This window comes from Molossus molossus, unplaced genomic scaffold (genome assembly GCF_014108415.1).
Source record: "Molossus molossus isolate mMolMol1 unplaced genomic scaffold, mMolMol1.p scaffold_m16_p_9, whole genome shotgun sequence".
Classification (NCBI taxonomy): domain Eukaryota; kingdom Metazoa; phylum Chordata; class Mammalia; order Chiroptera; family Molossidae; genus Molossus; species Molossus molossus.
Genome location: NW_023425403.1, coordinates 18884273 through 19022884, shown reverse-complemented (window position 1 = coordinate 19022884; position 138612 = coordinate 18884273). Strand labels below are relative to the sequence as shown.

General features: G+C 45.2%; 1 protein-coding gene across 11 annotated transcripts; it reads left to right on the top strand.

Annotated features, from left to right (window-relative positions):
- Nucleotides 1-44477: 44477 nt before the first annotated feature.
- Nucleotides 44478-118230, top strand: MFHAS1 (malignant fibrous histiocytoma amplified sequence 1). Of its 11 annotated transcripts, none has more exons than XM_036249827.1 (7): nt 44482-47545; nt 99878-100004; nt 105625-105732; nt 108147-108240; nt 109645-109749; nt 115013-115053; nt 118123-118230. In XM_036249827.1, the coding sequence occupies exons 1-3, from the start codon at nt 44551-44553 to the stop codon at nt 105650-105652; spliced, it is 3150 nt and encodes a 1049-aa protein (XP_036105720.1). In that variant the 5' UTR covers nt 44482-44550; the 3' UTR covers nt 105653-105732; nt 108147-108240; nt 109645-109749; nt 115013-115053; nt 118123-118230. The 11 variants fall into 11 exon arrangements, with proteins under 11 accessions (XP_036105721.1, XP_036105720.1, XP_036105719.1 ...); XM_036249819.1 differs by lacking the exon at nt 118123-118230 and adding an exon at nt 100623-100753 and having other exon boundaries at nt 44484-47545; nt 115013-115054; XM_036249826.1 differs by lacking the exon at nt 108147-108240 and having other exon boundaries at nt 44483-47545.
- The last annotated feature ends 20382 nt before the right edge of the window (nt 118231-138612 follow it).

Sequence of the window (138612 nt, the reverse complement as noted above, 5' to 3'; positions counted from 1 at the left end):
TGCAGGAGGCAGCCAGGCAGCCAACTGATGTTTTTTTCTGACATCGATGTTTCTCTTTCTCCTTCTCTCTTTAAAATCAATTTAAAAAATTTAAAAATTAAAAAAAAAATGATACCCACTTTAGGTGAACATTTTTTTCAAACATGGAGTATATAAAATGAGAAGTAAAAATCACTACGGCCAGTCCCTAGCCCTATTTCCACTCCCCAGAAGTATCCACTCTACATTTTTTGTAAGTATCTTACTAGCTACTTCTTCTTCATATATAAGTATATATGTATATTATTTTCTTTTAGTAACAAAATATATACAGGGTGGGACAAAGTAGGTGTACAGCTTTAAGTACATGAAACACAGAGTTTATTCTTGTATTATTATTTATAAAATATCGTATTATTTTCCATAGGAACAACTGTAAATCTACTTCCCCATCCCCCACCCCCGTATATGTTTTGGAATACATATGTGTAAATAATTTCTAAAAAAAAAAAAAAAAAGTTGTCTTGCTTTTGTTTATAAGAAAGTACTTTTGAAAATAAAGTCAAGTGGAACACTTATATTTAATCCTCCTTTTGGCATCTGTGATGAGAGAGAGCCTTTGGTTACTTATCTCCCCAATGTCACCCAGTCCCATGGTCTCTAAAGCTACACTAAATGAGCAACACGTTGATGTCACTCCTGAGCAGTAGGGAGCTTGGAAGGTGGCTTAAATAATTTCACCTCCAGTTACACATTCTTAGATCAGCCATTACTTGTATTCTCTCATTTTCACTTTATTCTTGGTGATGTCACCCTTTCCCCAGGAAGTGACTTCCTTCTTCCCTGGTAACCAAGTTCCACTCAAAGTTTCTCATACAGTACTTTTTTGGACGGAGGGGGTTACCCTTTAATATTTTCAGGTACTAAGAGCATAATGTTGTTGTTTTTAAAGCCTGAGCACTGCCCTCAGGTATCTGTCCTGCTGAGCACATCTGCAGTTTTTTGGAAGGTGGGAATAGGAATGATACAAGTTCCTAAACTCCACTGGGGGAATAATATCCATAGTAGGGGTTCAAATGGTAAACGGTGTTCATTGTTTCCTTCTAGAACAACGGTTCTCAACCTGTGGTTTGCGACCCCTTCGGGGGTCAAACGACCCTTTCACAGGGGTCACCTAAAACATAACAGTAGCTAAATTACAGTTATAAAGTAGCAACAAAAATAATTTTATGGTTGGGGGTCATCACAACATGAGGAACTGTATTAAAGGGTCGTGGCATTAGGAAGGTTGAGAACCACTGCTCTAAAAGATCCAGTTACAAAAAGCACCTCTTCTTAGAAATCATTGCTTTTGTAGTGATCATTTACAATTGAAAAGCTTTTTATAGAATGAAATATTAGGGTTTTTACATTGGTTCTTTGAACCTCTAGGAGGATATTTTTTCTTTAAAGCCATCTTGATTACTCGAGTTTGAACATCACTGTATTATTAGGCTGTTTTGGGAAGAGACCTACCCTTTGGAATCCACCTTGGACTTCCTGCTCCATAGAAGGCTGCCACTGACCAAAGCAAAAGTACCCTGGGTCCCCGCCCACCTGAATACAAGCTCTCAATGGACTTCCTAATAAGTCAAGTGCAAATTCAGAACAGTAGTCTAGCATCATGTGCCTTGGTTCACCGAGGATTTCTAAGACCAAATTCTGCTCCTTGGACTCTACCTTGGACCTTTTCATCCACAGAGAGAAGTCAGTGACCAACAATGAAAGTGGCCTGGTGCCCTGACCATCACCATATGAGGTCTCAATGGGCTCCCCACGCACTGGAGGGAACCTCAGAACAGCAGTTACAGCATCATGTGCTTGGTTCAACTAGGAAGCCTAAGACTAAGATCTGCCCCTTGGACTCCACCTTGGAATTTCTGATCCACACAGGACAACTGATGTTCAACAACGAGAGGGTCCAGCACCTGGACCCCTGCCCACCACCACACAAGCTTTAAATGGACTCCCTACTGATTGGAGGGCTGCTGCTGACCAATAATGAGAGAGCCCTGTGCCTCTGCCCAACCTCTCATGAGCTGTCAATGGACACAGGACCTAGTCGAGAGCAACCACAGAACAGCAGTCACAGCATCTTGTGCCCTAATGCACCTGAGAGTCTTAAAACCAGTATCTGCCCCTTGGACTCTACCTTGGACTTTTTGCCTTACAAAAGCAGCCAGTGACCAACACTGAGACTGCCATGGACGCCAGCCTGCCTCCTTCCGGCACTCACTGGACTCCCTGCTGAGTCCAGGGCAGCCACAGAACAGCAGTCACAGCATCATGTGCCCTGGATTACCTGAGTACCCCAATACCAGTATCTGCACCTTGGACTTCGCCTTGGACTTTGTGCTCCACAGAGCATGGCTGGGGACCAATGAGTCACAGCGTCGTGACTGCTAGGAACTTTAAAACCCAGTTCCACCTCTAGGTTTCCCCTTGGACTTCCAGCTCCAGAGCGGGCAGTTGATAACCGACAACAAGAGTGCTCTCGTCTCCCGCCCACATCCACACAAGTTCTCAGTGGGCTTACTTCCTAATCTGGGGCCACTGCACAGAACAGCTGTCCCGGCATGGTGTGCCCTGGTTCACCTAGGAACCCTAAGGCCACGATCTCCCCACTAGACTCCCTGCTCCACCAAGGGCAGTCGACAGCTCCCTCTCCTGGACCACCAGGACCCCGTCACATGCACGCCCTGAACAGAGCCCCACGGTATCTCTCGATGTTCCCTGAGTGATCATTGCTTGTGGCTGTCAGGCGAGTTGTGTTTGAGATGCTAGTACCTGTTTCAGGAAAAATACCTAATACCAATCCTCATTCACGCGATCACCAAAGTGTCCACCAAAATTATGAGCCCAGAAGCTGCAGGCAGTGTGAAGGGTGTCCTCACCAATGCCCCATCACCACCTAGCCCTTGGTCCCAGCCATGTTCCTGCCTCCCAGGTGGTGCCCCAGCCTGAAGACCTTTGGCCTAAACCAACTTCAGCCTGATGCCCTGGTGGCATATCACCTGGGGGCCCCTTTTCATGTGGGACTTCTGTGGTTTAATGGGTACTTTGATAAGGACCAGGTGTCCCTGGACATATCACTAGTTTGAGGCCAGGGACTGAGAGCAAGATCCAGAGGAGGCCTAGACCCCGAGCGCAGAGGTGTCCCTGGCTGAGCTCCTCTAGGCTAAGAATAGGCACTGTCCCCGCAGCAAGAGGTGGAGACATGACAACAGCGGGCTTAGTCCGCGCTCTGGAGAGCTCTGAAGGCCAGGTGCAGGGGCTCCCAGAAGCTGTTGCCTTCCAGGCAACAAGCCTAAATGGGCAGGGGTGAAGCCCAGCACATGCCACCCCCAGGAAGGCACAGAAGGGGAGCTGGGGTAGAATGTGGGTCACCTCCTGGGGTGGAAGTGGTGTGAACCAGCAAGACGTGGTCTTCACTCACATCTCCGTGGCTCACACATAAATTCTGTGATTTAGATTACTCCTATCATGAGAAATTATTACTCCATAAGTTAAATTCTCATTTTGACTGGTTGAAGATACATTATTATGGGGTTTGTTTTTACATTTTTCTATCATATATACAGAATTGGGAATGTTTTCATGTAAATATCAGTATTTGTGCACAAAAAAAATCTACAAAATAATCTGATCATTTCCCTTTCAATTTGGCTAACAAGAATGCAGGAAGAGGGTAGATATTTACAGAAAATACTTCAAGTAATTGGGAATAATTGATGCTTTCACCTTTTCACCCTTTCCCTTAGCAGGGAGGGTAGTAAAACCTAAGTAATTACAGCCAAATAGCCTTCCTGCTGTTCTGCACACATAAATCACATGCTGCCAATATTTCATCAGTCACAGGGGCCAAATAGCAGTAATATATTGATGAAATCTGTATAACTGTTAATAGACTATGAACAAGTAAGTCTGACAGGGTTCCATTTAGAATAGGATATATTTTAATAAAAGGCAGTACGAATTCCAACAGAGATTAAAGAGTTTACTTCTTACCATCCACACCCTTGCAGTCCTATTTTCTTCTGACTGGATAGCATGCTCTCCCAGATGCTGCTAGGAACCATACTTCTTTATGGTTCAGAGCCTAGTAGATCCTTGGTAGATTCAGAACCAGTGTCTAGTCATCGGGGGACAGCCAAGACCAGAGGACATAGCACTCACTACTGGCCGAGGTGGCTGTAGGCAAGCTGGGCTTCATTTTATCAGCTGTAGAGATTTATTCTCGAAAATGAGCATGCAACTTTTCTCATTAAAAACACCCAAAGTATTCACTATTCTGGGACGATAGATTTGAACCTTTGCTTTCTTTTGCTGACACTTTCAGTTTGCTTATTATTTCTTGAGAATGTCTCTAATCACAAATGAAGTGCTTATGCCTTTGGCCCAGCAAAAGTGGATATGTTCATGGTTCCCTTGGTCACATAGAATGTAGACATTTATTTCTAGAGTCCCACATTCCTTGTGAAATTTTTGTTCATTTCTAATGTTCTTTGTCTGTCAGGTTCACAACAGCTAAATGTACTACCCAAGACCCTCAGATTGCCACTATTTTTTCAAGTTTTAATTTTGGAACTTGGCTCTCATTGATCTGGGGAAAGAATATTCATGAAACTTTCCCTCTAACATTAAAAGTGCATTGAAATAGCCCTGACTGGGTAGCGAAGTTGGTTAGAGCCTCACCCAGATACACCAAGGTTGTAGGTTCGATCCCTGGTCAGGACACATACAAGAAGCAACCAATGAACACATGAATAAGTGGAACAACAAATCAATGTTTCTCTCTCTCTCTCTCTCTCTCTCTCTCTCTCTCTCTCTCCCCCTTTCTCTCTCTCTAAGATTAATAAATTAAAAACAAAGTTTTAAGTGCACTGAAATCCAGAGCATATTCCTGAAACACCGCCTTGTGTTCTGGCCAAACCTGTTCCGTGAGGTTTCCCTCCTCTCACTGAGACCCAGGCTGGGTGTTGACAGCCTAAGGAAGTGGAGCCGGGAAGGAGAAACAGAGGAAGGACGGGTTCCAGGACAGAAGAATGGTGTTTTGTTCGCTCTCACCACTCCAACCAGCGGCAGCTTCAAAGCACAGATCACCATCTTTTAAACCTGTCAGACCTGGAGACTAACTCAGAACAGCATACCAATTTAACGAATGTTTGTTTAGGACTTACCATATTCCAGTCTTTGTTGTTTTGTAAAGCATCCCCCAGTGAGAAGATCAAAGTGTGGAAATAAAACTTAAATCTCATTCAATGAGGGTATAATGAATATTGGGACAACCACAGAATTATTTTAAAAGATGAGCTAGAATCATATGTATTGACAAGGGAGGGCACCCAAGATATAGAGTTGAGGGGAAGAGTATGCAGAAGAACATGCACACTATGGTCCCTGATTGGATTGTTTTTAAGGCATAAATAATGGCCAGAGTTGGATTTACTGTGGCAATAACAAAGCTTAGGGCTCAGGAACTCTCACGTGCATAGGTCTCTTTCAAGACCCTGCGTTTAATTTTGTATTTTCTGTAAAGAGGCTCTCCAAGATAGCATCTGTGCGAGATGCAAAACCTCCATCATTCCCTGCTATTTATAAACACAACCAAACATTATGACCAACCTTGGCTACCTTGGACGACTGGAACGTGGAGACTTTATACTTTTCTATCATCTGAAAGAACTACCTCTTGCTATTCCTTTATAGTCTTCCTTTCCCTCACCCAAAAGCCCTGACAACCCTCCCTGTGTTTCTATCGCTGAATGAGTTAATTCATGGGGTTGTTTTGTTTTGATTGTTTTTCTTTATTGACATTAGAGAGAGAGAGAGAGAGAGAGAGAGGAAGGGAGAAGGAGAGAGAGAAACATCAATGAAAGAGAACATCAATTGGCCACCTCCTGCACGCCCCCCACTGGGGATCGGGCCCACAACCTGGGCAGGTGCCCCGACCAGGAATCGAACCAGCAACCTCTTGGTTCATGGGTTAATGCTCACCCACTGAGCCACACCAGCCAGGCAATTCATAGGTTTTGTAAAGATAAATCCATTATTGAAATATAGTCATAAGCCATTCTGACAAATATATCATGAGGCGATTTCACTGTGTGTGAACATCATAGAGTGGACTTACACAAACCTAGATGGTACAGCCGACCTCTGTCATTGTAGGTGCTGTACCACTAGCAGGCCAGTGGGTTTATTTACACTGGCATCACCACCAACAGGTGAGCAGTGCATTGAGATAAGACGTTAGGATGGCTACAATGTCACTAGGCAATAGGAATTTTCAGCTTAGTTACAGTGTTATGGCCCCACCGTCGTATACGCATTCTGTCATTATCACTACCCTATGTCCCAGCCAGCACGTAGGACACCTGCTATCATCATTTTCCTCCAAGTTTTGCTTTTCCCGGCTTTCCTACTGACCGTGATCTTCCAGTTTATCACCTTTACCTTAGTGTCCACACTGTTTCTGTTTCTCTCCCACTTTGTTCATTAAAAAAAAAAAATTACATGTATATGTTTCTAGGTCAGGGACCATCTTTCTTGCTAAGGATGAAAAGTCTTTAGCACAATAAATATGTTAAATTGACTTAAACTTAAAACAAAAGTAGCTAGTAAATCTACAGAACCCATGGCAATGCTTCTGCTTTAACTAGATTATGGTGCTGTTTTGCATATGTTTTCTTTAAGGGGAAGTCTTTGGTGCCCAGAGAAGCTGAGGGCTATTTACTGCTGTCTAAAATTGGCTTTTTGGACCAGTTACACTTTCTGAACAATCTTAACAGTTTTTATTTCACATTATAAGTTAAAATGCTATATTCAGCCAGCAGTTAAGTACAATTAGTAGACTATGAACTATTTTATCATCATGGAATCAGTGCATTAATTATCTGTGGTTAAACCTCATTCGTATGGATTGAATATGAAAGAAGTGTAATCTAACTGTACCTTGTATCAGTCCAAATAAGGTCAGCAGCATATAACAGTTGGCCACTTTCTCTTACAAAGGGATTTTATAAGTAGGCAATTTAGGGTTGGTGTGGAAAGGTGCCCAAAATTCATTAAGGACTCAATCTCCTTCTGTCTGTCAACTCTACAATCTCTAAAAGTATGACCCTTATCATCTAACAAGGTAACTGGTGCTCCAGGCATCTTGGCCATGTTTCAGGGAGCAACAAAAGAGAGAATGAACACAAACACTTTCTTCATAAGGACACTTACTGCAGAAGAACTACATGATGCTCTCACTCACATCTCTATGGCAAGCACCAAGTCATCTGACCAAGTCAACTGAAAATGAAGCTGAGGAATGTCCTCTGTCAACTGGACTGCAATGCACTGACCAAAATTTGGGGATCTGTTGCTAAAGGAGCAGGGGAGATTAGACTGGGGGAGGAAATTCATATTCTCTGCCACTGTCTTAACATAAATAATATCACGACAATTTAAAGATGTTATACCTCTTTTCATAATGTGTTGAATTCTGTTAAAAGGTAAAGCACATTGCCTGGCCGGTGTGGCTCAGTGGATTGAGCATCATTCCATGGACTGAGAGGTCCTGGTTTGATTCCCAGTCAGGGCACATGCCTGGGTTGCAAGTTCAGTCCCCAGTAGGGGGTGTGGCAGGAGGTAGCTGATCAATGTTTCTCTCTCACATCAATGTTTCTATCTCTCTCTCTCCCATCCTCTCTCTCTAAAATGTCAATAAAAACATATTTTTAAAAAATATAAAGCACATAAAAATATGATTCAATCAGTATAGTACATAGTCAAAATGTAAATAGGTCCATGTGGTCAGCAATGCATTGATGGGCTGCATTTCAACAGAGATTGCTTGGAGGGATGCAGAATGTTCAGGGAGCATCCCTGCCTGCACCTGAATGATTGCCCTTGTTGTGATCTGAAAAGTGCATATCAGCTCTGTGAGTCTGCAGAATTCAGTGTTGGAAGACAGAAAGAGCCAGAAGGTTAAGTTCCTATTCCAAAAGACATTTCCATGCTATGTGTTGGGCACTTTACTAGGGACTTTACATAATAAATGGGATAAACATTGTTATCCAATTTCCAGATGAGGCAGCTGAAGTTCAGATAAGTAGTTTTCCATGGTTAAACAGCCAGCGAGGAAAGGGAGCAGAATTTGAATGCAGGTCTATTCCAACTTCTATGTTCTTTCCACCCAGAGGGCTGCATAAATGCATTGTCATCCAAGTCTCAACAGTTAGGAGGTTCTGCATGAGACTACATGTATCCATTCAGATTTCACGAGCTCAAAGTTCCTATCACTCACTTAAGATCCTAATTTCACCCAGCGAGTCTGTCTGCGCTGCTACCTACACTGGCCTCTTCCTCCTGGGGAAACATGTCCCCGCTGACCTTGACTGCTCCATGCAGGCCCCTGTGCCCCCCACCAGGGTGATTCTCTCAGTCCTGACAGTTTTGCAGACTCATTCCCTGTCAGGACATCACTACCCATTCTCTATTATGCTAGGTTGGTTTGGAGCCACAAGGTGGGAAGTGGTTCCGTGGCCAGACACAGCTGATCGGTGTGTGTGCTTCATTCACTCAGATATTTGTCCTCTGTGAGAGGGAGAGGTGAGCAAGAGCTGTGAGCCGGGCTCTTAACAGATGCCACAACCCGGTTAGTGAAAGGACGCAGACGATAAGCGTGATCATTGCTAACTGTGGGAAATGCTACTAAAAAATGAACAGAGCCCTGGCCAGTTTGGCTCCGTGATTAGAGCCTCGGCCTGTGGTCCAGAGAGACCCAGGTTCGGTTCCCACTAAGGGCGCGTACCTTGGCTGCAGTTTGTCCCCGGCCCTGGTTGGTTGTGCGGGTGGTGGCCACTCGATGTGTCCCTTTCATGTCGATGTTTCTCTCTCTCTCTCTCTCTCCCTCCCACTCTATCTAAGCAAAAAATGGAAAAATGTCCTCAGGTGAGGATAAAAAAACAAACAAACAAAAAATAAACAGAGCCCCCTGATAGGAATGATAGGCAATGGCAGAGAACGTGGAGGGATTTTTTGCAGCTACTGATGAGTACAAAGATAGGTATTTCTTTACTAAAACACAGTGTTTTGTGTTTGTTTTTCATCCCAGGGTATCTGGGCAGGTGTAGAATGGAGTCCCAGTTAAGATGCCCTCCCTTGAACCAGTATTCTCTAATGCCCACACTTGGTTGCAGAATCCATGTCATCCACCAGGTTAGAATGATCAGACTGGCTTGGTGATCTTTTCACTCTAGAGACTAGACTCTAGTCACTTGACTCGAGTAAGTTTGGGAAGGGTCCCAGCATGATTTAAAGTTTCCAGGTGACTCTTACATGTAGGCAGGCTCACATCACTGTCCTAGAGCAGGGGCCCTCACACTGGAGCATGCATCAGCATTGTCTGTAGGATTTGTCATTGCTCTGCCATCTGGTCTCCATTGCCTTGCCCAAGGACATGGCCCGGTTGCCTCAGCAAACTCACTGTGGCTCCTGATTTTACTAGCTGTGGTTCTCAGACTTGGGGCAGTGCTCCTCAACCTCGACCTGGTATATGAACCACCTGGAGATCTTGTTAAAATGCAGGCTCTGGATGGTTGCCAGGGGCTAGGAGGAGAGGGAAATGGGAATTATTTTAATGGTTTCACTTTAAAAGTTTCACTTTTGCAAGATGAAAAGAGTTCTGGAGTTTGGTTACACAGCAGTGTGAACATACTTGAACATTACTGAACTATACACTTAAAAACAGCTAAGATGGTAATTTTGTGTTATGTGCATTTTAGCACGGTTGTTTCAAAGTGCAGGTTCAGTGGGTCTGGGCCGGGCCTGAGATTCTGCAGTTCATATAAGCCTCTAAACTTTAGAGTCTAAAGGAAGCTGATGCTGTCTCGGGGGCCACCCTTGCAGAAGCAAGGGCGTGGGGCGCATCAGGAACACCTGTGGGACTTGATTTCCTATAGATTCTCCATCCCCATCTCAGCGATCTTGACAACACGTGTGAGATGGGGCTCAGGTGGAGCTCCTCTGAATGCCCCCCGCTTTGAGAAAGGAGCCTTATGAGCACTTCCTTAGGTGAGACAGATAATTTATAGATGCAAAGCTGACTCTAGCATTTTTTTTAATCTTCACCTAAGGATACTTTTCCATTTGTGTTCAGATAGAGTAGGAGGGAGAGAGAGAGAAACATTGATGTGAGAGAGACACATCTACTGGTTGCCTTCGGCACGACCCCAGCCAGGGCCAGGGATAAACCACAACCAAGGTACATGACCTTGACCGGAATTGAACCCCTGACTCATTGTTCCATGGGCCGACGTTCTAACCACTGAGCCAAACCGGCCAGGGCCTGACTCTAGCATTTTATTGCAAGTCTGAAATAAATGTTTCTGTGTGCCTTACACGTCTATAAAGCGTAGTGGCCTTTCCAGAGGGCCAGGAATGGAAACAATCTTCAACTGGAAGAGGGAGCAGATGCCAGAATCTAATCAGCCATCGCCCCCTTGGGAGATGTGCGTTTATGATTGTCCTGGAGCTCCACGTCCCTCAGCGGATCAGCCCCAGGGCTCCTGCCTACGACCCAACTGCACCCCACTCCACCCCGTCTCCAGTTCAGGGCAGATCCCAGTAACCCACCAACCCAAACCTGCTCCTGGGAAGTCTGGGGAGCCCCAGAGTCAGGCAAAAACACCATACTTCCCATTTATATGCACCTGGTATGTGACAGAACCTTCGCCCATCATCTCATTCATCCCTCTCCACAACCAGTGAGGCATTTTCTGGTATCACCACCATTTTACAGGTAAGAAAACAGAGGCTCTCCTAGGTTAGGTAACTTGCCCAAAATCATACAGCCAGTAGGTGACAGAGCCAGGATGTGAAACTAGCTGTATCTGGCCTAGATCCCAGGCTCTTTATGGACACGGGGTACATGGGCCAGGGATTTGGGCCAAGAGTGGATTGCAGCCCAGGAGCACTAATTAGCATCAGAGCTGTGACTTGTAGGCCAGAAAGAGCCTCCGTCAAAGTACCCCTCCCGGTGCTCACTGTCCCCAGTGTACATCTGTCCTGCTTTTCGTATAAACTTCCACAATTGCTCATACTCTCCATGAGGATTTCTATTTAAAGTAACTCCCACTAACGAGTACATATAAGGCCTTCCTAGTAAATAATGAAGATATTAAAGGAGTATCATGTTAACCTAAATGGGTTCATGGCTGATAGAAAATATACGAGAAGTTCATGGTGGGGAATTTTCGAGGGATATTGAGGGATTTTCCTCTTAGGTAAGATCTTTGAAACTAAAAGGAACTGTAGGTCATGTGGTCCCATTTTTCATCTTTAAAGATGAGTTTGCATATAGTCAATTGACATACAAACAGAGTTTAATATAAATTTCCTCAGGTCAGTTTACAAGTTTTGTTTTTGTTTGTTTTTTCCCCATTTAAATTCCTCCACCTTGTTCTAACCAGGAATTGAAAATGAGATGATTAGATTGTAAGTCTAAATATGTATTCAGCATTTATTGAGCACTTATTTGTCAGATTCTGTGCTAAAAATAAAACATCAAAGCAAAATGTCTCCAGAAGCTCTTGGGCCCTGTGTGTGTCCGGGTGTCTTGGGTGTTCAGGCAGCTCAGAGGAGGGAGCCTGGGACAGACCCTGAGCCGAGTCCTGAGGGACAGCAGGTGTGCGAGGTTATTAGGCCCACAGCCCTGTACTAGATTAACCAGGCCTTCAGGGGAGCGCCCTTGAGAGCCCAGCGGGGCATTTTCCCTGGAGCTGAGGTGTGTGAAGCAGCAGCAACACTCAGAGCTGGTCCAGCAGGCAGGCCGGAGGGGTTCTAGGGACAGGTGCCAGTGTGGCTGTGAGAGTCAGCGGGGTGGGGTGTGCAGGAGGGGTCTCAGGGAGATGCCAGTGTGGCTGTGAGAGTCCGCAGGGTGTGCAGGAGGGGTTCTAGGGAGACGCCAGTGTGGCTGTGAGAGTCCGCAGGGTGTGCAGGAGGGGTTCTAGGGAGACGCCAGTGTGGCTGTGGGAGTCCGCGGGGCGGGGTGTGCGGGAGGGGTTCTAGGGAGACACCAGTGTGGCTGTGAGAGTCCGCAGGGTGTGCAGGAGGGGTTCTAGGGAGACGCCAGTGTGGCTGTGAGAGTCCGCGGGGTGGGGTGTGCGGGAGGGGTTCTAGGGAGACGCCAGTGTGGCTGTGAGAGTCCGCAGGGTGTGCAGGAGGGGTTCTAGGGAGACGCCAGTGTGGCTGTGAGAGTCCGCGGGGCGGGGTGTGCGGGAGGGGTTCTAGGGAGGGGCCAGTGTGGCTGTGAGAGTCCGCGGGGCGGGGTGTGCGGGAGGGGTTCTAGGGAGACGGCGGGGGTGTGCGGGAGGGGTTCTAGGGAGGGGCCAATGTGGCTGTGAGAGTCCGCGGGGCGGGGTGTGCGGGAGGGGTTCTAGGGAGACGCTGGTGTGGCTGTGGAGTCCGCGGGGTGTGCAGACTGCAAAGCCATGGGCCAGCCTGGACTGCGGGGCCCAAGGGAAGGTGGTTGCGGGTGGAAAGGCTGTCTGGGGAGACCGGACTTGCCTCCACTCATCTCTGACCCGGCACCTGGTAGCTGCTGCTCTCAGAAGTGGGACCTCAGAGGCAATGGCGAGGCAGAAAATGCCACAGCGAGATCGGCATACACAGCTGCCAGAATCTGAACCTGGGAGGAATATCAGTGGCTTCACAACAAGTAGTAGAAGTATTACAGTTTGTTTTTTAAAAGTATTCATGCACCCTCCCCGGATAACTCTACTGGCTATTTCTGAAAGCGCTCATAATGACAATAGGCAGGTGTTAATCAGCACTTGGTACCTGCCTCCCCCTGCCAAGTGTTCCCACCCTTACAGGCTTGAACTCCGCACAGGGCCTTCCAGCTTCCCCTGGGCTCTGCCAGAAGGCCCTCTCCAGCGTGGGGGGAGGGGAGGGCGCAGCTTCCTGGCAGCAGTCTCCCTGGGCCAGGCCCGTGAGGTCAGGGTGGCCTGATTCCTGTTGCCCAAATACAGGAGAGCATAGTGTTTTCTTCAACCTGTTTTTAGCCTGCTGAGAGCAGAGCGCTGGAACCTCTTCTCCCACCCACTGCTCCACCAACACACACACACACACACTCAATGCAACAGCAACAACACAACATCTGGCAAAGACTTTTCTGTTATTTGGGCCTCAGAGGGTTACTGTGTCTCCGGAAAAGGCCTTTGCTCCATACAGAATCACAGACTTTTTGATCTGGAACGGATCTGAGATTCAAGATGTTTTCCATCAGATGTGGTATATATTAAAATGCAGTGGAATACTATTAAGCAATAAAATAAAACAATAAAATCTTGCCATTTTCAACAACATGGATGGACCTAAGGGTATTATGCTATGTGAAATGTCAGACAGAATAACAGATCAGAAACAGACTCATAGATACAGAGGACAAACTGACAGTTGCCAGAGGGGACAGGGTTGAGGGGATGAGTGAAAAGGGTGAAGAGGAAGGAGTACAAACTTTCAGTTATAAAATAAGTCACAGGGATATAGTTATTTCATCATAATAACTGTGTATGGTGAAAATGGTTAATAGACTTATCATGGTGATCGTATCATAAGGTATATAAATGTCGATTGACTATGTTCTACACCTGAAACTAATATAATATTGTATGTCAACTATACTTTAATTTTTTTTTAATGTATGAAAAAAACAAAAAATACCCAAACAGGTTAAGTAACATGGATCTGGTCATACAGCTAGTTAGTGGCAAGGCTGAAACCATAGTCAAATCTCTTACCAGTGCTTTTCCATTATATCCCCATTTAACTTCCCCTCCAGCCATTTATTTATTTATTTATTTTAATATTTTATTTTATTTTTATTTAATTAATTTATTTTTGTTACAGATGTTTCTCCTCCCCCCCCACTGATTTGCCCCTCCCCTCCCTGTCCCCAGCTTTGTTGTCCATGTCCATTGTTCATGCATACATGCATATAAGTTCTGTGGTTTATCTCTCCCCCTCCACCCCCTTTTCTGGGGATTGTCAGTCTGTACCCCACTTCCATGTCTCTGGGACTATCCCATTCTTCAGACTGTTATGTTCATTATATTCCACAAATAAGTGAGATCATATGATACTTGTCTTTCTGTTTGGCTTGTTTCGCTTAGGATGATACTTTCCAGGTCCCTCCATGTCGTCTCAAAGGATAAGAGATCTTTCTTTCTTACAGCTGCATAGTACTCCGTTGTGTATATGTACCACTGCTTTTTTATTTATTTTTATTTTTATTTATTTTATTTTATTTTATTTTATTTTATTTTATTTTATTTTTTATCCTCATCCGAGGACATTTTTCCATTTTTTTACTCAGATAGAGCGGGAAGGAGAGAGAGGAAGAGAGATAAACATCGATGTGAAAGGGACACATCGAGTGGCCGCCACCCATACGACCCAACCAGGGCCGGGGACAAACTGCAGCCAAGGTACATGCCCTTAGCGGGAACGAACCCGGGTCTCTGTGGACCGCAGGCTGACGCTCTAACTGCTGAGCCAAACCGGCCAGGGCAACCACTGCATTTTTATCCATTCGTCTACTGATGGACATTTGGGCTGTTTCCAGATCTTAGCTATTGTAAATAGAGCTGCTACAAACATGGGGGTACATACATTCTTTCTGATTGGTGTTTCAGGCTTCTTAGGGTATATTCCTAGAAGTGGGAACACTGGGTCAAATGAAAGTTCAACTTTTAATTTTTTGAGGTAACACTATATTGTTTTCCATAGTGGCTGCACCAGTCTGCATTCCCACCAGCAGTCTTCTAGAATCCCCTTTTCTCCACACCCTCGCCAACACTTGTTTGATGATTTGTTGATGTCGGCCATTCTGATAGGTGTGAGATAATACCTCATTGTTGTTTTAATTTTCATCTCTCTGATGATTAGTGATGTTGAGCATTTCTTCATATGTCTTTTAGCCATTTGTATGTCCTGTTTAGAGAGGTGTCTATTTAGCTCCTCTGCCCATTTTTTAATTGAGTTCTTTGTTTTCCTTTTGTTGAGTTGTATGAGCACTCTATATATATTGGAAATTAACCCCTTATCTGATATATCATTGACAATTATGCTCTCCCATACAGTGGGTTGCCTTTCCATTTTGATGATTGTATCTTTTGCTGTGCAGAAGCTTTTGACTTTGATGTAGTCCCATGTGTTCATTTTCTCCTTTGTTTCTGTTGCCTTCGGTGATGTATCAGTGAAAATTCTGCTGCGTATGATGTCTGAAATTTTGTTGCCTACAGTTTCTTCTAGGATTTTTATGGATTCATGAGTCACATTTAAGTCTTTTATCCATTTTGAGTTTATTCTTGTGTATGGTGTAAGTTGATGGCTAGTTTTATTTTTCTGCATGTAGCTGTCCAATTTTCCCAGCGCCATTTATTAAAGAGGCTGTCTTTACTCCACTGTATGCTCTTGCTACCTTTGTCAAATATTAATTAAGCATATTGCCTTGGGTCCTTTTCTGGGTTCTCTGTTTCCCCTCCAGCCATTTAAAGAGGAAGTACCCAGAGAAATAAAATGAGCAGAGTAGAGCTAATCATTTAATAATCAATTACATTGGTTCCTTGATTAATAATATGCATAAAATTCCCCTGAAATATCTTATTGGGAAAGTCCCCACAGAACTATAATAGTTAGGTCAGATATTTCTTCTTTGGTCCCTGCAGCCATCCTTAAAGGAATGGCCTGGAAGAAAGCAAAATTTCAAGCCAATGAGGACTCTTTTAGGCAGAAGAGAACTCTTGCCAACCTGAGCATTTAAGCCTCCAAAAATGGTATCAGATAATAGATGTGAAAAGCACTTACATTTCAGGAGTCTAAGAATCTACATGTGCTTTATAAATATTAAAATCAGAAAACTGGAAGCAAATTATGAGAAATATAGTTTTGTATTTCTTAAACCTATCTTTATTGTTGAATGTATTACAGATGTCCCCCCCTTTCTCCCCCATTGGCCCCCTCCTTTCTGCTCCTGCCCCTCTCCTGCCTTCCCCACACGATTGTTTGTGTCTATTGGTTATACATATGTGCATAGAAGTTCTTTGGTTTATCTCTTCCTGCCTTCCCTCCCACCTATTTTTTTTAATCCTCACCCGAGGACACTTTTTTTTTTTTTTCATTTATCTTCAGATATAATGGGAGGGAGGGGAGAGGGAGAGAGAGAGAGAAACATTGATGAGAGATAGAGAGAGATTGAGAGAGACATTGACTGGTCACCACCCACATGACCCCAACCAGGGCGGGGACAAACTGCAACTGAGGTACATGCCCTTAGGGGCAACTGAACCCGGGTCTCTCTGGTCCACAGGCCGACGCTCTAACCGCTGAGCCAAACTGGCCAGGGCTATTTTTGTATTTTTATACAAGCAACACAAAATTCACTTTCCTGAATTTAACCTAAAATCTGTGTAGTAAACCATCCTTTACCAAAATCACTTTGCTCCAAATCCAAACTAATTGAAGAAAAGATGCCTGGAGCCTCAAATGGGAAGAAATTTAATATCTAAACCCAGGTCTCTTGTCAATAGACGATAGGACACTGGAAAAGAGGCTACCAGGTCAGGGTCTTTGTGTTTCACACTCTATCCGGCCACATTCAAACAAGAGGATTTTTAGCCATTAGGAGACATGTTCCAAGACCAGAGAAAATTTAACCGATTTTCCTTTTGAAAATTCTGATGTGTGCTGACTTGCTACCACCACCAGGCTTAGGTTTAATTTTTAAATTCATCTGAATTGTGGTGCATCATAATTAAAGTTTTCACTTTTCAGAGGGTGGAGTTGTACTAAAAAGATGTACATTGTCTGAAGAAGAATGTCTGTCTCAGCTACTATTTGGACCCAGTTCCAGGAATTCAGCCTAAAAAAATATTTCACAACGGGAGATATGCTAATTACACAGAGATGATAACAATCAACTTTATGATAGCAAAAAAGCAAGAATGAGCAATAATTAGCCAGTGGTTAAATAAACTACGATAGCAGTTCAGTTAGAATAATATGTAACCATTAAAAATGGTACATAGAAAAGCACATAAAAAGCAATCAGGCCTGGCTGGTGTGGCTCAGTGGACTGAGCATCATCCCATGGTCTGAGAGGTCCCAGTTTGATTCCTGGTCAGGGCACATGCCTGGGTTGTGGACTCGATCCCCAGTGTGGGGTGTGCAGGAGGCAGCAGATCAATGTTTCTCTCTCTCTCTAAGAAAATCAATAAAACATTTTTTTTTTTAAAAGAAGCAATTTTATGTAAGTATTATACCTTGTAATTATACACTTCAGAGTTTAAAATTTGTTTTTGTATCAAATTATCTCACTGGTTCTTCCCAACAACCCTGTAAAACAGAAATTGTTCTGTCCATTTGCTGATAAGAAAACCAACTCATGGAGCTGAAGTGGTTTTTCTGGGGTCACTCATGAAATATCTAACGCATTGACCACAGTGATTTAAAAACTATGGGTACATAGCTCAAGGCTGGAAAGACCATACAAGTTGAAATAGTTGCTTTGTTAAAACAAAGTGTTTTTCTCTACAGGTATGTGTGTGTGTGTGTTTCTGTAAAATGCCTTTAAACACTGAATATTTTTAAGATTATGTCTGCTAATCATTGCAGCTATGTTCTTCAGCATGCTTAATAGACATCAAATCTTGAGATTACCTATCACACAAATTTTCTTTGTTTTCACAGGTACGCACGAATCATATGTGTGGTCTACATTCCCATACAGACAGGAGATTCTCTGGGGTGGCCAAACAAGTGGCTTTTACATCTGGCTACTGTGTCCCCATTCCCAACACGGCTATGGCCACAAGGGAGCCCAGCCCCACTGAACCTTGCTTGAGGCACTCACTTCTACACCCACCAAAGTGATTCCTCTTTGAAAAGCAAGTCCTTGAGTAGCTCGTGGTAGGATTTCCAGAGCTGCTGTGAGGGGAGGTGCCTGGAGTAGTAGCCAGAGTGATTTAATAGACGTGCATCGCTTTCAGCCTGTGCTCCCCCGCTTTAATCGGACCAATCTCTCATCCCCATAGTTTGTTCCCTCTGTTTCCCTTTGTGTTCTTTGAGTCTCTTCTAAGACATGAGCCTTCTCCACTGGCAATGTTCGATCTAATTCAAATACCTGAAAAGCTGGAAAAGTGGAGCATAAGACAGGATCCTGATTCTCCTGGTCAACAAAGAAACGATGTTCGCTCTCGGGGAGATCATCCCTTCTCTGGGACAGCATGAACAATTTCTGTTCAAAGGCCATTTTTAAAGAATTACTGCCTGGCTGTAACTTGATTGTAAGCACAACTATAACCAGAGAAACTGAAATCCCCAAACAGTATTCCATCATAAGTGGGCATTCAGGGTGTGTGTGTGTGTGTTAAAATGCTCAGGTCCTATGGACCGAGAATACTTTCAAATATCCCAGGTGGAAAAACATTGCTCTCACCCCATGGCCTTTGGCTGCTGCCCTTTTACTCTCTTTCCTTCCAGAATCAAACTTCTTGGAAGAATTGTGCGCACACATTACCTCCACTTCCTTCTCTGAAACATTCCTGCTTCAGCTCCTGCCACTCCACGGACACTGCCTTCCAACAGCTTCTTCGGAGAAACTAGTGAGTGCAGTTTGGCATCGTCACGCAGCTTTTTGACTCTTGATCTTTTCCTGCTGTTCTCTTGTCCTCATGACCCAATATGCAGTGTCCTCCTAGAGCCCCTCTGTCCTCACATTTTTATGTACACCATCCCAGCCAGTCCTCCGTCAATGATAGATAAATACTGCAAATCCCCAGACAGCTCCAAGATGCAGATTCTTCACTGCTTCTAAGATCTCTGCCCCCCCGCCCCCCGCCCGCCAAGAGATTAAACTTCAGTTGCCCATAAGGGTGACTTGTGTGATAATACACCCTTTTGTTTGTTTTCTTCTCTTCCTTAGTTCACTCCCACATTTCCCTACCACTATGCTTGGGATCACTTCCAAAATAAACTACTTGCATTTAGATTCTTCTTTCAAGATCTGCTTTTGAAGGAGCCCCACATACGATCCTGTTGTTCTTCTTGGAAGTAGTTACTTCTTTGGGATGCTGGAGATGTAGGGCTGCTAATCCTTCCATTGGCTGCACCCAACCAAAGGACAGGAAACCTGGGTGACACAGTGTACAAGGGTCGCCATCTGAGAAGATGGATCAGCACAGAGAAGGTTGGGGTTTGCGACTGGAAGAAATGGGGTGCAGCAAATGGAACATAATCAGCACAGCACCATTAGAAGCAACGTGCTAGCCTACCAGGCTTCTTTAATAGAGTTCTGTGTGGGCATTGGACTAGGTGGGCCCCTAGGATTTACTAGCCCTGTATATATTTCCTGATTTTTCTATACTAGGTACACTTCACTTTTGCAACAAGAAAAAATGAAAAAAATGTATATCAAAAGATAAAAATCATGCTTTTAAGGGAAATGAGTCTCCTTGATTAAAATTATACATTTTAAGTTTGTGACTCAGGAGAACCTAAAAATCTAATTTGATCTTCCTTTGGGGTCCATCATGATTAAGCCATGGCACTATAAAATGGCAGTATCTCTATGTAAATAACAGTTACCTCAGTGTCTAGGGGCCAGATGAGAAAACAAGCAAATCTAGCGTTGTGATTACACTGCCGAGCAGAATCAATTATAAAAGCCATATATGGTTATAAAAGTTAAGCTTAGGAGAAGCAAGAGCAAAGTCTAACAAACACCAGCACAATGAATATTTGTCAGAATACATATTGGTAGCCCTTTCTCCTCTTAAAAGTCACTCCTGCCTGGCAGGTGTGGCTCAGTGGTTGAGCATCAACCCATGCACCAAGAGATTGTCTGTTCGATTCTCGGTCAGGGCACATGCCCAGGTTGTGGGCCGAATCCCCAGTGTGGGGCATGCAGGAGGCAGCCAATCGATCTTCTCTCTCATCAATGTTTGTATCTCTCTCCCTCTCCCTTCCTCTCTCTAAAATCAATTTGAAAAAAAGAGTTACTCTTTCACTTATTTTTTTAAACTTTTGGTTTAACAGATGTCAGAATTCCTAGCAAGTATCAGGCAGGATTTTGCTCTTTTGATAATGAGGTTCATTCTTCTGTACATGGGTGCACACTACAACAGTACCCACAGCAGATTTTCCTCTCCATGGAATTATCCCATTAGAGCACTGGAGCCCTGGAGCACTGTTAATATTTGGTCTGGACTAAATAAATGCACTTAATTTCGTTTTATTGTGGTAAAATATACATCACCAAAATGTACAATTTAACCCTTTTTAGTTTTATTTTTTAATTGATTTTTTTAGAGAGAGAGGAAGGAGGAAAGAAAAACATCCATGTAAGAAACACTGATCAGCTGCCTCCTGCACGCCCCCTACTGCAGATCGAGCCCGCAACCTGGGCATGTGCCCTGATCGGGAATAGAATCCGGACCTCTCAGTCCATAGGATAACACTCAATCTACTGAGCCACACCAGTCAGGCTTAACCCTTTTTAGGTATACAGTTGATTGGCACTAACTACATATACAATGTTGTGCAATCATGACCACTATCCATTTCTAGACATTTTTCATCTTCTGCCACTGAGACACTGTTCTCATTAACAAGAACTCCCTATTCCCACCCCCCAACCCTGGCAACTGCCATTCTACTTTCTGTCTTTATGAATTTGACAACTCTTGGTACATCATATAAACAAAATCATACAATATTTGTCCTTTTGTTTCTGGCTTATTTCACTTAGCACAATGTCCTCAAGTTTCATCCATGTTGGAGCATATGCCAGAACTACATTCCTTTTTAGGGCTGAATACGACTCTATTTCTTTCTTTCTTTTTTTTTTTTTTATCCTCACCCGAGGATATTTTTCCATTTTTTGTACAGATAGAGTGGGAGGGAGAGAGAGGAAGGAGAGAGAGAGAGAAACATCGACGTGAAGGGACACATCGAGTGGCTGCCACCCGCACGACCAACCAGGGCCGGGGACAAACTGCAACCAAAGTACGTGCCCTTAGCGGGAACCGAACCCGGGTCTCTCCAGACCGCAGGCCGACGCTCTAACCGCTGAGCCAAACTGGCCAGGGCTAACTCTATTTCATGTCTATGTCCCATTTTGCTTATCCATTCACCTGACTGGTTGACCCACCTTTTAGTTACTGTGAATAATGCTTCTGTGGACATTGGTGTACACATATCTGTGTCCCTACAAATTTGATTTTTAACAGAAATCTCAAGTCTTAACCCACGCAGCAAGTGTGATGCGTATTTAAAGCCTCTGAAAAGACTTTCCTTTTGACAGCGTCAAGTTCCAAAGATGTGACGAAGGAATGACACAAATGAAATATTTTTACAATTTTGAAATACAGATAGAAAAATAGGTTTAAACCAGGAGAGAGGTTCAACACAAAGGAAATACAGGTGCAGCAGCTTGATGACAAGATATACATATCAACTACCACAACCACTGGAATATAGCTGTGTTCCTTCTTCTGTGGATATTTGTCTGCATCTCCAGGAACCGGACATAAACAGATGAAAACCTGGGAGGCTTGGGTGAGTTAGAGTGTTCTTAGAATGATACTTAACTTTAGTGAAAATTGTTTTGTTTAATACTGATTTAAACTCTTCAAACTTATTCTGTGGGTTTAAATAAACTGTTACTTTTCTTACTTGAAAGTGGACTGCGTGTTTTAAATCTCTTTAGAAACTCACTTAGCTGCTATGCCTGGCATCTAGGAACTTTGAGAGAGATGTTGTTTTGTCTTCAAATACTGTCAGATTTTTTTTCACAGACTGAGTGGTTTCCTATAAACACAGCAAGCACATTCACTCAGTTGGAAGGTGAGCTACGACAGATAAAACAGGTGGTTAGTTGTACATCAGCCCACGGGACACCAAAAGGTGATTCTAGCTTTGAAAACCACACAGATGGGATATTCAGTGGAGCAAGTATGTAGCTCAAGCAAGCTTTTTAGCTGTAAGCCCCTGGCACTACTCCTGGTAGCTATGGGCTGGAACTGTTGCTAGGTAACCATTTTGAAGTGGATACCTAGCAACTGTTAACTGCCATCTTCCTTTTCTGTTCTATCATTCTATGAAGGGACTTATAATTTCTAAATCCAGTGTAACATCAAATATCTGGGGGGTGGGGTGGAGAACAAGAGAGAGATTTTAGACAGTTAGCCTATTTATGGAAACACTTAAAAGAAAAGCAACATGTCTTCTAACATGCCACTCATAAATAAGTATTTTCTTAATATTTCCATTGTTTTAGATCAATGGAACATATCACTTCCCAAAACAACATGTTAGTGTTCTCATTTTGTGTTGCTTTACATTTTTAAAGGTTGTACTTCCTGGCATTTCTTCCAAAACTCAGTGTGTACTTTTGATATAAAGAAAATAAAAGCTAAATGTACTGTTTAGCTCATTTAAATAACTCTTTTGTGGGGATACAAATTATGCCATAGAACAGTTATTAGTGAGCAAAATCCACTTTTTTTACACAACGTTCATTGGCTAGAATTAGGTGCTTAATTTTTGGAGGGATTGAAGAATTGGTTGGAGGGGTAAAAGTCAGGGAGGAAACCATACAAGTCAAATCTATATCAGATTTGGGATTAGATTAATTTATGACAAGAAAGTCAAAAGAAGAGTGAGTTAAACAAGGCAGCAGTTTCTTTTTCTTTTCATGTAAATTCAGCTGGTGCGGTGGCTTCACAACCATAACCAGATAGCAGCTTGAGCAGCCTCCACCTTGCCTTCCACTCCTGTCTAAGATGGGACTCCGCCCAGGCAGAACGTCCTGTCTCACCCAGGAGGAAGGAGAATAATGAGAAGGACCCATCCCTCCGTTTAAGGACACTTCCTGGAAGTATCATGTCTCACTTCCAACTAGAGCACAGTGCTGATGTGCAGTTTCTTTGCCCACAGCCTGACAGACTCCCTTCATTTCCAGTTTAGGGTAACACTTTCCCCAGTGAGGTTGATTCATGCATTTGAAATAGATAGTTTTGTCACATTCTGCATTCCATCCCGAGATCCCTCAACCTCCCAAAACATTTAAATTGGCACGCATTAAGGCTCACTTTTTTTTTTTTCTTTATTGATTTTAGAGAGAGAGGAAGGGAGAGGTAGAGAGAGATGGAAACATCAATGAGAAAGAATATCACTTGGCCACCTCCTGCATGCTCTCCACTGGGGATTGGACTCACAACCTGGGCATGTGTCCTGACTGGGAATCGAACCAGTGACCTCTTGGTGCATGGGTCAATGCTCAACCACTGAGCCATGCCAGCTGGGCAAGGCTCACTCTTTATGCTACAAAATTCTATTGGTTTTGTCACATATCATTTAGATATAATTAATTTATGACAAGAATAAAACATGAATAAACTGTCTCATTTGTTTTTATAAATTATATTTAATAATTTAGTATTATAATATCTATTTACTATAAACAACAGCAAATAATCTGCTTAGGGTTGCAAGCTGTCAAGTTGCAGAGCTAGGATTCAAACCCACATGACTGCATCTCCAAAGCCCCCTTTCCTTCTACCTCACCACTGTCCTTTTCAAGAATCTTAAACTCCGAATCTTCTCACTTGACAGGGAAAACTTTAGATTTCCTGTGTGGGGTTGCTTGCTGTTTCCCATGTATTGGCATAGCGCTTCCTAGACATCAGGTCAAGTTTAGAGAGTGGGTATGAAAGGGTTGGTTTTTAGAATTGCCAACTCTAGTGGATGAAAATAGCATATTGACAATTGATTTGATAATAGATCAATAGATCAATAAAGGACACAGACTAGTCAAAATGGTAGATAGGGCATCACCAATGGTCCACTTTTACAGTAAAAGCCCATCCCATTACCCACATTGCTTTCCCCTTGTTGTGTTAATATGTTAGCACCTATTTGCCATCTGCTGCTTTGAGCTGCCCAGCAACTAGCGGATACTTCCGTCCATCTGTCCATCCGTCCATCCGAGCCTAGCCACCTCCTCCCCCTGCCCGCTCACTCAGAGTTTATAGTTACTCAGTGGGGTTCTCCCCTTACTTCTGCTGGTGGCGGCTAATGGCTCTGGAAGCCACAAGAAGATGGAAATGAGAATTGTGTCAAAAGGTTGCCGTCTGATTAAGAAAATAGCTCACCTTTTCATAGAAACTCAGCTAAAATTCACAATAAAATTACCATTTTTCCCTTCCCTGACCTGCCACTCCGATGCATTCTGTGGTGGAGACCATTGACTGCCTTCCCGTATCAAGCCTTCCTTTCTTCCGTGGGAACAGAAGAGTTGAATGGCGCAAGGCGCATGGCCATCCAGAATCACGGCTTCCTGACTCTGTGGAAAACTACTCTAGTTCATGGTCACCTCCCACTGGGGCACAGGTTACAACATCTCAGATACTGCCATCCATGTGAACTGGAATTGAACAATTAAATAAATGGATGGTGGATGGTGGGTTTCCCACCGTCGGAGCCAGGGATGATGGCTAGAATGGCTCATGCGGCAATGGATGAGAGTTGGAGACATCTGTATGAACTCATGTTTTGCTTAATATAGATACCAATGGTTACATATAAAAATGTAACCACTTATGCATGTATGTAAATACCCGAGTTAGTATATGCATATGTAGCTCCTTTCTCTTTCAGCTGAGAAGCAAAAACACCGCAGTGACGAGGAACATATCTGTCACCTAGATCTTGATTTCTAATACCACTCTCTAATACAAGGAACCAGGGCTTCTTAGAGAAATGGCTGATTCTAGGCAGGAAATATACAAAATGAGCCTGGAGCATTTTATAAAGCCAGAAATTAAGGAAGTGCTAAAAAAATCCACAATGAAGGAGTATGTCAAAGGGAAAAGGAGCCAACAAAGAGAGTTTCCAGTGACCGCAGCTGGAAAAATTTGAACAAGGAAATAAACAAAGGATTTATTGGATTACTGTATAAGCCAAAGGTTTTTTTTTTTTAATCCTTAAATTTATGTCGATATAAATGACTGAATAGACAGGAACTTCAAATAATCTATGTAGACACACTCTGCCATCAAGAAGGTGGACCACAATTCCCTACTCCTTAAGAGTGAGTAGTGCAGAGTGACTTCCTTCCGAAGAGCACAGGTAGAGGGGAGAGAGGGCAAAGTCATTGAAAATAAATACAGTAGAGAAATCACACACACAAAAAGAAGCCCTGGCCAGTTTGGCTCAGCGGTTGAGCGTTGGCCTGCAGACCAGAGAGTCCCGGGTTCGGTTTCTGCTAGAGGTATGTACCACCGAAAAAAAAAAAAAAAGAAATCTGACAAATATTACCGCAGCCATGTGATCAAGGCCAACATCAACAATGATCAGATATATATATATTTACACACACACACACACACACACACACACACACACACCCCCTTTGACATGATGTGATGAAAATGGCATTCTATCTCTATGGTCTTCCTCTCAAGAACACTTAACCCCAGTCTAATGAGAAAAAGATTAGTCAAATCCCAATTAGGGGACATTCTATAAAATCCCTGACCAGTGCTCCTCAAAACTGTCAAGTTCATCGAAAAGAAAGTCTGAGAATCTGTCACAGTCCAGCAGAGCCTAAGAAGACAGATGATTAAATGTAATGTACCCAGGATGGGATCTTGGAATAGAAAAAGGACATTAGGCAAAAATGAAGGAAAAGTGAATAATATGGATGTTAGTTCATGATAATGCATCAACATCAATACATTATTGTGTCATTGCATTAATTGTAATGAATATATCATACTAATAATAGGGGAGACTGAGTATGGACTCTATGGGAACTCTATTATCTTTGTAGTTTTTCTGCAAATCTAGAACTGCTCTAAAATAAACCTTATTTTAAGCCAGTGCTGTACAAACAGTACTTGGCACTTTGTAAACATTCAGTACATGTGTGTTGACCTGAGCTAGTTGTATTATTGGTACAATTTCCCAAACTGAGGTAACAAAATGGCTCCCTGCCCTGGGAATTCTGTATAGAAACTCAAATTACGGGTCTTTCCAAATACCTGTGGCGTTAGTTTCACTCCTAAGAGGGAGTATAGAACATGATTTTAGAAAGAAAACAAACAGCCTTTTAAAAAAACATGTAGCGTCTGGACAAATATAGACTTGTGCATTGGAAAGTAGGGAGTGACCCATGAGCAAAATCGAATGTTGAAACCGACTCCCTTCAAGAAGATAACAGAGATGCAGGGAACGGACTGATTAGTCACACCACCCTGCTCTAATTATGATTACAAAAGCCAAACTGTTTTTATGGGCCACACCCCATGAGCCAGACTTAGCAGGAGGAATGAAGGGAGTTTTTAATAGGAGTGCTAAGTGGTGACATTCGCCTCTGGCTTCAGAGAACCTACACAAATGCAAGCCCAGCAGCCTGGAGCAAAGTAGGGAAAATAGCTCTTTCCAAGAGCTTAAGTAATCAAGCGATTATAAACCCAAACCCGGGAAGGGAAAGAGGGACTGAGGAGAACTGGGTTCTGGAAGCAACCAACACGATGCCAAGGGTGAGAGACACTGGTAGAAGCAGCGGTCTAGCCCTTGCTTTCGGAGAGCTGAGTTCGTGTCTTTTTTCTTGCTGATTTAAAAAAAAAAGGCATTTCTTTTTCAGAAATTCTTTCCTTATTTGTATCTACTTTTCTATGTTGCCTTTGTTACCATTCACAATTAAGCAAGCAAGCAAACCAAAGAAGTACTAAGTGTAAGAACTTGGTGGAAAACCACACATGGGTGCAACTCTCACAATTTGTTCCGGAGGGATCAGAATTGTTCAACGTAATAACCAGAGTGATACAACAGGGGTGTTTTACTTTCAGCTGTAGGTATTAGAATGGGTAGAATGTTCAGGCAAGAGAAACGAAATTCATTTTCCTCCGAGTGCGAGTGGTTGATGATGAAAGTACAACGTCTCCCAAGTAAAAGCTGACACATTTTGAGTGAATTTTGTTTATTACTAAGAATTATTTTGGAAGCAGTTCATATCATACAAATGACCACTTTGGTCTTGCATGGCTCATGTCGCATGCCAAAATTTTGATTAATAATACTTGTAGCTCACATTTTTATAGCTTGTTACATTTTAAGGAGTGTTTTCATACTCTTTATCCCAGTTGCTGTCACCTTGCCATCCTCTTCACCTTAGCCCAATTTAACCGAAATCTTAGATTATAAAACTAGAGCCTTCTTAGAAATGACCCAGGATGAAGAATACCATAAGATATTAATAGGATTGAAATAGTTTAAAATATCTGGATTTAAAGAGACATCCAGAAACCTTTATATCCACGGTCCTCTGGCCTGATCTCCTTCCTGGATTCCATGCCCATTTATGTCAGAAGAGGCTCTTCTGTCTTGGCTACAATGTAGAAGCTTCTTTTAAAGCTTGAAAAGCCCAGACCACACCCCAGATCAAATAAATCAATATCTCTGGGGGTGGAATTCAGGTATTAGTATTTATAAAGTTCCCAGGGGATTCTGAAATGCAGCCAAATTTGAGAACCACCGTCCCTATGTAAGAAGAGACTTTTCAGAAAAAAAATAGGGTTGTGTGATCCTCCTGGAATCTAAGTCTTGGAGTCATATCATTTCTGATAATGTTTGAAGAATTAACAGTAATATTGGGCTTTGAGAGAATATTTTATACACACTATGTATACAAAAGGTTTCCCCCATGTTTGCAATACATTGGGGATGGTTTAATCCATTTAAAAATTAAATGAGGGACAAGCATTAATGAAACTAATTGGTATATTAGTTACAGACCAGATATTTCTGCTAAGATAGCAGCTTACTTTGTGAATTACTGGGTACAGACTGAGGAACAACTCCTTGAGAGGACATTAACGGTAACCGAGTCACCGGGTATCACAACAAACCGATGTCTTACGTGAGAGACTTTCAATTCAGGAATAGTGAATAGTTCTAAATGAGTTGTAACAAGCATAAGATATAGATAAACAACTTTGGGGAGGAGTCGGTTGCTCAAGACCAAGTATTTAAAATTCTTCTCTAGATCTATCCCTGACATTGACTCACTCGTTCTTCAAGGATTTAGATTTTTGGTGCTTTAGATTTCCCATCTGTAAAATGAACTATTAGCATCTGCTTCAAGGACGTATTTTTAAAAATTATTTATAGTGCACTTTGAAGATGAAAAATACATGTAATTAAATTCCATGAAAGTTCCCATAGAGGTTGCTGACGATATGACTGAGTTCATTGTTCTAGCTTGAAGTTTAACTCTCTAGCCATATGTTCACTTTCAACTTTTTGTCTATTCATTGATTCAACAAATATTCAATTGTGATTGGCCGTGTGTCAATGCCTAGGCTATTCAGTGGTAAAAAAAAAAAGTTCCTTGTCCTCATAAAGTTAAAATCTTATGTGGGAAACAGGCAACATACAAACAAACATATACCATATAGTGATGATCAATGCTTGGAGTGGGGGTAGGAGGCAATGGGCAAAGGCCTAGAGCAACGATTTTCAACTGGTGTGCTGCAAGAATTTTTAAAACGTGCAATACCCGACTATTTAGTCAGTGGCACTGACCTCTTTTCCCTTAGATTTTCAAATTTTTAAAATGACAACAGCCAACACATCAATAGCCGCCTGGTGTGAATGAATCAAAACGATATCTTTTTTTTTTTTTTGCCTGATCCGCAAAAAAATGTTATTCTTTGGTGTGCCACAGAATTTTAGTAATTAGTTTATGTGTGCCATGAGATGAAAAAGGTTGAAAATACTGGAATAGAGTCAAGCAGAGTGGGAGTGGGAACCCATGTTAGCCGGGGTGGTTAGAGAAGGTCTCTAGAGAAGACAAGAAGTAGTGGGGTAAAGAGGGCCTCCAAACCTCTTGGGAGAGAGATTTCCAAACAGAGGAAACTGGAAGGAGAGTGTGCTCTGGATCTTCAAGAATCGTACAAAGGCCATCACAACTAGGATGGAGTGGGTGAGGAGCTTTATTTTAAATTAATATCATCAATCCATGCGTCATAAGAGTCTAGGTAATATACCTAGACATCTCTTCTGAGTATATGACACTGGTTTACAGGTCAGCATAGGAATTCCAAAGATGAAATCCTGAACACTTTTCTTCGGCAAATATTTATTGGTACTCATTATTTTCTAGATTAACAAAAAAACACGCACAAATTTGGTTCTCAAGAAGTATACCATTTAGAGAATATATACATAGGTTCGCTTCCAGTTTGGATGAGGAAACTAAATTAGTGTTAAATTTGTGTTAGTGTTTAGGCAGATCCTATGGCAATGCTCCAAAAAAGTTTTTTTTAATCTAGTGAAGTGGCAGAGTAAGAAAAAAGTGACGCCTAGAAAATAATGACACTGGAATGAGACTCCAAAGAAATAATTTCTATTTTCTTTATGATTTCAAATAAGACACTAGACTTATTACGCTAAAAGATCATTCAAAAGAAACCAGTGAATGCTTTCTATAAGTGTACATCTTACAGACTATTGTACTGAACAAAGAAAACATTAAGATGTTTATAATCAAAATAAAAAAGGTTTTAAAAATATTGAATATTTCAGGCAAACCAAAAGTATAGATAATAATATAGTGAATAATGCATTTTGATAAAAAAGATTTACAATCTATATTTTGGTTTCATTTAACAGGTTAATAGCAATACACACTAATAACTTTGCTCTTTTTTCTTTTTCTTTTTAAATGTAATTGACACAGCCAAAATTGAGTCATCTATACCCAAATGACAAATATATCATTTTATTTGTTTTTTTTTTTAGTTTTATTGTTGAAAGTATTATAGATGTCTCCCTTTTTAATATTTTATTATGTATCTCTAAAAAGATATAGTCTCTTTTTAAAACATGCTTTTATTGATTTTAGAGAGAAAGAAAGAGAGAGGGAGAGACAGAAACATCAATGTGATAGATCGGCTGCCTCCTGCACTCCCCTTACTGGGGATCAAGCCTGAAACCTGGGCATGTGCCCTGACTGGGAATCGAAGTGGTGACTTCTCGGTGCATGGGATGACACCCAACCACTGAGCCACACTGGCTGGGCAGATAAAGAGAGTCTTAAAAAAAAAAAAAAAAAGAACAATAGTTTATCTAGTCAGTGTTCAAATTTCTCTATTGTCTCATAATTTTTTAAATAAAGTGGGTTTTCAAAAATGGTGGTAAAAATATAGGTAACATAAAATTTACAATTTTAATCATTTTCAAATGTACAGTTCAGTGGCATTAGTATATTCACATTGCTATACAATTATCACCATCATTCAGCTCCAGAATTTTTTCATCTTCCCAAACTGAAGCTTCATCCCCATTAAACAACTCCTAATTCCTCCCCTTTTCCTCCCCCAGTTGAGAGTAACAACCACTATTCGACTTTCTGCCTCTGTGAATTGGACTACTCTAAGTACCTCATATAAACAAAATCATGTAATCTGTCCTTTTGCGACTGGCTTATTTCACATAGCATAAATGTCCTTAAGGTGCAGCCATGTTGTAGCATCAGAACTTCATTCCTTTTTAAGGGCCAAATAATATTTCATTGTATGTATATACCACATTTTGCTTGTCCAGATGTCTCATAATTCTTTTTAACTATTTTATTTCAGTCTTTATTAAAAATTCACTTAATTCTTTGGAGGCAAAGCTGCACATAAAACACATGGTATAGATATTTTTCAAAATTCAAAGAGATGAGAAATCTAAGAATCAAATGACAGAATTTAAACCCTTTGTAAGACCTTTATAGGAACTCTAACAATCCAAAGTTAACTACTTTAAAAATAAAAACAAACTGCTCTTCACAGATACAGGGCCAGACTGTTCTTTTGTTTAGTAAATACGGCATCTGTCAAATGGGAAGACGTCATTGCACAGAGCCTCGAACCAGAGAGGTTGGCTCCATGTGCCCAGGTTGACTGGTCGAGAAAGAGGACAGTGCTCTGGCATGTTGGTTTACTGTCCCTGGCAAAGACACTGCTGGGGTTCCTTCCCAGACAGAATTTCCCAATGCACCCGAAGTCAGCTTGTGGAGCAACAAGATGCTGTGTGTCATCATCAAGTCACTTCTAATGTAGTCTTTTGAAAGAATAGGCAATTTTCAGAGAGACTGGTGTGTGAATAGACAGTTTGATTATTCATGTCAAGCAGGAAATGAAAATCGGAAGAATCTGAATTTATTATAGTTAATTATATATTGATGGGGTTGGGGTCTTGGAACTACAGTTTCATGACTTTTCCCAACTTCTTTTTTACCCACTCATTAAAAACATAGCACCAGAATCATATAGTGATAACTGTGTAAAATTGTTCTTAACATATATTAATTTTGATATTTTAATTAGATCAACTAAATTAGTAAGCTGTTTCTAATTTCACATAATGGCAAAATTTCCATCATTGACATGACATATACTAGGTCAGAGATTGTCAGCCATGTGCTGCAAGAATTTTAATAGGCAAAAGATTTACGCAATCTGAAGAGAAACCAGAGTATTGCTGCAAGAATTTTAAAACATGCAATTCCTGACTAGTCAGGGGCACTGACCTCTTTTCCCTTAGATTGTCCAAAAAAAAAAAAAGACAACAGCCAATACAACAATAGCCATCCACTGTGAATGAATAAACATTATACCTATTTTTTTTTGTCAGATTGGCAAAAAATATACTTTTTGGTTTGCTGTAGAATTCTGGTGATTAGTTTTCATGTGCCATGAGTTGAAAAAGGTTAAAAATTGCTATATTGGATGGTTAACTACTTTACTAAATTCTCTGCAGTTTGCATGCACACATACACAAACACCTACGATAGCAGACCTTGTAAATTGGAAAGGAAATAATATTTACTTCACATGGAAGTCTGGCCTCACCAATTTGAAGTCTGAGTAAATCTAACATGATACAAAATACAGTCCCTTAATAAGCTAAAAACACTATCCAAAATACACATAAATGGAGAATCAAAGAATATTAATGTTGAATGATATTTAAAGATTATGCAGGGAGCCATAAGTTCTTTGGATTCATGAATAAAAAACCTGATGAAAATCTGATTGGTGTGCCTCAGCAGACTGAGCATTGTCCCATTGCCTGAGAGGTCTTGGTTTGATTCCAGGTCAGAGCACATGTCTGGGTTTTGGGCTCAATCCCCTGTGGGGCAGTGTGCAGGGTGCAGCTGAAAGATGTTTCTCTCCCTTCCATTCTCTCTAAAAAGATCAAGAAAATCATTAAAAAAAGAACCTGATGAAAGCTATGGATCTTCCCTCTAGGAAAAAAAAGCATATAATTTCACATGTTCATGGACCTTCTAATGCCCATACATAGTCAGACTCCAAATTAAGCATCAAATGAAATTCAACTCCTTCCTTTAATTGTTGATGGAACTGAGACTCATGGTGGCTATGCAACATGCTCATAGCCTCAGAGTGCGGTAGGTAGAGTTCACACTAGTCGCAAAGTGATTTTTCCTATCATTTGGTTGTAAAACTTTTAAATAAGACCTCATGTAACTTAGATGATTCATGTGAGAGGCCTTGTTGGCCTAAATGTATCTTCCTACCCAGCCTCTCACAATGCCTTACAGTCTCATGCATGAGGTCTTCTGGTAGCATATTTGTGTTCATGTGAACAAGACTGTAAGCACTGCCCTCCATTCACGTGCCAGGCGAAGGTGAACGGGCGTATGATACGGGTCACTAGCCCAGACTCCTTCTTTGGGAATTCTCCTTTGGGACTCTTGGTTTCCTTACCTTCTGTTGACCTCGATGTCTTTACACATTTGCCTACTTTGCCAAGACCAGCTCAGTGGAACAAGGAAGATGGATTAGAGAAATAAGGTGTTAAAAAGGGGGGGGATGGGGCAGAAAACTCTCTTAAGCAAAATTAAAGTTAAGCCAAGGCAGCATTTTCAGAACTTTATCTGGTTCAAATATTTTTGCAGCTGGAAGTCAGAGTTCTGGAAATGTTTCATATTGTAACAGTAGACAACCATATTCTCAGCATTGTTGGAATGTATTTAAAAGTCCCTAATTTTATGAGTCTCACGCAATTAACTTGGAGAAACTTGCATATTGGATAAGGGTTGTGTTAAGGCCAATAAGGAAACTTAGATTGGTATTCCAGGGAAGGGGATTTCCTTGTGAACATACTTGCCCTGAAACAAATAAAAAATTGAAGTACATAAATATAACAAATGCCTTTTGTGATTGCTTGAACAAAATATATGTACTTGTCTGCATGACTTTCTTTTGCAATATCATTTATTTTAATGATAAAGATAATACCTATTATAGAAAATCTGGAAAACAGGAAGGAAAATTATTGTAATTCCAGCAAGCAGAGATAACAACTACTGACAATTTGAAACATATGTTTTTAGGTTTTTTTCTATGAATGTACATTTAAATATACATATCCCTAAGTATGTATCTATTTACATCGAAGGAATGTCAGGCTTTATATGAAGAACTATATTTTGATATTTTCAACAAATGTTACAACATAGGTGTTTTTTAAAGTTATTAAATTTTCTTGGAAAACAATTTATGATGATCACAGAGATTCTATCAGATATGCATGCCAACATTTACTTAACTACAGTATTACTCTACAGTTAGAAATACAGGGCATTTTCAGTTTTCCCCACTAAGTATCCTTCTAAGTGGATATGTTTTTCTAGAACAATCCCCCATGATAGACATTTCTTTAGGATTTTTCTGCTTATTATTAACTCTGCAAAGAGCGGTGCCGATACACTCCTTTTCCTTCTTCTCCTATTAATATTGTATGCTTAATTTTTTTCCTTTTTCTTTGTATTGTATCTATATTAGATAATGGATGCTAACTAAACTTTTGCAGTCATCATTTCACAACATATGTAAGTCAAACCATTACACTGGACACCTTAACCTTAAATAGAAATATATGTCAATTATATTTCAACATAACTGTGAAAAAATAAAGTTCAGTAGCTATATTAAAAAAAAATCTATGCACTCTGGCCCATGTGGCTCAGTTGGTTGAGTGTTGTCTCAGACACCAAAAGGTGGTGGGTTTGATTTCTGGTCAGGACACATGCCTAAGTTGCAAGTTCGATTCCTGGTTGGGAGGCAACCAATGGATGTTTCTCTTTCACATTGATGTTTCTCCCTCTTTTCTCTCTCTAAAAGTCACTAATAAAAAAAAAAGAATGAAAGTTTTTTTTTCAAATCTATGCCAATTTGATGGGCTAAATATGGTATCCTATTTCAATGTGAATTCTTTTAATTACTCTTGAAATTAAACCATTTTTATTGATTTTTTAGGGGGAGAGAGAGAGAAACCTCAATGTGAGAGAGAAAAATCCATTGGCTACCTCCTGTACACCCTCTACTATGGATGGAGCCAACAACCCGAGCATCTGCCCTGACCAGGAATCGAACCAGGACTTCTCAGTCTACGGGACAACACTCAATCCACTGAGCCATACCTGCCGGGCTAAGCCATTTTTATATATTTATTATCTATCTCTATTTATTATCTGTCTCTATTTCCTCTACTGTAAATTGTTTTCCATGCCTGTTTTTGTTTATTGTGGTACTTACCATTTGCAAACTGATTTGTAGGAATTCCTCATATAACTTAAGTACAAAGCCTAGGTTATATGTATTAAAAATATTTCCAGCATCATTTTCTTTAGCATCTGATGACACTTTCCCCTGTAACGTATCATGAGATGTCACTTGTGCCCCAGTAGAGTTGAGCTGAACTGCTTTACAATGGGGCAGGCCTCACCGCATTACCTGGAGGGATGAATAGAGGGGACACATACGCAGGGCTTGGGGTGTTAAAGCTGAGGTTCTGGAGTTGAGTTCTCAGCACTTCTGGCTTCCCCCCGGATATTCCCAGTCTAACGGCTGAGAGTATACATTTTCTCAATGAACACACCAATTTTAGTTTCACAAGTGGTTACAATACAGAATCTGGTTGTATTTATTTGTCTTTTTAGATCCCTTTCAGATTGTCTGCGTTTGGCTAGGCAACTTTGGTCTGAAGACTTTCTCTCTCTTTTTTTAATCATCTGAGGATATTTCTCCATTTATCTTCAGATAAAGTGAGAGGGAGGGAGAGAGAGAGAAACATCGACCTGAGAGGGACACATGGACTGGTTGCCTCCCACACGACCCCGACCAGGCCTGGGGATGAACCGCAACCGAGGTAAGTGTTCTTGACCAGAATTGAACCCTCAACTCAGTGGTCTGAGGGCTGACGTTCTAACCGCTGAGCCAAACTGGCCAAGGCTGTCTTTCTTGCTCTCATTGCATTTCCTTGAAAGGCTATAAAAACTGAACACACTCTAACATACTCTTCTGTGTTTCTAGGTCGACCCACTTCTCACCCCATCTGCTTTGACACAACCCTCTTCTCTGAAGCTCTGTAACCTGCAAACTCCCTTCTAGGTGAATATTTCTATGCTAAGATTCTTTTGGTTTCAAAGGCGAAAAACCAATTCAAAGTGCTCTAGCAAAAGCAGAGGATCTATTGTAAGTCTTTGGGGCAGGGGATGTAGCTAAGACTCAAGAATAGCTGGCAAGACACCAAAATGTTGTTGAAAAATCCAAGAAATATGCTCTCACTCTTTTATTTGCTATCATTTTATATGTGCCTTTTTCTTTCTTGGTGAACTGGATTTCCCCTGCTCCCAAGTCCCTGTGATAGTCTAGCGATAGCTGCTCATGGTTTCCCATGTAACCCTTGGGCTCACAGAAAGACTGACGTTCCCCTCTCTGTCCGGAATCTTGCCACCACAGAACATGCCACTTTGGCATAAGGATTATTTTGAGCCTGAAGGTAATTGAGAAGAAGCAAATATAAGAAAAGCACCCTGCCTTCTCCTTATTTGCCCAAAAGCAGGATGTCAATTTTCAAAGGTGTTCCTACTCCTTCTCTACCAGGAAGGGCAACTTTATTATTTATTTATTTATTTGTTTGTTTGTTTATTTATTTATTTTTTGGTGGTACGTGCCCCTGGCGGGAACCGAACCCAGGACTCTCTGGTCCTCAGGCCGACACTCAACCACTGAACCAAACTGTCCAGGAAGGGCAACTTTAGACCCTTATCACAGGAGAAGACAGTAACTTCGATGTTCATAACCACCCCACCCCATGCCCATGATTGCCCTCCCCTTACCTTACTTATATTGTCAGCTGAAATTGCTATATAAGCCAGAGTCCCAATTACTCATTTCCCCCTGGTTATCTCTCAGGTATACTTGAGCTACGTATATTAATAAATTTGTTTGTTTTTCTCTTGTAAATCTGTCTTTTATTACAAGAGTCTTAGCCAAGAACTCAGAAGGTTAGAGGGAGAGATTTTTCTTTCCCTTCAATTCCAAATCTAAACTTCTAAGATAGGAACTTTGGCCATTTCAATTAAGTGCCTGCCTTGGGTCTAATGAGCAAAGTGGTAGTGTGGGGTCACCTTGTACAAATGGCAGTTGGGGACCCGCTGCTCTGGTGGACAGGTGGGGCAGTTAAAGGGACTGCTGTGAATTTATGCCCTATAACTTCTCTCGCAGATTTAATGTTATATACCATGAAATTGAAAAATAAACTAAAACTATCAAGTTTAAGAATGTCAGCTGTGCCTGGCCCGTGGGGTTCAGTGGACTGATTGTTGTCCCATGGACTGAGACATCCCAGTTTGATTCCAGGTGAGGGCACATGCCCGGGTTGTGGGCTTGATCCCCAGTAGGCGGTGTGCAGGAGGCAGCTGATCGATGTTTCTCACATCCCTTCCTCTCTCTCTAAAAAAAAAAAATCAATAAAAACATATTTAAAACAAAGAATATCAACTGCAAGAAAGTAAATCCTGAAATTTAAGAAAAAGCTGGGAGTTTGGTCCTGGTTCAATTCAGTTGTTTGGCAGAGAGAAGCCTCTGCCAGGATGCTGACAGGCAGGAGGGTGGGCGGCCACGCCCAGTGCAGCAGGGAGCCGAAGAGGAGGGGATGCCATTCCAGCATGTGGTGGGAGGAGCTCCGGATGGGCCACTTCAAAATATGCTGCTTTGGCATATTGATTTCTTTGAACTGTAAGTACTTAAGAAACAGCAAATGGAGGGAGACACTTTCTCTGAACTCTCCTTATCTGCCTAAATCCTCCAAAAAGAACACAGTTGTCATGGATCCCATCAGCCAGGGAGGACTGACTCAGGTCAGAAGAGACTAGAAATTGACCCCCAGACACACTTTGTTACAAACTATCATACCTCCCATTTCTTATTCTAAGGGCCCATTCATTCATCTTTCCTCAAAATCTTTACTCCCCCTCAGGTGGCCCTAGTAAGATGGCATTTAACCTGAATTCTAAGTCACCTCGGGGAGTTAGGCATTTTTCCCTGGGTATCGCCCATGTGTACATGAGTTATACATGCTAATAAACTTCTGTTTGTTTTTATTTTATTGATCTGTCTTTCATTACAGAGGCCTTAGCCAATAATTCATAAAGGTAGAGGGAAAATCATTTTTCCTCTCCTACAAACATAAACTCCTAGTATAAGGCTCCTATAATTTCTCCAGTTCTCGCTCTCTCTTTCTCCCTCCCTCCCTCCCTCACACTCTATCTGGAGATAAATGGAAAAGTGTCCTTGGGTGAAGATTTACAAAAAAAATAATAATTTCCCCAGTTTACTTTGGGAAATATTTTCATTAATTCGTGTATTATGTTAAACTTGTTTTTTAAAATGTATTTTAAAAAGCCAAAGGAAGGAAAAAGAATAATAAATTTAATATTCTATACTAGAACAAAATCCACATTCCTAATACATAAACTTAATATTCTCAGTTTTGAAAATGTAAATTAAGTGTTAATATAATTGCATCCAAGAACAACCACAGCCATGGAACAATATTACCTTAGAGGAAGGGAACGGCTTCCTCAAATTGTTTCTAATACCTGAAGGGCCACTGGAGTCCGGGAACAAAGGAACAAAGCCGAGGGGTCTGCTGGCTACTTCATCTGGACTTCCACGAAACCTGTTCTGACGATTATGAAACAGACAGTATCTTTCTAACCATTGAGAGGACCATGGCTTTTGAAGACTGTCTTAACTAATACTGGCCGAATGCTTTATTTTACCCCTTGGTGAGGAGAACAGAGACAGAACCTTTCTCAGGTAGTCTATTCGGGCAGCCTACACAGGGCCTTCCGTGAACATTAGATGAGTTTACAGTGAAGTTGGACCAACCATGATGCCTATGTAACGGCACGCCATAGACCCTTATTATTTCAAGACATCTCACGATTTCGTTGGATGAAAGTAGAGTAAGTAGGGAATCAGGTTTCATTGTTCTAGTTTACAAAAAATGAACAGAAACTTTCCTCTTTTGGTACAAGAGTAATAAGTATCAAGAAGAACTTAAATGGTAACTTTGGCTTTTCTGTCTTTTAATAAATACGTGCCTTTATTACAATAATAATCAAAATTAACGTTCTTTGGGAAGACTTCACATTTTTGAGGCTATGCTGTGCTTTATGCTGCGTGTTATATGATGTCACCAAAGATTTTCTTTTCTTTTTATTTTAGAAATTATTCAAGATTTTGTTTGAATTTTAGAAAGAAGGATACAATATCCCTGTCATCTATTTAAAAACTAATGGTTGCCTAAATTTGTTTTCTAAAATGGGAAATCGTTTTCAAAACTGTGCAGACAGAAGAAAGGTCTTAAACCATTTGTCTCACTGTCACCAAATCTTACGAGCAAACCTGAAATTTCAGACTAGTGACTAAAACTCTGCTTGCACAGTTGTGCACGGCACGCTCCATCCACGGAGGGTGAAACCACCTGAGCGACCTCACCACGCGTGGAGCACGGGTCTGCCCCGGTGGCGCCTGCCTATCACAAGACACACTTCCAGTGGGGCTTATCTGGGCGTGAGGCACGGAGGGGAGGGGGCATCGTCTCTGCTCCCCACCCCCCCATTCCCTCCTCCTGAACCTGCTTCCTCCACAGTGCCAAGTGTGCTATAGTTAGCTTCATGTGTCATTACTATTTCACAGATGTTTTTCATTTATCTTTCACTGGAGTGATTTTCCTCCTTTTTCTCAGGAGAAAAATGTTTGCACCAGGATTGGGGTTTCGAATGGTCAGGGGTAAGGTGGGGGGCAAAGGGACACTGCCACTTACAGACCCCCAGGGCACTCTCTGGAGTTCTAGGTGACACTGTGGCCAATTCCTGGGTCTTCAGTAGAATAGCTTGGGTCCTGCCTCGCTCCAGCTGAAAGTACTTTCAACGGATGCTAAAAATACATTGCAGTTTATTTTCCTCAGTCGGGAGCATATGTGTTCCCACTTGACCTGGAAACAAAGAGATCCAATGTTCAATCTAATGCTGCCCATTCCAAGATAAATTTGTTTTCTGTAGAGCAAGGGAAAGAAAAAACAACAGACATTTTGGTACAATTTTGCCTTTGCTCTCAGGAGGAGCCAGTGTCTTGAACACATTTTTTTATGCTCCCTGTTGGAAGTTAAGTGATCACTCTCAGACTTCTTAGCCAATGCCGATATGAACCGGCTCTCGTTCAAATCAGACGGTGAGTCCAAGGCAGATTCATTACATTTGGGGAAAGGAGGGTAAGGAAAGTTTTTTTTTTTTTTAACCAAACAAAATATGTCATTTGATCATTTAGTATTTTACCTTCTTTTTTTAAAAATCTTCATCTCAAAAGACAGAATCTGAAATACCCTCTAATTGAAGTATAGATTTTTTTTTTTTCAAATCCTTACCCAAGAATGTTTTTCCATTTATCGTCAGATAGAGTGGGAGGGGGAGAGAGAGAGAGAGAGAAACATCGACATGAGAGAGACACACCAGGGTCAGCAACTGAACCCCAACTGAGGTACGTGCTTTTTGCCGGAATCGAACCAGGGACTCTTTGGTCCAAGGGCCAATGTTCTAACTGCTGAGCCAAACAGCCAGGGCTGAAGTATGGATTTTTATGGACACTGTATTTAATCCTTTCTTTAAAGTAAGCAAATAAACAAATCAAACACAGTTTATCTAAAAATAGCAGATAAATTCTGTTTCTCGCTGTAACAGTTAATAACAGATGTTAAACCTAGTTCTTGTAGTTTGGGGATACTGTTTATTTAAACCTTTGGCTTGCCCAATAGGACATTCTCCGATACATATTGTAAGAGCAAAGTTCACTTTTACTGAAGACAGGTTGTCATCCCTGCTCTCCAGCTGGTACCCCTTCTCTACAGCTTAAAATACAGTCGGCTGACGAGTGAACTTAGACCCATTCCCCTCCACCCCCTCACCCCCAAGAAACAGCACAGTGATTAAAACATGAGCTTTGGACTCGGCCTCATTGTGAGTCTGGATTCTGCCACTCACTAGCTCTGTCTTCATTTTTCTCCATCTATAAAATGAGGATAAGAATGGGACCTGCTATTCAAGGCTGCTGTGAAGATTAAATGACATGATGCATGAAAAGCATACAGCACAGTGCCTGAGTGACAGGAAACCTTTAATACGTGTTAGCTCTTATTACTAGAGATTATTCTTAGATACCTCAGCCAGCTCCAATACAAAGAGTTTAGATGACGTGACCTTGAAGATCCCCTGTGGTTAAAATGTCCTATGTCAAATTCAGCTTTATTTCTAATCCTCCTTGGAACAAGCCTAAAACCTTTTAGAGGGACGTGCCGTTCTTTGCCTTCTTCTGTCTTTCCCTTGACTTCCTCCACTTTATCTCCAACAAAATCAAGCCCAGAGGGGTGTGGCCTGATTAAAACCATGGAGGTGAGAACGTTGCCAAGGAAGTTGCTGAACATTTTCAATGATGGGAGGTCAAGGAAGGACGAAGGGTGAGTGAGCTTCCAGAGAGCAATGTGCTGGCATACTGGGGACCAAGCCAGAGTACGGGGCCCAAGGAGGGAACCAGTGGGACAGCGGACTGGCCCAGACCACTTATGTACAATATCTGACAGAGAAAGGAGGTCGGGCAATGAGACAGTAGTTAGGGGGTCAGCAAGAGCAAGAAAAACAGTCTATCAAGATGGAGGAAAGTCCAGTATGTTGAAGACAGAGCAAAAGAAATCAAGGACGAAAGCTTCCTTGGAGCATGGCGCCAGTCTACCAAGGTGAGAGCAGAGCAGCCCTGCTGCCTGGGCCGTCCAGACTGCTACTGACAGATACTTACATTTAAATGGAAGCCTCTTGCCCAGAATGTACAGGATCCTCCCCTCTAGCTAGTCACCTCTTTTAAAACCTCGCTCGACCCCATTTCTTGACACATGTTCTCCTGCTCCCCTAAAAGATGTGTGCCCTGGGAGAAAGCCAGTGTGGGACGTTACTGCAATCGTATGGCAGTAGCTGAAATGAAAATAGTGTCTCAGAGCAGGAAAAACAGGATAAATGAAAAGATTTGGGCAAGTTTATAGATTAGGTCCACGGCATTGGATAAATATCCAAGGCAAGAAAACTTCGAATAATCAGAATCCCTCGTCTCCAAACCGAGATGATCATTTTTTTTTTTCTTTTAGGAAAACCCTAACACATGCAGGGCCTGGGGCAGGACTAAAATGAAGACCTATGTACCAGGTGCCGAAATGGTTAAATGTGCTACATCAGGCTGGCAAATGTGGCACACCCACACCCCTCAATCTAACCTGGGCTCCATCCAGCACAATGAGGAGCCTGTTGGCACAGAGGGACAGTCAAACTCCATCCACACCCCAGAGGCCTGGAATGCTCACTTAACTCCCCATTAACTATTAAAGAGGGCCCCACCTTCCACAAGCAGGCTTGAGGCTGTTTGCACAGGGATTTCAGTGTCCTTCACACTAAGAGGCTTGTCCATCCTGCCCCTTGGCCCATCAGAAGCTTGACCACAAGGGGTGGGGTGTGGCAAGAGAGGACCAGGTTCAGTGCCCAGGGCAAACTCTTTGTCAGGGTTTGAGAGCCACACAGGACACGTATCTTTTCCTGGAGTTTAATTGTATCATTGCATTCTTCTCATCTGACTTTCAAAGAACCCTTGAACAAGACTTTTTACCACAAGGTTTCCCACAATATTGTCGGCAACAGCACGTAGCAGGCTGAGGGGCTCAAAGAGAACGTTCCTGCCTAGCAAACTCATCCACGCCCGGCTTTGGTGCCTCAGTGAGGGCCAGGAGAGGCCCCGAACAGGGTGTTGTCTGGTCCTCGCCAGCACTTTATCAGATGAAGCAAATTACACATTATCTCCTGACAGAGGAAGAGCACACTTTTCAGAGACATTTAAAATGGAAGTATAATTTTCTGATGGCTTCTAAAGGGGAATGGTTTAGAAGAGATTATTTAGATCTAATCCAAACCACTGCAGGACTTCATTTTAGCCATTTGAGGTAGGGAGCCAATGCCTTCTCCAGCCTCCATGCACAGGCTGAGGTTAAGATTTGAGTTAGAAGAAGCTGAAGGGTGGAGATTTGGGGTCTGTCCACAGAGATGATGCCCTCAGAGGAATAATTCCACGGGGAGTTGGCACACCTGACTCTACCCTTTACCTGGTTGCTTAATGTCTTGGGCCTGTTTCCCCCTCTGTAGAAAAAAAAAAGGGTCAGTCTACCAGTGGTTCTCAACCTTCCTAATGCCGTGACCCTTTAATACAGTTCCTCATGTTGTGGTGACCCCCAACCATGAAATTATTTTTGTTGCTACTTTATAACTGTAATTTTGCTACTGTTATGTTTTAGGTGACCCCTGTGAAAGGGTCGTTTGACCCCCAAAGGGGTTGCAACCCACAGGTTGAGAATCACTGGTAGATGACTTAGAATTTTTCTTGGGATGGGAGGCACAGAACCCTCCAGCAATTTGATCTTTCAGGAAATCCTCAGGTGAACACAGCTGAGCTCTCCTTGGCAAGTGCTCACATTTAGTCTCTGCCACCCACCTGCTGGAGGGTCCTCCAGTTACAGGATGTAGGGCAGGTTTGATAACCATCACCTGGGCAGCTTTCCATCTGAGATGTTTAGTCCTCTCATTTGTTTCATATGAACTAATCTGGAGCCAGTGATGGACGTGATAACCAGAGAATAGGTTTTAAGATGCTGGTAAATTCTGAAGGCATCATTTACTTAGCATACATATGACCTCAAGGAAATTTCTTCAGAAGGAAAATATCAACCTTCTAAGTGAGCACTGAGCTGTGAATTTTGCCTGAAACGGCCATTTTCTTGAACCTACTGCACAATGAGCCCTGTACCGTTTGGGGAGATGGTATTTATTTCACAGGGTTGTAGTGAATATAAATGGGACACCCCAGATAAAACTGTGCTTCACCAGGCGCCCCGCTCCTCCCCCAGTGAGGCCTGCTGAGGGCCGTCCCCAGGGGCACTCAGAACACGTCCCAGCTGGTCTGGCACAAAATAGGGCCTCAATAAATACAGAGGCGATGAATGAATGGTTGTTTGCGTTTCTCCTTTTGTGTAGTTATTAGCTCCTACAATAAACCCAGGCCCCTGCATTCTGCCAGTGCCATCACGGTGTGGCCGCAGGGGGAGTGGAAGGGGCAGGGCGGTAAAGAACGAGTCAGGAAAGAGCGAAGCCTACACCCCGGGAAAGAAGAGAAATCCACCGAGGCGCAGGGCCAACAAAGAGCCAGGCGCAGACGAACCCAAACAAGAGGGCCAGGCCTCGGATCCGCAGCCAGGACGCACTCGCCGCGCGCTTCCCGCCAAGCGCGGTCCGCACCGGCGCCCGCACCCCGCGAGGAACCCCTAGCCCCGCGTCGGGCGCCCGCCCCCGGGGCGGTGCCGGGAACACGCGGCGCCTCCGCCGGTCACGTGAGGGCCCAGCCGCCGGGCGGCGCTGCCGCTTCCCGATCGCGCCCTCCCAGAGCCGGGGACGCGGCGCGCGGGCTCTCTCCCGGGCCCCGGGAAGCAGAGACAGGGAGGTGCCGCCGCCGTCCCCTCCTCCCGGCTGCACCCCGGCCCTGTGCTCGCAACATGCCCGCCGCGAAGCCAAGCGCCGCCCTCCGGGAGCTGGCGGAGGCGACGCCGCTGCGGGCCGCGGGGCCGCGGCTGCGAGGGTAGCGGGGCCGGAGTGGGCGCGGAGACGCCGCGAGGCGGGCGGAGCGGGAGGAGGAGCAGCAGGCATCCTCCGCGGTGCGGCGGGCGGCAGCCCTGCTGCCCGGCGCGCCCATGGCCCAGGAGGTAGGAGAATGCGAGCGGCACTCCCCGGGGGCTGCCGCCGCCTCCCCCCGCGCCGCGGGCTCGGCGCCCCCCGGAGCTGCTCGCGTCGCCGCCGCTCCCCAGCTGCGGGCGCCCGGCCGCTGGCTGCGCTAGGACCCACAGCCGGTCGCCGAGGGGTGGTGGGGAGGGAGGAGCGAGAGGGACCCGGGGACCGGCGCCCGCTCGGGCGCAGCGGGGCAGGTAGCTGTGGGCTCCCGCGCCCTCGTGAGGGTGTCGGCCCGGGGCCCCGCCATGGCAGGGAAGGACAGTGGGAATCTGAAGACAGTGAGGCTGTGGCGGGACGCCGCCCTGCGTGCCAGGAAGCTGCGGAGCAACCTGCGCCAGCTCACCCTCAGCGCGGCCGGGGGCTGCCCCGAGGCCGGGGCCGACTCGATCGACTCCCCGGACGCCCCCCAGCTCGTGCTGCCGGCCAACATCGGGGACATTGAGGTGCTGAACCTGGGGAACAACTGCCTGGAGGAGGTGCCAGACGGGCTGGGGTCGGCGCTGGGCAGCCTGCGGGTCCTGGTCCTGCGCAGGAACCGCTTTGCCCGGCTGCCCCCGGCGGTGGCCGAGTTGGGCCACCACCTCACAGAGCTAGACGTGAGCCACAACCGTCTGACCGCCTTGGGCGCGGAGGTGGTGAGCGCCCTGCACGAGCTGCGCAAGCTCAACCTCAGCCACAACCAGCTGCCTGCCTTGCCCGCCCAGCTGGGCGCTCTGGCCCACCTGGAGGAGCTGGATGTCAGCTTTAACCGGCTGGCGCACCTGCCGGACTCCCTCTCCTCCCTCTACCGCCTGCGCACCCTCGACGTTGACCACAACCAGCTCACTGCTTTTCCTGGGCAGCTGCTGCAGTTGGCGGCCCTGGAGGAGCTGGACGTGTCCAGCAACCGGCTCCGGGGCCTACCTGAGGATATCAGTGCCCTGCGTGCCCTTAAGATCCTCTGGCTGAGTGGGGCCGAGCTTGGCACCCTGCCTGATGGCTTCTGTGAGCTGGCCAGCCTGGAGAGCCTCATGCTAGACAACAACAGGCTGCAGGCTTTGCCCGCCCAGTTCAGCCATCTGCAGCGGCTCAAAATGCTCAACCTCTCCTCCAACCTCTTTGAGGAGTTCCCTGCAGCGCTGCTGCCCCTGGCTGGTCTGGAGGAGCTCTACCTTAGTCGCAACCAGCTCACCTCAGTGCCATCCCTGATCTCAGGGCTGGGGCGGCTCCTCACCCTGTGGCTGGATAATAACCGGATCCGCTACCTGCCGGACTCCATTGTGGAACTGACGGGCTTGGAGGAACTAGTGCTGCAGGGGAACCAGATTGCTGTGCTGCCAGACAACTTTGGCCAGCTCTCCCGGGTGGGCCTGTGGAAGGTCAAGGACAACCCACTGATCCAGCCCCCCTACGAGGTCTGTATGAAGGGGATCCCGTACATCGCAGCCTACCAGAAGGAGCTGGCCCATTCCCAGCCAGCGGTGCAGCCCCGCCTCAAGCTGCTCCTGATGGGCCATAAGGCTGCAGGGAAGACCTTGCTCCGTCACTGCCTCACTGAGGACAGAGTGGAGGGAAATGAAGGAGAGGACAAGGAGAAGAGCTACCCACCTCCACCTCCTCCTGTGAGCAAGGGCATTGAGGTGACCAGCTGGACAGCCGATGCTTCCCGGGGCCTGCGGTTCATTGTGTATGACTTAGCTGGAGATGAAAGTTATGAGGTGATCCAGCCCTTCTTTCTCTCCCCAGGGGCCCTTTATGTGCTGGTGGTGAACTTGGCCACCTATGAGCCACTACGATTTTCTACCACGGTGGGCTCCTTCTTGCATCGGGTGGGGGCCCGGGTGCCTCATGCCGTGGTGTGCATTGTGGGCACGCATGCAGACCTGTGTGGGGAGCGGGAGCTGGAAGAGAAGTGTCTAGACATTCACAGACAGATAGCCCTGCAGGAGAAGCATGATGCAGAGGGGCTGAGCCATCTGGCCCAGGTGGTGGACGAGGCGCTGGCCCGGGACTTCGAACTGCGCTCAGCCAGCCCCCATGCAGCCTACTATGGTGTTTCAGACAAGAACCTTCGGCGGCGCAAGGCCCACTTCCAGTATCTGCTCAACCATCGGCTGCAGATCCTCTCCCCCGTGTTGCCCGTGAGCTGCAGGGACCCTCGCCAACTACAGCGCCTTCGGGACAAACTGCTCTCGGTAGCTGAGCACCGGGAAATCTTCCCCAACTTGCACAGAGTCCTGCCTCGGTCCTGGCAGGTGCTGGAGGAACTGCATTTCCAGCCACCTCAGGCACAACGGCTTTGGCTAAGCTGGTGGGACTCAGCACGCCTGGGCCTGCAGGCAGGTCTGACTGAGGACCGGCTGCAGAGCGCCCTGTCCTACCTGCACGAGAGCGGCAAGCTGCTCTACTTTGAGGACAGCCCGGCCCTCAAGGAACACGTCTTCCACAACCTCACCCGCCTCATTGACATCCTCAATGTCTTTTTTCAGAGGGATCCTTCCTTGTTGCTGCATAAGCTGGTCCTAGGGACCAATGGAGAAGGAGAGGGTGAGGGGGAAAACTCCCTAGTGATGGCACTACCCACACCGAACCAGGACCTGCTCCGGGCCACCCAGCTCCATCATTATGTGGAGGGCTTTCTGCTTCATGGGCTCTTGCCGGCCCATGTCATTCGGTTGCTGCTTAAGCCTCATGTCCAGGCCCAGCAGGACTTGCAGCTGCTGCTGGAGCTGCTGGAGAAGATGGGACTCTGCTACTGCCTCAATAAACCCAAGGGCAAGCCTTTGAATGGGTCCACGGCCTGGTACAAGTTCCCATGCTATGTGCAGAATGAGGTGCCCCATGCAGAGGCCTGGATTAATGGGACCAACCTGGCTGGGCAGTCTTTTGTGGCTGAGCAGTTGCAGATTGAATATAGTTTTCCCTTTACCTTCCCACCTGGGTTGTTTGCACGCTACAGTGTCCAGATCAACAGCCATGTGGTGCACAGGTCAGATGGGAAACTTCAGATCTTCGCATATAGAGGGAAAGTTCCTGTGGTGGTGAGTTACAGACCTGCCAAGGGGTTTCTGCAGCCAGATACTCTGTCCATTGCCAGCCATGCATCATTACCAAACATATGGACGGCATGGCAAGCCATAACCCCCTTGGTGGAAGAACTGAATGTCCTGCTTCAAGAATGGCCTGGACTGCACTACACTGTGCACATTCTCTGCTCTAAGTGCCTTAAGAGAGGGTCGCCCAATCCACACGCTTTCCCAGGTAAGTGGAGAGCGGGATCTGGCTCTTCTTTGCTGTGTTTTAAGATGCATTTTTTTTTTATTTTTGGAAGATTTTTTTTCTCATTTGTAAGATTATCATTTTAATCTCACAGGCTCCCTAGGAAGGCTTCTCAAGGTTAATACAGGGGGTTGGGGGACAAACATTTCATGAGCAATATGAAATATATGCCCCAGTCTCATATGCCTACAAGAAAGATTCAGACTTCCAAAGTGGATTCCAGTCAAAACATTTGGATCTCCTTTTTCTCTCTTCCCAATTTAGCCCACCTTTCATGGGAGCAGATTTCACAGGTGGCTGAACAGAAGATAGTGTCTGACATTAGTCTCTTGCTGAGCCTGGGCTATAAGGCTTATTAGACATATATGGAAGGGTTTGAGATGCTCTGAGTTCGACATGTCTATTGTCATATTTTGTTTGTTTAAATTCAGAGTGTAGTCATAAAGTAAAAATTATTGCTCAATTTTCATAAGAAATTACAGAGAAGACTGAGTAATTGGGTTGGTAAAGACAATACTGTTATTAATGATAAACTAGTGAAGACAAAACTTTCCGTCTGTAATGCATGACTAAGTCCTGGGATCACTGTTTCACTCACCACACTCATGGGCGTGAACAGTAGACTGCTGAGATTTCTGAGGGGAGTTTCCTTGGGTATTTCCTGGAACTGCACGCTTCACAGGTGTAAGGTTTGTTTCGTAACAAGTGTTAGAGAGAGTGGAGCTTTTTGGAAGTACTTTGTAAGAGTTGGAAGAGACAAAAAGCTGCCAAGAATTTTTTTTCTCTTTTGGGGAGTGTTTTCCAACAGCCTTCCTTCCTTCCTTCCTTCCTTCCTTCCTTCCTTCCTTCCTTCCTTCCTTCCTTCCTTCCTTCCTCATTCCCTCCCCCTCCCTCCCCTCCTCTCCCTGTTGTAAGTGAACGGGAGAATCCAGGACAAGTAGTCTGGGACTTCTGAGCCTGGTTGATAGGCATCCTGAGTCGTCAGTTTGGACTAAGTCCATGTCCCACATGTGAAGACATTCTTTGGAGCAATTCTTTAAACAACTCAGATATTTGTGGAGTTCAGGCTTGGTTAACAACATTCCAAGTGTCCTCAGGACAACCCCAATGATAGTATCATGGCCAGTGTCTCCCCTCAGTCCCCCACCCCCAGAGCACACTGAGAGGTGATGAAATGGAAGACTGTGTGCCACTGTGATCTTTGTCTTAGTCTGAATAGTCTGAATGCAGCTTGTCAGAGTATCGCGAAGGAATCAGACACCAATATTTCCAAAGGTAACATCCTCCCGTTGCCCTACATCTAGGCTGAGCTTAATTCTTCAGCTTGAAAAAAGCACCATATTCAGTTACCAGTCAACTGAGCCATCCATTCTGTATGATTATCTGCTGTCTTCTCAGAGTCTGAGGCTTGGTAGTCACTTCAGTTTGTTTTATATTTGCCATTGTATTTTCTTAATGAAAGCAGATACTTCTTTATTGTGTTACTGAATTGAATAAAGTGGTTGAGAGTTACATAGTCATAGAACAGCTGATTGAAGGAGCTACCTAAAGCCAGTTCTTACTGCAGATGGAACATTAATACAACTGATGTTATTAGCGACAAAGTAAAGGATAGGTTATCGAACAAGTAAAGATCTGTGCAGAGGAATTCTAAGAACTTGGAGGAGTAAGCAATGAGGCTGGACTGTTTCTTCCCCTAACCTCAGCTGTTTATTTTTAATAGTCATAAATTCCACAAACAGATTCGTTCCCTTTTTATCATTTGGCCTATTTGCCTGTCAAAGGAGGCACACCTCATTTGCAATCCAAGCTCTAAGGAAGAGATGTTTTTTTTTTTTTCAACATAACAAAGGAATGGTTGAAAATGGTAAAATTATCTTGTATATTGAATAGGAATAAATCATCAGGTGTTTTGATAATGTAGATTGTACATTAATTAGGGTGTACATTTAGAATATGTTCATCCAGTCCCTAGATTATTACAGTATATTTTAACTTGGCAGAAACCTTTGAATTTACTGATTTATTTTTTTTGGTCTTTTTAAGCAGTCATTTTGCTTTTTAGAAACATTGAAAAAGTTGGTTACTTAGTTTTCCATTTTATTAAAGTGTCAGGTTCCCCTGTATGCTAATACTTTTGATACAGTGAAAAAAAAAACATTGAAAAAGTTGGTTACTTAGTTTTCCATTTTATTAAAGTGTCAGGTTCCCCTGTATGCTAATACTTTTGATACAGTGAAAAAAACTGGAATTTAAAGTTTCCGTTTTGGGACATTGCGAGTAAAAAGCATCACTGTCTCCCTTGATTTTATTCAGAAGAAATGTAAAGTTGAATTAATATTTTTAAGGCCCCTTTTATGAAAAGTCTGTTGGCTCTGTCATTGTCGATAGGACATTAAATCCAGCCCGCTCCGCGCTGAAGTAGTTGGCGTCGTTAGAGAAGCACAGCGCTCCACCTCTCTGTTTTGGTTTTGATTAAGGAAAGAAATGTCATGTTTTGGGAAATCCTCAGCCAACAACCACTTGGTTTTAAAAGTTCTTGTTAAAAAAAAAATAAAAAAGATCTAATTACGTGGTCAGAGAGATGACCAATTTGTCTCATTTAGGACAATGGGGTGAGCGACAGGAGATGGTTTTGGAAATTCGAATGAAGCCTGTCATGACCCCACAAGCCGGGTGTGCGAGTCCTCCCCTGCCCTGCAGTGCTGGCCTTACCGCCAGCTTTTGACAGCAGCCAGGCTTTCTCCGCCTCCCTGTTGTTTGGGGCCCTGGAGCAAGTTTCTTCTTGAGTGGTATTTACTCATTCATTTGTTCCTTTCTACCAATATGACATCTAAACCAGAATAGCTGACTGCTCCTGAGGCTGGGTGTGTGGCTTACTGAGTAAGACGTGGAGGCCAGGACACAGGCCTACAGCAAGATGCTAGTGCCTTGCTGTTCCATTTAGGCAATTGAATGAATGTGGTGTGTGCTTCTTTTAAATAGAGAATATTTTTTTTTCTTCTTTATTGACTTTAGAGAGAGATGAAGGGAGAGGGGAGAGAGAGAGAAACATTGATGAGCGAGAACATTGAATGGCCACCTCCTGCATGCCCCCCACTGGGGATGGGGCCCACAACCTGGGCATGTGTCCTGACTGAGAATCGAACTGGTTACCTCTTGGTGCATGGGTCGATGCTTAACCACTGAGCAACACTGGCCGGGCAAATGCGGTGTGTTTTTAATTGGAAGAGTGCATCTTAGTGACTTGAACTTGGGTTCCGTAGAGTTTTTCACTAAATATCCTATTCTCCAGATTATTAGAGGCTATTTTAAAGAATAATCGGGAAGCAACCCAAAGCAGTAGACAGAATTGGTACATGGTCTTTAGATTTGGTTTCTTTCATTCACTAATGACCTCGCTGCCTTTGCACACCTCTCGTGAAGTGCCTTTTGCCCACGCTCAGTTCTTGCGCACTGGGGCACAGGGCATCTCGCCTTGTTCTCCCGTGTCCGTGTGCCGTCCGTATGCCGTGACGTCTCTTTGATTAGGTTGTTCGCTTGCGTCCTCTGAGCAGGTTCACACCCGAGGCTTTGTGGCTTCTGTAAGAGTCTCTCAGATGTTGGCCAAATGACTGTTTGGTCTTTTGTGAGAAATGTCTTTTTTTCTTTGTTATTCACATATTCTTTCAAGTTCCCAGGTGGTACTGTAGTGATCATCTTGCTTTGTACTGTGTCCCAACTTCCTTCCCCAGGGCCCCAGATGGCCCAAGTGTTCCATTGTCGCTGCATCGCTGGCCTTTCCCTTGAATGGGCCCTTCATTTTGACCACTGAAGCAAAGCAAATTCTTGCCTCATTCTATCTCGGTTTTAGAGCTGTTGCAATTTGAGCAGACCTAGTTGTTTGGATCGAATTAGTCACTGTTTGTAATTTCACAATGGTTATTAAATACCTTTTTAGTTTAGCTTTATTAATATTGATGCCTCTTGGCTTTTATTTTTGTAAACAGCCCTCTTTGAACTCTCCTGGGCTTTGTTTCATGTAAAAATTAAAACCTCAGTCATGCAGTGGGAGAAGGAAACGCCGTGCATGACAGAGTTCAAAGCCTAGAAGGGCCTTTGGAGAGTAAACTATATTAAGGGGTCGGTGCCTCTTCTTTAAACTTCAGAGCAGAATCACAAGTCCATCCCGGCACAAGCAGCTTCGCTGTCCTAGAGGAAGCACTTTTGCTAACAGAGGATTTATGTCATAGTCTGCCAGTAGACCTCACCTGACTCTAGTTCTTACTCATTTACTTCACTGTAACACCTAAAGCATTTATAGTGTGTACTTCACGGGGTTGTTTTGGGGGTTAGGTGAGAGAATGTGTTGAGAAAAATGGTTATTCCCCTTGTGTTTGTAAGGAAGTGAGGGGCTTCTGCTCCATTGTATAGGGGTGCGGGGGTGGGGCAGGAGAGGGGGCTGGAATTGGAATGAACATTTCTGGTAGCTGTCTCCATTCACCCATTAACTTCCATGGGAGCCTATTAGGATTAAGGACCTGACCATCCCTCCATTAGGGTCCCTTTTAATATATTTATTTATTTATCTATTTTATTTTTTACTTATTTGAGAGACAGAGATTGATTGGTTGCCTCCCGTATGTGCTCCAATTGTGGCTTGAACTAGCAACCCAGGTTCGTGCCCTGAACAGGAACCAAACCCTCAGCCTTTTGGTGGAAGAAATGATGCTCCAACCAATTGAGCCTCCCAGCCAGGACCCTCTTCTTTTTTAAATACCGGGAGGCAGGTGCTGTCCTCCTGTCTTGCCCTCTCTTGTCCCTCATAGCCTTGGCTCTCCTGTGCCCAGGGGTGGAGAGGAGAGTCGCTTTGTGCTCTAGGCTCTGGAAAGCACACCAGGTGGGGTCTGCTTGGGGGCAGGCCCAGCCAGGTCCCCTTCTCCCTGGTTCAGCTGCTCTGATCGCAAAGCCAGCTGCTGGGTGGAGGTCTGGGGGGCCTTCCTTCAGGCCTGCCTGCCTTCACTTCACCGGGGAGGGCTGAGGGGGCCTCACGTTGGCCTGCATTCCCTAGTCCTGCTTTTGCATGAATGAAACTGACCCTCTGAGCCCCGTTTGGCTCCTCCTGTCTGCGCAGCCTGCAGAACCCAGAGTGATTGATGGGCATCCCGGACAGCCAGCGGACGTACATGGAGACTGTTCTGTTGAACCCCGAAGCCCCTCTCCTGTGTAAGGATGGCAGTGTTACTCCAGGTACTCTTCTCGGAGAGCTGAGGTTTCGAGATGCAGGACGCACCCCTGACAGTGCCTGTGTGGGCTGAGCCGGCAGGAGGAGCTCAGAGCGAGCTGGTTATGTTTAAAGAACTCAAGAAAATCTGGTGTTTCTTAGTTGATTTCTCGGCAGAGTACTTTTTTAGGTTGTTTATGCTCTATGTCTTACAGTGTGAACTTTAAGGTAAGTACATAAGTATATATACTTATGTACTTACCTTGTGATTTTCCTGCTACATATATACCTGCATTTTGTATCCAACTCCTAACTCTCAGAAATGAGGTAGTGGGGGCAAGAGTAGGCAAGGGGGCAGCTGTCAGGATGCCAAGGTGAGTGGAGGAAACGAGGAAATGTTTTCAAGCGTTCAGTGCCAAAAATACAGAAAGCCTCCTACCCCCTGACCTTCCCTTCTCTCTCCTTGAGGCAGGGCGCACTCCCTCCCCAAAGCCTACTGTTCCACGGCTCTACCTCACCCCACCCTTGACCTTGGCCTCCAGGGACACTGCAGGTGGTGAGGAGGGCGCAGGTGTGCTGGCGGTGGTGCAGGGAAGATGTTTCTCGTGGTTTGTACCAGCTGTTTTCCCTTCTTCCACCTGCCCTTGCTTTCCAGGAGCTCCAACAGAGTTCGGGTTGCTGGTGTGAGTTCCTGGAAGGCCCTGGAAGAGGCGCTGCCTGTAGTGAGTGCGGAGATGGCCGTGTGCTCTGTGCTGTGGATGACGACTCCCAGACACCTCTGCCGGCAGGGCCACCTGGTGGAGAGGGAGAAGGGGACACTCGTAGTTATTTTTTATTTTTGGCACCGAATGCTTGAAAACATTTTCTCATTTTCCTTCCTCAACAAAATCTCTTACTGAAAATATGGCTGCTTTGTTTCTTAAAGAATAAATTAGTAAAAAAAAAAAAAGTCCCCCACCAGTTTTTTTCCTTTAGCTGTAGATTACAGAAGGCTCAGACTACAGAAGCAGAGAGACAGTCGGAGTGGGGACTGGAGAGAGGTGCTGGGGCACTGGTGCGGCTGGTGGGACATTCCCATGGGCTTGTGAGCCTGGAGGAAGAACTTGGAGCTCTGGGCAGGCAGCCCCAGGCACCCGGGCTGTTCCCGCTGCTTCCCTGGCTCGGGCAAGTCTGCATGAGGGCACTTGGGAGAAGGGCAAGGGGGAAGGGAAACTGGAGTTGTGTCAAGATCGCTCTTCGGTTTGTGTGCGCTTTTCTGCTTCTGGGTGGGGGGCTTACTGAGTCCAGGAGGCTGCTCCTGCTGCTGCTCCCTCTTCCTCCTCCTCTTCTGGAAATTCCCATCACACCAGATGAACCGCTTTTAAGGAAACAGTTCCATTCAGTGCATTCCCAGTGTCGTCCAACCTTCAGTCAGGTGCTTCTGGAGCAGCTTCTGTTGGTGGCTGGCTTCTTGCCTGGGGCGAGTTGACTGGGAATTTGTTTGCAAAATCTTCAAGGCAACGTTCTAAGGCATGGGGTAAGGAGAGAACGGCTTTTTAGGCCAGGCCTTAAGATGCCACATTGTGGAACGTCTTTTAACCTGGCTGCAAGGGGCATCCTCTTAACTTAGTGTTGATGAGAGGACAGAAGGTCCGGTCTGTGCAAACGTGAGTTAGTGGGGGACCAGCAGGCAAAGAGAGGCCCACGTGGGTACTGTGTAATTCCTATCTTCTGTACAGTGCTCTTTGGTACTAAAATTTGAGACGAGCTCTCAAATGATTGGCAAAGCCATAGGCAGATATGGGAGTTAAGGGGATTGGGGGTTGAGTGGATTCAAAATTAGGTCATTACCAAATTAGATCGCAAGTGTACCATAGGTTTATTAGCTGGATTCTGTCATCACTCACTGTTGAATACCTGCGGTATACAGAAGTCTGTACTGAACTGGGACTTTTAGAAGAATAAAGTAAAATACATGGCCTTGGCCGTGGGGAGCTGAGTAGGGAGGGACTTTGGTTGATGTTAATTGTTGATTTTTATATGTGTGAAATCTGACCACAGAGAACTTCACTGGCATGTTTCAATAATAACTGGCTTTTGATTTTTTGGGGGGAAAAATACGATCACACTCAGAAAAATTGGCTACAGCTTTGAGTTTGCTTGACGTAGGTGAGTAGGTGAAAAGTAATGCCCAGGTCTTTTCTGTTGATTTTCCGTTTGGATCGCTTGTTTGCAAGAATGGGCAGATCTCAAAATAGGCAGGATGCTGAAATAGGAAAATGCATAGTATCTGAGGATTTCTAAAATCTTCCCAAATGAATCAGCTTTTAGAGAGGAAAAAAATGCCTCCTCTTTCAGGAGACTTTACATTTCTCAGAGTTATTTATGGATTTGCTTTTATTTTGAGAGGAGTTGAAGTCATCAATGATTTCTGAACACCAAAGACTGCATGAACACTGACTCCAAAGACAGTATAAATTAAATTGGATACTGTCATCATGAAAATATATAGCTGCTACTTATAGATTTCTTTGATGAAGGATGCTTTGTTGAAGTGGCTTTTTATTCTTAGCATAGTAAATGTTCAGAAAATTAAGGAGTTAATTTTCTTAGATCCTCCCCACTGCTAAAATGAATCATATAAATTAATACTATATTAGTACATTGTTACAGTGCTAGTGAGTTTTGAGGTAGTAGGACAAGCTTGCCTCTCTTTCTTCCCTTCTTTTTTTTAAAATGAGGGAGTTAGAAAGAAAAATGGAATGGAGAAGGAAGAGATTAAATCAGAAAAATGATTATTTCTTCTAGGTACTGTTGTTTGACTTATCAACTTTATTTTTTTTTTTTTTCAGTTTGTCTTTTTTTTTATTTTTTTTATTTTTCCACATCTTTATTGTTGGATGTAAAATGCATTCAGATGTTCAACATTTTTCCCCCATTGATCCCCTCCTCCCCCCTCCCACCTTTTCCCAAACTATTGTCCGTGTCCATTGGTTATGCATATAAGTTCTTTGGTTTATTTCTTCCCACCCCCCCAACCCCTTTCCCTTTGAGGTTTGTCAGTCTAGCAATGAATTTGTGCTTCTTAATCCCTTCACCTTTTTCACCCATTCCCCCAACCCCCTTCCCAACTGGCAACCAACAAAATGTTCTCTGTATCTATGAGAATGTTCCTGTTCTTCCTGTTCATTTTGTTTGTAGATTCCATTGCTGATAGATATGTATTCATTGCCATTTTGTTTGTTCATACATTTTATCTTTTTCTTTAAAAAGACCCTTCATCATTTCATATAATAACGGTTTGGTAGTGATGAACTCCTTTAACTTTTTCCTGTCTGGGAAAGTTTTTCTATGTCCATCGATTCTAAATGACAGCTTTGCAGGATAGAGTAATTTTGGTTGTAGGTTCTTGGTTTTCATCACTCTGAATATTTCTTGCCACTCCCTTCTGGCCTGCAAAGTTTCTTTTGAGAAATCAGCTGACAGCCTAATGGGAACTCCCTTGTAGGTAACTAGCTGCCTTTCTCTTGCTGCTTTTACGATTCTCTCTTTGTCTTGAACCTTTTGCATTTTGATGATGATGTGTCTTGGTGTGGGCCTCTTGGGGTTCATCTTGTTTGGGACTCTCTGTGCTTCCTGGACTTGTATGTCTGTTTCCTTCACCAAGTTAGGAAAGTTTTCTGCCATTATTGTTTCAAACAGGTTTTCGATTTCTTGTTCTCTCTCTTCTCCTTCCGGCACCCCCAAGATGCGAATGTTGGCACGCTTGAAATTGTCCCAGAGGCTCCTTACACTATCCTCATTTTTTTGGATTCTTTTTTCTTTTTGCTGTTCTGGTTGGGCGTTTTTTGCTTCCTTATATTCCAAATCAATGGTTTGCTCCTTGGATTTACGTACTCTATTATTGAAGCTATGTAAATTATTCTTTATTTCAGTTAAAGCCTCCTTCGTTTCTAACTGTGCAGCGATCATTTCTGACTGGTACTTTTTTATGCTCTTGAGGCCCTCACTGAGTTCATTGAGCATCCTTATAAGCAGTATTTTGAACTCAGCATCTGTTAGGTTGCTTATCTCCATTTCGCTTAGTTCTTTTCTTGGGGTTTTGTTCTGTTCTTTCATTTGGGACCTGTTTCTTTGTCTCCTCATTTTGGCTGCCTCCCTGTGTTTGTTTCTGTGTATTACTTAATGAGAGGTATGGGGCTCGCTGAGACCCGATGCTGCTCGTTTGAAAGAATTTAGGAAAAACCTGAAGCAGGATCCAAGACAGGCCAATCCTATGGTTAAGCAAGTAGCAACAGCTTGGGTGGGCTTGAAAGTTGGGTGGGGCGGGGCGGGGCGGGGCCTCAGGGAGTCACCAGGGCGGGGCTACCAGTGTGAGCCAGGTTGCTGGAGTCCCAGATATGGCGACTGTCTGCCACCCCAGGGAAGGGCTCACCAAAGAACAAAGGCCTCTGACAGCACGGTTGTCCCTGAGGAAGCCCCCTCTCCAGCCCTCGCTCCAGTGCCAAACAGCTCAGTTCTTCCCTGTATGTCTCTGGTGCCCCTCGAGCTGCCTCCCCTCCGAGCTTAGAGGGAGAGAGTCCGATAAGTCCGTGCGCGGGCCCTTTAGGGAGCTGCCTGGGGTTGCAGCCGCCTCAGCCTCCCTGAGCCTCAGTTCCCGCTGGTTTTCCAGCCAGAAGTGATGGGGCTTCTCTTCCTGGCACTGGAACCCTGAGCGGGGCACCTGGTGTGGGACGGGGACCCCTCAGTCCTCAGGAAGGACCTTCCCAGCTGCGGGAGCCTCCTGATTTTTATCCGCCACACTTGGGTGTGGGACCAGCCCATTGCGCTGCCTCGCCGCTGCCGCCACCCCTCGCGCCGCCGCCCCTCCTACCGGTCTGGATGTACAGTAGCTGCTTTTTTTTTTTTTTTTTTAATTCCGTAGTTGTAGGACTTCCATTCAGCTTGATTTCAGGCGGTTTGGGATGATGGTTGTTCTTTAGTTTTGTTGTAACTTGGATGTGGTTGTGGGAGAACGCGATACTGCGTTTCCCTACGCCGCCATCTTGACCGGAAGTCCCCTCAACTTTATTTTTATTTATTTATTTTTGATTGATTTTTTTAGAGAGAGAGAGGAAGGGAGAGAGAGATAGAAACATCGATGTGAGAGAGATACATCAATTGGCTGCCTCCTGCATTCCCCTCACCGGGGATCGAGCCAGAAACCCAGGCATGTGCCCTGACTAGGAATTGAACCTTAACCTCTTTAGTCCATGGGACGACAGTCCACTGAGATACACCAACCAGGCATACTTACCAATTTATTACTGTTTCCATAACATTCTTATCTTTTGCCCCAGCCTGGTGGCTTAGTTGGTTGGAGCATTGTCCTGTGCACCAGAAAGGTTGTGGGTTCTATTTCCAGTCAGGGCACGTACCTAGGCTGCAGGTTTGATCCCAGTCAGGGCTCATGGGGGAAGCAACTGATCAATGTTTCTCCCTTTCTCTCTTTCTCGCTTCCCGTCTCTGTAAAATCAATAAACAGATCCCCAGGAGAGGACACACACACACACACACACACACACACACACACACTCTTATTTTTCATGCCATAGGGTTATTGTAATAATCATCACATCAGTCTAACAGTAGAGGGTTGGGGGAAATGGAATTGGCGACTGCTGAGTTCTCATATTCTAGAGACAGTGCTAAGGGCTTCTTGTGGTCAAGCTCATGGATCCTCCCAGTAACCCTAGGAGCTAGGGATGCTCATGGTCCTCATTTTCCGGTGGAGAAAGAGAAGTTGAAGTTTAGAAATTTAAGTGAATTCCCCAGAGTTGGAGTGCCCTGGGACCTTAGCCCAGCCCCTCTGTTCCTACCCACTGTCCTGCCCTGCATCTCAGGGTTAGGTTGCCCACTGCTTTCCAATGTGCACAAACTCACCTCCTTCCCTTTTACCCAGATGTCTGTTCTCTATCACTAAGTGCTGCGCACACCGGGTCTGGTAATGCATAGGAACTGCCCGTGTGGAAGTCATTGGAGGTCATGGTCAGGTGCAGGGGAAAGGTGGGGTCTCAGAAGGGCTTATGAAAGGGTTAAAGGGTGATTTCCAGTTAACCTCATGGAGAAGAGGAGAAGGGTATTTTGAATTAGAATGGCATTTAGAAAGGTAGGAGGGATACAGGTAATTCAGCATGCTCTGTCTGGGGGTGGGCATGTGTGCATAAAAGCATTTTAGCATTTAGCACTTGTAATAAGGAAGAGGCTTCTTTATTTAAGTTACATTATGGACTGGTAAAAGTTTGCCAGTGACTACTACTCGCCTATAAACTAGAGTTTTAGAAGCATTGTCCTAGCTCAGTCCTTTTCCATCAGCCAGGGCTCTGTTGAGACCACGGAAGAGACTTTCGGCTGGGAGAATGTAAGGGTAGTGTCAGATGATTTGCTCAGACTCATAAAGTAGTTACTGTTTGGCTGATGGTGCACCTGTCCTGTAGATCGATGTCTTACTGTACCACTGGAAACTTTCTCCACTGAGTCCCGGCAGAAAAGGAGTGTTGGCTATTCTAACAGTCTCTGTAATCCCTGGGAATGTATCGGAATGTATCCGAGACCTCGATTTTCCTTCCTCTAAACCTCAACCATAACAGATCCCACGATAAAGGCGAATTTGGCTATAAGACAATTAGCATTTTATTGTGAACTAAGTTTCATTGTCTTTAACCTGTGCTTTTTTGTGATACTACACACAAAGATTACTGTTTTTAAACTAATTTTACACTAATGAACACCATATTTTATGCATTTCATTCGTTTAGAACACTAACCGCAATATGAGAGTGTTTTCTTGTATCTTTCATCTGATTATCATAGGAATTTATCTTCCCTTGCCCCTCAGTTTATCAAAACTATACTTAGTTACATTGTAATTAAAATCCTAGAAGAGCAAGATACTTTACATTTTTACTTCATATTTTGACTTGACACATTTGGAACTTTGTGTTGCATTTTAAAATGGAAGCATTATCATATAGTGGTTATTAGCAAGGGCTCCCGAGGAAGACTGCTGGGTTCAAATCGTTCCATGACTTGTTAGCTGTGTGACTTTGGGCGTCTCTCTCATGTGGTGGTCCTGAAGGTTGCATTAATACATGCAAAATGCTTAGAACAATGCTTGACACATGGCAAGAGCGCAAGAGATGTTAGCTGCTGCTGTTCCTACAATTATTCCAGAAAGCACAGGTTTAAATGTATACAGGGTGGGCAAAAGTAGGCTTACAGTTGTGAGTGGGTGAAACACAATTTATTCTCATATTATTATTTATTAAGTATTGTGTTATTTTTCATGTTAACAACTGTAAAACTACTTTTGCCCCACCTTGTATTTGGAAATCTTGTAAACTCATGGATCAGACTTTTGTTTTTTTTTATAGGTGTATAGTACAGTGGGAAACCTATTCATACATATCTTATGCTCTTTAAAAATTTTTTTTTCCTTGCTTATTAAAACAAATACAAATTTAGAAGGTAAAGCGGGAGGGGGGCACCTCATAGCTTATATCTAACATAATTAAACATTTTGTTTACTTCTTTTCAATTTTATACCCTTAAGATTAGGTTTAGTAAAATACATAATTATAATAATATTGTATAAATCATTTAAATATTGTTTTTTAAATCTAAGCTGTTGTGAATATGGTTTCATGTTACTAGTATCTACTCAGTAATTATAAATGCTTACAAAATAGTACATTAAGGGATTTTTACCTTTGTTTATTCAACCATTTGACACTTAAGTTGTTTCAAGTTTTTGTTGTTGTGAGTGATTCTGTGATGACTGTATTTCTATATAAAAGCTCCTCCTTATTAGGGCAGTAATCCCCAAAGTAGAGTCATTGAGTCAAAGGCAAAGCATGTGTAAGGTCCAGTCCATGTTTATGTTGCTTTTCTTCTCTTTTAATACGTTTTTAATTGATTTTTTTTAGAGAGAGAGGAAGGGAGAGAGAGATAGAAACGTTGATGTGACAGAGAAACACTGATCAGCTGCCTCCTGCATGCCCCCCACTGGGGATCGAGCCTGAAACCCTGGCCTGTGTCCTAACCGGGAATTGAACCGGGACCTCTCTGTCCATGGGATGGTGCTCAATTCACTGAGCCACACAGGCTGGGCTATGTTGCTTTTCACGAGAGGACACAGTTCACATGCCCATCTGTGGAGTGTGCAGGGTTAATTTCACCGTACTTCCTCAGCATTGGGTATCATCTTTAAAATGCACTAACAACAAATGGGAGAACAGTAGCTCACTGATATGTCAGATTTTAATGAGTGAACATAAATGTTTTCCTCTCTGAATGTTACCTGATTATGTTGCTCCTTTTGTGAGTTGTCTTGGTAGTGTTTTTTAATCACAGAGTTCAGTTTATATACACACTTTATATATTAAAGATGATAATCTTTTGTCACATTTAAGGTGTTTATTTTCTAGCTTATCTGCCTTTTTGATATTTAAAGACTTAGGTTGTTCTGAAGTTCTAAATTTCATTGAGTACAATTTATTGATAGCTTCCTTTGTGAGTAAATGAAATAGTGTTAATTTTTTTCTCTAAATTCAAAGACATAACAGAAGAATCACACAGTGTGTCATATAAACTTGACTGACGATAAGAAGTAATATCTGTACTTGGATGGTATGTTCAGAAGCAGAAGCCTGTCTTTCCTAGTCCTCTCCCAGGTTTCTTTCTGTAAAATATTTCTTGTGAATTTCTTGTAAGGAAAAGAAAACATATTTGCATATATTTTAACCCAAAAGAGATCATGCGTAGTCATTGTTCTGCTCCTTGCTGTTGGTCACTTAAAATAGATTGAAGATGCTTCCAAATGAAGAGTTCCAAACCTGTAAGTAATACTATATATAAAATATCTTATTATATATATATTTACTATATATAATATTTGCCAATGGATGTACTACTTAGTTCTATAGTGACGGACCTTTGAATCTTTCCAGATTCTTTTACAGATTTTAAGCTGAGTAAATTCTCCACCTTCCAGAGTTTTGATAAACACTCAGTCTTACTTCCTTCACGGTTGGTAATTCCTCCTTGTGCTCAGAACACTGTTGAGATGCAGTTAGAAAAAGACAAATGTCTAAGTCAAAATAGTGGGACTTAAAAAGGAGCTTGGGAATTATAAAAGCTTAACTTTGTGATTTAAAATAAGAGTCATCTTTTTAATTGGTTTTTGTGATGCATATTGGAATACCACTGTCTTCAATATAATTAGCTTAATTCATTCACTAGAACGTGATGTAATGTTTAGACATAGCAATAATTACAAATCTTATATGTCTACACAAATACTTCTGAATAAAGTAAGACAGTGGTAGATAGAATAATGCTGTGTGGATATGAGAGACGAGTGAACAGTAATTGGTAACGAGCTGTGTGTCACTGACTAGAACCTGGCTTCTGCCCCAGGGTCCTGAAGGGCAGACGTCTGTGCCAGGGGGCAGTTTTCACTGTGCCTTTCAGCCAGCCTTGCGTTTCCTAGACCTCAGGTTGGGGTTATGCTCGGGAATGTGCCTTGGATGGGCCCTGGTACCAGTAGGGTTCAAAATTTAAGAGATTATTCACACATTTGCTCTTCTGTGAGTGTAGGGAATAAAGAGTGGGTCTCACCCAGCCCACGAAAATGTGTGACTCGTAAAACAGGAAATGATTAAATCCTGTCAGAGTGGCTTTTGTGTTTAAAAGGTAGTTAATTGCATACTTTCTTTAAGGCTCATAAAATCACCCATCAGGTTCTTGGAGAAAGATTTTTCACAGGGCTCATAAAGCCTCTATCTCATGCTAAATGTCCAAATCAACGAAGACAGGAGGAAAGAGCAAGCTACACTTTCTGAATGTGTTATTAAAAATATGCATTTCTGCCCTGTTCGGTTAGGCTCAGCTGTACGAGGGGTGACCCGTGGACAGCAGGGTCTTGGGTTCGATCCCCGGTCAAGGGCACATACCTGATTTGCAGGTTAGATCCCTGGCCCTTGTTGGGGTTGTATGGGAGGCAACTAGTTGATGTTTCTCTCTCACATCAATTTCTTTTTCTCTCTCTCTTTCTCTCTACCTGCCTCCCTTTTACTCTATCTAAAAAAATCAATGAAAAAAGATCCTCAAGTGAGGGTTAACAACAGGAAAACAGCAACAACAACAACAACAAATGCATTTCTGGGCTTCTCTTGATTTACCTTGACCACGCGCTGCATGGCATAGCTGTGGTGCCTTTGATGCAGCGGGCTTGTTGCTCATGAATTATGTGGGAAGGAACTAAAGAAAGAAGTGTGAATTTTCCAGAACACTGGAATGCCCAAAACAGCTCACTAGTCTGCTGAGAGCTGGGCCATTTGTGCCCGGGGTACAGTAACAGAAATGGGATGCTGAACCCCTGTAGACTACATCTGTCCCCTTTGCCATCACCGCTCACCCCAGAAGGCCCGCCCCGGTGTGTGCCCCTGTCCACATTGGGGCAGGTGTTTCTTTTGAGTTTTCTCCTTTATTAAGCCCCTGTGACTGTGTATACCTTTTCTTCTCCCCAAGAAAAACACACGTGCGCACCCTCTGGTTACTGTAATGTAGTGTGCATTCTTTCTGGTTGCTAGGGTATTTCCATCCTTTTTTCTTGGTGTAGGCAAAAGGAAAACTCACTTGTTTTCTGTTGGATCATTTCAGGAATTTGCATTTGAGGCTGTTGGGCCAGGCGTATGGCAGCCAGACAGAGTTCTTAGGGCTGTGTTACCTTCTTGGCCACTTCTGGAGAATTGTTTTTGCCTCCCTCAGCCTGGTCTGTGTGACACGGGGCAGCAGGAGAAGCCGTCCCAGACAGCAGGGACGGTTGCATCTGGTTGATCACCAGTCCTGTTAAAAGTCTGTCTCTGAGCCAAGAAAACAGGTACTGTTTCCAGGAAGTGATAAAGTGCTGTGTGGCGGCCCCAGGTGTTCACAGGAAGGCTGGAACACGCCTGCTGTCCCTTTTTACAGGTCATAAATCTCCTGATTTATTGTGCCATTTGTGACTCAAGACATGTTGCTTGACTCCTGGGGGGATTTCCATTGAAGTCGGTGCCCACTGTAAAACCCGGAGGAAGAATCAGGAATGAGAACGGGTACATTGTTCTTTGTTAGAAAAGAATCTTGTGTCTTTAGTTGCAGACAGATATTTGCTTTTGAAGAACCTGATGGTGTGGCAGCAGCTTTGTTCGCAGCCGAGCACAGACACGCGCTCTGGCCTTCTGAGGGCGCAGACACAGGAATGACAGATGAGTTTATAATGCTTGGAATCTGGGTGTGTGTCTGCTCAGCATATGAACGACTTCCCACTTCCTCCTCCTCTCACTTCCCCCGAGGAGTCCACATAGTTTTCTATGGAGGGGCAGAGAACACATGTCCTAGACCGCAGAGCTGAATACTGCCATGCAGCCTTCTCGCGTGATGCTTAACCAGCGTCAGATAGAGGCCTGATGTCTTCTATCGCCCAGATCCACTGGACTAGGGAGTAAAGAAGCTTGGGTCTCAGGGTCTTCATCTGTAAACAAAAGGAAATAACTCGAATAGCTCCTAAGCGTTTGCTCCTGCCGGTGCAGCCTTCTCAGATGTTGTGATGATTGAATGAATGAATGGCTGCCAAGTGCCCGATTGCTATACACGCAATAAATGGTAGCCCCGAGCACCATGATCCTTGTTTTGGGTGAGGGACACTGAGGCACGGGGCGCCGAGTAACTTGGCCCAGGCACCACAGTATGCGGCAGGGCCCAGGCTGTCTACTCCGGAACCTGCACTGTCTGCCCCCACCCTGTGCGTGCGACCTCTCAGCAAGGTGATGGTTTTCCACCTGTCGAAGATGGGCGGTCGGTTGAATGAAAAACAGAGTAGCGTGCGAAAGGCATTGTGTGACTCTACACGTTAACTGGAACTGCAATGACGAGGCACTGGGGGGGTCACGGAAAGTCGGGGAAGCTGCAGTCCAGGGAAGGAGCGAGCGGTAAGCATTGAGCTACAGGGCTGGGTAAGAAATGCCAAGGAGAACAGACCCTCAGGGGCCAGGCGAGGCCGGAGGAAGGGAGCCACCTGGAGCGAGGTGGTGGGGTGGGGTGGGTAGGAACAGGTCTCCAGCAAAGCACAGGTGGGACGCTAAACCGCCAGGGCCACTGATCGGTCATGGAGTAGGGGTGGGGGAAGAGGGTCGTACCAATTTCTGGGAGTCGACGATTTTCCTGTACGTGCACATTCCTTGTAAGTATATTTTAGCCTGTCTGCCCCATCAGCTAACGTTTTTTTTCCCCCACCAGAACCCAACTCTTGGCAGCTTGATATAAAGTTGAAATATTTTTATTTGATTTGATGGATTTTTTTTCCCTTGGGTGAGAGGGAAATACTGAAGGGTCAAGTGGGGAAATGTCAGATTTACATTTTTAAGGACACTCAGGGCAACAGCACGGAAGATGGACTCACATGGTGTGTGAACGGAGGCAGAGGGACCACGTAACCCATGTAATTCAGACAGTACACGCTGCAGGCCCCTGGCGAGCCTTGTGAATGAGGAGGAGGCCTGGGACCCTCTGCCTGGCCCTGAGCTCGTGGACAGGCCACGTTACCTCTTTGGGCTCAGAGTCCTCGTCTGTGAGGCGGAAAGCATGTCTCTTTAATTTGGGTGTATGGGATGCGATGACTTTTAACTGCAATGGCAAGGAAACTGGGGCTTTTATTTTTAAAACAGAAAGCAGAAGTGATCTGATAAGAACAGTTTCAACACGGCTGATACGTGTTGCCTGCTGACTTAATTGGTTGGTTAGGGTTGCCTAGCCACCCTCCTATGATGGATGGCAAGTGAATTCTAGCCGATTTATAGTCTTAGGTTTGTAAGTAATGTCATTTACAGAATAATAAAGTCCCCGTTTGTTCTTAAATTTGGAAGGGTCATGTAGAAGAAATAAGAGACCAGTAACCTTTCACTGCTTTAAAATATTGAAAGGATAAAGGATGCTGATGGCGGCTTGCTTTGCATCATGAATTATGCATGCAGCATGCCCCGGAGTTGTCTGTGGCTATGCACATTGAGTCGTCTTTTGTTCTTGCTTATTTTCAGTGGTGGTGCTTGGAAAAGAAGAAGTCACAGCAAATTCATTAAAGAAATCTGTTTGGCGTAAGGGGATCTCTTTTTGCTGTCCTATTCTGTTAGTTGGCTTTTGTTTGTGCTTTGTCTATTCATTATCAAATTGGTCCGAGGTAGGGCAGGATGGGGTGACTGTGGGAGGAGACGCCCCTGTGGTGTTAGCAGCTGCGGGTTGGGCTAATGACCCAGCAGAAAGCAGGCACACCTCTCCTTGGCTCCCTGCAGCTGCAAAGCAGATCTTTCATGCCCCCTTGCTCCTCCCCTCCCTGCATCATCTTTAAATTCTTCAAGGCAGTGGGCCCCCATGATGATCTTGAGACGCTGTGTAAAAGCAGTTTAAGCCTAAACTACTTTTCAACCTACGAATGATGCAACAAAATAAATTGGGATACATTATGAAGAACATGCCCATGATCTCTTCTCCCACTAATTTTCTCTGGATGCTAGCTGCAGTCAGAGGGTTTAAAACCATGACATGCAGCAGAGAATGAGTTTCTGCTTTCTGCCCCTTACCTCCTCCCCTAAAGAGTCCTTTAGGATCTGAGTATGATATCAAAGGGAGTGTTTACATTTCACACATGAAGTAATGATGGCTCTCAGTGGAAGCCACTAGTACCATTGCTCATTTTAGTCATTTATGACATTGCTTATTTCTGTAATGACAGCAGCTACCTACTTTATGGGGAGGAGCCTCCCAGGCAGGTGTCACGCCTGGCTCATCTGGATTCATTAGAAAGGGCTTCCCAGGGATTGCACCGTGCGTTGGTGAGCTGCCTCATCTCCCTAAGAGGGTCCTTTGTGGATGATCAGAGGTAACAATCCCAACAGCTGCGAGTGTCTCCAGGCTGAGGGGAATCCACGGCCTGTGGCCACCTCCGTTGGGAAGTCCACACCTACCGAGGACTGTTTTCCGTGTCAGAGGTCCAGCTTTCAGATAAAAGGTGCTGGGCCATCCTGCTCAGTGCTGCATATGCTTTTAGGGCATCGGAAAAACCTTAGCAAGAAAACTTATTTAACTTAGTTTGTCTATATTATTAACTAGACACTACACGGTGCTCATGCAATGCAGAGAAATGGGGTAACATTCAGATTCAGTGCCCAGGAAGACGTTAGGGTGTTTATTTGCTGAATTCTGTTGCTACCAGAAAGGTGACCTGGCCCTGAGCGGGTCTGCTGAGGGCCAGCCAGTAGTGTGTGGGTTCTTGACTTCGTGCAGGAAAAATTTCACAACACGAATCCAGGTGACTGAGGGAACATTTATTGACGCTGAGCACAGTCCAACAGGGACGGTAAAACTAAGAAAGGACTTAGCATAGAAGAAGCTCCGGGAGAGCCTGGGCGGGGCTGCCTTAGCTCTCTGGGAAGTCAGAGGAAAGGGGTCTTGGGGACAGGTTCATGGGATTAGCCTGGGACAAGCTGCCACTGCCCATTGCTCCCCTGGCTGCAGTCTAGTGGGGTCCCTTGGAGTTTAGGCGATGCATGCCTGTGGGGGACAGAGAGGGGGAAGGGAATGGCAGGGGCTGCTCCCCAGAGGGAGAGCTGGAGAGTTGAGTCCTTTGTCTTGAGGCTTTTATTTCTGTCTCGCAGGTGGGGATCTTAGGGAGGTCTCAGGGGAGGGTTTCAGCAGGATAGTCATCAGTTTTCTAGGTGTGCTGTTTCAGGGTCAGGTCCTCACTGATTGGTCAGTGTCAGGGCAGGGGGTCATTAGTCATTGCAGCCGGTCCTGGTGTCACCCGCCTGGTGTTGCTGCTTTTCTGGGCCTGGAGCTGAAATACAGCTGAGGCCTAGGTGTTACGTCCAGGATGGTGACCTCCTGTACCTGCTGTAAATTGCTGCCAGTTTGTTCTGCTCTGTCTCTGTTCCACTTGTCCTGGCTCACTGGCCTGTGTCACTGTCTTTGTTCAGCAGGACTTTCCAGAGAGGCCTTCTAGCAGGGCACGGTCACGGTGGGAGGCTCAGCGGAATCTTCCTCAGACCTGTCCTCACGGGCCTTGGCCCAGACGGGAGACGAGGCTTGTGTGCAGCCGGAATGGATGGATCTAGAATGGATCTAGACAAACGCCCTCATTCAGTGGAGGGCGGCGCTGCTTTCAACTGAGTGGGTCTGGGAGAAACTCGAACCCGTTTACTAGTGGTGGGAAGGGCGTGCTGCGGATGAGGGAAGTTACAGATGACCTTTTCTTCTAGCGCCAACATCAAATCTCTGGGCTTTTAACCTGTTAACTAAAAAAGTACTGCAGTTCATCATTTTTAAATTACCATTAGCCCATGAGGCGCAGTAGGAGACTAACAACAATAACTAATAATGAAATAGAACAATTACAATAGTATACTGTAATAAAACTTATGTGAATGTGGTCGCTCTTAAAATACCTTATTGTACTATACTTACCTTTTTTACTTAAAGGCAGCGCTGTCCGGCTGCTCTGTGACGTGTCCGGGTCACCAGCATCGCCACCATTGCACTTTGGGACCGTTGTTCAGTAAAACAAGGGTGACTGGGACACAAGCACTGCGATGCGGAGGGTACTACTAAGTAGCTCAGGGTGGGAGTGTGTACAGTGTGTATGCTCTGGACAAAGGGACGGTTCCTGTCCCACGTGGGATGGAGCGGAGATTTCATCACACTCCTCTGGGTGGTGTGCAATTGAATACTTATGAATTGTTCATTTCTGGAATTTTGCATTTCATATTTTCAGACCACGATTGACTGTGAGTAACTGAAACTATAGAAAGCAATACTGTGGATGGGGGAGAGGGTTACTGTGCACATGTGTACGTTGTTATTTATACATTACTTACTATTAAATGTGGTTGAGAGGACTAGACCATTTGTGGCTGGATAAAAGGAGGAGGAAAGTACCTTAGCCCAGGAAGTTCACATGTATTTCGAGGTAGAAATAGTTGGCATACTTTGGCGTGCTGTAGAGGCAGAGATCTGATAGGGATATAGAATTAGGAGCAAACCTGTCCTGTATTGAATTGCTTGTTTAATAGTTAAACAGTGAGGCCATATCTTGCTTTTATTTGTTAATCTTTTATGAACTGTCTATCTAAACCTTTATTGCCTTGAGTTGAAACAGGGTGTGTGTGTGTGTCTTTTACAAAAAAAAAAATTTTTTTTAAAGAATTTGGCAGCGCTTTCTAAATGTTTTCTTCTACACGGCCTCCAAAACAAAATGATGAACCCGTTGACATTTATATGTATACATACATATGTGTGTGTGTGTTTACTCTTCTGACTTGTAAAAGTGTCTTGTTTTGAGTAAGTTTTACTGTCGGGCCTTGAAAGATGAGAATTTGAGTCTACTCATTTCTCTGTCACCTGGAGGATCACCTTGGCTGTTAGGAAGAGGCATAAATAAAACCATGCAGCTGCAAAGTCCTGGCTGCAGTAACAAAACTAATGAGTGCCCATGGCAGGGAATCTGGCTCATAGGATTGACACATCATTGTCACCATCCATTAACTCATCAATTTATCAGACATCGTGGGGTGTCTGCCGAGTACCATGGTGGTACTCGGTGCTGGGGAAGCGAACATGAATAGGTTGGGATGGAAGGCCAATTTAATTTTTTATTTTTAAAAGTATATGTTTAGCCCTGGCCGGTTTGGTTCAGCGGTTAGAGCGTCGGCCTGCGGTCCTGAGAGACCCGGGTTCGGTTCCCGCTAAGGGCACGTACCTCGGTTGCAGTTTGTCCCCGGCCCTGGTTGGTCGTGTGGGTGGCAGCCACTCGATGTGTTCCTTTCACATCGATGTTTCTCTCTCTCTCTCTGTTCCTCTCTCTCCCTCCCACTCTACCTGAACAAAAAATGGAAAAATGTCCTCAGGTGAGGATAAAAATAAAAAAGAAAAAGAAAAAAAAAAAAGAAATAAAAGTATATGTTTATATTGATTTTTTTAAGAGACAGAGATAGAAACATCAGTGTGAGAGAGAAACATCGATCAGCTGCCTCCTGCACGCCCCCTACTGGGGATTGAGCCGAAACCCGGGTATGTGCTCTGGCGGGGAATCGCACTAGGACCTCTCGGCCCACGGGACAATGCTCAGTCCACTGAGCCACACTGGCTGGGCTTAAAGTGTATTTTTAGTACTGGAAACTTGAGATCTTGTACCCAATTTTAAGTCTTTGAATTGTTGTCTTTGACGTGAAATATGTCCTAGGTTTCTCACCGTGGGTCCCAAAGCCTTACCGGATGCACTTGGCAGTGATCATGGTCTTTTCTGTGGTCTAAGGCAATCCTAGGAGAAAAAGGTCCATACTACCTGTTCCTTAGCTTCCTTGCTTGTTTTCTCTCTATCCTTCTTTTACTTTCTCTCCTGCGATCGAGATCTCTTCACGAGACGGCCAGGTGACTCCTAGGCTAGGGCTGTTTCTGTGCCAGGCTGTGTGCATCACACCTGCCCGAGCACCGTGAAGGGAACACGAGCCTGGGGCAGGTCTGCCAGGCAGTGCTCTTGCCTGACCCCACCTGACCAGTCTACTCCGTGCCGTGCCCAGATCCCTAAGCTGCTGGCTCAAAAACGAGCTCCAGATATAAAAGGAGAGTTAGTTTTCCAAATATGGGCCCAAAAATCTTACTTTCAGAACTGTGCACATGAGTAGTACGTGGGAAATCCCCCATCTCAGCAGAAATGGTAAGGACTTCCTCTAAATGGGATCTGCAACAGGCAAACTCCCAAGCATGCTAGCTCTCAAAGCACGCAAGTGATGAGGGTTATTTGCCAGTGTATACAACTCGGTTTACTTTCAAACCTGTCTCTTTGCATCTGTTCTGCGGCTGACGTTCTCTAACTGCTTTCAGGTTACCTTGACAGTCACTTGATTTCGATGGAAATAATGGCAGGAAGCATAATGAATGTTCTCCACAGTTGTTCAGGTTCGGGGGTTACACGTGAAGATGGCGCAGCGCTAGTGAAGTCTGGTTTTCTTGCCCAGGTGACCCTTCCTGAACGCCACTGCATGCAAACCACATTGCTGTCTGCGCTCCTGTGGTTACCAAGGTAGCTTGGGGTAAGGAGAGAGCTCCCTAACTCGAGAAGTTCCCGAAAATGCTTTTGCTGTGAATATTACACCTGAAGGGGGATGATGTCCCGCCAGGAGGAGCACTTAGCAAGTTCATGAATCAGGATTATAGAATCTAAAGGGTATAGAAAATTCTAGAATAAGAAATTGCATAATGTTCATTTTCATTGAGAAGGAGAGGGAACTTAGGTGCTAAACTAGGACTTAATGGCTCCTTTGCCGAGTTCCCGAAAGCACTTGGTGAGCACCTCTCCTCCCCCGTTGTAACCTCTACTGTTCTCTTTCAGGTCTGGTTCTCACCAGACAGTGAGCGTCTGGGAGTCAGAGGCCACGTCTTAATTCGTCTTTGTTCTCCCAGGTCCTAGAGCTGTGGTAGGGTTGCCTGATAAATATAGGCTGCTCAGTTAAATCGGAACTTCAGATAAACAACTAAGGTTTATCCTCACTATGTCTTGTGTATACATATGTGGTTGAATTTGAATTTTCGATAAACAATAAATAACTTTTTAATATAAATATATTCCATGCAATATTCAGATTTAATTGGTCATCCTGTATTTTTATTTGCTAAATTGGGCAGCCCTATGTAAAGTGCATTACTTAGAAACTTTTTTGGGGGGAGCCAAAATAGGTGTAATTCTATAATGTGATCACAATTAAGGCAAATCAGGGTGTTCCCTGGGCTTGGTCTCGTCTATGGAATGTAGGGAATTGCAAATAGGAGTAATTATCCTCCTTCACCAAGAGTATTCGTGAAGATGGACCATTTCCCCGACAGTAACCAGAGAGCCTTGGTACCAGGAGTACCCAGTGAGGCCCTGACAGTGGCTTTGCCTCTGGCCTCTGAGCCAGGACCACTGCTGACCCAGGTGTCTGATGTCAGTGACCAGCCGTCTTGTGAGGTCGTGCATGTTACCTAACCCAGTAGTTGTCTGGGATTATGGGACCGTGGTTTCCGTTTCCCTCTGTGTTGCTCTCCAGTGCTCCCCGTCCTTCGTGGAAGGTGGGCAGGGCAGGGGTCTGCTAGAGGTTGAGCTAGAGGGGGATAGCTTCAGGGGGATAGCTGCACGGGGTACTTTAAGCCCCTGGTTTTTTTGTGGGGTGTCTGGGTGTGTATGTATGGGTCAGTGTACACACCCACACTCTCCCTCTCTCTCTCTCTCTCTCTCTCTCTCTCTCTCTCTCTAAGCAAGCATGAGTGGATGGTAAAAATATCCTCGTCTTATATAGGAGAAAGTGGATTAGGTAGGGGTGAGGTCAGGGGCTTGAGGGCAGGCAGTTGCTGCTGCTCAGAGTAGACCAAGGCCTCCCCTCCTTTGGGTCACTTTGGTGCTTTTAGGTTGTTGCCATCCACAAAGTGTGTGGAAGTGAGGACCCGTGTCCTTTTCCCAGAATGTCAGTTTGACTCATTAGGGCCGAGACAATTGCGGGCCGACTGAACCGCCCTGCAGCCTTTGTTCTGACGTCGGCCGATGAGAGCTCTGCGCGGTGGGGTGCGCTCTGCTGGCTGGACCCTGTCAGGGTAAACACACACAGAAAGCTTTTGCTCTGGATTCGAGAACCAGATCGATGTATGGTTATTAAGAGCACTGGTGGCAAATGGCCACGCAGGTTGGAGTCCCAGCCTTAATGAAGGGAGACTGTGTCCCAAGAACACAGAATTGAAAAGGAACAAAACCTTCCCATTGGTTTTGTAGCCATCGACACCAGCAGACGGCAGGTACAAACCCTTGTGTGGTGTGTGCTGGGGGTCCGTGCTAATGACGTTACGTGCCGGGCCGTTCTGGACCCTCGGCTCGGTGGAGGAAAGGGTTGGGGGGGTGGTTAGCGTGGCACTGGCCCTCCTTGGGAGGAAGCGGTGTCCCACGCCCCTCCCGGCGCCTCTAAACTGGGCTCTACCCTGGTGTTTCTGGGGAACTGTCAGTCCTGTGTAGGATGCACTGGGTGAACTGGAATTTACAGAGAAGTTTGAACCGCGCCCAGAGAAATCTTTTCTGTCGCTGAGGACTTACTGAGAATGGAGGTCAGGATGAGCCCCGAAGTCTCGTAGGCAGAAAACCTTTGTTTTATGGGAGGTATCAAAACTTCCTGTTTCCCATTTACCTTAGTTTAACATCACCGCTAGTGTGTCATTCAGATTAATTTCCTGTATTTGTTTTACAGCTGAACTGCATTCTTTGGTGAAAGTGTTCTTTGGTGAATGGAAAGGGGAAAAGAAAGCAAGACAGAGGGGCGTGATATTAAAAAACAGAGTTTTGCTTCCACCTGTTCTGCAACGGTGGAGAAGTCTTGTAAACTTTCTGTTTTCTGGTCTTTGAACAACTCATTAAAAGTCCATTCGGTGGTACTACATGACACGATGAGTTTGGTCACACTGCCAAGCAGATTAGTCACCTTGGTTAGGTACAACCCCAGATGTGGAGGCTACGGGGGCTGTTTTGGGGACTGCAGACAGCACTCTCGGGGGGTTCTCTTATTGTACTCCTGCATCCGCGGGGCAGCTGCTGCTGACGTCATGTGTCCCCGGGGGACTCCGGGGCCTTCTCACTTGCCAGTGGACCAATTGAAACAACAGAAACGGGCCGCTATTAAGCACTAGAAGAAGACTAAATATTAGTGTCTGGGATCAGACAACAAAATCTAGCTGCTGTTGATCGCACACCCAGGTCTAAGTCATAGCACAGATGAAAAGCACGTGTTCCTTCTGGTAGAGCCCTGGAAACAACCCAAGCTTAATAACACGCGGCAGCCAACTTTGTGCTTTGACTTTTCGGTAGTTCATCTAGCTCTGGAATTTTCTCCTAAGCCCTTGACAGAAACGAACATACCTAACCTAGGTGAGACTTCTGTATTATGAATGACAGGAGGTTCACTCAGGAAAAGCTGATCGGAGGAAGGCGATTGGTTCCAAGGGCCGTACTACTGTGGATGGAACCGCTGGGATGTATATGGAACCCACCAGAAGGGGGAGTGGTGAATTTGGAGACAGGAGAAGAGAGGGTCTGTTGCATTACAGTGGGGAAGGGTTCCGTGGAGCGGTGTGTAGTTGATGGCCTGGGAAGTCAGCATCTTTTGACATTATTTCTACTAATAAACTCTGTGACTGTGGACATTTCAACTTCCTGGTCCTGTCTCCTAATCTTCAAAATGAGGGGTTAGATGAAGTGATCTCTAAAGTCTCTTTCAATGAAAAAAATTCTGCTGTCATTTGGACATACACTGGGAAAGTATCAGCATCGCAGTCCACCTCCCTCATGTGGGAAGTATTTTCAGGTTGGGTATCAGCAAGCGTTACTCTTGCTATTAACACTTTATAAAAGTAGGAAATTATTAGTGTGTATTATCACACCCATGTTAAACTGCCTACATTTCAGTTAATTAAAGAGAACTTTAATTTACCAAGGGGTGTAGCTGGGAGTTAATGGTGTATAAGTGCTAACTAGTTTAATAGCTGGTAGTTGCCACTGGATTTAAAAGTTTGCAATCCAATTTTTAGTTTTTGTTGCCTCAAACCTAGTCAGTCATAGACAATGCGTATAAAATTATCTTCACGCCCTGGCCGGTTTGGCTCAGCGGTTAGAGCGTCGGCCTGCGGTCTGGAGAGACCCGGGTTCGGTTCCCGCTAAGGGCATGTACCTCGGTTGCAGTTTGTCCCCGGCCCCGGTTGGTCGTGCGGGTGGCAGCCACTCGATGTGTCCCTTTCACGTCGATGTTTCCCTCTCTCTCTCTTCCTCTCTCTCCCTCCCACTCTATCTGTGCAAAAATTGGAAAAATGTCCTCGGGTGAGGATTAAAAAAAAAAAAAAAATTATCTTCACTAGAACAGGCATAGTATTAGCTATCAGGGGTGCTCAGGGTAAGGATTTCAAACTCTGTTAGGCTTAAGTAAATTTCCTTTGCTTTTCTAAGTTTCTTCCATCCTGAGAAAGTCCAGTGGCTTCTTCAGAGACCTGGTTGTTTTGTGTCCCGGAGTGTTTGAGGGAAGTACATTTTCTCAAAATGGAATTTTCCCTGGGTCATGCCAGGCAGTCAGAGCTCTGAGCTATAAACTCTCTCAGGGTTTGGTTCCCTTTGAGAGAAAGGGAAAGGAGAAACGTTTGCTCTTGCTAGAAAGTAGAGCTGATTTCCCGGTACCTGTTTGCATGTAAAGAAAGGGATAGTCTGTTTATTTCAAAAGCCTAGTGCCCTGGATGGTTTGGCTCACTGGTACAGGGTCAGCCTGTGGACCAAGAGCCACGGGTTCGATTCCGGCCAAGGGCACGTACCTCGGTTGTGGTTCATCCCCGGCCCTGGTCAGGGTCGTGCGGGAGGCAGCCAGTCAATGTGTCCCTTTCAAGTTGATGTTTCTCTTTCTCTCTCTCTCTCTCTCTCTCTCTCTCTCTCTCTCTCTCCCTCCCTCCCCCCCTCCCTCCCTCCCCCCACTCTATCTGAAGATATTTGAGAAAATATCCTCGGGTGAGGATTAAAAGAAACAATACCAAAAAAAGCCCAGTTTCCTTGACCATAACACAGCAGCCACCAGGCAGCTCCACTCATGTCCCGGAGACGGAGACGCATTTTCAGCTCATGGGAGACCCTTTGGTGCCAGACTTGGCTGAATGCGGAGGGAGGGAGCTGGAAAGGGATAAATGGGCTCCTGGATCGATGTCTTTCTGATAAACCTACATCCTTCCTGACATAGAAAAAATATATACTATTACTGTTTAGCAACGGGCACTACTAAACATAGCATATCACTATATCATTATAGTCGCAAATGTTACTGACAGAATATATACACACACATATATGGACACCTCTGTACGTATGTTTACACATGCATATGTGGGTGGATGACGAGCTAAAAGCCCGTGAACTGTTAACTTTCAGAGTTGTTTCAGAGAACTGGACTGCTTTTATTTATTTATATATATATATTTATTTATTTTGTTAATCCTCACCTGAGGATATTTTCCCCATGATTTTTAGAGAGAGAGTGTGGAAGAGATGGAGAGAGAGGGAGAAAGAGAGAGGGAGGAACATCGATGTGAGAGACACGTCAATCGGTTGCCTCCTGCATGACCCCGACCAGGGCTAGGATCGAACCTGTGACCCTTCGGTGCACTGGCCAGTGTTCTAACCACTGAGTCACTGGTGAGGGGCAGCCGCACTACTTTCAACTATGTACCTTCACTGTGATGTTTGGGGGGAAATGGTAAATCCAGTCAGTCCGCAAATTAAGAGGAAAGTAAGTGTAATGGTGATTTGAAATCAGAAGTAAATTTCCCCCCTTCAGGTAGTAAAAGAAAGAAAGGTTCTTTGATTTAACCAGTTTTTCCCAAACCAGTTTTGTGTGTGGAAGCCAACGTCGCGATGCAGTGGATAAAGGTAGTTCTGTGGACACTCGGTTCTGAGTTAATACTTAATGCGGCCTGTGGGCTGGTGGCCTGCTCCAGTCGTCTGCTTTTCATTTGTGTGCTTACAACACGGTCCTGATGTAAGGACCAAAAGCTCTCTCAGCTCTCTGCTGGACATTTTACTGTTGTTTCAGAATGATTACCCAGCACTGTTATTAGTCACAGGGCTCCTGCACCTCATGAATATTGTAACATCTCAGTTTCAGATTTAACGATGAGGAGAGTTTGAGTCCCCTTGAGTTCCACTTGCTGTTATTTTTGTGTCCCTTTATATTTGTGGCTTTCACTTGTCCCTGTGCCCGAGCTGGCCACGGGAATGAGAGGGAATGAGATCGGATGACTTCTTTTTCATTTGCAAGCCTGACCGGCTCTTTGTAAAATGAGGAGTGGAGTCGTTCCCTCAAAACGGCAAATGCATTGCTCCGGGTAAACTGGGGTCATGATCCTTCCTTTGAAGAATAGGAGGAGTGCTGTTATGATAAATGTGCTGGAAATGATTAAAGATGCGAGGACAGCAGGACACAGGGGGCCGTTTCAAGGCCTTTGGTGCCAGGTGGACACCCTCCGAGTCCCCCCACAGGGAAGAAACGGATTGGCCGTGTGTCACACAGTGTGTGTCTCGGGTGGATTCCTGAGCCGTCCAGTTAAATCCACATCTGGGTTGTGCTTTGTCTTTCCTCACCTTTTGTCTTGATGGGGGAAAATATCCCCAAATAGGAGGGACATGTGTACCCACTTTATATCTCACCTGTCTGTGCCGTACCGAATAGTGCCCTCAACGTCTGCAGAGTTTTTCTCATTCACGCACATGGTAGGAAGCAGCTCTCGGGCTACACCGAGTATCACTCTACTCAGTATGCCTAGTGTGTACTGCGCAGGCTATGCCCTGATTTGACATCAGACACCTGCTATTTGAAGTCACTGGGAATGGAAATATTCCCTTCACCATTTATGATAAGACAGAATTTCTTTCAATGCATGTTTTCTGAAGGTCTGGGATGTGCAAGGGATTATCTGCAAAATTGCTCATACATATGTGATGAGGTGTCTTCATTCAGGTAGTTAATATATGACAGTTTTAAGTATAGGTTGTTTTTATTTCTTAGTGTATAACTACTAGTTGTCTTATTTTTTTTTTTTTTTTTTTTTATCCTCACCCGAGGATTTTTTCCATTTTTTGTACAGATAGAGTGGGAGGGAGAGAGAGAGAGAAACATCGACATGAAGGGACACATCGAGTGGCTGCCACCCGCACGACCAACCAGGGCCGGGGACAAACTGCAACCGAAGTACGTGCCCTTAGCGGGAACCGAACCCGGGTCTCTCCGGACCGCAGGCCGACGCTCTAACCGCTGAGCCAAACTGGCCAGGGCCTAGTTGTCTTATTAATAATGAATTTCTCCCAGGCTGGTTTGCCTCACTGGTGAGAGCGTGGGTCGGTGGACTGAAGGGTTGAGGGTTTGATTCCTGGTCAAGGGCATATACCTGGGTTGCAGGTTTGATTCCCAGCCCCAGGAGGCAGCTAATCAATGTGTCTCTCTCAAATCGATGTCTTTCTCTCTCTTCTTCTCTTTCTCTCTCTCTCTCTCTTTCTCCCTCTCTCCCTCTCCCACCCTCCCTTTCTATCTAAAAATCAGTGGACAGATATCCTTGGGTGAAGATTAACAACCACAACAAAAATGAATTTCTATTCTAGCCCATACTTGCTTTCTACACTTTAAATAAATTCTACTTCCGAGAATCTTTTTGCCTCATGGCAGTTCTAATGAGTTTATTGGAAACAAAAACCAAAAACCACGTGGCTGTTCCTTCCAGGGACAATAAAATATGTTTATTACAATGCATAAAAGTAGAAAGAAGAAAATAAGAGTCACTTGTAATCTCACCAACCCTATGCGAGTTGGAAAGCCAATGAGAGTTTCTGAGCTGAGAAAATCTTACATTGAATATTTTTAAAAGGCCCTGGAAGGCGTGTGGTGAGTAGGCAAGGGGGAATCGGGGAGGTGGGGAGGTGGGGGAGGCAGGGAGGGGGGGAGGCAGGGGGGGGGAGGCAGGGAGGGGGGAGGCAGGGGGGTAGGGGAGGCAGGAAGAGGGAGAGGCAGGAAGAGGGGGAGGCAGGGAGGGGGGAGGCAGGGAGGGGGGAGGCAGAAAGAGGGGGAGGCAGGGAGCGGGGGGGGGGCAGGGAGGGGGGAGGCAGGGAGGTAGGGGAGGCAGGGAGGGGGGGAGGCAGGAGGCAGGGAGGGGGGGAGATGGGGGGGGAGGCAGGGAGGGGGGAGGCAGGGAGGGGGGGAGGCAGAAAGAGGGGTAGGACTGGTGTAGTCGTCCAGCGAGGAGCCATGGCCCTTGGACCGCGCACCAGCAGTGTAGCTGGTGAGACGTGGTCACGTCCTTGATCTGCTTAGAAGGTAGAACTAAGGGTTTGTTGGCAGATTGGCTGTGGGTTATGAGAGAAAGAAGTAAAGGAAGGCGTAAGGTTTTTGGCCTGAGCAACCAGAATGATGGAATTGACATTATTTTGAGCTGGGAAAGACAGGGAGACAAGATTTTGAAGGAAAAATCAAAAGTTGAGTGTGGGACCTGTCTTGTTTGTTGTTATGGTAGTTACCAAAAGCTATTATTATCTTATTTAACCCTCTCAATGCTTTTCCAAAGGGATTTGTATGTTTTTATTAATAGATCTCAGGGCAACACTAGCCTTAGATATGGAAACATTAAGTGATGGAAAGAAAAATTCAAGATAAAGACCAGGAAAGGCTAGTTAGGAGAAGATACCTCCAGGAGTATGAGGTACACCCCTGGTAGGAGGGTTTTATGCAATTTAATTAAACTGTAGGTTTCTCATTGAGACCCTCTTTGCAGACAGCCTCACAGATGTCTTCTGTGATGTTTTGTTCCTATGTCTGGCTCTCGCTGGGTATGCACTTGGCCACCTGATGTGCTGTGTGATGAGGCTAATGCTGCTCAAAAGGAATATGATTTTCTGGTGCATCAGTTGTGATCTGGTCCATATTGGTATTCACTGTGAAAGAAGCTTTTTTATTCTTTTTTTTTAATGGAACTGTTTCTGCCTTTCACACAAACGAACCTAGAAAATGTCATTGTTCAGCTGATTGAGCCTGAGAATGACAATTGAAACAGAATGTAAAAAAATTCCACTTTATTTTGTTTGCATTTAACTGAAAGCAGCCAGGTTACATCTCTGTCCCTAGCTTTAAGGGGAAAAGGCATCTCCACACTCGGTATACTGAGGGAGGTCATAGCTTAGGCTATTTAGAATGTTCTCATAGTCCTCCTCTCATTCCAAGTGAAACGAGTTCATTTTTTCTCTCTTTTCATCTCTGTCTTTTGTAGTGGTGGTGGTTCTTAATTTTACCCAACGGTTGCTTTGTTATGCGGATAGTATTTGGGCCTTTTAAGTGACCAGTGTTAGAACTTAAGTTTGCTTATTTAGCAGTGTTTGGGGGGCACCTCTCTGTGCCGGGCACTATTTGAAGGGCTGGGAATGCAGGAGTGACAGGCGACACCCCACTGTCCAGGAGCTGAACTTCTAGTCAGAGCAGAGAGAGTGATGGGCAGTGCCTGGGGTTATCCGAGAAGGCATCTGAGGCTGAGATCTGACCGTGCACCAGCCTCCTGGACTGTGACAGAGAAGGTGGATGGAAGCCAGCCTTGTCTCTGCAGAACCATAGCATCTAAATTGTGTAGTTGTAGATCTTTTCTGATAAGAAGCTGGTGCAAGAGTCATGCTAATTTTAAACAATGACAGGAGTGATGTATGTCTTCATGCATACTTTATGTGTATTTTTGTAAAGAAACCAGTGAAGTGTGAATACAGTCATTTTTTTTTTTTAATCCTCACCCGAGGATATTTTTCCATTTTTCTTCAGAATGGTGGGGGTGGGGAGAAACATCGACATGAGAGAGACACATCAACTGGTTGCCTCCTGCACGACCCCAACCAGGGCCAGGGACCGAGCCCCACTCACATATGTGCCAGTGATGAGAATCGAACCCAGAACTCTTTGGTCCACGGGCCGAGCTCTAACCGCTGAGCCAAACCGGCCAGGGCTAGATTCATATTTTGAAGAGGACCATACTATTTCCCAAACTGAACAAATAATACATTTGAAGCATGCATCTGGCGAGAACATCTGTGGGTCATTTTCCCCACTTTGAAGAGATGTAGTAATATTGGAACAATGAGTATATGATTTAGAGTCATACGGTTTTAGGGCTGAAATGGAGGGACCTTGGGAAATGATCAGGTCTGATTTCTCCCATTTCTTTGAATGACAACCTGAGCCCAAGGTTGCCCCACGGGTGAGCGGGAGGCTGACCTGGCGCCAGGCTCTCTGGCTGCAGGGTCCTCTGCCTCCCCCCATCACTGCTCCGGGACACTTGCATCTGTGTCTCCGGGCCTTTCAGCACGACTTCCATGCAGCCAGAGTCCCGGGGAAGAGCAGGTGCTTTTATACTAACTTATCCTACAGTCATTTATAAAGTGGATTTTTATTGTGTGATTTACTTCTGCACCAGATAATGATGAAACAGAGAGATGCGTCTTCAGTTTCTATCTTTCCATTTTTGGATCATTATCACTGACCTTAGTGTAAAAGCTAAATTTAAGAGGAATACTAGTCTTTCATTTCCAGTCTATGAGATGTGGGATGACTTTGCTAGTGTTTATGGAGGGGGGTGGGGGTGACCATACCTCTGCCCTCTCCTCTCTCCTCTCTTTCTTCTTCGCCCCGTCTGCCTACGTCTACCTACCCCCCTCGCTCTTTTTCTTTCTCTTCCTCACACAGCCCCTTCTCTCTCTCACACATTCCTATGTGCAAACCAGACACCTGCTTTCTTGTGTTTATATTGGTTAAAAATACCCTACTCGGTAAATCAAAATTTCCAAAATACAAGAGAGAAAGTTGAGAGACAATATGTCCTGTCGCGAGCCTCTGTATGTCCTAAAGTGCTAGTTGGGACTAGAGCCGAGGCAGCCTCCAGGGATTTCTTTGGGAAAAGGTGCCACGTGCCACGGTGCAGACCCCGCCTGTTAGCAAGGCTGGGGGTGGGCTTCTAGGAGGCTTCACCCGTGTCTCCCGCGTCATTTTGAAGTTGAAGGCTCTACTGTGTTCTGAGATAGTGCTGGTATCTAAACCTTGATGTCTGAGATTTTAGGCTCCGAAAGAATGGAGGGTGGGCAGCGCCTCCTCCCAGGCCACCCCTAGTGAAACAGAAGCCTGTGTCCACTCCCCTCTCACGGGGCTCTGCCCTTCGGGTCCTTGTCCAGCGTAGACCCGGGCTGTGGCTGCTGTGAACTGCATGGCTCGCCTGGCCGAGGCTGAGGAGGGCTCCATTTTCAGGACTGACACAGAACACACACCCTCCTTTCTTGAAACTCAGTCTTACGTAGAGTTGCCAAAATAGGATGGCGTATGTCCCACGACTGCGGAGCAGTGTAAGGGCTGACCTTATATTGGGTTAGAGGAGTAAGATCGAGACTTTTGTACTGTTCACGTGGAGAATGCAAGGCGTTGGGCCATCGTCCGGGTCAGGGAGACTTGGCAGAGCAAAGAAGAACGTGACTGGGAGCTGTTTCGTCCCTGCAGCCTGGAATGAGCTACTTCAAACCCTTCGGGCCTCAGGGTTACCCTTTCCAAACAAGCGTTCTCAACGTGGCTGTCTGACAAAGCCATTGCTGGCTCACGCTGCCTCCTGCTTCGTTACTGAAAGCAGTGAGTGTTCTGTATGTGGTGGGCTCATGTCCGCAGAACAAGAAGAGGTGACTTTAAGGAGATGTTATATATTTCATTTCATGATCTTTATTAGGGAGCGTTGCTTTGTAGTGGTCCTTTGTTTTATTAGTAGTAGTTGTGTGGGGTTAAATTAAGACATTTCAAATATTACATACAATTGAACTTTTTAACATCTAAGTTTACACATAATATTACAGTTGCTGTGCCTCACTTAAAACAAACCCGATGGGAAAATCCGCATTTGTATAAGAAGTGTATCAGGTGATACTCCCCTGGGCACTGGGCGGATGCAGCATCTCGTGTCCCAGGCCGAGGCTGGGCCGAGCCTAGGACATGTTTGCTTGGCCTATTTAAGAGCTTGCTCTACATTACGCTAAATTTGCTAGGAATTTAACTTGAGAAGCCTAGAAAATTCAGTAGAAAATACATTTCCACAGTATGTTAAGCCGGAACAGACTATTTTGAGCTGAACAGACCCTGGAGATGAACCAATTCAGCTTCTTCCTTTTGCAGCTGAAGGACTCATGCCCAGAGAAGTCAGGATGTTCCAGGACCTTGCAAGTGCAGCCCGGGACTAGAACCCAGGGTGCGGTGCCTACCCCTTGCCCTTGCCCTCCCTGCGGGAATGCCCGCCCGGCCTCTGCAGGGCATTTCCCTGGATACACAGAAACACGCTCTTACTCCTCAGGCCAGTTTTAGAATAATTTATAGTTAATGAAAGAAACAGGTATGCTCAATAAAAGCCATTTATTAATTATTATTTCCTCGTCAGAGCTCTTGAGCTAATCTAAAGGGAAATAGCAGGATTATGTCAGGAGCAGAGAGATCCCCCGAGTCCCAGGAAAGGAAGCAAAGTATTGTCTTTCCTTATGTGAGTTGGAACCTGGACCAGTCTGTGTCTCTCCGTCCCTCTGCCCTAGGTTCTCTCTGTGTCCCTTGCCCCAGATTTCCTGTCTGATGGCACCTCCCCTCTCTTGTCCTGTCCGTCACCCTGCCTCAATTCCATTCCCCTGACTTGGCCTCCCGTCCTCTGTCTCTTGATCCCCTGCACCTGCCTCCATCCTGTCTCCCAGTTGCCCTCCCCATCTCTGTCCTCCACATCAGGTGTGCTCACCTATTGGTGCTATCACTATTTGTCCTTAACGACTTGCCCTGTTTGTCATTCTCCCCTCAGACCAGCCTCTCTGCTTCGGTCACTCCCACAGACTAATTCTGTCTCTCACCCCATTTCCAATTGCCCCGGGAGCCTTCGGTCCACCTACCTCAGCCTTTCTCACCAGGCAGTGTGTTCCTGCCATGCTGAGAATGGGCTGCCCACAGCCAGGTGGCCAGTCCTGGTCTAGTTGGAGACGGGGTCCCGGGGACCGCAGGAGTCCTGGCTAAGGCAGCCGTCCTTGTGCACATGATGTCAGTCATTCCTCACGGCAACCCTGGGGATGTGGAAACTCAGGCCTCACCCCCTCAAAGCCATTATCTCTGGGTCGCATGGCCAGGAGGGGGTGGAGCTGGGAGCCAGTCTCGGATGTGAGCACTGTACCGTCCTGATGCTGGGCTCTTCTGCAGCGAGTCAGTCATTCCTAACACGCCAGAATGCTCTCGTGCTGGGGAGCCAGCTGTCCTCTGCACGCCCTGTGAGTGGAAGTGACTGGTCGGGCACCGGAGCTCTCGGGATAGGCTCGGTAGCAGTAGGATTTTATGAAAACCATGTTTCAAACCCGGCGTGGCATCTGCTAGCAGCTCTGCATGCCTGGAGTCTGAGGGTGATTTTTGATCTAGGTCAAGTCCTGTAGAAACACCAATGTAGGGTTTAAACGTGTAAACTCTACTAGCTGGTTTTGAAAAATCCCCTCCACCCCTTTTAAAGGATATATGACGCTCTGACATAAATTTTGATTCATCAGTGGTGATCGACCTCTGTTTTCGTAATCCCTGGCATTTGTAAAGATTTTGTAGGGACATAAGAATGGGAGGTGTACTTGGGAGGGAAGTATCATTTCTGCACTCTCTTCCTCGTGAACAAAGATCTTTAGTAGGTTTTTACATTCCGTGAAATTTGCCGTGATGAAATCTAAGAAGCGAGAAATGCAGGGTGGAAATGGGCTTAGATGTCGGAGCTTTCGTTTCCACTCCGTCCTCACGCGCTGACCTCCTGCCTCGGGGCCCTGCGGGCATCCCTGAGCTCTGCACGGAAGCCGCTAATTCTCAGTAGTTCCTTCTGGCCCCGTCCACAGCTGCTCCCTGTCACAGCCAAGGCCGGGCAGGGAGTGGCCTCAGACCCCAGTGGGCGGCCAGCTCTGTGTAACGGAGACCCACACACTGTCCTGATCCGTCTCATCTCCGGCGGCTTTGGAAGGAGGGAGGGTGGGGCAGGACGCCCCAGCCAGAGGCCTTTACTTGCTGGACAGCTTTCCTCGGTCACTGGTGCCGCTTCTCCTTAATCGCGAGTGGGATGTAGGTTTGTGAAAAGCTGCCCGTGGCCTCTCCTTTAGCTCCTTTAACTCCATGATGCGGGTGGCACCGTGGCCCGAGTCTGGAAGCACACTCCCCACTGGGCCAGAGCCGGTTCGCTGACTGGCCAGCTGGCCTGTTTGCTGGGATTAGATGAATAAAGGAATCGGGAACAAATACAGTTCTCACGCGCACGCGGCTGTCAGAGGGCACACTGTCAGATGGGAGAAAGAAGGTTGCACTTCTGCTTACTGCACGACTGCCTGGTACAAGAGAAACCGCAAAACCTGGTCCATGTGTGCTCAGCTCAGCCCTGGGCCCCGCCAAGCAGTGGAGGGCGAAGTGATCAAACTCTTCTTCACCCATTTTCTGATAATTCACTTATTAACATGAGCACATGCCAGCTTGTATAGTTAAAAATAAATAAAGTCAGATTTAAAATCCCGGAAAGCCCTTTTAGGGAGAAAAAAGGAAAAACACTGACATTTGCACTGGAGTAGATTCTTTTTTTTTTTATCCTCATCCGAGGACATTTTTCCATTTTTTGTTCAGGTAGAGAGGGAAGGAGAGAGAGGATGAGAGAGAGAGAGAGAAACATCGATGTGAAAGGAACACATCGAGTGGCTGCCACCCGCACAACCCACCAGGGCCGGGGACAAACTGCAACCGAGGTACATGCCCTTAGCGGGAACCGAACCCGGGTCTCTCAGGACCGCAGGCCGACGCTCTAACCGCTGAGCCAAACCGGCCAGGGCATGGAGTAGATTCTTTTAAGTTTTATGTTTAAGAGGTGTCTGTGTAATACACACAATTCAGAAGGTACAAAAGGCTCTGTGCGGAAAAGAGAGCTACCGTTCCCGTCCCCGAGGCCAGTTTTGCCAGATTCTTGGATGTCATTGCAGGGATGCTCTGTGTTTTTACAACTGTATGTTTGTATGTATAATTGGAGAAGAGAGAGCCACCCCCCTCCAATGGTAATATAATGGAAACACTGTTTTGTATCTTTTTTAAAAATTGAAAATATATACTAGTGTTGATACTCACAGAGCCGTCTGATCCTTTTTGCCCTGGCCGGTTTTGCTCAACGGTTAGAGCGTCGGCCTGCGGACCAGAGAGTCCCAGGTTCGGTTCCCACCAAGGGCACATACCTCGGTTGCAGCTTGTCCCCACCCTGGTTGATGTTTCTCTCTCTCTTCCCCCCTCTCCCTAAAAAAAAAAAAAAAGTTTGTGTGATCCTTTTTTTATTGGTTGGATATTATTCTGTTGCATAAGCTAGTTTTATTTAACCAGTTTTCTATTTGAGCATTTGAGTTGTTTTTTGGTCTTTTACTTTAGAAACAGCACTGAAGTAAATACTTATAACTATATCCTTTGGCATGTATGAGTATATCCATAGACTACATATCTTCAGGTGAAACTGTCAAATTTCTCTCCAGAGGGGAAGTAAAATGTACACTTCCTTCAGAAATGAACAAAAGGACCCGTATTCTTTAGAGAATAGTTGCTGTCTTGGGATGATGGGGACGTTAGAGAAGGCATTAGGAATGTCAGGGCCTTTCCATTGCTCCTCTAATAGGTACTTTTCTTTCAAGAATTTATTTTTTGCTTAAAACTTGGTTTTTATGTTTCAGATTAACAAGGATATGAGGATCGAATGAACATTTAGTGAGATGCTACTGTGTGCGTAGGTCAGTTACAAATATCATCATTTAATTCTTGTAGCACTCCTGTGAAGTGTGTGTGTGGATATACACTAGCCACAGATGAGAAAAATTAGGCTCAGAGAGGCTAGGTAACTTTGCCAAGGTCACACAGTGGAGTGGATACGTGGAGAGCCAGATTTCAGACTTTGTCAAAGAACTCATGCTCTTTGTGATTCTCATTCATTCTCTCTCTCTCTCACTCTCTCAAAATTAAAAATCTCCGTAGCTCTTGCATTGCAGAACAGCTGGGAATGCATTGAGCATGAACTAGGTGTAGAAGATGGATGTCACCTAAGGTTGACCTATAGTGTGTGGCATTGCTTGTACCTCAGAAGTCCGTTCTAATACATTTGTGGGGTATAAAGAGAAGGTTTGCTGTTGGGTTATACGGATCGTCCTTAACCGACAAAGGGCTGTGTTCCAAAAATTCTTTTTTGTCTACTCACTGACGGAGAAGATAGCCCTGGGGCAGCGGTGCTCCGAATGCTACTTTGCTTCCAGGCAGAACTACAAAAGCCCTTAGAACCTGCAGTGTTCTGAAAGAGTACGGTGGCCACAGCTCCTGGGCACACTCAGCCCGTCGCGGTGAGGACATGTGGAGAGGAAAGGCTAGAGCCACAGCAAGGAGGAAAATAGAGGCGGGAGTGCCCACTTCCTTTTGGGCAAACACCTAGCGGTAACATAGCTGGACTACAGGGGGCATGGCTGCAGTGAGGCTGGGGGCTGGGGCCAGGGATACAGGCACCCGAGGGCTTGCTTAGGTGTCACAAACCTCACTGTGTAAGGAAAGGGGGCCATTTATTATTTTATTTTATTTTTTATTATTTTTTTATCCTTACCCGAGGACATTTCTGCATTTATTTTCAGATAGAGCGGGAGGGAGAGAGGGAGGAAGAGAGAAACATCGATGTGAAAGAGACACATCGAGTGGCTGCCACCCACACCATCCCAACCAAGTCTGGGGACAAACCGCAACCGAGGCACGCACCCTTTGTGGGAACCGAACCCGAGACTCTCCGGTCCACGGGCCGGCGCTCTAACTGCTGAGCCAAACCGGCCAGGGCCCATTTATTATTTTAGAAGTTGGGTGTTTGTAGGTTGGCAACTGCCTCTACTTTTTGTTTCAAATGGCTTTATTAAACTAGTAACCTCTGATGCAAAATGGGCTGCAATTAAAGAGCTTGAATATAATTGGGTGTAATTTTTCAGCTCAAGAAATAAAGGAGTTTTTTGCTTCCCATAAAAGCCAGAATAAATTTTCTAATAGACAGTAGGGATTATTATGGTAGTTTTTCATTTTTCTATTTGCTTCATCAAAAGTGGTGTAGTTTCCAGTCTAGATGGAGAGAAGATGTTGCTCTTTTGAGTTCATTTTGGGAGTTGGCCACTAGATTATTTTTGCTTCCAGATCGAAGGGAGCCAGTGTCCTTATTTCTTCCTACCCCAGCCTGTCTTCTTAGGCATGTTTGGTGGGATAGTGTTGGATGAACTGAAACTTATGTCTTACTTCTAAGATATAATACTCTTTTTTAAAACAATGTATCTTTAGCCCTGACCGGGTTGGTTCAGCGGTTGGAGCGTCAGCCCGCTGTCCAGAGAGAACCAGGTTCGGTTCCCACCAGGGGCATGTGCCTCGGTTGCAGTTTGTCCCCGGCCCCAGTTGGGGTTGTGCGGGAGGCAGCCACTCGATGTGTCCCTTTCACGTTGATGTTTCTCTCTCTCCCTCTCTTCCGCTCTCTCCCTCCCATTCTATCTGAACAAAAATGGGAAAATGTCCTTGGGTAAGGATTAAAAAAAATACATGTATCTTTATTATTGAAAGTATTACAGATGCCCCTTCTTTTTTATATATATACTCTTAACCTTGTAATAGACAGACAGTAATGTCCTAAAGTGGAAGAGGAAGAAGGGGAGGAAGAAGCCAAGCTGATACAGCTCTAGTTGATTAGAGGTGGTGGGAGTATGTTTACCTTGACCGCCGGTCTGCCGTGTCTTAGGTCTGACACGTGGCCCCAGCAGCAGTCATCAGTGCCTCCCCATGTTACTGCTACTCCTGGCAAGTTCGTATCCACCAACTAACTTGACCTACTCTGACCTACTAACTTCATAGCTATTAGCAGGTAGTGTCATCTACCAATTATTAGATATTAGATAGTACATATTTAGTATTAATATTGGAATTTTCTACATGATTGAGTATAGCTTTAGCTTATATTTCATGCCAGGTGGACAGAAGCCCTGTGAAGAAAAAGCAGGTGATGCAGTGTCGAGTGACCAGGAGACGGGGTGCTGCTGATACAGGGTGATCAGGAAGTCTTGTGTGAGGTGATGTTTGAGCAGAGGGCTGAATGACATGTGCTAGGCCTGGGGGTGGGGTGCGGGCCAAGCGGTAAGGATGGTCCGGAGGTCGGTGTGCTGTCCAGGGAAGTGGACCCCAGCAGAGAAGGAGCCAGCGCTGCACACGGGGCCCCAGACACTGTTGTGGGGCTCGGGCGGTGGTTCTGAGTGACAGGGGAGCTGCTGGAGGGTTCTGAGAACAAGTGACATGATCTGATATGCGTTCGAGCAGGGTCCCTCTGACTTCAGCGGGGGAGCCTGTGGGGACAAAGGGATCTGCCAGAAGATGGGCAGTTGTCCAGGTCGATGGTGGTGTGGGCTCAGGAGCTGATAGGTGGTCAGATGCTGGTGATTTGAAGGCAGAGCAGCAGGACTTGCTGATGCGATCAGTGTGTGTGAGAGAGAAAGGGGGAGGCAGACACGACTCTGTTTTTTGCCCAGAGTTACCGGAAGAATGGAGTACATTTTCGGATATGGGGGAGCCTGGGAAAGGAGTAACTTGGGGGACAGGGCCAGTGGGCATCAGAGTCTGACTTTGGACACATTAGTATCCAAGTGGCGATGTTTAAGGATATTATGATCTCAGTCTGATATTCAGGCAAGAGTTCAGGACTGGAGGTGAACTGAGGCCTTGGCGAGCTCAGCGGCCTGGTGAAGTGGGGTTGCCTGTGTACTGCGCCGCACCAGCGGCTTCTCCGGCACCGCCCTTGCATCCCAGGAAGCTGGTCCCGCGTGGCGAGCCTGCACTTTGTAACCGGCGGCAATGCTGCCGTGAGCATGTCCTTTGTCTGTCTGCGTTCAGGCTCAGTCTGGGAGCCAGCTGCGCGGCTGCAGGTGGAGTGCAGGACATAGAAGAACCTTTCTTGTCCGCAGTTACAGCCTTGGAGAGGCTGGAGAGGCTGAGGAGTGCTCAGTGTCGATTGTTCGTGCAGTTGACTGCTTTTCGGGTCATCGTAGATGCCTTTTGGTTGTTTAAAGTGGCCTCAAGTCCGTGCTGGGTCTGCCGGGCAGGAAACTTGCATAGGGAAGTCGATTTTTACAAAGTTCATGTTGGGAGAGGACCCAGCTGGCCTGCGTTCCCCGTGCTGCTGGGTATGCACGTGGGGATATTACTCATGTGCAAAATGGGGAAGTGGAACCATCTTGGTCCTGTTGGACTCTCACTCCCGTGAATTTTCTGTCACCCAGGCCCTGCGGGGCGCTCCTGGGCTCCCTCTGCCCAGCCTGGCATTCATTCCTCTTCCTCTTCCTCTTCCCTTCCTCGGAGAAAATGAATTTGCAGAAACTCTCATCATCTTCCTTGTTAGGAGACAAGAAGCAAATACATGGTTTCTGATCAGTTCTCAGGACTTCAGATGGTTCCCAGAGTATTTCACAATCAGGTGGATTTTGATACGGCCTCTGGGCCAGTGTTTCCAATTTCAGTTCAGGTCATAAAAGTTCCTCCCATTTTCAGTTGAAAAGACGACTAACGACGGAGGGAGACAGTGTCAGTCTGAATGCTTTTATGCCGTCTGCATTCACTTCTCTGAGGCTGGAGCCACCCCCAGTAAGAAGTAGGTGACAGGCTCTCCAAACAGAGAGCGGCCTTCTGAAAGCACTTCGTCCCAGCAGCCAGGGCTTTTCATAACCCTGACGAGCATTTCGGGAAAGGGGAGGCCGGCTTGGGTCTGGGCTCTGATCCTCCCTCCCCCCTCCCTCTCCCACAAACACACTTTGATCTGTGAAGCATGTCTAATCCTCCGCCAAGTCTGCTGGAACTTTATCCAGAGCAGGAAAAGGGGAAATATTTTTCCTTTCTTGGGTGGATTTGTATTTATATAAACCCTTAGCCATGAAAATGGATCCAAGTGGCAGGCACACGCGTCTGAGGGGAGGCGAGGTGGAATGAATGAATGGCGGGAAGAGGCAGGGCAGTCTGTCCCTCTGCGGCGGGTCAACTTTGACTTGGGTCAGATGGTGTCAGATCTTTTAAGGGTCAGCAAGGAGAGGGTGGTATAAGACCTCCTGTGCATTTTCTGAGGGATGTGCCTGTATGTGGACCATTGTAGAACAGCTTACGCTGAACCAGCAGCCAGTTAACTCCTGATCATGACTCTAGTGAGATTGCAGGGTGGGGCAAAAGTGGGTTTACAATTGTGAGTACATGAAACATTGTTTATTCTGGTGTTATTTATTAATTATTTTTTATGAACAACTGTAAACCTACTTTTGCCCCACCCTGTGTGCCTGTGAATGATTCATTCATTTCATTGTTACTAAGAGAAGAGTGCTGTAGAAGCCTAGTTGTTTTCTCTGACTCAGCCTCAGAAGGAAGCTTTACCTTCTCACAATGTGTCTCACTGTTGATTTACTAGCACAGATTTGTTTATACCTTTTTGGGCCAACCCTTGCCACTTCTCTTGGGTCGTGAGTTTTGAAAGTGTGTTTGCCATTGATATGGATGCTTTTTTGTCATAAAACCACCTCATTTAAGTTTCAAGTAATGCCTCATGGTTCTTTGTTTTTAGGATACAGGGTGATTCATTTTTAGACCTTCTAGAAAAATCCCACACAGAATCTAAAAACAGGATCTCTTGTTTTTGTGTTATTGTAGTTTATGTATTATCTGGCCGTGTAAAACTGTTGAAGATGCTGAGAAAAGCAACTAGAAAGAACTTTGATATCAAACGATCTTTTATTTTGCTATTGTTCACTTTTTTAGAACGAAAGGCAAAGCCCTTCCTGGTAGGCGCCATGGCTTCCTGCAACTTCGCTGGAGGACTTTCTCCTACAGTTTAACCCACGCCCTGGGAGCCAGGTTCACCTGCCGTCCCGGATGTGTGTTCTGGCCCCAGGGATGTTCATTTTGTGTTGGTTGAAAGTGGAATCTTCCCGAGGTTTCTACCTGGTGTTGCCCTCCCAGAGCTGTGATGAACTCTTGGGGAAGGAAACTTCTCAGGAACTCTGAACCCTGAGGCTGTTTGAGCAGGTGGAGAGGGTCTGCGCAGGGCAGCCTGGAGGGGGCGGGGTGGGCTTTTGTCCCACTGGAGGTGATGGGATTGGGGGGCTCCTGGGAGACTGTAGCCAGGCCTGGGGTAGCTGTAGGAAAGAAGGCTGGGTGTGTGTAAATAAAACAAAAAGACGCTTTCGGAAAGGGAGTCTTGTGATATGAGAGACGTGACTGAACCCAAGCAGAGATTTGAAAACAAATTTGTTAACAAATTTTTTCTTGGTTGAACTTGAGTCAAGTGCTTTGGAAGAGGTGCTGTGATCCGAGGTCACAGCTCCTTTGATCCAGAAGAGACCGAGTGGTTATCCATTAGGACAGGGCCCCATGGACCAAATGCCACTCTTCTTGGCATAGCCTACCTGAGATATTTAGTCACCTTCTGTCCCTCAAACAAAAGTCTGATGTCATTATAAGCAGACATTGCGGTGAGAACAGTCGTCTTCTACTAGGAACGGGGCTACGCAAGAGCATCCGTGCCCAGTGTGAGGCCGCGTGGGGTTTCAGGGGCGCTGTTGGTCAGGAGCGTCTGAGGACGTCACGGGTCGAGGTCATTTGTAAGTCACAGAGCTGATGAAGAGTGTGATCTTTGGTTTTCCTTCCACCTGTAACTGTCCCACCGCAGCCACTTTGGAGGATATTGGGAGAAAGTTGAAGCCAGGTGCCAGAATTCAGTTCGTTTGGTGTAGCCCGAGGACCAGGCCCTGCAGACTCCTGGGAGGGAGGCCCTGAGTTGTGCCCCTAGTTCCAGGGCATCTTTAAGACCCCCACTGGCCTGCTGCTGTTTGGCTTATAGATTGTACTCACTTACTGATAAGACTTTACACATTGTCCCCAAAGTTCAAGGCATAGAAGGGCATTTACGAGTGTTTTTTAAAAAGAAGTCCCAACATTCAGAATCAAAATTGGACTTGAGGGTTCAGCCAGTGGCTGGACACTGTTCAGTGGCCTAGAACTCACAGGAGAATGCAGTGTCCCTGCAGTTGGGGAGACCACTCTCTGAATCTCAGAACTCCCCACCAGTGTATGTGGCCAGGTGCTAGACTGTATCTCTGGCCACTCCAGCTGACTTCTCAGTGGCCCCTCAGAAAGATTCCTGCTGAATCTGTGGGTACCCTATCCAGCTTTCCCAGGACTTTTGTTAACACCCAGAAGACAGGTAGGTCCCTGCCAGCTTCGGTCAGCTGACTATGGACTAGTCTGGCCCGGGGCAACCAGCCCACCTCTCCACCACTAGGGGGCCGTTCCATACCCTATCCAACCAGGTCTGGGGAGGGTTCTTCCTTGGATAATCTCCCTCAGTCTTAAAGTGGTCTTTAGAGTTCTCTTTCCTCTTGATAGTAGATCCCCTGTAAAAAGTCCATAATTGTTTATATTAAGCCTCACTCTGTGGCTTCTGTCTCATGACTAGACCCTGACTGGCCCTTAGAGCCATACGTCTTAGTCAGAAAGGGAGCGGAGGCGTCTGACTCCAGGGGCCGCTACTACATGTTACATTTCTCTGGGACCAGCAGCTTCATGTACGTGAAGTCAATTCGTGTGACTCAAGTGTGTTAGACTGCTTTTACATTTCATTAAACATCTATTTTAAATAGCAAACAGTTGTTATTTCACTGTTATTTTTAAGAATGGAGACGCATACCACACAAATGGTTTTCTTCTCAAGGAATCCATCCCAGAAAAGGAGTGGACATTCCAATTTATCTTTTCAAAACAGCGGTTCAGTGCATCACCCTCCCGGGCTCCTTCTCTGTCTTCTGAGCCTTGTGAGCTTTCATTCATTTTGGTGGTTCGGACATGCAGCCTTGGAGGAAACCCAGAGGAACAGGCCCATTTTTCTGGTTGTGTTTTTAGGTGTGGTGAGTACAGTCCACAGAGTATGAGTGACAGGTACACAATTCACAACCCTAAGAGTCTCCGGGTGGGGTCTCCACTTCACTTTCCATTCCTTACTTAGGCACTTTCAGTCACACCTCCATCCCCACCGGTCAGCTGAGGCTGCCTCTGTCCACGCCCCCAGGGACCTCCAAACCCAGGAGTCCGTTCCTGTTATTTTGCTTGTCCCTCAGCAGAATTTGAATGTGTCACAGCGATCACTTCCTTCTGTGGAAGGCGTTTGTTTTCTTGTGTGAAGCCACATTCTTGTTTCCCTTCTGGCAGTTCCTGGCTGGTCCCCTTTCTTCTTCCCAGCCTCTAGATTTCCAGCACCCCAGGGCGTTGTCTGTGGTTCCTTTGTCTTCTTTATCTGTTCACTTTTCTAGGTGATGTCATCTGTTTTTATGCCTTTAAATATCACCTATTGGCTGATCACTCCCAAATCTCTACCTCAGCCTTAACCTTTTCCTGCAGCTCAGAAGAGTGTCTGTAATTACACACTATTCCCGTGTTTGTCTAACAGGCCGATCTAAGTCGGCCAGAACGGAACTCTTCATTTCTCCCCTTCCCACAAACCACCTTTTCTCTTCAGCTTGCAAGTAGTACCACCATCTGCCAGTTTCTCAAACCAAAGAAGCGGAATTATCTTTGGTTCTTCTCTGCCTCTTACTTCCACATCCAGTTCTTTGGCAAATCCTGTCGACTGTCTACGAAACGCACCCCCGTCTCTCCATCTCCACCGGCACCTCTCCAGACCACCTCCGCCACCTCCTGTCTGGGCAGGAGCGTGAGCCTCCCGATGGTGTCCTGCCCGTGTCTAGCCTCCCTGCACAGCAGCCAGAGTGATCTTCAGACATGTCAGGTGGCGTTGCTCCATTTAAAACCTCGCACGTGGCAATCTTCCACTTGGAATGAAGTCCCCACCATCTGGCCCTCCCCGACTTCCTCCCTGTCCACTTTCCCCTTCACCCACGATGCAGCCACCCTGGGCTCTTCTCGGGCAGCCAAGCATCTGCCCGCGTGCAGGCCTCTGCTTCAGTGATTCCCTCCGCCCGGAACGTTCTCCCCATGCTCGCTTTTCCTCACCGTCCAGATTTCAGCTTAAATGTCACCTCCTCAGAGAGGCCACCTGTCCTGGGCATCCCGGGGTACACAGACACCCCGTCACTCTGATTCACTCGCTGTTTCAATGATCGGGATAACAAGTTTTCATTAGTGGTGCGGCTTGTTTCCTACTAGTCTTCTTTCTGGACTGGAAGCTCCGTGAAACCCGGGATCTCGTGCACTTCCTGCTGGTCTCACTGCGGCGGTGCCTTCGCAGGGGCTGCCTTGCAGCTGCTGCGGAGTGACCTCGGGCAGAGCCAGGCCTGGGACAGGACTGTCCCTTCCGGCTCCCCTGTCACTTATGCCGCATGGCCTTTGCCAGTGAAGTGTGTCCTGGCTCCGTGTTATTGAGATCTGCTCACTCACAGCGCCCTTACTGCATTTTCATTTAAAATTTCCTTTCAAACGTCCCCTTCAGTTTAAATACGACAGAAAATACCTTTACTTGGCATTTTATGACCCGCATCCTGTGGATTTAAAACTTTAAAAATATTTTTACAGTTATTTCCAAATTATGCATAGTTGTAACTTCTGTTCTGTGGAAAAGAGGGTTGTCAGAGATGGCGCAGCTGGGCTCACAAAGTGGGGGACCTGCCTGCTCACTGGGTTCAGAGGACACTTACTGCCTTTGCCCTGGGGAGACATGGGAGCCTCATTGTGCATCTCATTATCGCTACATCCAGAGCCTCTCTTACTTACGTTAATTAAAAGACAGCAGTGGACCTCAGGCTGTGTGGATTTTACAATGTTGGAGCTGAACGAGGCCTTGAAGACATCTGGGTAATATCTTATTTAATAGAACCGACATACTTGTTTGTTTCCATTTTAAGACTACTTTTGTTGTTTGGGGGGATGTTCATAACCTACATCATTATCCTGGATCCGAAAGTGGGTTCTGTTTGCACTGAGAAGAAGGGTGTGGGGCTTTTAATATTGTGGTTTGGGTTGTCAGTATGATAGACTTTTAGTATTTTCATCATATGCTTAATATTTGAGAGTTCCGATGATTAGTAGAAAAAGTTGAGCTCCTTTTACTTATCTTCTGTTGATTTTATTTTGAAAAACCGTCATAAAACTTGGTGTTCTGTTCTTTCACAAGAAAGAAAACAGTTGATAAGAATGTGCTCGAATTGTAATGCCAGAAATCTTGAGCTCGAGTAATTAAGAATAGTTTTTCATAACTTTAATGGGCACAAGGAGACAGTTCAGCGGCTCATACAGCTTCAGTTCATGTAGTGGTCTGTGTATCAGGCCAAATGTCCGCGTCTTCAGGAAGACAGCGCGTTGTGTCACACACGACTGGAAAATCCCCCGCGGAGGAGATAACGCGTGACCACTGGCCTCTCCTTCAGCCTGAGGCCGACTTCAGTCTTTTCTTATTATCGACTCACACGGACAAATAAACAAACAAATAGCCTCAGGACCTCTGGCTCTTGAATGACCCATTTCACCGGAAATGAATTTATGTGCTTTGTCAATTTATGTCTCTAATTAGAAGGTACTGTCAAGTTCACATTTTCACATTGGAATGTCAGTCTCATAATCATTAGTGACTGCGAGCATCCCTCTGACTGACGTGCCACAGTTTACCGTGTCCTCGTTATTGGATATTTGAGAGGGTTGCCAGGGTTTCACTGTTTTTACAAAAAGTGTTGCTATGAATAATCATTGTATAATTTTTGTCAGAAAGCAAGGCCTACTTTTTTTGATTGAATTTATTGGGATGACATTGGTTAATAAAATTATATAGGTTTCAGGGATACAGTTCTATAATACATCATCTGGGTATTGTGTGTTCACCACCCCAGATCAAGTCTCCTTTTATCCCCTCTGTGTCCTCTCCCTCCCCACCCCCTTCACCCTCCCCCAATCCTCTTCCCCTCTGGTACTCACCATGCTGTTGTCCGAGGTTTTGTGTTTTTTCTTAATCCCGTCACCTTTTTCACCCAGCCCCACAATGCCCCTCCCATCTGGCAGCTGCCAGTCTGTCTTCTACCTATGAGTCTGTCTCTATTTTCTTTGTTAGTTTATTTTGTCCATTAGAGTCCACATATGCATGAAATCATATATTTGTCTTTCTCTGACTGGCTTTTTTTAACTTAGTGTCATGCTCTCCAGGTCTATCCGCACTGTCACAAAGGGTAAGATCTCCTTATTTTTTACAGCTCAGTAGTATTCCGTTGTGTAAATGTACCACCACTTTTTCATCCACTAATCTGCTGCTGGGCACTTGGGCTGCTTGCACCCGTCATGCAGGGCTGGCGTTCTCTTTTTGCTCCCTTGACTGTCGGCTGCTGCAACCCTCCACATCGGGGACCTTGCCTCAGACGCCTGTGTCCCCTGCATCTTCCGCAGCCCCTCACACACAATGCAGTCTCCCTGTTTAGATAGTCAGTAGTGGCTGTGCTTTAGTTTCAATTAAATTCGTATTAAAGAAATTTGAGACAATGAGCTTCTATGATAGCACATGTGATGAACCACTCTTTGTACTTGTGGTAAGACAGGTTTTCTTCCGAGGGAAAAGCTGTTTCTGTTATTTTCTTAATTTAGCCATTGGGCACCTTTCATACATCCTAGGAATGTGTCACCGTGCAGTAGCCCTTTGGAGTGTACAGGTGCCCTGGAGATTGTGAACGGTTCTGCTTGCTGCTCAGTTTTCTGTAGTATCAAGTGGGTTTTTCATGGACGTGAAAATTCTTGGTGCCTCCAGTTGTGTGCTGTCTCGGTGGCAGGCAGTGCTGCTAGGTACAGGACGTAGCTGAAACCCCTGGCCTGGTGCTGCATGAGACTGGGAGTCGGGGGCGTTGGGGGCGGGGGCAGGAAAGCTGCTGGTTTAATAGAAATTAATAACCGATGCTTAGTCCAGCCGGTGTGGCTCAGTGGTTGAGCATCGACCCATGCACCAAGAGGTCGCCAGTTCGATTCCTGGGCAGGACGCATGCCCAGGTTGTGGGCCCGATCCCCAATGGGGGGCATGCAGGAGGTGGCCAATCGATGTTCTGTCTCCCTCTCCCTCTCCCTTCCTCTCTCTAAAATCAGTAAAGAAAAAAAAAGTAACCAATGCTTAATAGTCTGCTGTAAGTTATGTTAAATTCTCTGGCAGCTGGCCTGCTCACCAGAACCTACAACACACCCAGCAAGGAAGCCTGCTGTACCAGGCTGATGCCAAGGTTGGGTGCCTGGGGTGGGCTGGCATCTGCATTTGTATCCTGGGCTCTCAGGCAGCTGAAAGTGAACAGAGATGTGCCCCGTGTGAAATTCCAACCAGGAGAGAGTTCTCAGAAGGAACCAGGGAAATCTAGTTGGTCTGTGTGCGCGCCTGTGGGTACTCTTGGGGTAGAAAGTACAAATTGAAAATATTAGGAGAGGTATCAGGGGAGGGTGGTCCAGGGCCAGGGTAAGGCCTGTGGTACTCACAGCACCCTGTGGTCAGTTCTAACACTGCGGTTCATGTGGGTTGGTTGGTTGAAGGTGCACAGCTTTCTGTGGGCCTTGGAGCAGATCTGCTGAACTCACTTATAAAGTGGTATTTGGACTGGATGGCGTCCAAGTTTCAGTCCAGCTCTCACATGCAATTATTGTGGCTCATTTTTTTTTACTCAGATAACATTTTATGTTTACATTTTTACACTTTGGGATCTTTTCCTAACTGGTGTTAGACTCTAGTTCTGATACATAGTTCGGGTATCTATGATATAAGCTAATCATGGTAAATTAAATTTTGCAGTAATTTGGTGTTTGCAGTAGTTTGGTTAAAGAACTCAAATTACATTCACTTCCTATTGTGCAGAGCCATGCAAACATGTTTGAACCAGGAAATGTCTTTCACAAAAGTACAACTATGTCTGTGCTTATAATGAAAAATAGTGCTGTTAGATCGTTCCTCTAGGAAAGATGTATTCTGGTACAAAGAAGCAGTCCCCACTTTGGGGAGGTACTAGAGAGTGGTGGTATTAGATGAGTTCCCAAGGTCACATGCCAGGTCTGCCACTTGAGAGCTCTCGACTTGACGTTTGCCCTATGCCTCCTTGAGCGTTAGCTGAGGATGAACCCATGGGGCCATGGTCCAGGTGGAATGTGATGTACACGTCAAGCTCTTACTCAGTGCTGGCCCGTAAGCACATCCATCGATGTGAGTTCCGCTGCAGGGGAAGCGTTCAGATACGGCATTTTGGGGCAAAGGATTTTTTTGAAATATTCTTTGTTTATTTGTTTTTTGAGAGAGAGGAAGAAGAGAGAGAGAGAAATATCAATCAGTTGCCTCCCATATATGCTCCAACTGGGGATCGAACCTGTGACCTGTTGGAGCACAGAATGATGCTCCAGCCAGCTGAGCCACCTGCCAGGGTGAGGCAAAGGACTTTTGTATCATCGCTTGTCAAGTCAGTGGTACCAGCGCTGGCTACCATAGAGTTGACTGTGTAATTTCAGTAGTGTCTTTCTCCAGTTGGCATACATTTTTGTTCTTGGTTTGGTTCATTTACTTTCTGCGTCTAAGAAGGTGAATTTAGGCAATAACGAGCCCCATCATCAGCCAGAAGCTATTTACTGAACTCTTTGTGAGCAGAGCACTGTGCTGGCCCTGGCAACAGAGCAAGGGCCGCGGGACAAGGGGGAGGAAAGTAGGGGGAAGTCATCTCTGCTCCTAGGGATTTACTGATCTAGTTGGAGAGAAAGTATATCCAGGGCATGCAGAGGACACAGATTGCCTTTGGGTATTGTCAGAATCCATTATGTTAATTATCTATTTTTACTAGACCCCATTACTATAAGATAGTATTGTGTAGGTCTTTTCTGATCTGCACACAGACCTGCCCATGAAATCCTCTTGCCTGTGGGAAACAGAGCTGTTTACCTTGATAACACCTTTCTGGGCTGCCTTTCCAGGTCGTTGATGCAGGCTTTGTTTGCTGCGGCCGCATCCCATCTGCCCCATCCTCATTACGGACACTTCCTGGCAGCCCCTGCCTCTCTGGGCTCTGGGGATCCTGGCTCCATTTGCCTGACATGTAGATAAAGATGTCCAGGGTCCAGCTGAAAAGGAAGGTGAGGAGAATAGTGGCAGATGCTGTCTTTGTCTGGAACCATGGCCTTCTTGCCACAACCCTCAGAATGTTCTCCGTGGTGATGCAAATGAGAATCCTGGCATTTGCACGTGGGAGCAGAGCCAGGCTGCGGTTCCGGTTGCAGACTTGTTTACGGGGCCCATTGTCTGGACCCTGCGCTGTCCCGGACCCTGAGCTGACCCACTCCCTGCCCTCTCCTGGCTTCCTTCATCCCTGGCGCTGTATTTCTCTGTCAGGTGGCCCCATTTTTAAGGCAAATCTCATTAACGCATTTTTCTCTCTCCTCCTCCAGGGGAGCTGCTGAGTCAGCCCAGACCAGAAGGAGTGGCCGAGATCATTTGCCCCAAGAACGGCAGTGAGCGAGTGAACGTTGCCTTGGTTTACCCACCTACACCGACTGTGATCAGCCCCTGTTCCAAGTGAGTTCTGAACGGGGCAGCCCCTGCCCCTCCCTCCTGATCCTGCCTGGGTAGTTGTGATAACAAAAAGCCAAGTTCAAGTATATCTCAACAGACCTTCCCACCGGCAGACGTAGTTATCTGGGTGACTTCAATACCGTGGCTTATGTAGCAAACCAGGAACTTTTTAAAAAACACTTTTGCTGAAAAAGAGAGCATTTTTAACAGCTTTATTAAGATATCATTTATATACCACACAGTTCACTCATCTAAAGTAAGTGTATAATTCATTTTTGCAGATACATGCGACCAAAAAAAAGCATTTTTTGACAGCTAGTCTTAATTCTGTCATTGCAGAAGTAAGTGGGCCCTCACTTCAAGGAACAGTGAGAGCCCGTTAAATAAGAAGAACTGCTGAGCATCCGTGGTAGATGCTTTGCTCTCTGTGTCTTTGGCTCCGTATCAGCCCTTGATCATCAGACACTGTGCTGTCTGCGCTCATCCTCCCCGAAGAGGATTTAAAGACGGAGAATGTACCTGCGTGAACTAACTTTTGGATATGATGTTAGCTTAGTTTTCTGGATAAAATTCAACCTGGTTTTGGGGGGTTTTGTGTTTTTTTTTGTTTGTTTTTTGTAGTATGAAGAGCCAAACAGTGAAACCACTTTTAAACTGAGAAGAAATACCTTCTTACCGCAATTCTTGAACAGTCGCAGCCACAGGTCTTCTTGGAGCAGATCTGGTATCTGGGCGCTCTCGTGACAGCAAAGGTTTCATGCAGGAAGCTTTCATTTCTCTTCTTAGTTGACCACATAGAATTTTTTTTTCATATATAAGCTTTTTACAGGGAGGTTGGGAAGTGGGCCTTAGAGGGTGGCGCCTGTCATCTCATCTGGAGGAACTTGCTATCAGGCTGCTGTGGCGAGTGTGTCCCTGAGGAGGTGTCGCTGTCATGCCCCCAAAGGGGTGGTGGGGGCTGGGGCTGCACATTCTCGTTCATCAACAGCTGCAGTAGAAGATTGCTGTCCCTTTTCTCCAAACTGGGCGACTCCTTAGACAGAACCTTCCTAATCCCTCTTTCCTGGGAAATATCACTGAGCACCAGAAGAAACCCTTCTCTAACACCATTATATCCGGGATGCTATTTTAGCTAATGTGATTGTAGATAGTGTAATTCCTCACTAACATGCATCTAAGAAACTGTCAGATCTTGAAGTGCTTCTTAAATAGGAAGTAGGATTACTAGTAACTTCGTGTTAATCAGAAAATCCCAGTCTTGAACATATCAAACAATAGAATGTTCACGGGTCTTTGAATTGGTCCCTTCGTTCAGATACACTAGGGAAGGACAAGGGGGGGTTACATAAACAGCAGGGTGTGGAATGGAGAGAAACTATTGCTCAATACACTTTGCACTGGTGTAGATTTTCCTGAGCCCAGAGAGACATTAACCTATTGTTTTGCCACAGCCACGTGGCATTTAGTAGGCGAGATAGAGTTAGGACTTACGATATCCATTTGCACCCGAAACCGCAGTGGCCCGGAGCCAGCTCTGTCAGTGTTTTCCCATGGGCTTCTTGTAGTACCGCCACGGAGAGACACTTACAGCAACCTGGAAAAATGCTGTCAGCCCGTCTCACACACAGTTTATTATACCGAAACGAACAAGTCTTTAAAGTCCTGGGTAATCAGAGCCACCCAGCCTCAGACATCTAGATGCTGGAGGGAATACCTGCAGGATTGAACTGCTTTGGACCTAGCTCTGTGAATGGTTTTATTTTGAAATGGATTTTTTTTTTTTTAAAAGCCTCATACAATGGATGGCAGGTTTGGAGTGTAGGTCTCAATTCTAAATGAAGGAAACCTATGAAAACAAACACATCCAGGCCAGGCCCCAGGGGAGGCCTAACTTACAAGTAGATGACAATCTATTGGAAGCAGGAGATTTAGGAGACCGATGAGGAAAGTGTTATAGGAGGTGATAGTTACATCAACACAGCTGGGGGCTGAGTCTGAGACTTAGACTAGAGGTCCCAGCAGGCAGGAGACATTGGGAGGCGGGGGCTCTTGCCCTGGCCATGTAACTCCAGCCAACTTAACGTAAGCAGGTCACTGCAGAGTGATCTTTGGCTTCTGTCATCCCATTAGCAGGTGGACGGTGCTGAGGTTGGGCCCCCTGGCCAGTGGGCCTTACAAGCAAAACTGATCCATGCTGCATCGATCGGCACAACCCATTCCACCCGCAGTTCACCTTTAGAGCTGAACACATAATTTATTGTTCAAATCATGGAAGGATTGAGAGTGACAGGAAGACTTCTGATACTTACTGTGCCGGGCCGAAAGGTATCGCCCAGAACTGTCCAGGCAGACCAGAGTAATCACCCTACTCTCAGGCCACCGCGCTAGAGCTTATGGTGGTTTTAGAAAGACATTCCAAGTTCCTCTTCGACCACCTTACTCCTCTCCTTTATAGAAGTCAGAGGCTTATCCTGTAGCTGCCTGCCTTTGACCAACTGTGTATACAGTAATGATGCTCAGGGTGCTTTATGAAGAAAAACCAGTGAGGAGTGTCACTGATTGGATATTCCTTATGCATTCCCAGCTTTTCAATTGCTCATTTAAAAAATATTCAAGGTATTTTATTCCCCAGTCGGGAGAGACAGAATAAAGAACAGAGAGTGATTTTTTAAAAACGTGATTTCCTCTCATAACTCGTCTCAGTGGTTGGTGGCTGAGGTCTGGACAAACATTGCACTGGGGGGAGGTGACATGTCCCGAATGACATGAAATGCCTCTCCTCCTGCACCTCAGCCTCCAGGGGGACACCACGGGGCTGAGTAGCTTCTTGTCCACTGTGCTGATTATCAGATAATCATTTCCATACTTTGGCCATTCCGGGCTGGTTTTCAAAAATATTTGCATTTGAGATGAGATGAAAATTTATCAAATTTGCCGGGTTTCTCTAAAAAATTCTGACCTCCTTAAGGATATGAATTGAAACATTTTTAAAAGCTATATTGAGGTTACTTTCATACCATAAAACTGGCCTATTCAGTGATTATGAATATATTTGCACTGCCAACAGAGTCTGATTTTAGGACATTTTCATCACTCCTGCCCATTGGTAGTCACCTGTGTCGAATACAGCACCTAGTTCCCTGCAGTCAGTACATATTTTTAGTATCACTTCCAGGAATTACTTTGCTGCCTGTTGTGTGGTATTAAACAGATTTATAGTTCTAAAGAAATTCTCGCCTACACATGTTATCCCTGGCCCAGCTCAGTCTGAAGGCAGTGACTTGACTTACACCCCCACTGCCGGTCCCCTGTTTACTGGACAATACAGGGGGGTCGGAACTGCTTGGAGGGAGATCAGCCTCCTTCAGAAATTCTTTTTTTAGTATAGGTAACAATTTTGAACATAGACTTTATTTTTAAATATTTTTTTAATTGATTTTAGAGAGAAAGGAAGGGAGAGGGAGAGAGATAGAAACATCGAGTAGAGAGAACATCAAATGGTTGCCTCCTGCATGCCCCCCACTGAGGATAGGCCCGAAACCTGGGCATGTGCCCTGACCGGGAATCGAACTGGCGACCGCTTGGTGCATGGGTCGATGCTCAACCACTGAGCCACACCAGCCGGGCTAGACTATTTATTTATCCTCACCTGAGGATATTTTTTGCATTTATCTTCAGATAGAGCGGAAGGGAGAGAGGGAGGAAGAGAGAGAGAAGCATTGATGTGAGAGAGACACATCAACTGGTTGCCACCCACACAACCCCAACTGGGGCCGGGGACAAACTGCAGCCGAGGTACTTGCCCGTAGCAGGAACCGAACCCGGGTCTCTCTGGTCCATGGGCCGACGCTCTAACTGCTGACCCACACCAGCCGGGCTAGACTTTATTTTTTAGAGCAGTTTAGGTTCACAACAACAGTGAGCAGAAGGGACAGAGATCCCATGTGCCCTTTGCCTCCACGCATGCACACCCTCCCCCATCACCACCCCCGGAACGTACATCTGCTGCCTGAGGAAGCTACGCTGACACGTGATCACCGAAGTCCACGGTTTCCAGTAGAGTCCGCTCTGGGTGATGTGCAGTCTGTGGGTCTGGACAAATGTGTAGTGGCCTGTATCATACTACAGTAGCATACACAGGATTTTCACTGCCCTAAAAGTCCTCCATGCTCCCCCTCCTTGTCCCCCTCCCCTTAACCCTTGGCAACCACTGATCTTTTTCTTTTCAGCATTATTGAGGCATCACTGACAAATGAAACCGTAAGGTACTTAAAGCGTGTGCCCTGGCGATTTAGTAGACGCGTACATTGTGAAAGGCTTGGCAGCACCTGGTGGCTGACATCCATCAGCCCATGGGTTCTCCTTCGGGGCTCCGGGACTCGGAGGGGGCGCTGAGACTTGGGCAGTGGGAGTCATAAGGGGCAAACCTATGCTTTCAGTGGGAAAAGGAAGGAGAAAGTAGAAGGATACTTTTGAAACGTCATTGAAAATGTTTTATTTGTGAATTTCTGTGTCCATCCTCTTGCTCTGCTGGTTGAGCTCCTTAAAATTTCCATCCAAAGGGAAGGTGTGAACTTTGGCAAACGGGAGCTCGGGCCTGCCTTTTCAGGTTCCGGTCGAATGTTTGTCTCTCCCATTTCCAAAGAGGTTTCGAACACACCTACCTCCTCGCCAGCTGACCCAGCTTATCTTCTGCTCTCTTCGGGTAAAAGACAGAATTCCACGGGTTAGCGTACGAAAACGCTTTACCTTAACGTGTCCTGGATTTCAGCCCACGTTCTTCCGTGGGGTTTGTTAGAGGACTGGTCCCTGAACACACAGGAAAGGACACCGTATCATTTTTATTTCCCGACAGTTGCCATCTCTCTCGTGTTGCTACCATGTCTGTCATCTGTGGAGCGGTAGCACTGAAAAGGAACTTTTTCTGATTTTGGCAGGGTGCATGTTATAGAATTAGAGAAAAACAGGCTGGTTTGCAATTGTTGGGACAAGCTTTCTCCTTTTCCAGAAAGTGCTACTGATAGTAGAAGGCAAGGCTGAGACCCTGCGGTTCAAAGCTGCCCTCTAAACTTGGGTTATCGTGTATGTACTGTAGCATTCCATTCAAGCAAGATCCCAGTAACATTCCAGCTACACACTGTTGTGAGTATGCGCAGAAATATAGTGATGCCTTTGCACAGCAGTGTTGGCAGTTATATTGTTATGACATAAAGGTATTTAAGACCAATTGAAATAGCCTTTTATAAAAAGTAGGACGAAGATGCTGCGGCCTTGATCTCACCAAATAAACAGGCAAAGTGTGTTTACCTGCACTCAGAGTAGTTAATAAGAGCTTGATAAAAAATGTTTTTAAACAATGGAGTGAGATAAATTTGGCTTTATCACACTGGAGACTTTTTTACTGACCCCAGATTTTTTAAGACACTGAAGGTGGGGAAAGCTGCCCGTGGGGTTTGCCCGGGGCGTGCAGCAGGTTGATTTGCATTGATTTGCTTTGTTCTTTGCAAAAAGTGGGGCAGCTCATGAGCCTTGCCGCTCTTACAGGCGAGGAGCAAGTGCTTCTTTGATGGTGTAGTCTCCCGTCAGCCACATTGATACTGGACTTTGTTCCCTCTCTGCTTAGGTATCTTCATACTTTCTTGGAAAATTAAGTGGAAAAGATAGTGCTTCTTTCCCTATGCCATCATTTACTGTGCCCAGTCTGTGACTTTAGGAGCACCAGTGTTTAAGGGTAAGTCTCTGGGAAGCAGAGAGGGTTTCTTACCTAGATAAGGGCTTCCTGCAGACTTGGAGAGTTTAGGGGGAAAGGGGGGTAAGGTTTGGGATGAAAAGATTCTCTAGAGCCTGGCTGGCATGGCTCAGTGGATTGAGTGCTGTCCCCTGGACTGAGAGGTCCCAATTCAATTCCTGGTCAGGGCACATGCCCAGGTCGCGGGCTCAATCCCCAGTAGGGGGCGTGCAGAAGGCAGCCCATCCATGCTTCTCTCTCACATCGATGTTTCTCTCTCTCTCTCCATAAAAAATCAATAAAAACATGAAGAAAAAAAACAAGATTCTCTAGAGCAGGACAGATTACAAATCTTTATTTATCCAGAATCAAGACACATTTGGGAATTAAGAAGAAGGAAATTGTTTGATTCTTTTGCCTAACTTACTATAATATTGCATATATTCGTAATCAGAATCTTGTTGGAAAAAAGAAGTCATCTAAAATATTACTTGAAAATTAGGCAGGATGTTAATAGCAGAAAAAGCTCAAGTGGATTAGCACAGCCAATAGCTTTCTAAAATCAGTGTTTGTATGTATTTTCTCCAGCACTTGGATGGGCTCAGGAGTTAACTTCCTGAGCTTGAATCTCCCTGACTCATTATGCAGTGAGGTAGGCGGCTCACATGGCAGATGCAGATTGCAGAAGCACTGATCTCGGGGGTCACTGTGAGCACTAAGAGACTGTCGCAGGGACAGCATTTGGCAGCAGTATTCCTCACGCTGAGTAAATAGCGCTCAATAAATTCGGTTGCTGTTCTTTCTACTCGGAATTGTTAGTGGTGTACACTGGGGGTGGCACATAAAGGTAATAATAAAAAACAAAATTTCAAAATGCAAATAGAAACAGTTGAGTAAAATCCTCCCTCTGACTTCCTAGCAGAGTTGAGCTTATTACTGGAGGTGCCCGCCCAAGGAAGGTCCATGAGTGCCGGATGGACCTTCCTCCTCGCCCAGGAAGGCTCAGGGATCCAGGAGGCTCTGGCGATGAGCCACCTGCAGTTGCCCAGTGAGCATCAATACCCGGAGTGGAGCCCCACACCACGGGTCCTGAGTGCGCAGCCGGGCCTGAAATCCACGCTGGGGCTCCCGGATCGGGGCTGTTTTCACAGCAAGTTCTTCCACATTGCTGTTAAAATGGAGCGTATTCCTAGAACACTGCAGGTGTAGTGAGGCCAACAGACCAGGAAACAGCTGCCATTGGAAGGACAGCTCATGACTCACCTCTCCTCACGACAGACGTGCCGTGCAGACGGTCCAAGGCGGAGAGAGGGAGGGGCTGTGGGCAAGAGCCTGGGCTGTGCTTCTGTGGGAAGGGGACCAGGCAGGGTGAACAGGCAGGAATGGCGTTTGGATATTGCCGTGGGCCCTGGCTGTCTGGTACCAGGCCCTTGGGGGTGACGAGGGCAGGTGAATGGTGGCCCAGTGTGAGAGCCGATAGAGGAGGTGGTTGGGGCACGGGCTCTGGATCGTCACTCTGTACTGGAGAAGCACGCTCACATTGGAGTTGTCTGCTGTCACTGGGAACTGTCTAACACTGGAGGGCAGTCCGTCCAGGGGCAGCAGGACCCCAGACAGCAAAGCTTCAGAATGAGGAAAAGGAAAGCTGGTTACTACATCATGGCATGGCTTCCGTTTCAGCCCAGGCTTCTAAATACCTTGAATAATTTTGCTGCATCAGGAATGCATGTTCCATAACTTGGAGGATTCTGGTCTGAGACCCCCCCACCCCAAGCTGACCTCTCTCTTCTACTCCAGGCCTTGTTGCCCACTTCCTGCCTGGCAGCCCCTTGGAGGGCCTGCAGGCTCCACAGGTGTGAATGATCGTCTTCCTCCCTCAGGGCCCTTCCTCACCCTGTTCCCACCCGGCTGGAAAGCTGGGAATCTGTCAGCTTCCACACTTTCCTGCTTCTCCATAAGCAGACCTGTTGTCCCGTCTTATCGGTGTGCTTGACAAGAGTGAATTTGGCCGGGCAACTTTCTCTTCTGCTGCACTGTCCTCTGGGCCCACCCATCTGCCAGGATTCCTGTGCTCGAGTCTCAACTGGCCTATTCTCTAGTCCTTTTGTTTTTCAAACTAATATTATCGAATGAGAAACCATTCCCAGTATTTCTTATGCCCCTCCACTATAGTAATGCACTTGGCTATTTTTTTAACTGTGACTTTTTCATCACATCTTATTAATTATTCATTCAGCAGATCTTTGTTGAGTATTTGTCCTCTGCTGGGCATTGTGCCCAGTGTTGAGGATGCAGAAATAACTGAGATAGACCCTACCCTCAAGGATCTAATTGCCTCCTGGGGGAGAAAGAACTGAAGTTATCACCAGGCAGTCTTGTGAGTAATTACAACTAAAATGTGATACCTGCTGAGATAGGTATACGACAGAGTCCCGGGGGCACAGAGAAGAAAGGATGCCACCTGCCAGAACTGGGGAACATTCTGGGAACTTGCTGGACCTTGATTGATGGGTGAGGACAAGTTTACGAGATGGGGCAGCAGTGAGCGGTGGGGAAGGTTGGTGACTGGATGGGTTTGGTTTTCTCTAAGAGCCCAAACACGACATGTGGTGTCAGTGCGGGAAAGGTTCAACCGGTTTTCCTTTTACTGCCTTCCACATTGGAATATTCCCTGCAGGTGCCCTTGATTCGGGGTTCTGGTATTTCTCAGTCCTATGTGTGGCTGGGGAGTGGGGTGCAGACAGCCAGACACAGCTGTCAGCATTTCCGAAGGCTCTTAGATTCCGCGAGGAAAACGTTTCCGTAGCACACGCGCCTGCGTGGCGTAGCACCAAAGTTCTGTGCTCGGCTGGACCGTGTTTTCACGCCGCTGTCCTCTTTACAGTTGGATGTGTTGAATTTGAGGCGGTCTTCGAAACTTTCTTTCTGTGGAGCTACTGTAGCAGTAGGCCTGCAAAGGGCCCTCGTGACTGAGTGCCAGCGAAACAGGAAACTGTCCTCGGGACCCCAAAGATTCCCACCTCCTGCGAAGGCCTGGCTCTGCCGCCCCCAGGCGGGTACCCTTACCCTCGCAAGTTATTTCTCCTCTTGGAGCCTTAGTTTGCTTCTTGGTAAGATTCAGGAGAAGAAAGTCTTTCCTGGTAGGACGGCGAGGAGCTGATGATTCATGCAGTAGTAGATACTAAATTATCAGTTCCCATAAAATCAGGGAGCCTTAGGAGAGATGGGGCGGAGGGTGAGGGAGAGAATCATAACCCCTTTGTGTCCTTCTGTGGTTTTTTTTTTTTTTTAATGTTGCTAAAATAGTTCCTAAGACATCACATCGCTTGCCACAGTAGGAAAGCCAAAATAAGGGATGGGGACATTTGCCATTTTTTTCCTCTTGTGTCTGAATTGAATGTCACTCTGTTTCGTGAGCTGAAGATCCAGCAGCTTTTTCATTTTGCAATTCCGGGGTTGAGTTTGACAGCCTTGCTTACGACACTTGAAGTAAAATCTGCCTTAGTCCAGAGGCCCATTCCTGCTTCTTAGTTTGTAGCCCGGCCCCCAGAGGCTTGTTGAGCATGTGGCTGGTGAGTTTCTGGAAGGGAGGCAGTGCTGTGCTTCGTTGGGGGGGGGGGGTCTTAATTAGAAATCTCGTGCAGCTGTGAGATCGCACGGCCTGCTGCTAGTATCCAATGGTGTGGTCTCCACGTCCGAGCCTCGGGCTGCCGACGGAAATGTTTGACAGGTGTCTAGTGAAAGGACTCTTTCCTTTGTAGGAACATTTGTTGCCTGACATTTGCATTTTTATAAGGCGTTCTAGACACAGAAATGAAAATCTGGGCAAAAACAGATCTGTAGTATCACGTCTTGTGCTTACAGGCGAGCATACCGTGACCTGAGGTCATTGCTTGCTTCTGTCTACCCACACAGGAAGAACGTTGGTGAAAAGCACAGAAACCAGTGACCTTTGTGGCTGTGGAGTTTCCGTGGAGAAAAGAGAGCATCCGAACTCAGCTGGACCGTCTTTCATGCCTGGTAAACCCGCCCCACTCCCGGGGTGCCCGTGGACTTGCGTCGTGTGCAGGGTGCTCTCAGAGACGGGAGCGCGGCCGACCGGCAGAGGAGGGGGAGGGCGGGAGAGAATGTGGAGCAAATGTTTTACAACCTGAACCTCAGAACTGTGATCCTCCAAGGAGAGCGCTACTTGAAGAAAAAGACAAAAAAAAAAAAAAAAAAAGTTGAATGGCTTCTCAGGGATTTTGTTTTCTGTGCACATATAAGCCATAGTTCCAGTACAAGTGGTGGTAGGTAGAGCACTCAGATTTCAGTTCTGTTCAGTGTGACAGAGGGAGCGACTGACCATTCATTGCTGTTCCGTAACTAGTGTAAAATATGTATATGTTTATCTTTATTTTTATAATATGCAAATACATTTAAATTTATACAGTTTGAAGCTTCTAGCGTTAGTTAACACTGGGTGCAATATTCGCATGAGAACTGTGCCAACCTGGGGCTGATTTCTTATTTTAGCATAAGACCCTTTAGTTCATTCTTTATTCTTTAATCCTTTTTAGATTAAAAAAAAAAAAAAAGGTATCTATCTGCCTGTGGCTTAAGGGTTGGTTCGCAGAGGTTGCCAATGAACCTCAGGCACCGTCTCCTCGCCTCCTAACGAAGGTCCCTGCCTGTGAGCTGGCGGGCAGGTGGGGGACTGTCCGTTTCTCTGCCCACATGTCACCACTGTGCAGCAGAGTGTCCTTGCTCCGGGCTTTCCTGTAGTCACTGCAGTGCCCTGACGGAGGTCTGGTGTGAGGACCCTTCAGCAGAGGAGGGCAAGTGGTCAGCAAGGCCACGGGAAACCTGAGTCTTTTACCAGCTTAAGATAATCAGGAGTCAGTTCTGCAGCATGCGGAGAACCCTGGTAATGGGGGCTTTTTCCTCCTAGAACAGAGTGTGTGACGTTGAGCAGAGCACTTGGGATAGCAAATGGCCTCCCTGGACAGCATAGGCCCCACTGGTTATTTATGCACACAGAGCCTCCGATGGGTCGGTTGGCTGCCAAGACCTAGTAAAACCCATTTTAAAATCTCCATGAAGCAAAACTTAAAAAGCAAACCCAACAAATTGCTTTCTCTTCGAATCCCAATGAGGGCCCAACAGCATCCACTGCAGTGGTAACACATTCCAGGCCGAGGGGTGTGCGCGACTCTGCGTCTGGCGCCTGTGTGTGCTGATCACAGTGCGAGACTGTGCACCAGTGAGGACGAAGGAGAGGCAGCTGGCGTGTTCCTTTATACGTGTCGCCTCTCGCAACGCTGCAGTGCACAGTCTCAGCGCAAGCGGCCGCATGGCAAAATATCACAAGTCGATTTTTGTAGAATATTTTGTGCCCAGGAGTTAACGTAACTAAATTCCAGAACCTCCAGTTAAACAAGGATGGTTTCTATGATCAGAAAGTCAAGTTGAATCAGACTATTTCTCCATTTTTCAATACTTGAATATCCCACCTCAGATTTGAGAATTCGCTGTTTTTTGAACACAGTCACAGAATTAATCTGGTGAATCCTTTTGTCACAGTTCTCGTGTGTGTGCATGCGTGTGCATGTGTGTGTGTGCGCGCGCGCGTGCATGTGTGTGAGGTTAAATGTAAACTGAAGGCTAACGTTTAATTGCTTTATGGACCATTGAATTGTTGAGTGTAAAAGTGTTTTAATTGGCACAAGACAGTCCCTAAACTGTCAAATTTTCTGATTTTGACCCATCTTTTGAAAAAACTCTCTTAAGTGGGTGACTTGGAGCTAATTCTTTAGGGGACCATATTAAATGAAAAAAAAAAAACAGCCCTGCAAAGAGTGTGTTGTTGTTATGAACATAAATGCCCATGTCCTTAATATCCGCTGTTTTCGACAAGTGGTGTTCTGTGCTGTCATCTGAACCCTAGAGAAGCAGTGAGAAGTCCTGGGGTCACATGCAGTTAAGTAAGGAGGCCAGCGCAGGAGAGGGTCATGTGACCCGAAGCAGCTCCAGAGAAGCTGGGGAACTTGCCTGGGGCGGAAGGGCTGAGAGACAGCACTGAGCTCGGGCCTGTGCAGGGAGGTCCTCTCCCGACACCGGGAAGACAGCACCGGGACAGGCAGCTCACGCCGCACAGGGGGTCTTCCTGCCAAGTAGGCCCCGGCCTCCCCAAGAAACACCCTTAGAGTTTGTTGTGGTTTCTCTTCCTCACTCTGTGGTAGCAAAACCACTTCCAGGACTTGTGAAGCGCTGCCCGAAATGTTCTCGCCCCAGGAGACAAGGACTGCGCTCACATTGCTCACATCGCGGGCGGAGGGCCGCTTGGAGTGCAGAGTGCACAGGGCTCCGCCGTCCTGGTGGGGGGGTAGTTTTCATGCCACGGTTTGTGAATTGTAATTGCAGCATCCTATTTAATTGTTGTAACTGGGCAGACATTTAAAAAAAAATTAAAACGTTCAATAAAAATACAAATGTTTAAGCAATTACATTTCCAGAGTTTAGTTATTTCTGTTTGTTTGTTTTTTATTTTTTTAAAGTTTGGATTGTGTCAGTTAAGGTGTAACTATTTTACATTTTTAGTGAAGTCGCTCTGGAGCTATGGGAGGTGGCTGGTGGCAGCCACGGTTGGGGATTAAGTCCCGAAGAGGAAAACTGTTGAAAACTCTGCCCCTGTTTTCAGGCTGGAGAGTCAACTCCTGAATGTCGGCTCTGGTCTCTTAACCAGAGCCTTTTCCAGTAGTCTGCTGTGCTCCCAGTCAGAGCTAATGAAGCAGATAAGCTTGCAAGTTCCCTTTCCCTGGGCTCTCAGAAGTCCGTGCCCCCACCTTGGTATTGTCGGGTTGGAGGGGGTATATTTCAGGCCGAAAGGGCAGATCCTCAGGTACCAGGTCAGAGGCTCTGTTCTTCCTGTTTGTTCTAAAGGACAGTGGAGAAGGTAAGCAAAGGAAAAGACAGGCTGCTTCCTGCAGAAGCCACAGCCGCTAGGGAAGCCCCACCCTGGAGTGCTGGGGCTTTGGGGGTACAGAGAAGAAGGGGCCCCCTGGCCAGGAGGGCTTCGCCCTGAGACTCCTGAGAAGGTCGGTGGAGCCCCTGGGAGCCCTGAATCCAAAGGCACCTCTGCCAGCAGAGAAGCTGAACCCGTGTGGCCGTCCGAATTCTCAGAAGCTCCATGGGAACAGGTTTGCGTGGAAGGGCTGGTCAGGTGAGCGAGGCCGTCCGAATTCTCAGAAGCTCCATGGGAACAGGTTTGTGTGGAAGGGCTGGTCAGGTGAGCGAGGCCCTGCTTCCTTCCTGGCGAGCAGAGCAGGAGGATCGAAAGCCTTCACTGGGGCCTGTTTTTCCTTCACCAAGAACCTCTAGAGTTCTCTAAACTTGGTCAGCAGGTGTCCCTGGTGACTTGTAGAAGTTCCTGATTTCTCACATCTATCACCCCTACCAAGTCTAGTTCTCCTACTTAGAGTTTTTTGAAGTAGATTCCAGGCCTGCGTTGCGTATACAGGTTGTTGCTCAGGTGCGGAGTTAAAAAGGACACCATCTGGCAGCAGCTGCAGGGAGGGGCCTGGGAGAAGTTCTGGAAAAGCACACGACCCTTCGAAGTTACCTGGTCTGATGGCGTGAGAAAACTCACCTGGTAACAGAAACCCTATTTTAATTTTTAAGCACAAGTAAAAATATCTTCTTCATCTTGATATACAAGAAAGATTTTTAATGAAGTGAATTTCATTCTAAACACTCAGTACTGTTTCCCCAACTGGTCCATGAGACATTCTTGTCTCCAGAGATGCTAACACTTGTTCTTCTGAAAAAATAAGTTCTGAGATCAAGAAAGTGTGAGAAATGCTGCATTAAATAAAGCCTCAGAGCTATTGCTGCAGGTCTCAGAACCGTTTAGATGCAGATATACATTGTGAGTGTCCAAAGGGGATGTTGTGCCCCATTCCCACGTGTACCTGAGTGCAAGGAACCCTTTCCCAAGAGTGGTCTGTTGATGTTGTCTGAGACCAGTGTTCTCAAAGTGCAACCCAAGAGGTTTGCACTGACCATATCACTAATAACATTAAGTGGGAATGGGTTAAACAACTCATCAAAAGACAGAGATTGTGTGATTGGATTAAAATGTATGCTCTCTACAGGAGGTAGATTTTTTTTTGGGGGGGGGGGTACGTGCCCCTAGCAGAAACCGAACCCGGGACTCTGGTCCACAGGCCGCCACTCCAACCGCTGAGCCAAACTGTCCAGGGCTACAGGAGGTCGATTTTAATTTAAAAATACAAATAGATGGAAAGTTGAATAAAGACATGCTGGGCAAAAAATCCCACCATGGAGTGACTGTACTAATATTAGACAAAATAGACATGAAAACAAACAAAAAACTGTGACTGGAGGTAAAGAGGAACATTTCATTATGAAAAAGGGTCAATCCATCAAAAAGAAAAGGACATTTGGGATATACACACAAATATATATTACTAAATCACCCATAGGTCACAGAAGAAAAAGGGTGATTACAGAATGTGAGGGATATGCAAATCAGAACTTCAGTGAGGTACCACTTCACACCCACTGTGATGGCCACCACGACAGAGGGAGACAATGTCAGTGTTGACAAGGATGTCAACACACTGCTGCTAAAACGGTAAAGACGCTTTGGCAGACAGTTTGGCAGTTATTTGAAAGGTTTAACATTCAACTCTACTTACAGTCGATGCCCAAGAGAAAGGCACATGTCTATCCAAAAACTTGTCAATAAATGTTTATGGCAGCACAATTTGTAATGGCCAAAAAAAGCCTATCAGGGTTCTCCAGAGAAGCAGAACCAATAGCATACATTGGGAAGAGATTTATTATACGAAATTGGCCCATTGATTCGGGAGGCTAGCAAGTCCAGAATCTGCAGAGCCGATGCCAGTGTGACGGCCGTTAGGCAGGATGCTCTCTTTCTGGGGGACAGTCAGCCTTTTGTTCTCTTCGTGCCTTCAGCTGATCAGGCGAGGCCCACCCGGGCAGCCCACTCAGTCTGCGGTTAGGGAAGCTGAGGCCACGAGCTTCTGTGAGAGAACAAGGACAGAGCGATGAGTCTTTCAAGTGAACACACAAATCTCAAAGGGAAATATTTGGGGGCAGTGAGTTGTTAGGCTGCTGGCCAGTGGCATGATAGTCTGAGGACATGAACGGGTATAGAGCCAGCAGCCTGTGCCCAGGTCAAAGCCTTCCACGTGTGCCTTCTGCATACAAGTCATTTCCTCAGTCAATTGGCCTAAATCTAACTCTGTTCCCTCCACAGGTGTCGTTGAGACTGTTCGTGCAGCCACAGCCAAGTCTAAGGTAACACCTTCCCCAGCTCCCAGTGCCCTGCTGCTAGTTCAGCGCCAGCTAGCACAGGCGCAGGCATCTGGTGGCTGGTATGCGAATCTGCCCAGGCCAACCAGTTTCCCAACCAGTTGAAGACCCAGCCATCAACAGTAGGAAGAACGTGATATGGGGGAGAGGAGCCAGAGGGCTGTTAGGGCCACTTCCAGACCAAGGTTAAGACGGAACATAGACCTGGGTGAAGCCGAAGAAGCTGGCAGAGTAGAACTGAACTGCAGCAAAGCGTGCCAGAGGCCACCCCGTGAGTGGGTCTGAAAGGTCCGGGTGTCGCTAGAGTTGCCTCCATTGTCCCAGTCCAGATACATTCTTAAAATGACTCACCTCCCCTGAGTCCCACCCATTGCTTGAGGTAACTTGAAGGGATCCCAGGATTTGCACCAAAAATTCCCAACTGAAGAGGACCTCTCTCCTAGGCATTCCCTCACTCAGTACTGGGCACCCCTTAGGTGCCGAGTGCTGGGGCTCTGGGGTGCAGCACCGAGTGAGGCAGACCGGCCTCGGCTATGAGCTGACTTTCTTGCATTCGGAGACCGTAATGTTCACCACTCACAGGGTCACTCACCCCCCGCCATGCCCTGCACCCTGCACTTGCAACCCCCCCCCCCCCCTCTGCTGTGTGCCTTCTACTCACAGGAGTGGTTCCTTTTCATAGAACTCTCCTCACCTGCTGGATGCTTGCAGCTCAAATGCTGGTCCTTCCTTGTAGCTTCCCCAAGTCTCAGGCACAGTTAACGTCCCTCTTTCCTGTCCCAGTTAGCACGTCTGTGGCCACTGTAGCACTTCATCGTTCTGTCTTGTCTTCAGGAATGAGAACTCCTTGGCAACACCTTCCACATGCCATCCCTTTAGTGCATGTTGGTGAAGCTGAGCTAAATTCGACCTCTGAGGAGCCAGGGAGGGAGGAATGAGGAGGCCCCTCACCCTTTTCCCTAACTCCCAGCTTCCACACCCAAGCACATGGGCGTGAGCCCCTCATTATTACCCTGGCTCCTAGAGTGACATGAAATGATAACATGCCTCTAAAGACTTCGGCCCAGCTGCCTTCTTCCAAATCCAAAACATTACTAGTTGACGGACGAGCTAGTTACTTTGTCAGCCTTGGCACGCAGTCAGTATTGTCCAGCTAGGAAGGAGGCATAATGAAACACTTCCAAGTGCTTTGAACTGGCAAAACTGTGTTTATACAATTACATGAAAAGCAGCTAATGGGATGCTATTGACGAGGTTTAATGATGCTGAGGTCAGGAAATGACAGTTCCCTGGTTACATGGTTCCCTGCAGACTGGTTTGCATCTCACCAGGAAAGAATCGTGATTCAGAGCTATTCTTTCATGCTTGCTATAAATAAGGGGCTGGGAAAATGAATTCTTAAATGAATTTTATCTCCTCCTAAGAGATGCAAACAAGACAAGTGGATGACTATCAGCATCCAGGCTGCACCAGAAAATGCCACTACTTGTGTGCAGGTGGCAGCAACATTATAGAAGGGGATGTCTTCTCATATGTCCGGGCTTCTCTCTCAAGTAGTTCCGCCAAACACCATTGACCTGGGCCAGAGACACAGCTGCTGCAGTTCTAGGAGAGCACTGAGCTTGCAATCAGATGGCCTGGGTAAAGACCCAGACAGCCATTGACTAGCCACGAGGCCTTGCACATGTCATGGGACTTCTGTAGGCCACAGACTGCTCGTCTGTATACCCAGTGATTGCTTAAGGTCTCTCCCAGTCTGAGTAGAATCTATGCCAGTCCATAAGGCCATTGTCCCACAGCTACAAAATTACTGGAGCTGATCTGCGAACACTAGGGTCATTTTTCTCATTGCACCGATCCACACACGTGTTCTGACCTGGTTCTCCTTGTGACTAACCCTGTGTCTGTCATGCAGTGGCCTTGAGTAGTGGGGCTCGGCTGGGACTGGGGCACTTTTTACTCGTACGTGGTATCGGGAACAGCCTCTAGGAGTCCAACAGATAGTGAACCGATCCATGTGATCACTGGCCTTCAAGGCTCTTATCACGGTGTTATTTTTAAAGGCAAGTGAGAAGAGCTACATGTTCAAGTTCTTAAGCAGACAGGTTGGATGAGTGATACAATTTCTGTGCAAGGGTGACCCCCTGTGATAAGAGGGGGACATTCAACACAGCCAGAGGAAAACAGTAAATCGGGTTTCCCCAGAGATGCTGGCACCCTGGGGCGCCTCCAGAGGGCTGTTCCTGGAACCCGTGTTGTTAAACCACGGACTGAGCAGACTGTAAGGTGAGGCACCTCAGAGGCTAGACTTCCCAGACGGGACCCCAGATGGAACTATGGTTCATTATTAGGTTTGTAAAATGAAGATACTAAAAGGGATGTGTCAGTAAGCCACCTGATTTTTGACATCTTGTGCCATCTAGAACGAGAACTTTCCCAGAGCATGTGCCTTTCAATTTTGCCTCGTTCGCACTCATCGTGCCGAGGGCCACTCTGAGAAGCAGTAAGAGCTACGGAAAGCTGTCAGCGTGTGCGAGTTCGATCCCACCCTCAGGGATCCACCCTCAGAGTTCGATCCCACCCTCGGGTATCCACCCTCAGAGTTTGATCCCACCCTCGGGGATCCATTGCAACCTTGTAGAGGTGGTCGAAGGTACGTGTGTGAGGCTGTTTCTCATAAAGATTTAAAGCAACAATGGGAAAATGCTGAAATATCTGATAGGAAATGTCATTAGAATGATGTTTCTGAAGAACGGCTCATAATAATAGACAAAAACCTTTGCTACAGTTTTAAGTGAAAAAAATGAGGGGCAAGTTTTATATCTAGTGTGTTTTCAACACGTGTAAAGACATATGCACAGAATGAGCGTGCCACTGAAGTCCCCATCCCCGCAGAGAGCGCACCAAGGGCAGGACAGCGACACCCCAAGGACACACTCTCCAAAGCAGCTTGATAGCAAGTTCCTCCAGATGAGATGACTGTTCGCCACCCTCAAATGCCAACCTCCCGGTAAAAGCTTGTGTATGAAAAACAGATTCTATGTGGTCAACTAGGAAAAAACATGGAAGTTTCCTGCATGAAAACTTTGCTGTAACGATAGCACCCAGATACCAGATCTGCTCCAAGAAGACCCGTGGCTGGGACTTTTGAAGATGTGCGATAAGAAGGTATTTCTTCTCAGTTTAAAAGTGGCTTCACTATTTGGTTCTTCGTACTACCAAACACCCCAAATGCTAACAGATTCCTTTAGATTTGGGAGGACGGGTAACTTCTTTTCCCACCTCTGTTATACTTCAGGCTGCTTTCCAAGTTACCCACAATAAACTTTATATTGAAATTACAATGTCATTACAAAAAAAAAAACGAGCGTCCCTTAGATGACCACCCACAGCCCCTACTAGAGATTGCTCTGCCCCCAGTTCACCACAGCCGGTCCGTTCTCCCTGCAGACACCCTGCAAGTGAGAAAAGGCCACAGAACTTGCTCCTGCTGGCGATGGTCACAAAGGCCACCGGGAGTATCAGCACCATCAGCCCCTGCAGAGACTTGCATGTGTGGGCATGGGAAAGAGAAGGCGCCGATATTCGCAAGGCTGGGTGCTAACAACGCTGCCCTGTTGTGTCTTCGCTGTGGAGGCAGGGACCCTGCTTAGTGACTCCATTTGTCAGGGTGTAACGCAGCGGTTCTCAACCTGTGGGTCGCAACCCCTTTGGGGGTCAAACGACCCTTTCACAGGGGTTGCCTAAGACATAACAGTAGCAAAATTACAATTATGAAGTAGCAACAAAAGTAATTTTATGGTTGGGGGTCACCACAACATGAGGAACTGTATTAAAGGGTCACAGCATCAGGAAGGTTGAGAACCGCTGGTAATGTGAACAGTGGTCTTTCCAAGCCTGCGATTATACAGTGTTATAAAGGGCTCCTATATTATTCAAACAGTAAGGCCACTTACCAGATGCATCTGGATGAAGGTCAAAAAGATGATTACAGTGTTTCCTGGGTAAAAGTTCAGCTGTGTATAGACTCAAACCCGAACTAGGATATGAGCTTTGTTCTCCGCACCCATGAACATCGCATTTTGTCAGCTGGGTCAGAGTTTAAATGTATCAGGAGAACTACCTCTTTGAAAAGATCCTTAGAGTAGATGATTTTGCAGTAGCCTACATACTTGCTAATTTATATTTTATATAAACTTGAAATTTTGCATATTAGGTGCTAGGGATTATATCCCCAATGTTTAATAAGTCTGTAAAGGTGGGAGTCAGAATATCACTATATCATATTTTAAAAAATCAAATGTGTGTGTTGAAGGAATATGAGGATAGCATATAGAGGGGGAAATCGAGTCAATTCATGCAGGTGAAGTTATTTGTAGATTTCTTTTTTTAACCTGGTGAATTTTACTACCCAGTTCTTCCTTCATGCTCACGGCTGTCTTTCAGCGACCAGGTTTGTCTTCCTCTGTGTCTGATGAAGGTGCATCCAGGGGCTGGAAAGGAGCGAAAACGAGGTGCTTGGGAACAGCGCTGAGAACGTCCGGAGAACGTTTCCCCCAAAGGGCTTCATTGGCTGCAGATGGGTTAGAGATACAATTCATTTAAGCCTTTGTTGGCACATTAGTTCAGAGAACAGGGTTTCATATCCTCTTTTCAAAATGCTTGTCTTGCACGTAAAGACTAAGAGCCTGATGGGACATGGGCTGATGTTTCCCATGTGTGATGCGATGATGAGATGGAAATCATTATACCTGGTTTACAGACAGAAAAACCAGGACAATGTAAATGGAAATCCTCATATTTTTTAAATAACTTTTTAAAAAATACATGTTTTTATGGATTTCTTAGAGAGGAAGGGAGAGAGATAGAAACATCAATGTGAGAGAGAACCATAGATCCGCTGCCTCCTGCACGCCCCCCGCTGAGACTGAACCCATAACCCAGGCATATGCCCTGAGCGGAATCAAACCAGGTCCTCTCAGTTCATGGAACGATGTTCAATCCACTGAGCCACACTGGCCGGACTATCATGTTACCTTTTTTAAAAGGATACAAAATGTATTTGAATTTTGTAAGAATAAAATCATAGAGTGATTAGAAGAAAGCTGGGGTGAATTCTATCATAACATATATGTGAAGAAAGGTTTTCTAAGACTCAACATACAGAAGCAAAAAAAATGAAGATTGGTGAAGATAAAAAAAATCTCTTGCCAAAAAATGAACAAAATCAAAGCATACCTGATAAACTGGGAGATAATATTTGCAACATTTTCCACAGATAAAGAAATAATGTCTGTAATATATAAAAATTTTTAATTAATGGAAGGAAGATTAAAAAATAGATAGAAAAAAGAATAAAAGATACTAATAAACAATTCATAAAAAAAAAAAATCTAAAGTTAGCGTAAAAATGTTCAACCCACTCAAAATGAGGGAAATGCAAATGACAACTTCAGTGAGATGTCATTTCTCACCTACCAGATGGATGAAAATTAAAAAGTATGACCATATTCTGTTAGAGAAATTGTAGGAAATAGGCATTCTCTTACATTGCTGGTTGGACTGGAACTGGTACAGCACCTTTAGAAGGGATTTGCAATAAATAGTAGTTATATATCTATTTAAAACTATCTTTTGACCCAGCAATTCCACTTCTAAGAATTTACCCTGAAGATACTACTCTAGCATAACAAAAATATATATACACAGTGTTATTCATTGCAGCCTTGTTTGTAAGTCCAAAATACTGGAAATAACCTGAGTGCCTATACGTAGGGGAGAAGTTGAATAAATAGGGTATATCCACATAATGGAGTACTATGCAGCCGTGAAAAAAGAATGAAGGTCTTAGCATAAATTTACATGGAGCAATTTCCAGATTACACTGTTAAGTTAAAAAAGCAGTGACTTTTAAGACCATGTTTATGTTTCACATACTCAAAGAATAAATAAAAACATTAATAAATAGAATCAATAAGGATATGGGATGAAAACTGCATATATAAATGAACAGAAACAAATAATCCTAATAGTCTTTAAATAAACAACAACCACACAGACAGGGAGCATAGGGAATTAATCAAGTAATTTTTGAACACAGTTATTTGATTTTATACCCTCAGCCTAAAATAAAAAACTTGGCAATTATGGTCGTTATTAAGTATGTTATTTTCACAGTGGTATACATTAGCATTCTGAAACTACTTTATGGATACTCTCAGACTGAGTAAATAACAGGATCCAGATTTTTCACTATCAGAGAAGAGAATTTCAAATACATGGAGAAGGCGAGAATGAACCCCATGGTGCTGTACTGGAATTCGAAGTATCAGTATACACACACGGTTTCAGAATATATAGATACAGAAATCAATGTGACTCTCAGGACACAGACATATATTCCTGACTGTTTGTTGAGAGAGACTAAAAGCACTGGTATTCTGCCCTGGCCAGTTTGGCTCAGCGGTTAGAGTGTTGGCCTACGGTCCAGAGAGACCCGGGTTCAGTTCCCGCTAAGGGCATGTACCTTGGTTGCAGTTTGTCCCCGGCCCTGGTTGGGTCATGTGGGTGGCAGCCACTCAGTGTGTCCCTTTCACGTCGATATTTCTCTCTCTCTCTATCTCTCTCTCTCTCTCTCTCTCCCACTCTAGCTGAACAAAAAATGGAAAAATGACCTCAGGTGAGATTTAAAAAAAAAAAATATATATATATATATATATATATATATAAGCAGTGATATCTCAGTAGCCATGAACACATTTAGTGCCCAGCTCTGGGTTTTTAAATACTCTGTTCTACTAAAAATAGTTCACGTTCCTGTTCCTTGGAGAACAGGCTGGTTTCTGGGGCTGGAGCAGCTTGCTGTGTGAAGAAGTAAGTGCTCAAAGGATGCTGGGACCCACACAAAGGACACAGGAGCCAGACTGATGAAGCTTCCTCTGGCCAAGTCTGGGACAACTTGAGCATCAAAATAAAGAGAGAGTGCGATGGATCGTAACGCAGACTAAAATGAGGATCCGTGAGTATTGCTACTGATATAAATAAGTGAATAAATAGGTGGGGAGGGGGAAGCACTTCTTTACAGTAGAATGCAAACTAGTAAACATGGAATGATGGAATTAGAAAATCACCATTTAGTAACTATTATAATAATTTGGGCAAAAAGCATTAAGGATGATAAAAATAATAGGTAAAAATTGGAACATTAGTAGGATATTTACATAGTATTAAAATTATCACCCCAAAGACAGTTTTATTTATTTTTATCCTCACCGGAGGACATTTTTGCATTTATCTTCAGATAGAGAGGGAGAAAGAAAGAGAGAGAAACATCGATGCGAGAGAGATCAAGTGGCTGCCATCCACAGGACCCCAACCGGGGTCGGGGACAAACTGCAACAGAGGTACGTGCCCTTAGCAGGAACTGAACTTGGGCCTCTCTGGTCCACGGGCCAACACTCTAACTGCTGAGCCAAACTGACCAGGGCCAAAGAGTTTTAATTACAAAGGATAAAATAGTATTTACAGTAGAGCATGTTGTAGACATCACTTTAACAGACTGATCAATGCTAACGTCACCAGTAATTTGTTCTTGATACGTTGCCCTGAGAACGCTGCCTCACCCCCTGCGATCCTGCCAAAGATGTGCGTCACGAATCTGATCACAGAGACTGTAACAAACTCAAAACTCTTACAAGGTAACTGGCTCATACTCTTCAAAAAAGTCCAAGCCAGACAAGAAAGCCTGAAGAGCTACCTAGAGTAAAAGATACCAAAGGGACCAAATACCAAAGATGAGGGTGGATTGCATCTGGAGCCCGAATGGTTTGTGGTTTTGTGTTTTTGTGGGGTTTTTTTTTGCTAAAAGAGCAATAGGGAGACAATTGGTGAAATTAAATAAATTCAGTAGATTAAATAATACATTAGTGTCATTAATTTCCTGATTTTGTTATCTAGTGAGGGTATGTATAAGACTGGTCTCGTTTTAGGAAATACGTGCTGAAGTATTTAGGGACAATTTGCAATTTACCATAAGAAGGTTCAGAAGTAAATTATACAGAGAGAAAGAGAGAGAGAGAGAGGGAGAGAGAGAGGGAGAGGGAGCGCAAATGGGACACATTGCTGATATCTGGGTAATCTGAGGAAAGGACATGTTATAATTCTTTATACTATTTTTGCAGCATTTTGTAAAACAAACTATTTCAAAATGAATGGTAGAGATAGTAAAATATCTTTATATATAAGACATTATAGCTAAATATAGATATATGTATGGAATATTATTTAGCCTTAAACAAGAAGGAAACCCTGCCATTCATGACAATGTGGATGGACCTTGAGGGCATTATGCTAAGTGAAACAAGTCAGAGAGACAAATACCGTTATGCTCTCACTTTAATATAGAATCTAAAACAATAAACTCATAGCAACAGAGTGGCATGGTGGTAGCCAGAGGCTGGGGGTGGGGGAATGGCACGATGCTGGTCAAAGGGGACGAACTTCCAGGTACAGGTGAGTAAGTTCCTGAGCTCTAGTGGACAGCATGCTGACGATAATCAACAAGTACTGTGGACTTAAAAGTTGCTGAGAGTCGATAGTAAATGTTTTCACAGTAACAGCAGCACAGGTAACTATCTGAGATGAAGGATGTGTTCACTCACCTAACTGGGTAAACATTTCACAATGTGTACTTGTATCAAATCATTATGTTCAACTTATACAATGCTATAGGTCAATTATATCTCAGTAAAGCTGGGAGGAAATTTTAAAAATAAAAATAATCTTTATGCTTTTATATTTTACACATACTCCACCATGAGCATGCATTTTTTTTATAGTATACATATATTTAAAATTTTAGAAATTCAGGGCCTGTAGCTCCTGAGCGTTGTGATGGCAACTTGTCAGTCAGTTAGTTGTCTTGTCTTATCACCGCTGTCCTCATGCGTGGTCACACCCTGGGCTGTCCCTGAATGGGATGGTGAGGGTGAGACAGCTGGTCTCAATGACTCAGGCTGTGACATGTCTCTCCCCCGGGGCGATCAGGATGTCATCCACAGAAGGAATCTCGGCATGGGGATGTGCACACTGGGGAGGAAACACCTTCCAGTTTTTGGTGGTATAGGAGTTCCAGCATGATGAACTCGGAGTGTGTCTGCATTGTTGAAGTGTCACTGATTTTGTAAAAGCAAATTATTATTTGTTACACATTTATGGACCATCTTAGATCCTTTGAGAAGTATTCTTTTCTTTTTAGCTATAGTTCTTAAAAATAAAATTTGAAACAGCATGTCTCGCAGTGTTGGGCATAAGTAATAGCGAGCCGATAAACACTAGCCTGATGAGCTTACCGAGAAGTGAATCAAACGGGTGTGAGTGGCCGGTGTGGGCAGACACGCTGCGGTCTGGGCTTGAAGGTCGCATGATGCAGTGGGTCTGCCAGTCTGACTGGTTCACTCACAGCTCCCGCGTTTCTGCCGGTTGGACGTGGCTTCAGCGGCTCCCTGAGTTCTGCTCTGCATCTGGCCGGAAGTGTTAGCAGGTGGATCTCAGAGGGCAGAGGGTTAGGCGGTACTCCAGCATCCTCCAGAGCTCCCCGAAGGGATTCCACAACTTGATGCCAGCAGGCATTATACATTTTGTGTTGCTCATATCCCAGACCTAACTGATCAAGCCGTTCACATCACAAAACCAGGTCTTTAATTTGTAATTTGTTTACTAGATTCTTCTCATTCCCTCCTGTCACTATGAGAGATAATTCCCTGAATTTATTCTCAAAGAAGGCCACCATGCAAATGGGGAGAAAAATGCCGAGTCCTTAACTTAGAGGAATGAGACCTAAAGTTTCTATTAACCCAGTTTCTGAACAACCTCTCTGTTTGACTCAGACAACCCAAAATATACTCGTGTTAATTGGCATGCTCCTTGGGAAAACCCAACCAATTTTCTGATATTTATAAAATATTTAAGAAAGCAAGATAAAAAGCCTTTAGAATTAAAAACCTGGGAATTTTAAATTTACTTGCTAAATATTAAAAAGGAAGTGCCTGATAGCAAGCATTTATTACCCAGTATTGAAAGCCGGCATTGTGTTTCATCTCTTTCCAGAAAATAAATTTAAATTATGATGTGAAACTCAATGTAAACATGTAACAAGAATTGGTAAATGGCTTTAAGATGTTAGAAGTCCAGCACGCCTGTGCTATGTACACTGTAATGACGTCCATCCCTTTTAGCAGTAATAATAGCCCATGCATTTTAAGGAGATGTATATGTATCAATTGGTTTAATCCTTACACTACCCTTATGAAGTAGGTGTTTTTAGATCCCTTTTACAGACAGACAGGCACCAAGAGGCAATTACCCAAGGTGCTCAGCTAGTAGGCGACAGAGCACAGGTTCAAAGCCTCTTTCCGACTAGAGTAAATGTGTTTCGCTACTGCATTTTGTGAATTACTCTCAGAGGCCAGCTGCCTCCCAGACTCCGCTCCCTCTGCCTCCTGGCGTTCTTCACGGACAGCCTCCCCTTTTCGTCCCCCACTGGTGTTTGATAAAGTTTAACCACCAGCTCCAAAGAGCTGATTTGTAGCATTTCCCAAGCTCCAAGGCCCGGTTCCAAGTGCCCAGTTTCAGAGTTCCAGCTCGCTGTCGCTGGACGTGGAGAGAAGTTCCGGAGCACCGTGATACAGGTGTCTATCGGATGGGTGCAGTGTGTGCACAGATAACCTCAGGAGCAGAGGACACAGTGAAATGTAACAGCAATTAGATAACAGTGAGCTTTGAGTAGTTATTATCTTTGTTTTAAATATAATCTAGTTAATTATACATTTTTTTCTCACCCGAGGACATTTTTCCATTTTTTGTTCAGGTAGAGTGGGAGGGAGAGAGAGGAAGAGAGAGAGAAACATCGACGTGAAGGGACACATCGAGTGGCTGCCACCCGCACGACCAACCAGGGCCAGGGACAAACTGCAACCGAGGTACTTGCCCTAGCGGGAACCGAACCCGGGTCTCTCTGGACCACAGGCCGATGCTCTAACCATTGAGCCAAACCGGCCAGGGCTAATTATACATTTATATAATCTAACTCTAATTTAAGTTTTTTAAATTCCTGAAAATACAGCAATTCGCTCTCAAGAGCCAGTTCTATCAGATAATACATTTCCTGAAAATAGTTTAAAGCGAAAATTGGGAGAAAGGTGAAATTAAGGTATTGGGTTACTGTCTCAATGGTGTCTCAGAACTCTCCTGATAAATTTCTGGGGTTACCAAAGTCCTCTTTTGAGCCAAGGAATGGGTTAGCCTGTACTGCTGAGAGTTTTGCGGTCTGCTGCGCCACCTGGTGGTTGCAATTAGAAATAGCTACATTTCCTGCTGCTGTCTTGCTCCAGGGCTCTTCTCAGATGGCGAGCATTCTTTACCCACTAGCATTTCCAGCTACTAATTAGGCTTCCAGCGAGTATTTAACTCTTGTAGTTTACAGTCACTTGTACTCAGGCCTTTAGGATAAATTCGCAGGCATTGGGCCAAAGAGCATTTGACTAACAAATTAGCAAAATTTTTGTCCTCCACTGAGATCACTACCCCAACTCCAGAATAGTGGGGAGGATTTCCAGGCTGGCTTCTAAATGTTAATCAGAATGTCCAATGTCCTAACAAATAGCTACTCGTGTAATGAGTACACATATTCTTTCTTGGTTATGCTATACTTTATATAGAAAGTCTTGCGGGCGGTGTGGCTCGGTGGATTGAGCATGGGCCCATGAACTGAGAGGTCCGGGTTCAATTCCTGGTCTGGATACTCGGGTTATGCTCTGGATCCCCAGTAGGGGGCGTGCAGGAGGCAGCCAATTGATGTATCTCTCTCATCTATGTTTCTGGCTCTCTCTCCAGTCCTCTGTCTCAAAAAAACCAATAAAAACATATTTTTAAAAAATTAAAAGTCTTTCTATGAAATTTTACTTGTTCAAAACCTACTTATTGATACCTACTCTGTGAAAATCACTGGCCCTGGTAATTTAAAGGGTCCAAAAATGAATTGTGATCAGGCGCTGCCCCGGGTTTGTGATTTACAAGGGAGTCAGTCCTCTGAGGGAGCTGTGCTTCGCTTCACTTAACGAGGGCCCGGTGAGGTGGGCACCGTGCGGGCTGCTGCTCCAGGGTTCATGACGCTCACCTGGGGCCACACACAACATGCCTTAGGCCTCACGCTTGGTTGATATGTGGCCGGGTCTTGATTTCTGGTGAATCACTTTCATTCAGCCTTTTAAAGGTATTGTTCCATTGTTTTCTTGTTTCCAGGGTCCCTAGTTAAGAAATCTGACACCATTTGGGTTCCAGTTCTTTTGTTTTTTGTTTTTTTATTGTCCATATCCTGATTCTTCTGGAAATATTTACATTTTCTTTTTATCTGAAAGTTTCTGAAGTTTATTGGGATGTGTCCTGTCGTGAGTCTTTGTTGTTGTAATTGCTCAGTGGCTCCAGGATCTGCATGTTATTGATACTGTGGCTATATCTTGGGAGAGTTTTCTTCAGTCTGTTGTTGATACTTTTCTTTGTATTAATTTCTCCATTCTTCTCCTTGGAATTCTGATTATTTTGTTTTTGCGCCTCCTGCAGTGATCTAATCTATTTATCTTTTGCCTCCTGTTGTCTTTAAGAAAATATCTGGGAGATTTTTTTCAACTTTATTTTCAACACTTCACTGATTTTTTTTTTCAAACATTGCCTGGCAGATTTTTAATTTCAAAAGATTTTCTCGTTCTTTGTTCTTTTAAAAGATTTGACTGTTCTCGTTTCAGAGATGCCATAGTCGCTTATTTCTCTGAGCATAGTCATTGCCTTTTCTTCTGCTCCCTGCATAGTCTCGGTTTCTTCTGATTTCTGGTTTCCATGTGTTTGTTGGGGTCTCTCTTGTTTTACCTTCATTAACCCCTCAAATAACTGCAAGTTGTGCCTGACCAATAGCGAGTGAGGCTCATTTCCGAGCTGACTGTAAACTGTGTGTCTGGTGGGCTGCCCTGCAGCGTGGTTGGGAGGGGCGGGCCCCTCTTCGTGTTAGTGTCCCCCAAGCAAGGAAGCAAGCCTCCCTTTCCTGCCAGAAGGTGTAGTCTGGCTGCAGGTGTACAGAGCTGGGCAGAGGAAGGGGCTGGGTAGGGTGAGTTTCATGCTTCAATATGTAGACTTACACTAATTTTTATTTTTTGATCTGGCATCTCATTCTACCCATTGGGGGGATCTTGATAATTATCTCTAAAGAAACTTATAGCCGTTCTGAGGGTTTCTTGGTGAGTTACTACGATAGCAGTCTGAGCTGGTCTGCACCCTGTGCCTTGTAACCCCAGTGCTGCTGATTCTGGGCGTTATACCGGGGAGCTAGGAGGTACGGCTCAATTAATAGTTATACTCTGAGCCACTTAAATTTTAGTCATTATAGAAAGTAAGAAAAAATTTAATAAAGTGCACATCTTACTGAAAACACGCTTCAGTATAAACTCTCAACCGCAATGATATACACCTGATGAAATTGAAAGGCTCGTGTGATAAGAAAGACAAATTTGTTTATAAATCTTTTTTGGTGACATGATGTCAAGAATTGGCCAAACAGCCCTGGCTGGTTTGGCTCAGCAGTTGGAGCGTTGGCCTGCGGACCAGAGAGTCCCGGGTTCGATTCCCACTAGGGGCACATACCAAAAAATTAAAAAAAAATAATAATAATAAAAGAATTGGCCAAATAGAGCTAGCCCAGCATGTCCAGGGTATGGAGTGAGTGCCCGAAATGACGCCCCCCCACTCCTGGTTCAGGAACTGCGGAGAGGCCAGTGGGGCTGCAGGGGGTCTCAGCCCCAGGTCTCACGTCCCTCACTTATTTTTGTTCCTTACACGAAGGCTCAGAGTGGTCAAGTAATGGGACTGTTCTCCCCCCAGTGAAACCTCACAGACTTTTGTACAACAGAGGTTATTTTTTAAGTTGGGTATCTCTGTAGCATTTACACTTTTGTATGTCTAGGCTCAGCCTTAGATTATATGGTGCAATGAGATACCTTTGCTTGACTACTTGCTAAAGCCTAGAATACATTTGACAGAGATAAGGTTGTGCATTCCACAGTGAAAGATAAAGTTCGCAGAGCAAAATTCCTGAGCTCCTTCCACCCCTCCTTCCCCTGGCAAAGCCCTCCAACAGGCTCCCCACTGTCTGCCAGAAAGCCCAGCCTCTTTGACTAGGTCTGCAATCTGACCCTGGACTTGGGTGACGGTCCAGAGCCCCCGCCCACAGCTGCGCTGGAGGCCGTGCAGGTCTGCAGGACTCGTTCCCCTACTGCTGGCCCAGCCTCGTCTTTCCTGTTGGTCCCCAATCTGACTTCTTCACTGAAGCGATCTGTGTCCTTTCTGGCCCACAGTGACAGTGGGATTAGGTCTCTAATATTAGGTGGGGTCCTCTGAGAAGTAGACACCAGGTTAGGATTCAATGTGCAAGACTGGGGGGGGGGGAGCATGAAGGATGAAAGAGTGGGAGTGGGCTGGGAGCCTGCGGACACCATCAGCCCTGGCTCCGGGACAAAGGAGGGAGGAGGGCGGGCTGGGAGCAGGGACTGGCTTCTGCTAAATGCTTTGCATGTATTACCTCAAATCCTACAAGGAAAAGTCTATGACATTAGACACAGAGAGGTTAAGTGGCGTGCCCAATGCCACACAGCCCGCAGGTGTGAGCTGGGATTTGACTTCAGAGCCTGAGCTCTTACCACGACTCCAGTTTCCCTGGGATTGACGCCACTTTCTCCTTTAGGCAGGTTTTGTTCTCTCCAGCAATTTTTAATGATTTTAGGAACAGAGGATCCAATACATATTTATTCTGTAAAATGGGTTTAAATAGAAACTAGAGAGATATTTAGATATAGGAACATATCTTTGTATGTGCTCTAGCAGACAAAACACAGACATGTCTTCTAGCCTGCCTGGGCCGCCGCTCAGTCTTTGATCCAGAAGACCTAAAACGGGCTTAGTCTAACGTCGTCAATCGCTTGTCCGGAGGCAGGGGTGGAAGCCGAGAGTCTGTGGATGCTGAGTGTGAAGGATAACAACAAATCGGAGCCTGGAAAATGTTACAGGTACACACATAAAGAAGCCTCCCCCCCCCCCAAGTATATATCTCCACATGTGAATATAGAAACATGGGCTTCAAAATGTCACATTTGTAGTATGTTCCTCTCATAAGTGGGGACTCTTGTGAAGGACATGGTGGGGGAGGTAGGCAGGCGAAGCCAAAGGGAAAGATGAAAAATTGCACCGACAGGTCCCTCACTGGCGTGTGACATGATTACATTAACACAGTTAAAGTTATATAATTTAAATGCAAAAAAAATAAGATGACGTAAGCTTTGAAGCAAATAGCAATAAAAAGAAAGTTCTGCACCATCATTGATACATGCTTTGCAGTCTGAGGAAGACATCAGACACGTTTGGGGAAGAAGGGATCTCAGGAGGAGCAGTGACTGATCGATGGTGTTAGATTGTAACGTGTCACACTGTGCTTCACGCGACCCTCACGCCACTGTGCACCCTCTGCACTGCGTTGCGCTCTGAGTTATGAGGCTAACACACCTCCAGGAACACGCTGGCGGGAATGCACGAGGGTCGCCGAAGTGTGAAAACAGCGTTAAGGGAAAGTGCTGTGCCCAGATGCAGACTGTAGGGGGCAGTAGAAACCCAGGCATGGGGAAAAGCCCGTCCACAAAGCCACGGAAGTGTGTGGTAGGGGAGTCCTCTGCTGGGTTTCAGTGACTTACAAAAAGACCTGGGTGCTTTTAGCAGCCAGAATTTTAGCGGAGTCCACACACCATCTAAAACCATCCTGTCTGTTCTTCAGCATGAATGAAGGATTCTGAGATCACGAGTACCAACTCCAAAGAATCATGTATTCATGTTCCTTTACGTAAAAAAAAAAAAGAAAGAAAGAAAAAAGGAAATTAGAATGTCTTTTTCAGTATTAGGGCGTTATTATTAATCAACATTTAATGAGAGATAGCTTTGAAATTATATCCTGCGGCAGCCGTCATCAATCATCAATGTGTATTTATTCTGGAACAAATTCTCCCCTTTGACTGGGTTGCCAAGGAAACAGTGCAGACCCTCCTGGAGGTAAACGGAAGCTAGGGAGGTATAAAATGATTCCTCATCACCGTAAACCCCTGGGCTCTCCTACAAATGATCTCAAAATCATTGCTTTTGAATTTCAGTTCATCAGATATTATTTGGTTTGCATATGCCTGATTTATTTGTACCCAGCCCTTCATTTTTAAACTTCCCATGAAAAATTTTAACTGTGTTTCTTGCAGGGAGCATGATACTGTTTCCTAGCCCACTCTGAGAGTCCTCATCATCTGCGATCAGAGGGCAGCCTGTTCACATCTGCTCTGATCGGTTTGATTTCCCACCTTCCTCCTTACTTCATGTTTATTCTTTATATCCATTGTCCATGCTTTCCCCCTTTTCCGGTTTCTTCTGGTTAATCAGGATGTTAATTTTTTAAGTTCTTCACCTTGACCTCCTTCTTCACAAGCAATACACATTTAACTACATCACTCTCATATTTTAACTCATATTTAAACTTAGAAGCCTTGCCCTGGCCGGTTTTGCTCAGCGGTTAGAGCATCAGCCTGCGGACTGGGGAGTCCAGGGTTCCATTCCTGCTAAGGGCACGTACCTCGGTTGCAGTTTGTTCCGTGCCCGGTTGGGGTTGTATGGGTGGCAACCAGTCGATGTGTCTCTCTCTCTCTCACATTGATGTTTCTCTCCCTCCCTCTCTCTCTCCCGCTTTATCTGAAGATAAATGCAAAAAAATAAAAGTTAAAAAAAATAAAGTTAGAAGTCTCTACCAATATTTTAAAGATCACGTAGTCACTCTGACTCCCTAAAGCTTTCACATCATCAGTCCTCCTCCCTCCCACCAAACTGAGACTAGGAATGCTTTTGCTTTCTTACTTATTCATTCTCCATTCCTAGTTAATGCCTGTTTTGTTCATAAAATTAAAATGTGTAGTTATGACTTAAAACATTGTTTTTGAAAACAATTTTACAATTAGAAAAATTAAAATAGTACAAAGAACATTCGTAATGCTCTTTTCTCAGACTTGGCCTGTTGTTCACCTTTTACCCCAATTCTATCATTTGCTCTCTCTGTACACACACACACACACACACACACACACAGATTTCATTCTTTTCTGAACCATTGGAAGGTGGCTTGCATATATGCCCTTATATTTACTCTGATCCTAAACGTTTCAGTGTGTGTTTCCTAAGAAGGAGGATGTTCTCTTACATGTCCACAGCACATTTATCACCTTAACAAGTTTACATTGTTATAATGTTTTATCTAGTGTGTAGATCAAACTCACGCTTTGTCAGTCTTTTGTCTTAACGTCTTCTGCAGCTCCCCACCCCTCTCCCGCGCAGGATCCGGTCTGGGGGTAAGTATCACACTGAGTTGCGAGTTGTGTTTCTTTAGCCTCCTTTGGTCTGGAGCGCTCGCAGCCTTTCTTGGTATTTTATGACATTAACATTTTTTGACAGTAGAGTCCCCCTGGCATTTAAAAAATAGAATGTTTGATTTGTGTTTTCTGATGAGTCCACGGGCTTAGACTCAGCTCATGTGCTCTCAGCTCCCTGCTGGCGAGTGAGGCTGGGTCCCCCTCGGGAGCTCCCCTGCCCCGCCATGTGTTCCTGCCCTCCGCTGGGGATGCCCGTGTTGATCGCCCACGCAGTCTGTTGTCTGCTTCGCCACTCCGCAGTTACGGCTGTGTTTAAACATCTGGAGCGATACACCTATTGCCATGCAACTCTCCTGCTCCTTTCAAGACTCCCCCTAGATGTATCATCCATCGATCCTTCTTCCCTGATCCAGTCTTTACCTATGGCGTTTGCAAAACAGTAATTTTCCAGCTCTATTCTCTCCCTGCACATTTGCTAGGCAGCTCTTGGTATTTTATTGTAAGCAAGAGCACCCCCTTGTCATATATCTGTATCTATATCCATATCCATATCCATATCCATATCCATATGTATACTATATCTCCATCTATCATCTATCTAGTCTATTGACATGGGCTCATTTATCCTTGCATGTTCAATGGTTTGTAATTCAGTGCTGTAGTTAATGATTTTGATGCTCAAATGGTCCCAGATTTGGCAGTGAAAGCCATATTTGTACGTCCCTCCTTCCACACTGAGAACTTGGCTTCCAGCAATATCACTGTGTTTAGTTATTTGCTCAATCCTTTAATACATTTAAAATCATTTCAAAATTACTTTGTCCATTCTGCTAAAATAAGCAAACCACTAAAAAGAATTCAGGATTTGTTTTTAATTCTCCTCCCACCTCAATGGCGCTTACATTTCCCGAAAGATCTGAAAGAGGACCAATTTTCAACTTTTCATTTTATTATATATTTTTTTAAATTTTTTTTTTTTTTTTTTTTTTTTAGAGAGAGAGGGAGAGATAGAAAATTGATGTGAGAGAGAAACATCAATCGGCTGCCGCCTGCATGCCCCCTACTGGGGATCAAGCTTGCAACCCGGACATATGCCCGGACCAGGAATCGAACCTGGACCTCTCAGTCCGTGGGGTGACACTCAATCCAGTGAGCCCCCTGGCCAGTCTCCACCTTCTCATTTTATATATAAAGTCCCATATATATGTAAAAGGCTAAAAGCTTAATAAATGTCAAAGAGCTAATAAGTAGAAAGGCAAGAAAAATAACTCAAGTCTCCTCATTTCTTGACCCTGCTTTCTCCACCTCACCGCCCACTCCTTCCTGGGTAGTGGTTTTCACGTTGTTCTATAAACGAGCGAGGACTCCTCCTCACATGTTACCAGGACAAACCTGAACCAGACCAGGTCAAAACCACAAAAACGACCGCCACAGGTGGTCAATAAATAAAGGGAAGAAGAAGAAAAGAAAGGGGATGGAGTAGTGGGGAGGGAGGAGGGGAAAATCTGGTAAATAAATGATCAAGCCATATTTTCAAAAGTCTAATACGATCAGACAGCTCTGTTTCTTAGTCATGATCTTGCAGTAATTTGGCAAAAAGAAGCAGAGAAAGAAAACTGCTGAGTCAGCCAAGACCTATCCGTAATTAGGTGAAAGAGAATGAATATAAGACCATTTCATATCAGAGCAGCTACAGAGAAATAATGGCTCACAAACATTTTGGTGCTGAGCACAGACACTGAGCGCAGACCACTGAGGTGGGTGTGAGAGGTGCCGAGGGCTGGCGCTGGGGTGTGCCAGTGGGCACGGCAGGAGGGCCATGTGAGAGAGAGAAAGCAGGTAGAAGGTGAAGGAACAAATAGTTCAGCGGTTAGCACAGTATAGAGGAAATTAGCCAAATGCTGTTTTTCTTAATATGTAAACAGAACACACAGACACAGGTGCTGTCCCCAAACATTTGCTGTGGCTCCGAAGTCTTTCTAGATCTGTTCCATTTGTGGCCCCTACTTAGGACGATTTGATGCTGACATTTGCTACTACTTTTTTTAAAATAAAGGCTAACAGTGCTGCAAAGGAAACACCAGTAGGTCCTCACTACTTTTTCCTGCTCTATAACTTTAAGATCTTTTACTTTGAATCTCACATTGAGTTACTGGGACACACTTCTTGGAGAAATACCAAAAAGAGTTAGGATGACTTATTTTTATCAGTGACAACATTTTTTAAAAATATGCTTTTAAAAAATTTATCTTTCTTGTTGAAAGTGTTAGAGATGCTGCCCCCCGTTTCCCCTCATTGACCCCCTTCACCCTGCCCACCCCCAGCCTTCACTGCACTATTGTCTGTCCATGGGTTATGCATATAAGTTCTTTGGTTAATTGCTTCCCCCTCACCCTCTTTGCTCTGAGATTTATCAGTCTGTTCCATGCTTCCATGACAATAACATTGTAATGGCTCTTGAGAAATGGAAAGTGCAATATTTAAATTGAAATCATAAATGACATAATTCAGGCAAGGAGCAAGAGCAAATTAATCCATGAAATGGAGACTCCCCCAGACACATGGCTACAGTCATCGGTGAAGAAGCAAGCTGTCATTTAGGACATGCACAACAGTTTTCAAAATGTCTCTTGTTACACCAGATTATATTAGCAATCTGTCCATCAGATGGCCCAGATGGACACCAGCAAGGGAGGCTTGGAAAAGGGGATCCTCTGGTATCTACCCTCAAATAGATGGGTCTTCCAAAGTGACTCAGATGGCCACATCGTCAGAGCAACAGCCAGGAAAATTAACACAGATTTGACTTGCTACATAAATGATCTTCTGTAGCCTTTTTCTTTTTTCTTTCAAATTGTTGTTCACATTTTACATCTTCCGTGAAATATTTCCAGGCTAATATCTCTCTTTTTTTTTTTAATCCTCACCCAAGGACATTTATTTGCATTTATCTTCAGCTAGAGTGAGAGGGAGAGAGGGAGGAAAAGAGAGAGAGAGAAACATCGATGTGAGAGAGACACATCGAGAGGCTGCCACCCACATGACCCCAACCAAGGCCAGGAACAAACTGCAACTGAGATACGTGCCTTTAGTGGGATCCAAACCCAGGACTTTCTGGTCTGTGGGCTAATGCTCTAACCGCTGAGCCAAACCGGCCAGGGCCAGGCTGATATCTCTTGGCATGTCGTCATTCAGTGTATATTCCCTTCAGCTCTTTGATATGCTCATGGACATCCACACAGTTCTCTGCTATCCAGCCCAACAGAGAATAAGGTGTTGGTGAATGACTCACTAGTGGAGACTCACCACGCTTAAACATACATAAATTAGCAAATTTTACAGTTAGAAAATAAAATACATATAACACCAAAAAATAATTTTATTATGTATCATTGGTATAAAGTTTTATAGAAATTTAACCCATCATTTCTTACTAGCATATTTCTTACTAATTGCACACTTTCTAATTTCTCTGCTCACAGCATTCACAAGATCACAGTGTTCATTAGACCACTGTTTAGATACGTGTGCTGCACCAACTACATGCTCATGTTCTCGCGAGTCAATGTTTTTGTGTATTCCATTCACTATGCTCTATTTCTTCAGTACAAATTTATGTTTGTGACCAAGTGGGATGGACTCATCTCAGGAATGCAAGGTTGGTTGCGCTGTAAACTGCTGACAATTAACTTGTTTATTGTAAGTGCCCAACATTAAGGGGGGAGGCGAGTGTCAATGGGGGTAAAGTGGGGAAGGGGAGATATCTGTAATACTTTCAACAATAAAGATAAATAATAAAAAAATAAAGTAGCAGTTACCTCTGCCGGGGGAAAAAAAAGATTAATAATTTAATCATACCTACAAAGTGCATTTTGCCATCTAGGGTTACATATTCACAGATTCTGGGTATTAGAATGTGATCTTTTGGTGGGGGAGGGGTATTATTTTGCTTATCAACAGGCTAACAAAGTAGATTTAAAAGATGAAATGTCAGCCCACCTGGTGTGGCTCATGCACCAAGAGGTCCCTGGTTCAATTCCTGGCCAGGGCACTTGCCCAGGTTGTGGGCCTGATCCCCAGTGGGGGGCATTCAGGAGGCGGCCAGTTTTTTCTCTCTCATTGATATTTCTATCTCTCTCTCCATCTCCCTTCCTATCTCTCTAAAATGAACTTTTTTAAAAAAAGAGCTGAAATGTCAAATGTGGGGAGAGACGGACAACATATGTCACTGAGAAAGGCTGAGTTCAAAGAACATAATTTAAACACAAATATACACATTATTTAAACTACTTATTATTTATATAACTTGTGTCAGTGGTTTTCTCAGATGGTATGAGTGATTAGGAACTGATGTTGACTGTTTCTAAAAAAATTTTTTTTCAATTATAGTTGACATACAATATTATATTAGTTTCAAGTGTACACCATAGTGATTAGACATTTTATAACATACGAAGTGATCACCCTGATAAGTCCAATATCCCCCTGATACCATACATGAGGATGTTGACTGCTTATAACCATATAAAGCTGCCATCTGTCTGTGTGTATATATATATACCCATACACACTCTCTCATTTAGCCCCAGTACCAAATATTTACCACCAGCTTCAATGCCTCCCTGTGAGGAAAACTAGTCTCTGTTCTTATAACCCTGAATTGCTCCTCAGTGTCACTGGACACCATTAAAGCACCTGAAATAATAGGGTTCCAAAGCAGCAGCATTTCAGCAGCAATCTGGTATGTCAGGAGATTTTGTTAAAACTGGCAGGGTCAGCTGCTGGTGTGGCTCAGTGGTTGAGCATCCACCCATGCACCCAGGGGTCGCTGGTTCTATTCCCAGTCAGGGCACATGCCCAGGTTGTGGGCCTGATCCCCAGTGGGGGGCATGCAGGAGGCAGTCATTTGATGTTTCTATCTCTTTCTCCCTCTTCCTTCCTCTCTCTCTAAAAGCAATAAAAAACAAAACAAAACAAAAAAAAACAGCCCTGGCCGGTTTGGCTCAGCGGTTAGAGCGTCGGCCTGTGGTCCTGAGAGACCCGGGTTCGGTTCCCGCTAAGGGCGCGTACCTCGGTTGCAGTTTGTCCCCGGCCCTGGTCGGTTGTGCGGGTGGCAGCCACTCGATGTGTTCCTTTCACATCGATGTTTCTCTCTCTCTCTCTGTTCCTCTCTCTCCCTCCCACTCTACCTGAACAAAAAAAGTGGAAAAATGTCCTCGGGTGAGGATAAAACAACAACAACAACAACAAAAAAAAAACGAAACAAAACAAAACAAAAATAAAAAACCAGTGGCAGGTTCCTTTTGGCTTACACAGCCAGAGCATACAAGGAATTTCAAGAAATCTTCAGATACAGGGCAGTCTGCTGTCCACAAAGGGGAGTTTGACCAGACCAGCCCTGCCCATGAGGAGGAGGCATGATTTAAAAGGCAGCTGTTAGCGTATTGTGTTGCAAATAAAATCTAAGAAGGCACTTTACAATTCACTTCTGTTTCTATTTTTTTTCTGGTGTTTTATTGCTGCCTTTCTTTCTCAAACACTATAAATATTCTTTGCCAGCTTTACATTCTAAATCCTAACTCCATCTTGTTCTCTCCAAGAATCTGACACTTTCCCTGGTATACAGGGAAAGACGGATGTCACAGTTTAGCTAAGTAAGGGGGTGGGAGGGTGGTCTTTGCCTGTCGAATGTGTCACCAACTCTCGTTTTTATCCATCTCATCCCTAAGTGGCAGCGTTTGGATAAAATGACCTCTCAATCCTTGCAGTCCCGTTAAGTCCACAACCCTGCTGGGATTGGGTTAGACTCTGGTTTGGACCCATCAGCTTAGACCCATGTCCATGTCCCACTGTCGATTAAAGGATCCCACTCCTGGCAGTGATTCGGACTGAACGGGAAACAGTGTTTTTCAGGGCTTTTGTGATGTTATCCTTTGTATTTACAGTTTGCTCATCACCAAGCCAGGAGGACTAATGTCTCCGCTGTCATTGCAGACCCAGGGTCAGGAAGGCCCAATTCTGCCTCAGTGGCTGGGAGGACAGGACCAGGGGGGTC

Coding starts and splice junctions, on each gene's coding strand:
- MFHAS1 (XM_036249823.1), top strand. CDS start 44,551: ATGGCAGGGAAGGACAGTGGGAATCTGAAGACAGTGAGGCTGTGGCGG. Junction 47,546..99,877: donor CAATCCACACGCTTTCCCAG/GTAAGTGGAGAG, acceptor CTCCTCCTCCAG/GGGAGCTGCTGAGTCAGCCC. Junction 100,005..100,622: donor GTGATCAGCCCCTGTTCCAA/GTGAGTTCTGAA, acceptor TGTTTTTTGTAG/TATGAAGAGCCAAACAGTGA.